This window comes from Pleurodeles waltl, chromosome 6 (assembly GCF_031143425.1).
Source record: "Pleurodeles waltl isolate 20211129_DDA chromosome 6, aPleWal1.hap1.20221129, whole genome shotgun sequence".
In the NCBI taxonomy this organism is placed as follows: domain Eukaryota; kingdom Metazoa; phylum Chordata; class Amphibia; order Caudata; family Salamandridae; genus Pleurodeles; species Pleurodeles waltl.
In genome coordinates, this window is record NC_090445.1 from 1075070618 (window position 1) to 1075214796 (window position 144179).

A 144179-nucleotide genomic window follows, 5' to 3' on the forward strand; every position below is an offset into this window, starting at 1 on the left:
GCTTCCACCCTACCACTCCATATTCCTTTCTCCAGCCTTATTCTTCTCTTCTCCCTTGTACTCCATTTTCCTCTCGGTCTCCAATGCTGCTTTCCCTCCACATTCGGTATTTTCTTCAACACCTGTGCCCTCTGTGTTGCTTCTGCCCCTCATCCGCAGTGTTGCTTCTGCCCCCATGCAGCAGCAGTTTCTCCTTGAGGGTGGAGGAGTGTCATTGCCATTTTATTTTTCCCACAGCACACTGCAGTCTGCCCCGGAGCAATAAGGGGCATGACCTCTTTTTACTGAGGACTACAGCAGTAATGGCCAAACACTGCAAAGTGTGCATATGAGTTTGGCCAGCAGACTTGTGCCGGCCAAACTCATATGTGCACTTTGAAGCTCTCTCTTCACCTGGGTGCCATGGACAGCTGGGTGGAGACCAATCATAGGCCTAGAGGTCCTGAAGGAGTACTGCCAGGATGCCCCATTCAATCTTGGTGCTGCTCTCATGCTGGCTACCAGCCAGGATTGCTTATGGAAGTTTCTGCTTCCACTCGGGCCAGTTGGTGATTAGGAAGGAAACAGAGGACGACACAGCCCGGGTAAGCACAAGTATTTTTTTTTTAAATTGTAATATAATGCCTGCTTGTGTTTTTACTGTGTATGCTTGTTTACAGTTTTCACTTTTTTTGATGCAGTGGGGTACTTCGCTCGCCCCACCACTTTGATATATTAGATTAGCGGCCGCTGCTGCTGTTGCTTTGACCCCCCTATGGATTCCTTCCACACCAACACCCTGTATGTTGCTTCCCCCTAACTGCACTCCCCATGTTGCATCCCTTCACCCATGTGATCTGTGTTGCTCCCACTCAATGGCGTCTCAAAAAACAAAACAAAATGCCTCAGTGCTACTTTTTTTATATACTAATCTGACTCAGAACGGTAAATAATAAGAGCTCCTGCATCATTTTGTAGGCATGCATGCCAGTTGTGTGTGCCTACAAAATGAGACAGGTAGACATTTTTTTTTCTGTTGACTCTTTAGCCATGCTGACTGCATCGGGGATGCTGTATACCATTGCTAAAAACCAATGACAAAGTCAATAGGTCCCAAAGGTAAGTCCTATTGACTTTGCCAATGGTTATTTAACTCTTTGTGTCGTAGGTACGCACACCATTGCCATTATAGGTATTGTGGTTGACAGCAGAAAGATACTCAAATCTAGACCTAATCTGTGCGTGTGTTTGTTTTAAAAAATAAATATAGATCAGGAAAGATGCTATTTTAAATCTGAATCTATTTGTCAAAATCAGTAAAAACAGAAACTGGAAGGGTCATTTATGATGTGCACAGTTCGTTTTCTATCTGTCTGTGGAAAGTGGCAAAGCCTTGGGTGACAGATCTGTGAGTTAACCTAATGCTGATGCCATTGTCTTGCACCACTCTCTCATTCTGCTCCTTTTGTGTATCTCTGAAGCATCTCAAATATTTAAAAATAATCTAATCAAGTCTTCTCGTAATCCCCTCTTACATTTTCTGTGTTTCACTGCCACATAAATGTGGAGGAAAAAATCAGTCTGAAGTCTCATCGCCTTCTCCCACTGTTTGCAAACTACACACTAATTCAAAGGTCACTTGCCCTAGGAGTATATATTTTATATTAACTAGTGTCTGGCAAGGTCTTTGGGAATGAGAAGCCTGACTATGGAAGTCCTGAGCAAGAACATTCCACAGTGGCGACCATGACAGTACACACACAGGCATCTCCAATCTCAAGTTTTAAAGCGAGTTGGCGCCCTGCTCTTTCTAATGGGCTCAGCATTCCATTTTAGCGGTCATCTCCATTTCATTTTACTTTAAATGAAGCACTATTGTATCAATAAGAACCTGAAGGATTCATTGTGCGCGCTCTCAGGACAGTGTTGATTTGTTTTAATTTCCTCTGTGGGGAAGTCAGTCTGTTCCAGCTCCACAGTTGTGCCCTGCTGTGCAACTCTCTTTTACTCACTATGAAGGATCAGTGAGTCAAAGAGGTGGGGGTTTGGTCTACAAACCCTGAGCCAGATATATTAACACTTTGCACCAGTACAGTCACCAAAAGTGCAACTTTCCAAGTCAAAGCAAGTGCCTTACATTGTTTTGTGTTATTTTGCTTCAGAGGTGGGGAGTTCATGCACTTTCCCATGCGAACACTTAGGGTTTTTGACATAAAGCCCCATTTACTAATATTGGGTTTTGCTTAAAAAAATGATGCTTCCTAACATTTAAAACTCTGCATGTTCACTGCACTGTACATCACACTTACACACTGGAAAAAGTTTAAAAGTCAGTCTAAGCATAGTATTTTGTACTGAAATGGTACCCTCCCAATGCTAAATCTATGCTAAACTCGAACAGACACTTTTGTACAATAACTTTCTGTCTGCTGTGGACTCCACGTTTGGCAACCTCTAATCATTGAATGGTTATGAAATTAATTCAACTTTATTTTCTGCAGTAATATGTTTGTCTGCTTTCCAGTCCAAACCTCACACCAGTTCCCATACCTTGGTTTCACTATACAAATAGAATTCTCAACTCAACGCCAGAATAGTCATATTTCATACTACCCATTCGACAGGATAATGCAAAACTTAGGCTGAAATCCTGTTTTCCAAACTGGACCAAAGTGCGTGATTCTGGAGCCGCGACAGAGGTTGAAGAATGGTTGATGGAGGCTACGCTAATTTGCTGGCTAAAGTTTGCTGATATCAACCTGCAAAGGTGGTTGAAACTCATCCATTCACTACTGTGCCCTAAACACTGAGGTAGACCCGGACCATACGATGCCATGAAGTGACAGAGCAGGTGAATTACAAAGCTTCTCGCCTACAGCAGCGAAGCATTGAAAGCAACACGGACGACACTGTGGCTGTTTTCGGCACCAAGTTGAGTGTCCTCTTGCTAAAGGAGTTGGTGTGGGGGTGGGGAAGGAGGACTTTTACTGTCTCTGTGTAGCCAGTGCTTGAAATGGAAACATTAAAGTGCCGGTACTCTATATCAGAGTACCTGCTTGTTTCTGAGAAGTGCCGGTACTCTCCAATTGAAAGTATTAAGTTTTTCTTGAGATGTGCCGGTACTCTCCCGCTCAAAATAAAAAAGTGCCGGTACTCAGTACCGGACAGTACCGGCCCATTTAAAGCACTGTGTGTAGCTACTTGAGTGTGGTCTGCTGAGAACTTGTGCTCAAATGTTTCTAAACTGGAAATGGGATGTGCATAGACAAGAAAGCTAACAAAAGCATGTAGCCTCAGAAACCTCCCTCAAAAACACAATGGAGCCATCAAGGGAAAAGTCCATGTCTGAGACAGCAGGGCGTCCATTAAGAGAACACCAGCTTTTGAGAATTTTAACTCAAAATATGTATTCTAGTTTGGGTGCATCCTTAGACAACATGGCGAGATCCACAGCGCTACTATCCCTGAACTTCGGGAGGAGGAGGGGCTAGTACTAAACAGTGATGAAGAGGCTACCATTTCGCACACCAGAGGCCGAGACAGTATTAGAATACACATTTGAAGACCAGTAGGTCTGGAATAACATGAAAAGATATATGTGCCTGCCTCTTCTTCCATGCTTTAGCACATTAAAGCCACATCTTTTGTCTTGTCCAGTGCATTCCCCTGAGACACAAGAACTTCTGGTGCTCACTGATTGGCTACCAGACCTGCGAGCTTTGGATGTCTACAAAATGGTTGGTATCAAGCCTCTCTAGTTCACATCTGACACACAGAAAAGAAAGCACTGAAGGCTTACTGGAAACGTGTATTTTCTGATTAAAAGTGTCATGAACTGCATAATGATAAAATGCTTCCAGGGAACAGGAAGATGTCTGTGGGGCAAATCTCCCAATATAGAAAGTGCACCCACAAGCATTGAGAATTAGACTTGAGCGATGCAGAATAAACTGAGATAAAGAAAATCGTGGGGAGCTTCTATCTGGCTATCGCAAATTGTAGAGATCTCACCAACAGCTGAAAAGGAAGATGTATCCACAGAGATTAATAAACTGGATATCTGTTCACAATGTAAAAGCATGCATGTGTTGGTATTTCTATAGCAAGGACTTAGATTGAGAGCAACAGGGTTTTGCACATTATGAGAGATAATGGAAAATGGTACAAGATTGTATTCACAAGTGGATTACATCTTTTTGTTACAAACATATACACTAGTATCTCACACATGTAAATTTTAGGCACATTGGGATTACGTGATTTTCCAAACTGCACAGTTTTCAGTCAGTGCCAAGCTAGATGCAAACCAAGGTCCTGAGATCGATAGCTGAGCTACAAGACACATCTTTTCTTTAGTAGATGTAATAGGACTTTAAAAAAACCTTCAAACGTTTTATTTCACCACTGTTTGTAAAAACTCATGTTCTGTTGATGTTTTAGCATTGCCATTAGGCCGCAATCCTCAAGATATCTAATATTTAGACAAATGCAAATTATTTTGGTATTTATATGCTATACATGGGTAGCACCTAATTGAGTTGTCTCTTGTTTAAGGTTTATCTATTTGCATATACACAGTGGTTTGAAGTTAAGGACATACAAAGCATGCAAAACAGGTAACTGTAATCTGGTCCAACACAATCATTGAGGAGTTCTGGTAATATCTTTGTCCCTGTGGTTTGTAGATATCAACAGACGGATGGGATGGCAATAACATGAGTAGCTGTTATGTATTTTTTATATGACATGCTGTTTTATTCAGAGTGCATCTAACAATGGGCATTGACTTGAATTAAAATGTTGAGGTTTTGTTTACCTGTCACAAATACATTATTGATTAAACAACAGACAATGATAAGATCAGTGGACCGTGGCTGCAGAGTTTACAGCATGATTATAGATTTACTGAATTTGCCACATAATTTCCAAACTCTGCAAATATCACCAACATTGTTGTTTCAGATGGAAATAATACTGCCAGACATAATGCCAAATATTTTGCAATTTTTTGCTGCATAATACAGTATAAAGATAACCTTGGTCCTCCAAGTTGCAGAATCTTTATAGACTGGTCAGCGTAAAACCTCTGCACAATGTTTTGGGGACTACCATTATGATGACAACATCTGTATTTCACAGGTAACAGTGAAATATTTTCCATGGTTCCTTAAAAAAACATGGGTTTTATACTATTGCTTTTTGTGCAATAAAAGCAACAATGCATGTAATAGACCCATTTTTACTCGTGGATGTAATTAATTTTCAATACCCTCCATTGTACCCATTCATCTGAGTGGACAAGCAATCCTGGCGGGGAGGAATATCTTTCTTAATGTGGTATTTTTTATCATCTAAGGTAGTGTTCTAACAGTTGATTATGTTTGTGGCCCTGCATTAGTTCTTTAAAAGGGCTAAGCACTACTCTGAGAGAAAAAAGGCAATATTGTAAACTACAACTATACAGCCAGTTCAGTTTTGGTAGCTCTAGGTTAATTTTCTTATACAAATCCACACTTACACCTAAGCCAAACTTGCACTCAGTCACTGTTTCTTTCTCACCAAATGAAAGAAGGTTGGACAAAGATGTATAGATTTAAATGTGTTCATGCTGCAACAGAAATTCATCACAGGTAGAAGTGTTGGCAGCCATATTAGTGAAGGAGCTAAAGTCATGTAAAAAATACATTTATTCTTGTTATGGTGAGCATCAGCAGCAAAAGCTCTTCTGCAGGACTACATTGAGACAGCCAGAAGGAGACCTGTGAGTAGACACAGGCATGTGAGAATGCGTGTGCATGCACACAACCCTACTGCACCCCTCTCAAAGAGCTCCTGCGGCTCCAGTCAGTGCACAACATCTGCACCCTCAGCCAGTGCGCAGCTCATGCTCCTTCACCTGAACAGATGCCTGGTGCTCTCTCGCAGGAAAGATGAAAGGCACAGTATGCAGAGCTTTTGTCCACTGAGGAGACCATGATTCAAGGGCACCATGATTGGAGTCCTTCCCTTTGTTTGTAGTGCCACCAAGCCATACATTATTGATTAGCACACATGCACAAACAGAATTTTGAAATGGACTAAACTACCTTTCACAACTGTAAAACATACCTGCCAAGTGAAGCTGACACATGTGCAACACCTTCCCTCCAACCCAGGGGGTGCTTTGCTAATAAAAAAGTGTGCTGGTGACAAAAATGTTTCTTTGGATGTTGGCATCGGCACCATCATAGCTAGCACCAGCACTGCCCAGTTACACAGTGAAAGGCAGACTTCTGATGAAAGGAGCAAAAGAATGGTGGAAATGTGCTGTACAGTTCGCTTTAGTCAGTACATACAGTACCTCCTGCTTCCACACCCTCAAAATGCTAAATGAACTATTCAAATGGATCCCAGTCAAAACAGGCAAAATGGACACCCAAACCATCATCAGCAGCAAGCTGAACTACAGCAACACACTGTTGGAATCAGTGTCTAAAAGCTACCAGAATTCAGAGCATAAAGAAGCCTGTGGCCAGACTCACATTCAGCTTTCCCTCAGCATTCACATCAACCCACCCCTCAAAGACCACTGGCCACCCATTCACTAACCCACACTCTCTTTAAACTGCTCTCACATGGATGCAAAGTCCTGAACAAGCTTTACCCCACCTACCTCAATAGCCACATCAACTTCACACATCCTCCACACACCTCTGCTCAGCTGTACTCCTGCTCGCACACACCCCCCACATACAAAGAACCAGAGTCAGATATTGTGCTTTCTCTTACCTTGTGCCCAAAGCCTGGAAGAAACTGCCCTTACACATTAGAGCTGACTCCTTGGTACCTGAGCTCCGCAAGAAAATGAAAACAGGGTTCTTCACCTGGACAAGTCCCATGCGCAGCTGGCATAACACCTGGTTGCTTCACTTTGTATGCAGGGACTTGGGTGCATCTGTACTGCAGCTCAGCATTATTTGCATAGAAGTAAGTTCAACTCTAAAAGTTGAGGAGGTCTGTGTGTGGCAGAGCGCCACTGTCTCTGTCTTCACAAGGATCTACTTTTAGCTGTGCAAGAACTTGTTTAAGTCTTCTAGGTGTTAAGCCTATCCCCAAGGGAACAACCAACTTCCTGATACCGAGCAGATTTCACCCTTTTGAATGGTACTTTTTGTTGCAAGAGTTTGTACACATGGTGCTTTTTTCAACACTTGCACTGCTGATCTCCATTTAACTTGTTTATTTATCTCCTCTCAAGGGCACATCCTCTTTCTTCCTAGAGTATGCTGTGAACATCTTTTTGATGTTCATTGCATTTATGTCATTCTTGTATGTCCTTTTGATCTACATTTATATTAAGGAACTTTAGAAAGAACAGGAAAGATCAGGCTGCGACAAGGAGACAATGTTAAATATGAAACAAGACAAAGGTGTAATGTACGGGGAGGGAGGCGATAGGGTGAGAAAAATTGAAAGGGAGGATAACAGGGAACAGGAGAGAAGGTAGCAACATGTGGAGAGAGTGACATGAGGGGCATAGGGCAGGATGAATAGTGCTGAGATACATGTGACTGTCTATGGGCAATGCAATAGAAGTTAAAATGCACTGTAGCACATAGGAATGGAAGAGTGTGTCTGAACGCAAAAATATTTTAAAGAAAAAACATAACATTTTAACTCTTGCCTCTGAGCACTAATTTTAAGCTTTAAAACAGACGGACTCTGAAAAAAGGGGAGTCAGGTGGACCATGTCTCTGATGCAGGTGTTTTAACCCATGGAACAAAACTTACCAGTTTGGATCTTTTGAAATGTGAATTTATCTTAGATTTAGAGCAGGAACTGTTCTCCCTTTGGCTTAATGTTTTCCAAACATCTACTGCCACTTGCAGAGGTAGTAAGGATGCTCAAGCGGTAGAACACATGAGAGCACAGCAGAATGGGGAACTCCAGGATGGTGGGGCAGAAAGCTTTGGTGGGAGAAGTGCCATGTGCTGTCGTCTACCCACAGTTTAATCTTAATCCGCCTTTTCATTCTGTTACATGTTTATCCACCAAATGTGAATGGCAAGAGGCACACAAGGACCTTCTGGGAAGTGGACTATGAGAATTTAAAACCTGGCAGCGCTTAGGAGAAAAATGCATCTCATGTGTGCCCCTGCTGTGGTGTGCATGTCCAGCCTTACCAAACTGCACGAAAGAGCAAGCATGAGGCAGATGGGCACAGTCAAGCACTGCACTGCTGCATGCATGTGGCCTCTAAGAGTAACTGTGACATTACATCATTGTGGCCACCACCTTGATGACAATCAGCAGCAGCTCCTTATCAGGGGCATCCCCCCCACCTCCTGTGAGGCCCCTGTGCATTAGTTAATTTAGCAGTGTTCATGAAAATACAAGTTCTTGTTTTCATGAACACTGCCAGAGCGCAGTCAGCCCTCTCTGCCTCCTCTCCAGCGTCATAATGACAGAAATCAGTGAAATGGCCAGAGGAGGCACAGTGATGATCCAGATACTGAGTGTTGTTTCCAAATAAAACAGTATGTAGATGGATGTCAGGATTACGCGTATGAGGGGCGCAGTTTAAGTACAGTCCCCAAACACAGGCACAATCCATTATATTAAGGAGACATACTGTGCAGCCTCAGGCAGTATATCTGCTAAAATGGGGCTGTCAGGGTGTGCATCTGTACATCCCTGAAACCAATGAAATGCCACACAGTGCAGCAGGAACAGAAGCCCTATCACTATCCCAGCTTACTTTAGGCCTGTGCTTCCAGTTCTGTCAAGATGCTGGGAGAGCTATTGAGATGAGTCTTCCTGTTTTCAATCTTGCCCTTACTGCTCCATCTGGCTTCTCATTGGGAATCAGGGCTTGCTGGTTCCAATGCCCATCACCAGATTCCTTCTTTGCTGCTGCCATGGAGCCCCCCGAGTTACCAGGTAAGTAAGCAAGGTAAGTAAAAAAAAAAGTTATTTCTATATGCATGTGTGTATGTGTCTGTGAGCGTGTTTGTGAGTGACTGAACATTAATGGGATTGAGTGAAAGTAAGTAAGAGCGAGAGAGAGAGAGAGAGAGAGTGTCTGTGTGTGTGTGTGTGTGTGTGTGTGTGTGTGTGTGGGGCCAATGCTGTGATGGCTGGTTCGGTCTTCATAGCGTGAGTAAACACTCAGTTCCAGATAGACACTATCCTTGTGAGGACCACTGCATTCTGACGACCAGTCCCGGTAGTGTGTATAGGTAGTTTTGAGATTGTGCATCAAAAAACTAAAAGTGCAGTTATACTTGCCTTGGTCCGCTTTAGTGTGTGAGTGATTGATTAGAGGTTGTGAGGGGGAGTGAGAGTTGTGACCGTAGCTATCAATGGTGCAGCAGGTGCAGTTGCCCCAGAGCCCAGAGTTAGTGAGTGTGTGTAATTATGTTAGTAAGTGAGAATGAGAACCAATGAGCATGAGCATGTTTGCATGAGAGTAACAGTGAGTGGGAGAGAGTATGTGTAGGAATGAGTAAGTGAGGGAATGTTAGCTAGAGTGAGTGAGAGGAAGAGAATAAGGCCCAGATTAATAAAACTTTTGCACAATGTGTGCAGCACTCACAATTAGAGCAGGAAAGCGCCTTCTCTATAGTGATACAGCAATATCCTGCTCTCTCCCTAGCGCTGGCTCGCATTTGGGCTGCTGAGCGCCACACGCTCCCCTTTGCACCTTAATGCAGCGTTGTCTGTGAGAGTCTAGCATAGGTTTTGCACGGGAAAGGTGCCTTACCAGTAAAAAATACTATGCTTTAACTGACTTGCATACTTTTCCTACTTCAGATGTGTGATATTCAGTGCAGTACACAAGCAAAATGGGAAAAGTTAGGAGAAATAAAAGCATTCTCCTTTTTAGTGCCAACTTTCAAGGGGCGATTGTGTTTTGGCACAAAACACTGCATACTATTCTTGGTAGATAGGTGTTGCATCAAAAGCCATGGTTTGTTGCATGGGAACACCCATGCACCACCCATGTAATGCCCCCTTGACATAGAGTAACCCAAAGCAGCGATTTGCACTGCTGTGTGTTACTTTCAGGGAACTTTCCAGTGCAAAACGCTTCTTGCCCTGGAAAGTAATTTAAAAAGTCATTTTGCACAGGTTTTTTTCACGTTTGTGATGCAAACCCAGCAAAAAACATGTGTTAATCTGGGTCTAAAGGTGAGATGGAATAAGTATGCGTGAGGCAAATTTTGAAAGAAATTGGGTGAACTTCTGGGCGGTATTATGCTTCACCACTTTCAAAGATCACCAACTGCGACTGACGCCAATACTAGCTGACAAGATGTGGCCTAATGACCTGAGCTGCCAACTTTAGGGCTGATGAATGAGGACTGAATCCCAGAATCAACTCAACATCCTGTGATCTTGGGCAAATCACTCAGGGTCTCATTACGAGTCTGGCAGTATGAAACCCGGAGTGCGAGAGGAGACTATTGCAGAGTTAACGGTTTTCCCCCAGGCCCTATTACAAGGTTTCCACTAGGCTGACCAACAGAAACCTCTGAAATCAGAGTTTTCCGCTGGTCAGCCAGGCGGAAACTGTGCGGCAGCATCAGCCTCGGCTCCTCATGGAACCGAGGCCAACATTATCACACAGAGGGTGCCCCCAGCACCCTTGGAATGCGCAGTGTCTGCTACACAGTGCGCATTCTGAGGGTGCTGGGCATGGGGCCCTTCACCTTCCATGACATGGCCCTGCGCAGTGCAGTGGCCTCTGGCACTGGGTTTCTGCCAGCTTTTTCATGGTGGGGTCTCCGTCATGAAAAGGCTGGCAGAAACTGTACTCGTGATCAGCACGGCGGTGCTGAACTCAACGCCGGCGTGGCTGAGCAGGACTCCGAACACCGTCAGCCTATCTGGAACCATATTACTGGCTGGGACGACGATCTGACTGCCAGGGGCATAATGTGGCGGTTGAACTGCCTGGAGTGCGGCGGTCCAACCACTGCAGTGTGGCTGGTGGTCTTCTCGTAAAGAGGCTCTTAATCGCCATGTGCCGAAAAGAAATCTGGTTTTGTGTCATGTAATTTGGTGCTCATGTAAAGCAACCCAGTACCTTTGGGCTGGGTTTGCTCCATATAAAACTGCACAAATAAAAAACGAGAGGCAGCCAGAAACAATTTATCCAGAGGAATGGGAATTCTACCCACTGATAATTTTTGCTGTCCACCAAACCCACTCCACAAGTATTTTGCCAAATTCACATTGCATGTTCTTCTGTTTTAATCAGTACTTACCATTTTGAAAACCAAACCCACAACCCATTCCCGCTCTCCTCCCCCAGTGAAAGATGATATTGGCAGAAACATCTGGACAGTCCAATGGTCACTGCTTTTAAAAAGCAAAAATAATCTTCTCTTTTTAACATGTATTTAGAGTTCATTACCCCTCAGGAGTAGTAAGCACTATACAAATACAATTGTCACTCAAGACAATTTGTGATTTCTGCCTTATTTGCCTGGATGCAAAGGAAGGTGCCAGAGAATGCCTTTGAAGTGCAGATGCGACACCATGTACCAGCATAATGGGCAAGCATTGTTTCCCTTTAAAACGTGATCACTGCCTTGCACAATGAGAACCCCACTGTGGGATTTTTGTCCTGATGTCGTGAATTGCCTGTGATCCTCCCATCGCCTCCTTTGAGGACAGTGCAGCAGCAAGACAAGGGGAAGGTGTCTGGAGAAAATGTTTATTCAGACGCTCTATCCTACAGCCCTACTTCTCCCAGGATTCCTGGGACAAACACCAGCACAGTTTTAGCCTGGGCTATCGAACATGAAGAGGGGGTGCAGCTGAAGACCTTTCAGCCTAATGGGCTTGCAAGATCTGAGGAAGGTACTGACTTTGCCAATAAAAAACACTTGCCAACCCCTTATGTGCCGGAATTTGCCACCGCTCTCTGTGCCAGAATTAACCAAACCTCACTATCAGGCAGAAGCTACTGTGGCTCGCACAGAGGAGGCATCACAAACCTCTAGAAGTTCAACACAACCTTGTAATATAAACGTCTAGCCCCTGAGTTCTGATCTATTTCATCTAATGGCAATACTCAGCACTCAATTTCAGATATTGAAACTCTGGCTAATTGTCATGACTCATGCCCTTATTTTCAAACTCCAAGGCCCTGATTAGTGCAGAGCTAAATCCCTTTTGTACAGAGAGTGTAATTATGAGATGTGGGATAATTATAACATCAGATTTTTTCCATAATAAATTACTCTAGCCCAAATTTGTAAAAAAAGAAAAAAAAAGTTTTAAAATTTATCAGGGAAAAGACCCATTAAAAAAAGTAACACATGCAGAATTTGGTGTGTTAAATATTGATTCAGCATGTTATGCCTCATGTTAAAAGGCACAGCTTGTAGTAGGTGGTAATTATCACACCATTTAAATTTCAATCCCTTTAAAAGGTGCAAAAATAAATGCCTTCCCAGCCGGGCACTACAACTGAATTTGTCTTGAAACACATAATCAACAGTTCCTCTTCTATTGTAAGATCTAATATCTTTGAAAAACAGCCTCTTCAAGGCAATAGTCAACAAGATGTTGGAATTGAGCTGTGCATAGAGTCAACCCTTGCGTCTGCTTCTTCGTCTCTTAATACCCCTGATTGCCTGAGTTTTGAGCAAGCATCTGCGCAAATACCTAAAGCTTCATATATAATGGCCAAGAAAAAAAACATTATCAAAATATGCCAATATATTTGAAAGAGGTCAACGAACACTCCCAGTCCGACAATTAATCTCAATTGAAATAGTATGGACATTATTGCTGGACAGTAGAGAAATCAAGACAATACCAGCGCAATCCTTGCTACTGCTGCAGGAACATCCTATAAACTTGGTCAGAAATTGAGCCAATTCCTGAAATAGTAGAGGAACTGGAGCAACACATGTCAGATCTCCAAGATCAGCAGATCAAGCTTCCAGAACATTGCTCTAAAAATGAGAAAGAGATAATTCAATTCTGGAATAAACAGGAGAAAATTGAAAATAAATTCTGCCAGGCTAATCTTTCTAGACATCTCAGAAAATAAGGAAAGTGTTGTGGGCACTATTCAGGTTGTGGAAAATGTAATCAAGATATATGTTTTATATACTTTTTCCTCAAATTTATCAATTATCTGAGCTCATCTGGTCTGCGCCCATGCAAGTAATTTCCATGCTCAATTTCCACCAAGGGCTTTGGTAAACTTTGCTGACTATAGGATTAAAGAACAGATATTGTCTAACGCTATTCAATCTACAACTTTCAAGATGTAAAACAATGTTGAATTTCAAGTGTACTCCAACACAACAAGAGTTCAGAAATATGATCAAATCATTTAGAGCCATTGCCATTAAAGCCTCCTTATTACAACAGGTTAAATTTAAAGTACTATATAAAAATGGGTTGTGTGTGAGACAGGGAAACAAGCCAAGGATTATTTGAAAGATTTTCGGAGTAAATCTAGCTGGGCTTTTGTTGCTAACATTACATGTTGTAATCATGAGATTTAGATTTATCTGTGTTTGCTTTCTCTCTCATCATGTTTTAAATGTAACATACTCCTTAATTTTTTTAAGGTGAAATTAGTATAGTAGCTATGTTGTTGAGATATGGCATTTTTAAGCCTTGTGTTGCAATAATGAATTTTAAAACCGCCCTGTTCTGTTTGCAGCTCGTCTTTAACAGAGAGTCATAGTTGGATCTTATGCAGGGCTGCATTACAGTATTGCTATAAGTGGGGTCAATTTGCTGTAAAAAGAGGGAGGAAAAGGATCACCCTGAGTGATACAAAAATGAGGATTCAATGAAGCTTAGAAAACCTTCAATGGGGGTAAAGTAGCAACTCACAATTTAAAGGGTATAAATAACAAAAATATTGGGCTGTATTAAAATCAATAACTCTTCAAAATCCTGGTATAATATTTTTTCAGCAAACCCACCTGAAGAGTAATCAACCTAAAATAAGGATACAAGGCTGGGTTTCTCATGCTTGTTTGCATCTTCCAATGCTGCACATAGAGGAGTTGCTGTTTACTTTTTTTAAATGTGAGATATTTCAGACTAAGGGCCTGAATAACTCACAGTGGTATTCAGACCACCAGACTCTTGACAATTCGACCCCCAGATTATGATCCTGGTGGTGGAACCGCAGGGAGACCACTACCTCTGCCAGGCTCAGGGATCCTGACAGGTTGGTGGCGCTTGGAGTCGTGGTAAGCCATGGCGGTGCCAAGTTGGATAATGCCCTACTGATCACAACTCCTCTTTCTGCCAGCCTTTCCAAGGCGGTTGCACCACAATGGAAAGGCTTGCAAAAAGACAGTGCTGGGGACCACGGGGGGCCACTGCGCTGCCCACGACCAGGGCTCCCCCAGCAACTTCAGAATGCAATTTGTCTGGTATGCAGACAGTGCACATTCCTAGGATGCTTGTATGTGATGGAATTGGCCTCAGCTCGCTGAAGGAGCGGAGATCAATGCCGTCGCACTGCTTCCACGGGGCAAACCGGCGGTGTTTCTACCAGTCAACACAGTGAAAACATCGTAATACGACGGGGGTGAGGCCACTGCCTTGACGGCAGCCTCACCCCCGCTGTATTGGTGATCTCGCTGGCAATGCTGCCGAGATGGTAATCAGGCCTTAAGTCTGACCTTACTGGCAGATGACTTTGGGTTACAGCAGATTTTGGAACAAAACTGTATAATTTTGTGAGCTACTACAAACCAATGTGACTCATTACAGCAATTTTACAATTTAGCAGTGAATTCAGTAGGGCCTGTATTAATGAACAGTAATATTAGCATTATTCTAAACACTTAAATAGATGCCTCTCAGAAAGTTAACAAGCAAATAAAGCAAATAAATCTTCAAATAATCTCATGTCTTAAATCCGATATTAGACTAGTAGATCCTTGGTGGGCAAATAACCCCACCACAGGATGAGGCCGTGTCTTAATTTGCTTAAGTATATAATGGAAGGATTCTCTAATAATAATAAATAGCTTCACTAATCACCCATTAATGATTTAAGAAATAAGTGTAGATGTGAACCATCCCTTGTCTTCAAGATGGGTATTTAATAAAAAAAAATTAACAGGAATGGAGAGCTTCAATGTGTTTATATTTTAAGGATTTATTTAGACTAACATTGAGCAAGCTCTGCTCTTTCTAGTATGGGACATTGTTAAAGCTACATTTAGAGGACAAGTAAAAGCCTAAGGCTAAAATAAAAAAAAGAAAGAATGACTGAAATTTCTGATATGCTAGCAGCTTTAGACGTTATAGTTGCAATAATGTCAACTACTGGTAGAGGAAAGAATACAAGCCTCATTACAAGCAAGGCAGAAATTGAATGACTTTTTTTTATCTGAAGAATTGCTGCACAAAAGACCGCTAGAGTAGAAATAGTATGAAGAAATTGAACACATCTGATCCCCAACAACGCAAGGCGACTTGTTAAAAAAAGATACTGGGAGAAAATCAATGAAGATTTCGTCCACCATAATGGTGTGGGCAGACTAACAACAGAATTTCTTCTACTCAAGCATGAACCCCGGTCGGAGAACTTTATGAATCTCCCTATTCCTTCACATGCCCGTGCCTTATACCTCCAGTTAAGATATGGTATCTTGCCTGTCAACAGCTATACGGCTCGCTGGACATCTAGTAACTCTTTAACTGACAAATGCATTCTCTGCCACTATTGTAAGGAAACAACTGAGCACTTGCTGTTCTTCTGCCCTTTATAAAGGAGACCAAGAGAGAGGTGGATTATCCCCCTCTGTAAAAACCTATCACTGCAGGATAGAGCCAATGCCACTAGAATATGGAAATACGATACATCTACATTGGTGGTTAGCTCAGTCACTAAATATTTATCTGAGGCTTGGTCCATCCGTCGCAGGTTCATTTTAACCAAGGGTCTGTGAGTCGTTTAGGCACCTGCCCACAGAAGGTGATTTTATCAAGATATTTTTCTCTTTTTTTCTCTCTGTTTTTTTCCCCTTTAGAGGGGGCTTGATTTTTTTAAAAAAAATGTTATTGACGTGTACAGCCTTAATTTATATACGGTATTTTTAGGAATTTTACTAGGAATTCTTGGCACCCTACATGAGTAGCAGAGCCTCCACAAGTCTATCGAGATGATTTCCCTTTCGTAATCTGCCACGTTACCCGATAAAACATTTTATATACGACAATGAATTCTTCAGCTCATAAAATTGTCAAGATATTTAGTTTTAGTCCTTTGTTAGGCAACTGCTGTATATCTATTCCATGACAGCCACAAGTTTTTATGAAAGTCCTATTTATCTTATGCACATCCAATTCATTGCATTTTAAGCATGTCCACAGCATCAACTTTGAGGACTTCTTTTGTAACATCTACTCGCTAAAGCACTCCATATACGATAATGAACTCTATTACCCTACAAAATGATTAAGATACTGTGCAAAAGTTCCACGGAAGGCAATAGCTGCATATACTTGTATGACAGACACTAGTTTTTATTCAAGCTTCTTTTTCTTTTCTTTATGTAAGTACGTCTAACTTATTTCATTTTTAAGTATGACTATAGCACCAGTTTTCTACTGCAACATTTTTATCTGATTGTTGGCCACCAGCTCCTATTTATACTATGTATGACTGCTATTTTGAATTTTAACAGTATCAAGCTATTGTATAAAACTGCTACCTTTGCAAATTTTAATGGTCTAAATCTTTAGACCGAATGAATAAATAAATAAAAACTAAATAAATGAACACATAGGTAAAAGGCTGTCTTAGGCTTCTAAATCAAAAGCCAATCAAAATAAAATCATAGAAATTATTGCCTCTGTATGTAAGCTGCCAACAAAGCAAAACCAGGTGATAAATGGAAGTATGTGTTGCCCACTATGAAGTCATCTACCAGACAGCTAATACTGTTAATGAAGCTTCAATCAGGCAATACCTGCAGAAAACACAGTTACCAAAAGTATCTCAAGACAAACGAGCAGAACTAACCCAAATATGTAATTCTCTGTCACGAAATACACATTGGGCAACGTATCTAATGCAAAAACTACAGGGTAAGATGGGATTCCCACCGAATTCTATAAAGAGATTTTCTCTCAGTTGCAGGACTTTTTATTAGGATTACTTAATGGAATCATGGCATGTGATCAGATACCAGGATCATTCTTTGAATCAATAGTAGTAGGCTCTTTGCAAAAACATAAGCAATCAAGCGATCCAAACCAATTATTTTAATAATCAGAATTACATGAAAATCGTATCTATTTGAAACAGCAGGATTATAATGACAATTTCACTGAAAGATATAGAGGTGAACACGAATTAGGATCACTCATGGACAAGACAGGGATGTCTGATGCTCTCCTCCAGTTCACCATGTTCATTGTACCACTTTCTATTTCTGGATGCACATGTTATTGCGTATCATCTCCTTTACATAATAGCTAAGTTGCAGGCAGATGACATGATTCTTTATTCAAAGACCGATTGAACAAATGTTAAATACTTTAGATTAAATACAATAATTTACTGAGGGAGGTAAAGCAGAAATGTTGTTGTTCAATGCAACTATAGATGAACTCCTACCTATTCTGCAATCCAGACACACTGCAACATGTCCATAAGATATCTGGGGGTTTATGTTGCTACTAATTATTCCCATCTCTTTGATTTAAATCATAGTGCTGCATATTTGGAAGCTATTGACACTTTCAATTGTTGGTACGTGCCTTTGTAAAAATTGCCATTCTTCCACAATTCTTTTTTTTTTATTTGTAAACATCCCTATCAAAATTTCAAAGCATTTTTTCATGACGTAGATAAAATGATTGCCAATATTTTTTGGAAGGATCATCGATCATGTTTAAAAATAGGATTTATTTAGCTTGATAAACAGTGAAATTTCAAGTTCGGTACTGTTTGGACTTTGTGGAAACAACTTCAAAGTTCAGAACAACGTAATACTTCATAGTTTTGGCTCATTTCCAACAAGTTAATGCATTCTTGCAGTCATTTACTACATCAGATGACAACAACGTACAAACTATTCCAAAATACCTATTTAAAAACTCACTGACTGTCATTGGATGTTATGTTAGTATAGGGTCCTTAAACAAAATGATCAGGAATCCTACTAGTTTATTATTTCAGTAAAACTAAGAAATAGGAAGGATGAAAATCAGGGTGAAATATTGGCTCCAAATCTCCCACTTCAGTGGTATGTGCCTTTGTTCAGCCAGTTATAGGAGGATAGAGTTAATTTCTGGTTGGTTTTTCATATTATACTCCTAGATTAATTAATATGGTTTTCTCCACGTTACTAGTCTAGAAGTTGAAATGGCATTCTGTGAGATTGCATCATATGACTGCGGCTTGCCGTAGTCACAAATCCTATTGGATTGAGGCATTTAGATTTCTTAGCTTTAAACGTGATATTCATGTATCACCGGGTCAGTTTACTATTCTGTTCAGATATGTTGAGAACTCTATTGGGTTAGTCAGCATGAAAAGATGATTTATATTGATGTCAGTTGCACGCTCTCGTATCGTACATCGATGAACATTCAGTGGAAGCTCCTTCATACACTATCAGGGTAAAATGTGTAGCGTTAGATTGTTAGACTCATTATATGGCTTAACAAATGATAATGTGTCTAAATATCATAAAGTATGGAAATTTCTTTCTATGAATTAATGCAATTCATAAATGTATTGTTTTTTAATTAGGTGTTTTCCTCTATATATTTGTGTACTACCCCAATAAAACTAAAGGCCTTATTTAGAGTTTGATGGAAGGGAAATTCCATCGAAACGTGATGGCTACCCGGTCCACCATAATACAAGTGCCATAGGATATAATGCATTTGTAATACAGCGGACAGGACATTCATCAAGTTTGTGACAGAGCATCCCATCTGCCAAACTCCAAATAGGACCCTTCATTTTTTTAGAGGTTTAATTTTAAAAGTGCTTGTGCCATTCAGGTCAAGCATTTTGTGTTTTAATGGACTTTGAGGTAGTCTCCTTCTGCGGTTGGCATTTTTGTCCCTTCGGCCATTGGCTTGAGAAATGATCACACTAAAGTATATAAAAAGTGATGAATTGAATGCTTGAATTAATCTCAGCCACTGGTAATTACATGAGGCTGTATCCCTGTCCCTTGTTTTCTTGCAAACCATGCTAACTCCGTTTGGAGCCAGCTATATGCAAATCAATCTTGACCCTGCTCCAAATGGAGCAATCCAACCCAAACTAACAAGCCAGGTCCTCCCTGAACTGGAACACAGGCAACCCAGGACTGGTTTTTCCTTTGTTATGGGCCCAGTACAGCTTGGCTCCAGTGACACCGTGTGCATGGGATCCACATCTGGGCATACCCGTTCTACTTAGGGCGATACACTAAATTATACAAAAAGTGATGGCTGGAATGCTGAATTAATCTCAGACACTGATGATTACTAGAGGCCGTATCCGAATACATTGTTATTTTGCACATGATGCTACCTCAATTTGGACCAAGCAATGTGCAAATCAGTCTTGACTTTTCTCCAGTGGAAACAGTTCAATCTGAACTGCCAAGCCAGGTCCTCTCTGAACCGTAACACAAGAAACCTAGGACCAGTTTTTCTCTGATAGGGCTCACCAGCAGGGTGTAACGAGATTCCAATGGCACAGTGAGCACAGGACCCATGTGTGGGAATACCCGTCGCACTTAGGGCATCCACTGCAACAACAAGGTGATGTATTGAATGCTTCAATTAATCTCAGCCACTGGCAATCACTTAGGGCCACATCCCAAGCTATTGTTTTCCAGCCACCATGCCACCTCAGTTTGGACCCAGATATATGCAAATCAGCCTTGATCCTGCTCCTCGTGAAAACAATCCTGCCCAAACTGCCAACCAGGTCATCCCAGAACCATAATACACGCAACTTAGGGCAAGTTTCACCGTAATAAGGGCTCATCAGCCAGGTATAGATTGATTTGAGTAGCATACCGAGCATGGGACCCACAAACTCTCTCCCTGAAGATCTGAGATGCCTAAAAAACAGTCCTATTTTGAAAAAAACACTGGACTCTTTTTCCCACCTAACCTTTTAAATTCTCTATTTTTCCTTCCCTTTAGCACCTAAAGAGTTGTTTCATTTCCAGGTCCCACTGCCTTTACGTTGACCCCAAAATCCCACCTTCCCTAATTTCTGCTACCACACATATTGAATTTAAAGTTTAGCTTTTTACATTGTTCCATATATGTATTTAAGGTATTTCTTGTAGATTTTAATCTTGTTTAGTTGACTTAAATTGCTATATAAAGAAACTATAAATACATTCACAAATATTGCATTGCACCTTCAATACACATAGGCCTACCACCATGCTGACGGACGCCAACGTACCGTGACCGTGGCGGTAAACTGCCACAGGTATTATGACCCACACAGAGAAATCCGCCACAATACAGACACCCACACACGTCCACCACACCAAAGGTCAGTGATAAACTGGCGATAGCAAACTCCACACCGTCACGCCAACAGGAATACGCCCACAGTATCATGACCCACGAATCAACGCGGTGGTCTGTCAACCACGGTAAACCATTGGCGGTACACATTGCTGCGCTCAAAATACACACACACTTACAAAACCACACAACATTGGACAATTCAAACTACACACACCTGACACACATACACACACCATACCCACACCACTATAAAACACACACCCACATTACCCACAACCCTTTCAACAAAAAAAATAGAACAAGCAGAGAGAGAAAAGGAAAGAGCACACCATCACTCATACATCATCCACGCACATCGCATAATACATCACAACACATCACCCCACACATCACCTCACACATATCACACACCACATCATGGCACCTCAAAGACACCCCAGGTTTTCTGAGGAGGAGCTAAGGGTCATGGTGGAGGAAATCATTCGGGTAGAGCCACAGCTATTCGGATCACAGGTGCAGCAGACGTCCATTGTAAGGAAGATGGCGCTATGGTGGAGAATCGTGGACAGGGTCAACGCCATGGGACAGCATCCAAGAACCAGGGATGACATGAGGAAGAGGTGTAATGACCTACGTGGGAAGGTACGTTCCGTGGTTTCAAGACACCAGGTGGCTGTACAGAGGACTGGCAGTGGACCCCTACCTCCTCCCCCACAACTAACAACATGGGAGGAGCAAGTCTTGGCAATACTGCATCCTGAGGGCCTCGCAGGAGTAGCAGGAGGACTGGACTCTGGTAAGTCACATCTTTTACCACTGTATCCCCTCCACCCAACCTATATGCCGTCACTAACTTCTACCCCTACCCTCACCCCCATCACTCCGCCACCTCACATATCCCCCACAATCACAGCCCACCAATCCCAATACCAAGCCCTCCAAGCAACACCAATGCATGGACACCCATCACAGACCTGCATGGATAGCCGTCAGCACAGTATGAACACTAGAGAGAATCAACCACCCCACACAATCAGCAATCACACAAGGCCAAGGCGACAGGGAAAGCACAATTCTATAAGGGAAACACACCCATTGCACAAGATGGCACACACAGATACAGTAACAATGCTTATGCATCCCAACAGGACCCCCACCCAACGTCACCGGACAGTAGGTGCCAGCTACATCCATCCCCCAACAGAAGAGGCCCACAGTGATGACAGCAGCTCTGCACGCCTGGATCAGGATGACCAGCCTGGCCCATCTGGGACCTCTGGACAGTCGGTTCCCCTGCCACAGTCCCAACCCATCACAGAGTCTCCCCCCTCAGCAAACACCAGCGCAGCACCCACCCAGCGGGCCCATGCCACTGTCCCCAGGACACGTCAATCAGCAGTGTGTCCACCACTACAGGGACCCCAGGCAACCCCACTAACCCAGGACGATCAGGGACCTGGGGTCAGTGGCAGTGGGCACACGGTTAAGGGGACAGAGGCACAGGACAACAGGGAAGCTGCGTGGACTGCTGTGCAACAGGGGGAGGACAGGCCCAGGGAACTCACTCTCCACGAGGCACTCACCAACATCATGGGATCATACCACCATTCCCCGGAGACCATGGGCACGGTACTGGCCAAGTTTCAGGAGACCCCGCGGCTGTAGGAGGGACACTACATGGGGATCAGGGATGACCTCACCAAATTCTACACCATCCTGCTCACCATAGCAGGGGTGCTGGCTGACATGGGCAAGACCATGAGGGGGGCAGTGGCTCAACAAAGGGCCCCTGACACTAGCCAAACCGAGGAACAGCTTTCCACCTCCGCCAGCGCTAGTGGACAGGAGGCACCACTACAGGGCCAACAGGCCACTAGCACCCCCCCCCCCTGCAGAAGGAGAACCACCCCGCAAATGGTCCCTGCGATCCAGGCAGAAGAAAGAGAACATTGCCAAGACCACGCCAGGAAATAGGACCCTCCTGATTGTCACCCTTCTGTCCCACTCTGTTTCCCTGTCCACCTTGAACTGCCATTGCTCCCCTTCATTTGCCCCATTGGACAATGCACCTGTGTTACCAAGAGACTGGACTCTACCGTGGACCTTCCTCCACAATCACCCCAGCCCCTTGAACATACCCCCATACCCATGAACACTTAAATAAACACCCTTTAATCAAATACCAATCTGGAGTCAGTCTGCTGATTCACAAATGTATTACTACAACATTAGCAATGCATTGCAAGGTATATGTTCATTTACTCATACCAATGTATGACAGTGGTTGGGCAGCAGTACACATAGCAGAAGGCAGAATGGGGTACACAGATCTGAAAAATGGAAATCAAAAGGGAACAGTCGTGTCCATAGACAGAGGTTAAGGGGCTGCTATGTACAATGTCCTAAAGTAAACTGATATGTGAAGAGAAGTTACAGTCTCTTACCTGTGTGTCACTGGAAGTACTGCAGGATGATGTTTGTCCTGCTGTCAACATCTTCTTCCTCTGCCTCCTCTTCCTCACTGTCCACAGGCTCCACCGCTGCCACAAGACCCTCACCATGCTCATCCTCCCGCAGAAAAGGCACCTGGCGTCTCAATGCCAGGTTGTGCAACATACAGCATGCCACGATGATCTGGCACACCTTCTTGGGTGAGTTGTACAGGGAGCCACCTGTCAGATGGAGGCACCGGAATCTGGCTTTCAGGAGGCTGAATGTCCTCTCAATAATACACCTAGTCCGCCCATTTGCCTAATTTTAGCGTTCCTCTGCCCTTATCCTGGGATTCCTCACTGGGGTCAGTAGCCATGAGAGGTTGGGGTAACCAGAGTCACCTGCAAAATCGAGGGACAACTGTTAGACACACAGTAACCCTTAGGGACGACCCCATACCCAGACACCTACTCATACTGTGTGGGGACCTTGGGCTCACCTATTAGCCTCACCCGGTGCCTCTGGAGTTGGCCCATCACATAAGGGATACTGCTATTCCGCAAGATATAGGCGCATGCCGGAAGTGACGGTACACACCGCCATGGATGTCACCGCCATTTTCTACTCATTCACTCACTTGATACCTGACCATCAAAAGGAGGACCTACACTGTAAGTGCTGCTGTGACCTGAGTCTGGAAGCAACAATGGCTAGAGTGTCTGAGGAAAGGGCCCCTGCCTTCACTGCGGAGGAGTTGGACAAACTGGTGGTTGGGGTCTCCCCCAGTACACGCTTCTCTACGATCCTCCAGACAAACAGGTGAGTACACTGTGAGCATGATGCGTGGGCAATGCCTTTTTGGAGGTGTGGATGTAAGCCGCATGTCGGTGGGTGGCCCGAGTACTGCATGTGAGGTGGTCAGTGTATGTGCATCAGGGCATGGGTGGGTACTGGTGGGCAATGAGTATGACGGACCAGGCGGTGAGTAATTAATATATTTCGTTCTGTTTACCCTCTAGGTCAGTGCCCACCAGAAGAAGGGTATTTGGTGTGCCATCGCCAAGGAGGTGCGGACCCAGGGAGGGTCTATCCCAGGCACAGCACCCACTGCCGGAAGAGATGGGAGGACCTGCGCCGCTGGACCAAGACGGCGGACCCCCAGCTGGGGCGGGCCTCCCAACGTGGAAGGGATGCCCGTTGCACCATGACCCCACTGATGTTCCGCATCCTGGCGGTGGCCTATCCGGAGTTGGATGGGCGCTTGAGGGCATCACAGCAGCCACAAGGGGGTGAGTACAGATTCTGAATCCTGACTTTGAGCACTTTATGAGCTAGCTGGGTGGGGGATGTGGGCTGTGGGTGCCCCTAGGCCAGGGCGATCATGCCAGGGTAGGTCCCTTGTTTGCAGGCACTAAAGCACCTCTACCCCAATGGTACAATTGGGCAACTACTAGTGTACAGGGTCCTGTGGGTGTCAGGTGTGCAGGTGCTGGTGTTAGGCATTGTACCCCATGCGGTGGTGACTACCATAGTGAGTGGTTGGGCAAGGCCTATTGCATAGGGCAGCTCAGTGTGTGTTGTGTCCGCCAACGGTAGTGGTGTTGCTGGCATTGACCATGTGTGTCCTCTGTCTCTCCTCCCCCTTCTTGTTTTGTCATTCTGTCCTTATGTGCATTAGCATCATCTGGCGGAGAAGCAGAGGCACCAGCAATGGAGGGAGCTGCATCCCACATGACCCATGAGGGTGAATCCGCGGAGTGTGAAGGCACCAGTGGGACGGAGGGCGAGGGGAGCTCCACGACGGGCACAGGAGGGGATACCAATGACAGCGACTCCTCCTCTGATGGAAGCTCCCTGGCAGTGGTGGACACCTCTGTGCCCACCCCAACAACAGGTACAGCTGCCACCCCCCTACCAGCACCGCCCTCCCAGCAGCCCCTCAGCGTGTTTCCCATGCCCACTCACCCAGGAGGGTGGGCATCTCCTTCGCCCCAGGCACCTCAGGCCCTGTCCCAATCAGCCCTGCTGCCCTCAGTGAGGAGGCTATTGACCTCTTGAGATCCCTCACTGTTGGGCCATCAACCATTCTGAATGCCATCCAGGGTGTCGAGAGGCATTTGCAACAGACAAATGCATACCTTGAGGGCATTCATTCAGGCATGGTGGCCCAACATAGAGCATTTCAGGCTCTGGCCTCAGCACTGATGGCAGCCATTGTACCTGTGTCCAGCCTCCCCCCTCAAACTTCCACTACCCAGACCCAATCCCCTCTACCTCAGCCTATCCCAAGCACACCTTCAGACCAGCAGGCACACACATCAACACACAAATGTGGCTCAGGCAAACCTAAGCACCACACATCATCACACAGGCACTCACACAAGCACCATACCCATGCACACATACCAACATACACTTTCTCCACTGCGTCCCCCTCCTCCACGTCCTCCACTTCCCTCCCAGTATTGTCTCCACTCACACCTACATGCACTACATCATCAGCCACTGCCTCCATCACCACCACGCCCATCACAACACACCGCTCACGAGCAATCACCACCTCTGCAACCCTTCATACGTCCTGTGTCCTCTTCCAGTGTGTCTGTGAGCTCTCCTCCCAAAGTACACAAACGCAGGCACACACCCGCTCAACAGCCATCCACCTCACAACAGCCTCCAGCCCATGCACCTTCACCCAAACTCAGCAGACGTACACCTCCTACAACCACTACCTCTTCCTCCACTCCCACAACCCCTCCATCTTCCCATCCCAGTGTGTCCCAAAAATGTTTCCTAGCTAACGTTAACCTCTTCCCTACACCTCCACCTCCCGTCCTTCCCCTAGGGCCAGGATGTCCAGATCCCAGGCCAGCACCTCAGCCACCAAATCTTCGTCTGCTGTGGTCCCTGCAAGTCCGGGTGGATCGAAGGGGGCACCTGTCAGAGCTGCCAGTGTGCCACCTACAGATGGGAAGGACCACCCAATTCTGCCACCTGCCAAGGTCAAGAAGGGGCCAGCATGCAGCAGGGGAAAGTCACACCACCCACCCAGCAAGGCATCATCCAAACACAAGGAGGACAGTGCCAAGGACCCAGCAGCGACTACCAAGGTGGGGAAGGGACACAAGACAAAGGACAAGTCACCTCAGGGCACGATGCCTCCTGGTGAGGGGCTGGTAACCACCATTTTCACAGAGATGCCAGTGACCAGTACCATGGTCACCACCGCCGCAACATGCACCACCTGCACCGCCGCTGCCACAACATCAGTCTGCAGCATCCTCCTCAAGGATCAGCCATCTGAGGCTGCCAGAGACGGTCTGGTGTCTCCCTCCACCACTACAGACACCTGCACCACGGACAGCACCGGCAGCATGACCGCCGCAGCCACCGCCGCAGCCACCACCACCTGCACCACCATCTGCACCGCTACGTGCCCAGCCGGTATCACTATATCGGACGTCAGCAGCATCCCCAGTGGGCAGCCGTCCGAGGCTGCAGCTGACGTCCTGGACCCTGGACACACCACATGAGGCACCAGCACTGGCAGCAGTTTGCAGCCTAAGTTGCCGCAGGATGGAGTGTGGCTCTGCCTTCATGGAGTATAATGCTACATGTTCCATGTACATCTCGTGGCTCAGACACCAAGGTGAGAGAATGTTAACTGCCACACCCCAGGTGCAGCATCCCTGACCACAATGCCCCCTCCAGAACCAGCGGAGACATGCATCCACTCACGCTAACCTTGGCAGGATGAAGCACTCTGGGCAAAATGCCCCCTCCAGAACCAATGGAGACATGCATCCACTATCACTATCTTTGGCAGGATGAAGCACTCTGGGCACAATGCCCCCTCCAGAACCAGTGGAGAAATGCATCCACTCACCCTATCATTGGCAGGATGAAGCACTCTGGGCACAGTGCCCCCTCCAGAACCAGTGGAAGACGCCATCCACTTGAGAGACTGTGGCTTTGCACTCCCCAGGACTAAGCAGTGAGCAACTGACCCATTTGAGAGACTTGAGAGACTGTGGCTTTGGACGCCCCAGGACCAAGCAGTGGGCAACCCACCCACTTGAGAGACTTGAGACTGTGGCTTTGCACTCCCAGGACCAAGCAGTGGGCAACCCACCCACTTGAGAGACTTGAGAGACTGTGGCTTTGCACTCCCCAGGACCAAGCAGTGGGCACCCCACCCACTTGAGAGACTTGAGACACTGTGGCTTTGCACTCCCCGGGACCAAGCAGCGGGCAACCCACCCACTTGAGAGGCTTGAAAGACTGTGGGTTTGCACTCCCCAGGACCTGTCACTAGGCATGGAGCCCCCTCGAGGAGCAGTGGCGTCCTACCATCTTTCGCTGAGGTGCCCCCCTCTCCTTCCCCCTGAGGTGCCTGTGTTTTTTCGACCTGATGCCCCTGCAGTGTTCTCTCCATTTTGAGGCAGGTGTCATGTGTGGGATTCGCCCATGCTTTTTGGGACCACTGGTCCACGGACATTTACAAGGGACAGTGTACGGCTATATCTGAACTTTCCAATATAACACTTGTTAAACTAATTTCCTTTTGTCCTTGCGTTCTTCCAGGGGGTGACGGGGTGTATCAGTAATGTTGTTGGATGTGTTAGTGTGTATGGTGTTGTGGGTGAGGGTGAGGGTGTTGCGTGCCACATGTGTGTGTCACTCTCTTCTCCCTTCCCCCTCCCCTGTGTGCTAGGTGCAGTACTCACCGTCGTCACCGCCGCCGCCTTCTTCTTTCTACTTCCTAGTGTAATAGTAGATACACCAACATGGAGAGGATCTGCAATTCGGGCTCCATGGCGTCCTGGTTCTTCGTGGAGTGTTGGAAGGTGAGTGGTTCTCCTTCGATGTACTGTTTCCGCCATGCTTTTGATGTAGTTGCCACTGCCCCGAAAAAGCCGGCAGATTGGCCTCTCATAATAGGGTGGGCGGTACAATAATAGGGTGGGTGGTACATTGTCCTCCGTCTGTCTGTTGGCAGTGACCGCCGCGGTGTTTGTTGCTACCGCCCTGGCGGTCGGAGTGTTAAAGTGGCTGTATGTGTTGGCAATTTCCGCAGTGGTCGTATTCCCATTTTTTTTACCGCTAGCCTGTTGGCGGTGTTACCGCCGCTTTAACACCAACCACCAGGGTTGTAATGAGGGCCATAATCTCCACTTCTGTGTGATGGCATCTGTCCTCAGTGCAGGCCCTTCCAAATTGTGGCATCTCTCCTTGGTACTGTTCCTTTCACATGGTGGCATCTCTTCTTTGTTCTGGTCCTTTCCATTAAGTCCCATGTGCCTACTGTTAAACATTTTTCTGGTGCACCATGCCAATCCAATTCAACCTCCTGAATGCTCCTTTCATCTCTCAAAAATATTTTTCTCTGGGTCTCTCATTTTCCTTTTGTATGCATGGGTGGCTAGAATTGACACTTATCATGGTTTGGCCTGAACAATTCAGGGTTGAAATGAGCTGCTCTTTGACATGCAGGACTCGCAGCCTTACAAAGACTATATAGTGCTCGAATCAGGAACAATCTGTGTTTAGTTCATGCAGAACGCCTGTCTGATTGGGGAATAGTTGTGTGATTAGGGCTGGAGGAAACTTGATATGGTATTTTTAGATATGCCTTGAACAACGATGGCCTGTGTGTTGGGTGTTCTTTTGCCGTATTTTCGAGATGATCCAGAGATCAGGGCACTTAACACCAGATCAGGTGATGTCCTGCCAATAAGGAGACTTTTTAATGCCAGGTGAGTATAAGACTGTGTGAAAAGGTAACAGGGAATGTGTGTGGGGGCAGGAGGATGCATTTTGTGCAAGAATGACAGTTTAATTGTATATCTTTTATTGAACTGCAGCCACTCTTTAACCATTGCTTGGACCAAAGGTGGTGCAACCTGTGATGGTCAACAGGAGAAGGCTTTGATATCGAAGGTTGGATGATGACTGTGTGCAAGATCCCATGTACTCTGTCTTCCATAACCCTATCCAGGGGCATAGCTCTGAGGGGTTGAGGGGGGTGTTCTGGGGTGTTACACCCCCCTGAAAAATGTATTCTGTTGTAAACAGTTGGGAACAAATGCTTTCAGTCAGGTAATGTGAAATATCTGTTAGATTTCACCTGAGATTTGTACAAGCGTACATTGGCAAAACCACTCACTCTTTCGTCTATGTACTGAAGGCCTTAAAAAATGTTTATTCATTTAAAAAAAATGTTTTTTAGTACACCTACCAATTGCATTCCTCTCTTTCCACTGCCCCTTAAGTACCCTCCACTTTTTAAATAAGGTGTTTTAACACAATGTCCCTGCGTGATTGTTGGGAAATCTGAAGCACACACCCCATCATACTGACCAAGCTACGCCCCTGACCCTAACATTATTGCAATGCCTCCACCTGCCATTTGACTAGTCTGCACCATGTATGGTTCCTTTTGCAGTCAACTTAATCCAAAGCGACTTCCATAGACTATAAAAGGATAATGTTATCCTGTGAGAGTTCAGCACCATGGAGAGTTCATGATCTATTTTGCTGGAGAAAGGTTTTAGCATGGGAGTTTCTGGAGCTGGCCCGGTGTGCTTGAGTTCACAGTTAAATTGAGACAGATTTTGACAGCACAACAGTGTCTGTGTTTTTTATTGTTTTGATATATCTTGACATAAAGGTGCCAGCTCGTTGCTTGCCCTCTTCTTATCTAGACTGTGACTTTGGTGGCTCCTCATAAACTGCGGCAGGGGTGATCTGCCCTGGCTCAAGGCCATGCCAGATAGAGAGTGTGAGGGTGCACTGTAGTAAGTAAGGTTTCCCTTCAAGAAACTGGATTTATTGTGGGTAGTGGAGAATGTTCACTAACTGGGCCTCCGGTCGATCTGTTATGCTTGATCGCAGCCTTGAGGAGACAGACAACTTCCACATCTAGCAGCCATAAAGCACCAGCACAAGGGCCACATGTGTCCAAGATTGATGTTGAAGATGTGTCTTACTGCATAGGAAGCTGGACAGAAATCCAGTTCTAAGCAGCAATGGACAACATTTCAGGTTTGCTTTGGAGGTCAGTCAGTCTGGGGCGAGAGGCGATTCATGTGGTTTTCTCTATAGGTCAGCTGCAGAAATTGGTTTGGACTGTGGATGTCAACCTAGACATGAGAAAAACAACTACTTATATGGCTTTCGTTCCTTCCTCATGTCGTTGTAGGATCACAGTCCTCTCTACAGAAAACAATTGTCCTGTATACTTTCTCTACAGCACACTATTATTAGCAGAAATAGAGTCCACATTTTTGAGCTACGTGCAGTTACCAGGAGGGTGTAGTACACCTCGCCCCTTGGTAACAGTAAAAAACTGCAACCACAAAACAAATCATATCACTGACACCAGGATTGGGGTAGACTGACCTAGGGATAAAACCAGGGGACACTTCAGTGAGGTAGATGTTGAGGACAAACAAGCAGAAAATCACCAACACCTCCATGCACAGTGATAAAAACAAGATAAGTACAACTTTGTCCTGATGCATGATATCAGAACCCTAGCTACAGACCTAGCGCACGTTACTGGCACATACTCTTCCATCTAAGCACTCACAGAGCGGATCATTTCACCTGTTTGCAAACATGTTTCTGCACCTCATCATTGGTACGAAACGCTGAATAAATGCACAAAACTATATGTGCTGATCTTGAACCTGGACACCTTGCAAATGCCTGGCTCAGCTCAGCTGACACTTTCGTGTGGAGCCTAACTTGGCTTGGCACCTATGCTAGAAAGGTTGAAGTCAAAGACTGCTGGCAGACTGGCAAAGGAGAATTCCAATCCTGTAACCTTGTTTAAACCCCAAATTGCCAATTTGTTTAGAACACAAATCTTTCAGAGACATGAGGAAATCCTGCAGTCATTCCTATCCCCCCTAGACGACAGCTGCACTCTTTATACAGTGCAGAGTTACGTTTAGGAAGAGAGGGGGGAGCAAGGGAGCTGTCTGCACTGGCACAGCAAGGGTAAATCAGACTGACAGGAGAACAGTCACCTCGCTTATTTAGGTACCCTTGAAAAATGTTACCATTTGAACAGGTTTCCTCTTTTTCACGCGAAGTAGCACTCCTTCCCAACTTCTCGACTTTGACTCTCAAAATATTGTATGTTTTTCATTTCTGTCCCACTGCCAGTCTGGTTGTTTTTTTCCATGCCTAATGATTTAATTGAGTACATCTAACAACTAATCAACATATGATAATGTCCCCATGTTGGCTCAGTTCCCGCTTTCCAATTATGCCACCAAGGCAATGACATCCTCCGCTGTTTGTAATTGTGGGGATCGAGTGTAAAAGTCTGTTTTCCTTTTCTCTGCTTACCTTTAAACTGTTGTAAATAAATCATAACTGGAATGTTTAAAGCATTAACATTAAATGATGTACAGACTCTGACTAGTCACGTTCGGCCTATGGCGGAAAACGAGGGGCCTGGGCCTTAGACATCACCGTCAGAGAGCGCAGCGGGCAGTTTCCACCCTCTCCTGCCCTGCGAGAGGTGGGCCGAGCCTGCCCGCGGCCTGAACGCAGACGCTGCCTGGCCTGGCGTCTCCGCGTGAGATCAGAGCCCCCACCCTGCTTTGGTTCGGGGCGCCCGGTAACCTCTCATCACAAAAACTTTCCACAGCTGCCTGAGAGATGCAGCGGCCTCCTAAATATAGAAGAGGCTGGATGTCTGCCCGGCGAGGCCTTATAAACCCAACAGCTGCCCGGGCCCGTGTTTTATTCACTCGGCTATAAGAGTGCAGAGGCCCAGCCACCTGGAACCCTCCGGCTCACAGACACCGCGACGGAGACATCGCTACCTCCACGGTTAAGTCCTCATTTTTCGCCCCTCTCTTCCAAGACCTCCTTTGTCAATGAGCCTGAAATCCTCCTCTGCCTTCCGAAAGGAGCACAGCTTCAAGCAGAGTTCTTCCTCGTCGTCCTCCTCCTCCTCGCTGCCACCCAGGGATCAGTACATGGAGAAGACCCTTGGCATTTTTGGCGATGACTTTGGGAACTTCCGGAGGCCCCGCAACGAGGCCCTTGGTTTTACAGGCAAGTTTGTGTGTCATTTGGAAACGCCCGATGGTCCCACTAGGCTGAATTGGGTTCACGGGCAAGTTATCGTATTTGGAAACGTCTAGAGTGCTTGGAATGAAAGGTAAGTCTTTATTAGAAACTTACAGACCACCCAGAACGAGCTCTTGGGATTGGCGGCCGAGTTATTTTTTCTCCCATCTCAAACGAGTAGAGGTCCTGAAACTAACCACTGAGGTTCACATTAAACTTTTGATCTCTTTGGGAACCTCCGGAGCCGGAGCTTCTATTGGTGCAGCGGCACCAATGTCCAGAGGCAAGGATGGACCCACTGAACCCTGCTTTTTGCTTATTTAGTAATTCAAACAGCAATCAGGGAACTAAATTCCTTCTTTGCAGCAGGAACCATGACTCCCTGGCTACGCTACCGGCCCAGCACTCCCCTGTGGCTTCAGTGGTACCTCTTTAGTTCCTCTCTGGCTCTACTCTCTCTTTGGGGCTATCGAACGCCAAAGGAGGAGCCCCTGATCTGCAGAGGTAAGAGTCTCTCTCATTTTTACTCTCATCTGACAATCCTGGAGGCCTGAAGACAATCCAGTGGGGTTCACAGGTACTGCTGGGACTTTCAGGAGGGCAAGAACGAGCTTTGAATGTTCACAGCCAGGTTTTGCCCATGTTCAGAAATCCTAGAGGTCATGAGATGAGTCCATTAAGGTCACGTGGTTGGGACTCAACTCTGTGGAGCTGTTCCCAGTAGTGCTGGCTTCCAGGGAGTGTGGGGCTCGGTACTGGAGCAGTGATTGTCCGTGAAGGCGTAATTGTGCACCAGCAGTAGTGGGCCCGCCTGGAAGGGGTCCGAAGCGCTAGATCCGGGAACTGTGGCGAATGGTGCCCTCCTGCAGACCGGTGAGCTGTACTCAATGGCGCAGTGGTGCGGTCCTTGGAACGCTGTAGGGTATAACGTGAGCGTGCTATCTTCGGGGAGTTGTGGGGAATAACATTGAGTATTGTCTTTCTTTGAGGAGCTGTAGGGAACGATGTTGGAATGCTATGGTTATTCGTGCTGCAGTGCTGTCTTTAGAGAGCTGCAGTATGTCTTTCAGGAGCACTAGAAAATTATGCAGGAGTGCTGCGGGAGCTGTAGGGAATGATGCCGCAGTGCTGTCTTCGGAGAACTGTAGAGGTGATGTGCGAGTGTTAGGTCTAGAGAAGTGCTGTGCTTGAGAGCTGTGAGGCCTGATGCGTGAGTGGAGCCTCGGAGTGAGCGGTGTAGTCGCGCACTCTGTGAGCTGTATAACCAGCGCAGGCTCGGATGGGGATGAGTGTTGTAGGAACGCTCCTTGCAGGCGCCATGTTGCGAATGGTGCAGGGTACGGCTAGCGAGGAGTTTGGGCACTGGCTGTGAGGAAAATGCAGGGATGGTTGCAGTTAGAAACCTTGGGGTGAGGATTATTCTAGGCCATGATGCAATACCTCAGAGTGCAGAGGCCCTGTGGGGATTGGTGCACAACCCAGGGTAAGGGATTCTGCACGGAATAGTGCAGGGGTGCTGGCTGTGGGGCCTTGCTGTGAATGATGCAGTTAGCTGTTGGGTCATGCAGGGAATTGTGCAGGGACTTTGGAAGCAGTATCTTGCCGTTCAGTGGCTCTGGAGTCTTGCAGTGAATGGTGCAGTCTTTCTGCTTTGGGGTCTTGCAGCGTATTGTGCAGGTACACTGTATGCGGTTCTTGCAGGGAATGGTGCAGGGTCGTTGGCCGTGGGGACTTGCAGTGAATAATGCAGAGGCGCTGGGGGTGGGGTCTTGAGGTAAATGGTGCTGAGGCGCTGGCTAAGGGGACCTCCATTGAAAGGTGCACAGGCACTTGCTGCGGGGTCCTGCAGTAAATGGTGCAGTGGCGCAGCCTGTGGGGTCTTGCAGTGAATGGTACAAAGGCATTGGCTGTGGGGTCCTACAGTGAATGGTCCAGAGGCACTGACTATGGGATCTGCTTTGAATGGTGCAGTGGTTCTGGCTTTGGGGACTTGCAGTGAATAGTGCAGAGCCGCTGGCTGTGGGACCTTACAGTGAATAGTGCAGTTACTGGCTCTGGGATCTGCAGTGAATGGAGCAGTGACGTTGGTTGTAGGGTCTTGCAGTAAATAGTGCAGAGACGCTGGCTGTGGGGTCTTGCAATGAATGATGCAGTGGCATTGGCTGAGGGGTCCTGCAGTGAATGGTGCAGAGGTGCTGGTTGTGGGATCTGCAGTGAATGGTGCAGTGCTGTTGGTTGCGGGGACCTGCAGTGAATGGTGCAGAAGTGCTGGTTGTGGGATCTGCAGTGAGTGTTGTAGTGGTGTTGGTTGCAGGATCCTGCAGTGAATAGTGCAGAGGTGCTGGTTTTGGGATCTGCAGTGAATGGTGCAGTGGTGTTGGCTGCAGGATCCTGCAGGGAATAGTGCAGAGGTGCTAGCTGTGGGATCTGCAGTGAATGGTGCAGTGGTGCTGGCTGCGGGGTCCTGCAGTGAATAGTGCAGAGGTGCTGGCTGTGGGCTCTGCAGTGAATGGAGCAGTGGCGTTTGCTGTGGGATCTTGCAATGAATAGTACAGGGGCGCTGGCTTTGGGTCTTGCAGGGATTGTTGCAGGGACTCTGGCTGTAAATCCTGCAGGAAACGGCGAGGGCCGCTTGCTGTGTACCTTGCAGTGAGTACTGAAGGGGACATGGCTGTGAAACCTGCAAGGAATCGTGCAGGGGCCCTGACAATGACTCCTGCTGGGATTGGTGCAGGGGCTCTGATTGTGGATCCTGCAGAGAACGGTGCAAGTGACCAGGGTCAACTAGTGTAGATTGTGCAGGGATTGGTGCGGGGGCACTGGCTGTATGTCATGCAAGGGATTGGTGCAGGGACGCTGGCTGTAGGTAGTGCAGGGATTGGTGCAGGGACGCTGGCTGTAGGTCGCGCAGAGAGGGATTGGTGCAGGGGCACAGGCTGTGGATCCTGAAGACGAGGGTTCAGGTGCGTCTGCTGTGCGATCCTGCAGGAATTACTGCAGAGCTCCGACACGACAGCACTGGTGAATGGCGCACGGGCAGTTTGATCTCCTGGGGGACACTGAAGGGCACACAGTGTACATTAGCGGCCCCTTGGAGGGCGGTGACGGGCACGCTTCATTGGTTCCGTTAACACCTTCAGAGGTGATCAAGGCCACGCTCACCCACGTGCGTCTTACTTATGAAGGACGTACTGAATTTTCTTAAAGAGCTCGCACGCGGGGCTGTAGCGCCTCTGATCAGGTGCTCTCATAGCACAATACATTCTAAGGTCAGACATGTATCACTGGCAAGTTAAAACAGTGAGCGTGTCACAACTCCCAGGTCAGTAGCACAAACCAGAGATAATAGTCAGGCGGAAACGTACATTCTAGACTGCCCATGGTGCTAGAAGGCCTCACTAATGACTTATGGACGCTACACAGTTGCAAGTATAAGTAAATGCTGATCCCAAAAATATAATTGTACCGAACAAATGGCAGAATATTACTATACAAATGGTGAAACCTGGACAGAACTGTGTGCAGTTGAAATAAAATCTGGGTGCAAGACATGCATCTTTTTTGGACCCCGGTAGTACATGAAATTATGTATCTTTAATGTATGACTATACGAATGTACTTGTCATTTAGATAGCATGGGCTTAGTTGTGGGACAGTGCAGTATTGTACAATAGAATGGAGTGTAGGGGCAGTTGCGACCTCTGGCTTGCCGTTTGCGACCCCTGGCACTGTTTTGCGACCCTTGGCCTCAGTGGTGGCAAATTCAATGGCAGGAACACAGTGACAGCTCCTCCTTATGGAAGTCCGTTGGGGCTCCACTCTCTTTGTCCTCTATCATTTTTTTATTATACTAATAGTGGATAGTGATATAGTATTCACTCTGTGTAATTAAAATAGAGTCCAATTAACTGAAATTTGCCCTTCCATAGCAGGTAAGGTTAGTAAAAATGCTTTTGAATATACGTTGTTTGCATGCTTGCCGGTGATAGTGTGTTTATCTGATAGAGAGTGTATCTAAGTGTGAATTTTGTGTGTGTGTAAATATGTGTGTGTGAGTGAAAGTGGCGGTCAAAGGACGTGTGATGTCACCTCCGCTCCCCCTGGCATTTCGGTGAATTGACGTCCATGTCTGAACCATGACAGCAGGTTCCTAAGTCAGCAGGTTATCTAATGGGCCATACATATCTCTTCCATGCAAACAATGAAATGAACCATAACAAAACCAAGACCCTTTATATATTAAGGAGTTAGAATATAAGGCAGATACATTATCCAAAGTGGCTCCAAGGGGAAGTGCAGCGCTCACCTGTACAAATCCTGAAAATTACAAGGTGAGTGATACACGCTAAAATGGTTTGACTGAGAACCAATTTATCTGTGAGTCATGTTACCAATAGCACAGTGTGTTCCAGACCTCTCTGAGGGGTCAGAGTTCAGAGTAAACATAGAATTGCTTGACATTTCGGCCATATTATGTATCAAATATCTACGGTCTTCACCAGGGTCTAAACAAACATCAGTGGGGTAGCCCCCCTCCGTGCACAATTGTGGGGTTCGAGTTTCAGCTGTGTCACCCAGTCTCTATTTCCAGCCTGTGGTCACTGAGGTCCAGCTTTAACAAAAAGTTGGTGAGTGCAGCTCAGCGCTGTGGGAAAATTTGCAGCACTGCTTTGCATGAATGCTAAAATATCATACAAATCTAAAATCTAAAATCTAAAATTAAAGAAGAACCTGCATTTTGTTCAGACATCTGTGTCCATGCGCTTTTTGACTCAAGAAAAGCCGGAATCTGCCTGGCTGGTACATTCTAGTGAAAACAATTTCTTGGGGAGTTTCAAAGTCAACAAATATGAACTTCAATGTCCACGAAAACGGCATAAAAATAAATGTATCTTATCTCCAAGGACGATTATATGCAAAAGTAATGCATGTGCACACATTTAAAAACCACTCCAGGCCAAACGTTCCCCAATATTTCCCTTAGATTGCAATAATTACTTTGGTGTATAAATTACATTATTTCTTCTTACTTTTTACAAATTCACAAACATGACTATGTTGTTGATTTGATTTCAAAATGTCTTTTTCCCACAGCCAACACATGTATTGCATATTTGCACACTTTTCAGGACTAAAGTGGGGCAAACTCAACCGAAATATCTTCATTTTGGGATTGCCATAACCTTAAATTATCACAGGTCTTATTATTGACGTAATAGTCATAGCCGAAGGTCAACCAGAGCTGAAACTGATTACCACTGTTTTGGATTTACTGATACATGTTCCCATTACTCTTTTGCTACGATTTTCATGGTTGTAATACTCTGTAGTTAAAGACTGTTGGGGTTTGGTTATGATATTCTTTAAATGTGATTGTTGTGCAGTCTTTTTCGACCTATCCTTTTTTTCCCCATCACCTTCCACTGCTCCACCCCCATCCCACCAGCAGAAGGGCTTCATGCACAAAGCACTTGAAGAGTACTAAAATCTCAGATTCAGTAATTCCGAAGATTTGTGCCCGCTAAAACACTTTTAAAAAATCTACTATGCATAATTTACAATTGAGCAAATGTTTTCCGAATCCTTCAATGAATTTAGTAAACATTAAGAAACACCATTATGTGGGACGTTTTAAGGTTGTTCCTTCCAAATACCAATTAATTCAGGTATGTATTAATGTTTTGCGACTGAAATCTAGTTGGCAGTGTCAGTGTAATCTGAGCTGGTGGTTGCCGGTGGGGGTCACCAGCACTGATTTTTGGGGATGGCCCTCATTTTTCCTCAACTTTCATTTCCTGAGAATAAGAGAGGGAAAAACACACAAACTAGAATGACGGAGGAAGAGAAACATAAAAAAAGTCACAAAGAAAGAACGCAGAAACCTTAAAGAGTGAGTTAAAAGAGCAGGAAGTGTCTAGTAGTGGATTAAAGAGCCAAGAGGTGGATTTAAGACTATACTCCTTAGTTCAACACACCAACATTTATTTGCATCTGGCACAGGCTTTTGAGCAGAGCTTTGGGCGCCAGCACTTAATTTTTTACAAATTATGCACTGCTAGTCGCAAAGCATTAATAGTTTGTCACAAACCCAAAGGAGCCAGGTACCCATTTGCAAACTGGAAGGAGTCCTCAAGGGACCCCTTTGTGAATGGTGAAAAAAAAACATGTTTTCAACATTAGCAGTGGTCCTATAAACTCTGTGGGTAGACGAGCAGAGGGGAGTGCACTGTGCACTCCCCTCAGAGCGTATGTGTGTTTGGCCGGCCGTCTTGGGCCTCTTCAAGGACGCTAATGGGACATTCACATCCAGACGTGCCTCAACAAGGTCCAGAAGGTACACTCACATAAAGGAGTGCCTCTTCAGGTACAGACTGTGAGGCCCAGCCACATACAGGGTTACCTCTTTAGTGAAGCTGGGGCACTCTTTATCAACAGTGTGGAAACACTGGTACACACTTCCAGTTTAGGGACAGTGGAGCATATTCAGGTACGCTAGTGCATCTTCACGAAAAAGGAGAGGCACATTCAGCGGCAACTCCTCTGCTAGGGCGGAGAAGCATCGTCCCCCCCACAAGCACCCAGAAAAAAATAGTAAACTGTGTTTATTATCGTTTTTTTGTAAAGGTGGCGGGATCACTGGCTCTGACGAGCACTGAGGGGGAGTGGACAGCAATCCCCCTCAGTGCGCATGTATGTTTGGCCAGCCATCTCGGGCCGGCCAAACACACATGTGCACAGGGCTCTCGCCAGCCTAGCACTGGGTTGCCAGGCTGGAGAGAGAGGCACAGGCTCCCAGTCTGTCTGTGAGTGCCCTGGCTGGATGCTCCCAGCCAATCCTGATGCTGCTCTGAGCAGCATCAGGATTGGCCGCAGGGCAGGCTGGGAGCCTGTACCTGCACCAGAGGAGCGGTGCAATGGTGTCCACAGCGGCGGTGACGACGATCCGGGTAAGTGCTTGCTTTAAAATGTTTATTTAATGCTTATTCCCCCCAGCCCCACCCCTTCAGCACCCCGTGATTGGGCACACTGATAAGCAGGAGGATATCTTCAGGAACAGCAATGGCACACTCGGGCGCTGGAGCACCTTGGCAGGGACAGTGGACACAAACAGGTACAAGAATCCCTTTTCAGTTCCATAGGGACACTTTTAGGCACCAAAGGCAGGCCCAGGTCTATGGATTGGGACATCCCATACCACCCAGGGTATTTGGGAACAGACCGAGGATACATTGTCAGCAGAGTTACCCGATTTTTATACCCATCCCAAGCCCAAAAGCTGCTGAAGAATAATTAAGCAGATCAGGTAGCAGCCCAAATGAAGCCCCCAAGTTGCAACTCCTAAATAATGCAAATTAGTCTTAGGGAATTTTCTTAACAACACATCTCATTTCTTTCCTCATATTTTGTGTTTATATTTTGGAATCAATGTCAACTTTCAATAAACAAGTATTGAACAATAAAAGAATAAATCTAATTTCTTTTGAAGACAACCGTGGAGGACTCCCAGTGCTTACAATACGAACTGTATTTTAAATATCAAATACAGACATGTACAATTGGAAAAAGTGTCACTCACTTCTCACGCTGTGTTGCTAGGTGGAAGTTCTTCTAGGACTGGCTGTGTGTGGCAAGCATAACTACACAAAGGAGTTCTTCTGAGCCGCAAAGTAGGTTGAAATAGAGAGGAACTTTAATGTGACCTCATTTAAGTCAATGAAGGTGAAACATTTTAAAAAGCATATAAGGTTTTCAGAGCAGATGATCCCATTAAAGTCTGTGAGAGGCAATTTGCTTGTTTAGAGGGTAAACAGAACTCCAAGGAGGGTGAAATCCTCCAAATGAATAAAAGTTGAGGGTATGTGTCAAGACGATTCTATAATACTTTGAATTAATTTAATCATGTATTTGCTGTTATATTTCAAGGGGAAAAACTATGTTTTTTCAGATTCTACCCATTTTGTTACTGGACTTTATGCTTTAAATGGCTAGATATTGCATCCTAGCACTTCTTTAATTTGAAAGGGAGAGTTGAGGTAAAATTCACCTAATGGGAGAGTACCAGAAAATCCCTCAGTAATGAACTGATACTATGGGATAGGAAGTACCAACATTTCTATATTTCCATTTAAAACAATGACAAGTTTTGCATAAATTACCATTTGTGCGGATAAAATACTGGCCATTTGGCTAGTGTATTTGTATCAGGTGCTGTTCAACACCAGCTCAAGCCCTTTGTTGAGAGACAGAACTCTCAGGTTTCTCAGTTCTAAGTGTGAGTAGGTCATCCATTCCAGGAATTATTTTTTTAGTTATGGGACTGTTCTGTTTTTATAATGGGTTAAACAAAACTAGAATACTCAGACTACAATAAAAGAACAGGACTGGATGAGCTAACCAGGCATGCAACTGAGTAACTTCAGAGCTCTTTAATAATCTCATAAGGGGTATGGAAAGTTCTTTATATAAATATGCTATACAATACAAAGCAAATCTTTATTTTGCAAGGAATTTCATTTATGTACCACAGGTTGTATTGGAAAAGATACTTTCTTCCCTTGACTCGCATTGTGCACTTGAGCAGTGTCTCATAATCTTACTCTCTCTATCTCCCGTAGCAAAGGGCTTGGAAGGGCAGGGCAATGGCCTGAGTGCGGGCTAGGGAAGTGGAAGGTAGTATGCTAAGGCACTGTGATGGATAAAGAGATTGATTCAACAAGCAGTGGTAAAACCAACATGTCTCACCTTTGCAAACTAATGGCAATGATTTTAAGCTATGCTCTGCAGAAGTGTAACTGCTGTATAGCATGACTAAAATAATTTAAAAAAAAGTGCTGTGACGCAGTTGTCAAGCCATTGTGCGCGAACACGGATGTCTATTCCTTAATCATGAGGCAAACATTTTTTCTTTTTATTTACCAATCGAGATGGATTAGTAGTTAAAAAGTGGAGCAAAATGTGTCTTTTTCATTTAGCATTGACATACTTTAAAAAAAAAAAGTGAAGAGGGATTGGGTTGAGGGTGAGTAGCGGGAGACGAGGCATCACAGAGGTAGGGAGTGCGGGAGAGAAGTATGCGGGTGGGGGAAGAGAAGGACAAGCGAGAGACAACAGTGGGGAAGCACACGGACAAGAGACAACAGGGATGGTGAAGCACAAGGACAACCAAGGATGGGCAGGCGTCAGATAAGTAGACAGGCAATGGAGAGTTGGCGGACAGTGAAGCACCCAAACAATGGGGGGTGGGCAGGTGGTGATGGGGAATCACACGGGCAACAAATGGTGGTTGGGGATGGAGAAACACACACACAACAGAGGGAGGGCAGATATGTTGAATCAAACAGACAACGGAGGGTGGGTAGGCAGAGATAGGGTTAGCACAATGGCAATAGACGTGGGGTGCGGAAGCCAGAACATCTGCAGATGTTTGCCGGGCAGGGAGGAAGCATGAACTCTCGCAAAGTGCGTAACCAAAAACAAAAAAGTAGAACCTGAATAGGGAGCAGTGGAAAAGCGCAAGTACCAGTCCATGCTTCAGGGCAGGGACTAACACCAGAAGAGGAAGGAAAACCCACAGATACTGATGAATAAGAAGCAAGCAAATGAGAGACAACTAATGCTAAGCAATGGGTTGGCTCTAGGCGCACTGTAAGCTAACAGTATGTCTCGTAACAGATAGCATAAGTGTTATTTTTATACAAGACCAGAAATCACAGCCTTCAGCACATGTAGAATCCTTCAGGCATAGCAAATATAAAGACAGCCCATGTGTAGCTTCATCAGGAGCTCCACCACAGTACATTTGACGATGTCAGGAAACCACCAGGCAGCCTGCAGTGATGGGAGAGAACAACTCTATGGGTCTCCCATGTCAGGTAAGCTTGGACCAGGTTGCAGCCAAGGGGCTGCGCTTCATGTGGCCAATGAGTCGTGCAGGAGGAGGGAGCAGCGCAGGTCTTGAGGACAGGGATGTAGCAGGACTGCCAGTCAGCTCACCTTTGTTTGAAAGATGCCTCCCTCTTTTTAGTGCTGTTAACCCTCTTGGGGGGCCAGGTGCCTCTGTGGACTTTGGTATGGTTACCAGTGGCATAACAAAACGTGAGCCCTCCCCCCCTGAAAGATATGCTGAAGCAGCCCCCACAGTCACATCAGCAGGGACTCAGGGTGCCCCCTCCAGTATGAGCAAGCCTGCCCTCAGCCCACACTGCGAGGCTGTGGGGGGGCTCTGTTACGGCCCTGGTGGTCAGTCTCTTCACAGTTCTTCATCCATCTCCTACGATGGGTTGAATTTATTTCACTTTATATAAGTGTTTGAATAAAGTGCAAATACTCACTACTCCAGAGAATCTGCTTGCTCCTGAGAGCTACCATTATTTCCCACTAAAAGTATCGCAGTGCAGCTTAGAAGTGCTGGTAATCTGCTTTTCAAATAAAAGAGGTGAAGTTATCTGGCAGTACCTGCCCACTTCTAGCACTGCTTTAAGTGGATCACCCTCTAAGATATCGGATGTCACCCTGACCACGAGGCCGACAGGTTCACAGGTATGAATCGATGTGCAGAGAACAGTGGCATCTAAGGTGGAAAGCCTGGGGGCTGCCTTATATAATTTGTGTCTGTCTTTCACAATGCAACTGAGTTTGATGAGGCCCATTTTCTTTGTTTGTTTTGGGCCTGATAAACAATTGATGCAGTACTGGACTGACAATGCACATGCATTTCTTAAGATTGCTGCATTTTCTCCAAAGAGGATACCACTCAATTGTTTGGGTTTGGAGGTTCTTCAGTAGCCAAGAGCTGGTACCTTAATAAGGTTATTATAATGTATTGTAAAATGTATATTGCACTTATTACCCCAATATTGGGCATAGAAGCATATGCCTACATGTGTAGCATGCTACAGCATTTAGGGTGTATGGTTGGAAGGGTGTTGTCTTTGTTTTGATCCTATGTGAGAAGTATTTCTATGTAATGCATGGTGACCACAGTGCTGGGATTGTCATTTTAGGGACACAGCACTAAGGTGTGCGACAAACAGTGTCAGGGACTGTGTAGTTTCATGGTTTTCAGTAAACTGGCAGCTGTAATCAGCTAGATCCTTCTATAGAATTTCTTATAATCATAGTCCACTAAGATGGTTACTGCACTGGGTTGTCTGTTGGTGGGGGGTTTATTGAGGTGGACTGGTAAAACACTTTTTGATTGGCATGATCTGTAGGTTCTTTTTTTCTTATTTGAGTGTAATAAGCTCAGGCCTAATGAGGGATTACTCTTTGAACTACAGTTAGCTGCCTGGGTGATATGATATTAAATTAGTGAGGGCTAGGAGGGTTGTACATAAATTGACATTATTATAAAATGCCCAGGCTAGGCACAGGTCAACCTTACATAACTTACCTCGAAATAGTAAGTGGGGAGATGTGCAGTGACAGCCTTGTGACCCCCTTTCTGCACTGATGAACTTATGGCACCTATTTGTATTGAATACAGAGTTTACTTATGAGAGTCACTTGGAGAAATAGATACTGAGGTGTGTAGTGTATTATTTTGTGACATGCACACTACAACCTGTTGCACTCTTTTTCTCAAGTAAGCGATTTCGGCAAGCTCCTCTTACGGTTGAGGACATCTTGGATGATGCAACCATGTTATCTTCCCTGACCAGTGGCCCATCAGCATTCATAACCTGGGGTTGGGGAACAAGAAAGTGTGTAGAAGGGGCAACAACTTGGTAAAGGGTAGTGGAGGGCACACACTGGTGCATAAGTGTCTTAGTAGAGGAAGGTAGAGGGCATGTTCTGGTACATTCGTATCTTGGTACAGGGTGGCAGAGGGCACTTATGCTCATCTTTCTCATGGTACATGGCAGAAGAGGGCTCTTACATACCTAAGTGCCTTGGAAGAAATGGTGGAGGGTACATTCAGCTGCATTCTTAGATGGTTGGGAGAGGAAGCTTGTATCCCTCAGTGTTTTGGTAGAGGGTGGTTGGGGGCAATGCCAAATGTGATAATGCCTCAGTAAAGGGTGGTGGAGAGTACACTTTGGTGTATTAGTGTCTTCACAGAGGGTTCAGAAGGGCTCACACATGTACACAAATGTATATAGGCAACTTGCAGGGCAGTCTCTGATACATTACTGTATTAGCAGAGCGTGGTACAGAGCACACTTAGGTGCATTAGTGTCTTAGTAGAGAGCATCAGATGGCACACTCCACGCATGCTGGAACCACAAATGTCTTAAAACATGGTTGGAACCACAACCATGTCTTTTCCATACATGCCTTTACCACGCATGCCTTTACAACAAATTTCGTTGTAAAAGTATGCTCAGTAAAGGAATATGTTATACAACCCCCACTTAACAGTAAAAAACACCCCAACCCCCCCACCCGCCCTGAGGTTACAGAACTACTCCCACTCCTAAACCCCCACCCAAATAAATCCTGGCCCCTGCTTACAGAAAAAAACTACCTGATCCCCTACCTGCCCTGAGCCTTAGAACCTCCCCCACCCCAAAACACTACTCCGACGCCCCTTACCCACCCTGAGCTCTAAAACCTTCCCCATCCCTAATAACTAAACTACCCCGACCCCTGCACTCACCCGAAGGCCTAAAAACTACCCCAATACCCCACCACACCCTAGAAAATAAACTACCCCAACCCACCACCCACCCTAAGCCCTAAATCCACCCACCACTAAAAGCTACCCCAAAACCTGCCCCAACCCCACTTATCTCATTGCGCCCTTAATCATTCTTCCTCTCCTATCCTCTCCTATCTGCCCTTCTCTTGCCCTTCCTTTACACTTCCCCCAAAAGTACTCTGCACCCCCCACCCCGCCCCTAAAAAAGAAACTTCCCTGATCCTCCCACCCCAGCCCCAAAAATATACTTCCCCGACCTCCAACCCACCGTAAGCCCTAAATCCACCCCACCACTAAAAACTAACCCCCAAACCCTGCTATTCTACGTTCGTTTAAGATATACTTTGCTATGTTATGTTCTCCTATGATATCATGTTAAGCAATGCTAAGGTATGCTGTGTTATGCTATGTTGCTGTAGTATGCTATATTATTGTATGCAGTGCTTTATAACGTTATGTTATGTTTGTCTTGCGCTATGTGTGCTTTGTTATTTTATAGTATTTTCTTAGTTTAAACTGTGCTGTTCTATGTTATGTCTCATTTGCTTGCTTTTTATTCAATGGCTTTCCCTGTTCCAGCTTGTCCATACTGTGTTTGTCCTTTCTCTGGAGCATAGCATCTTTGTCAGCTCTCTGACTGGCTGGCATTTAACATTCACTGCTCACATTTAGGATACTACTTATTTATTTTTCTTTAGCACTCCAGCACTTCTGCTTCTCCCTGCGCCAAATATCCTCCCCTGTGCTCTGTGCTGCTGTCACCCTCATGTCAGAAGCTCTCTCTGTTGTGCGTTCCCTCCAGCAAACTTCTCTCTCCATGCTCTGTGTTGCTTTCTCACTTGTGTTCTTCTCCCTGTACTCCACTGTGTTGCTCTTCTTAGTATGCTGCTTTTCCTTTCCACAGACCACTTCCCATTGCTGTCTCCCCCATCAGCTTCCCCATTGTCTCACACTCCCACTGAGGATAAGGCAGCAGATTGCTACCAGTAAAGCATCCTTAAAACGAGAACTAGCATTACTTTTCTCTTTTTTTATTTATCAATCCATCAATCCAACCACTTGGTCCCCGATCACCTCTCAGGCCACCTCAGCCATCACGTCATCCATTTACTCCAGGGCACCCACTGACCCCTGCCCCCACTGGCTTTTCAACATCAGAACCGGCCTTATCAACACAGAACTCACCAGCATCATCAACACCTCCAGCAGCCTTCCCAGACAGCTGGGAACACGCAGAGGTCAGACCTCTCCTAAAAAAAAACTCCACCAACCCCCGGCAAACTAAAAAATTATTGACCTATCTTGCTGCTCCCCTACCCAGCCAAAGTACTCAAGAAGGCCATCAACAAACAGCTTGGCAAATACCTGGAAAAATTTCACCTCTGTGACGCCTCCCAATCAGGATTCCATGCCAACCACAGCACTGAAACCACCCTGTTTGCTGCCACAGATGACATCAGAACCCTCCTCGACCACGGGGAGACAGTGGCCCTAATCCTGCTTGACCTCTCTGCTGCTTTCAACACCGTTGCCCATCACACCCTCATCATCAGACTCTACAACATCTACATTCAGCAAATCGCCCTCGAATGGAGTGCTTCCTTCTTCACAGGATGCACATAGAGGATCCGGCTGCCTACCTTCACCTCCGAACCCAAGGACATCTTATACGGCGTACCCCAAGGATAATCCCTCAGCCCCACCTTACGCAACACCTATATGACCCCACTTGCAGACATTTTCATATCCCATGGCCTCAACATAATTTCTTACACAGGCGACACTCAACTCATCCTCTCGCTCACCGAAAACCCCTCCACCACCAGAATCAACTTTTGCAACGCCATGACCAACGTAGCCAACTAGATGAGAGACAACTGCCTTAAACTCAACCCCGACAAGACAGAAGTTCTGATCTTGGAGAAGAACACCTTCTTATGGGACCACAGCTAGCAGCCAGCAGAGCTTGACAATCACCTACACCCACAGAACATGCACCCAACCAAGCCATCATCGTCAGTGGTGAACTGGCCATGAAACGACAAACCAACACAGTCACCTCCTCTTGCTTCCATACCCTCTGTAGAATCTTTTTCAGATGGATCCCAGTTAACTTCAGAGAGGCCGTCACTCAGGCCATTGTCACTATCCGCCTCGACTATGACAATACTCTCTATGGGGGACATCTCCACCCAGCTCCTCAAAAAACTCCAGACCGTACAGAATGCTGCAGACAGACTCATCCTGGACCTCCCCAAATGGGCCCACGTCACTCCCTACCTCAGAAACCTCCAATAGCTCCCCATCCAGAAAAGATGGCAGTTCAAGATCCTCAAACATGCCTATAAAGTTCTACATTATCAAGGACTGGCCTACATCAATCATCCACTGAACTTCCACCCTCCCGCAAGACACCTGCGTTCTGCCTCACTAGCCTGTGCACACCCCCCAACATCCGCACCCGCCTCGGGGTCACTCCTTCTCCTACATCACCGCCAAGACTTGGAATTACCGATCCCTCCATCTTCATACAGCACCCTCCCTGGCGGATTTCAGGAAGAAACTCAAGACCTGGCTTTTCGACAAAGATGTTGCACCCACAGCACCCAAATACCCCAGGAGTGACAGTGCAGCGTTATACAAATAGATAGATTGATTGATCTCCGATCAGTAAATTAAAAAATTGTACCTTTGCTGTCTTTGGATAGGCTTGTGTAATAACGCATGTATACGCATGCACACACTTACAAAATGATGCAATTGTAATGGCCGTGTCATCACTCCTTATTTTTCTTTCAGCCATGCTGCAAAGCACAATTTCGATCCGTTACACCATCGCCAAAAACCATTGGCAAAGACTTTAGGTTCCAAAAGCCTAACTGATTGACTTTGCCAATGGTTGTTGAACTTGGAAATCACATGGATGTGTGCTAAAGTGCATGGCTCTTGCAGATGGGAGAGTTTTACCTTCTTTTACAGAGGGGCGGGCCATAGACGACTTTCTGGTGCAGGGCGCAGAGATTGATTCCTAAGCCATTGACGAACTGCTAGCCGTTTAAGCAATGTGATGCTGGTTAGTGCTGGAAAAAACATGCAAATGAAATTCTTCATAATAAGAGTCCCATAAGAAAGGCGTAGGAGACTCCGATATTTTAATAAACATTCTTGTGGTTCGTTAGTCATGTTGTTTTAGACTATAGAACCTACGTGCTTTACTGCCCAGAGCGTGCTAACACCAAAGACCCTGTCAGAGCTTTTGCTGCGGCCTTGGCCACGTGCTCCAAGAGGATGCCGCGTGCCTGGAGCGTGGACCTGGCCTGAGGCGCACGCAGCGCGCTCCATCTGCAGAACGGCTCCCAAGCACGAGCAGATTATTAATTGCAACAAAACTGCCAGCCGTGCCTGGGAGGCGAGGCCCCCTAGCTGTGCCAGTAATACTTCACATGGCGTCCCTGCCAGCCCGACAGGCCTCTGGCACACTTCGCGCTAGGAAAATATTGGTCACACTCTTTCGTTTTTCGTTTTGCTTCCCTCCTCTTGGCGTCTTGACACCTGCACTTTTACTGTGAATAAATGGCTCTTATATCTGCTTTTCTCTCAAGTTCTCTGGCTATCTGAGCTTCTTCCCTCAGCAGCATTAGCTTTCTTTTTACTCTATTTGCATCTTTTCACCCTCCGGCATGTATATCGTAGAATTTATACCACGTCATGCTCTCGACAGGGCCACAAAGTACTCCGATTGGGATCAGTTTCCTGGGACGTCCTTTCAGTGCATGCTTGAAAGGTTGTGGGGCTATGGCTATGCCTAGTTTAGGGCGCGAGGATCTGTGACGTGTTCCAGTCATGATGTTGCACACTGGTCGCTTTGAACGAGCGCGTGTTGTTGCAGAAAAGTATAAGAATAGCTGAACCCTCCCATGCACGTATCTACCATCTTTTTTTTTTAAATGGTCTGTGCAGTAAAATATGTGAAGGGAAAGAGCCAACTAAGGATCTCGAGAAATACCGGAGGCGCTTGTCAGTTATTCTTTTGCAAGAATCGAGTTCGGAGCTGGGCCATCTTGAGCGAGAAAGAGCTCCCACAAGTAGAAGACTTTTGAAGAAAGGAATGGTCAAGCGTGGAGCCAACCTGGAAACTAATGGTCCAGTTTGGCAGTAGATGTAAGCTTACGCTGACGGAAGAGTGGTCCAGTTTTCTGGGCAAATCTGTGTGTGTCGTACATCATTTTAATGGTACTATGTGCAGCTACAAGCTGCCAGGGTGTAGATTGGAAGGCAGGCGAGCCGTGATTCCAGATCCAGGAGCTGTCTGGCAGCTGCGTTCTGAATTCTCTTTAGCACGTGAAGCAGGTAGAGAGGGACTACGAGATATAGTGGCTGTAGCTGAGACAGAAAAGCACTGAGGGGTGGTTGCCTGAATTTTATAAAATAAACGAGTGTAAATGATTATTTAACACAGGAATCACATGAGGTGCAATCATTTGTTTACTTGGTTTGCTCTGCAAGAGAGAGTTTGGAGTGCTTAGTCACTTCTGAATTCCTTACTTATGTGGAGAAGTTTTGAAGTGTACTTACCTTTGTGAGCAGACAGAGGGGTTGATACATGGGTCGTTTCCTGCCTGTGAGTATGTCAGTTCCATGCTCGTTCTACTCATCCTTCTCAGGTCTGCTCTCTTGCACTCTACATTCCACTCCCTACCCTCAAGCAGTTCCAAGTCTCTTTGCTTCCCCTCAACCTGCTTCCGCCCTGTCTCTGCCCATCCTGTTCTGCCCCTGCCACTTTGTCAGCTCCTTCTCCCCCACTTCCCTCACTGCAACTGCCCATCCTCTCAATACATTCTCCTTTCCTCGCCCTGTCTCCCCTCAACATTTCCTGCACCCAATCCCTCTTACATGCCCGTATCCAGTGGTGTGAACAGCTTTTGCAGTGGGGGTTTTGCCATTAATGTTATATCCCTGAAGTCACAGGGATTGCAAAATATTCAAAGCTTCATACAAAGAAACCATACAAAAAACAAGTTTAGCAAATGTGCCACGCCCATTCAGCAGGAGAGCGGTAAGGGTGTGGTATGTAGCAGGAAGTTCATTTCGGAGCACTGGTGAGGTAGCACACTGATATTTACAGACAGAACACCTGTCTTCTTTACATAAACGCACAGTTTTACTGGTAAGTCTAGTTAGCTCAAAAACGAAACTGAGTGGAAATCAGGTTTCAGCAAATATTTATCATATACAAATCACCAAGTAAAGCGTCTTGAATTGTTTTAATCGGATTAAAATTATTGTTTCTATCACTCTTCAGAATTACAAAAAATGCTTTATTTGTGCTTTCCAAATTGTTGATATAATTGTAAACATTTGTATGGTTCATTTCTCAGTCTTTAAATATTGCTGTGTGTTAGAAAAATGACATGCTACAGCCTTCCCTTTCCTGTACCGTTGCAGCAGGACTGTCACCTAGACCACTTTTACCAAATCCTCTCACTTTGTAGTCAGAGAAATAAAAGTATGCTCCAGTTTCTGAATAAACAGCCAATGAGGAAAAGATAAACACAATATTTGAAGGCACCTTTATTGCCTATCTATCTTCTGAACTCCAGGTTGATTAGATCAGGGGGTGCTGCAGCGCCCCTTCTTCCGGCACCTATGCTGTTATCACCTTTACCAACCCTTCTTTCATCCTTCACACCATTCGCCTGATTTTTCTGCTTCTGCCCCTTCTTCCTATCTCTCACCCAGACAGCTCCAGGTCCTCATACTTCTCCTGAACAGTTCCTGCTTTTGCTGGGTCTCTTCTGCCTGCTTCCCTCTTCTTGCCCAAACCGTTCCTCCAGGGACTGCTTCTCTCCCGCTGCCTCCCAAGCAGGGCCTAGTTCGCAATTCAATAGTGTTTCCAAAATGTAATCTACCACCTTTCAGAGTTAGAATTTACTCAGTATATTATTCCAATAGAGGATTTCCACCCCATACCATTGTGGCTTGCACCAGGGACATACCACTTGTCTCTGCAGCCTCTGCGTTTTGAGTGGCCCCACACAGATGCAGCATTATTTTTTATGTGGAACATGTTACACATTTACCCTACATCACCTAATAAAAGTACACATATGATGAGACGGCGTAACCTTGGATCTCAACAGTCAATTCACAACACTGGTTAATAATTAATTGTTCACAGTATACAGCACAGTGGGTTGCCAAGAGCCAGGCCGTCCTGTACTAACAGGGTTTGTATTCGAGGGGAAGGAACGAAATAAAATGATTATGCGAGCCTGAAACCTGTTTAGCGTATCACTGGCCCTTGGACAGGTCACCATTCTACGGTTCAAAAAGCACAAGCATCTAAGATACTCTGCCATCAGGTGTTTTATCTTTCTAGAGATTAATATTAGGTCCTTTTATTTGCATGCTTAGTTTTTATTTTTTATCTTTTTTAAAGTCTACTTAGTGTGTTGATATTTTTCAAATTAACAGGCTTAACTGTCCTGCAAGCTAATGCAATGTTACATCCAATGATGTCCACGGGATCCAGCAGGAATGTAATATAACTTCAGTTACACAGTAGTATGAACAAAAGACCACGACAGCCCTATTCAGCTGGCGTCGCTCAATTTTTATACCTGCCATATTTTTTTCTTTTGGCCCCTGAAGCTATCTGTACGTTTTCATTAGGTTCAGCATGGCAGCATGCAAGCGCTGCTTTTTGACCTGATGTAATCTGTTCTGTGGGCTTTAACTACATCCTTCTCACGCCCATCACTTACATTCGTTCCTGGACATTTAAAAATCCCTTGATGTAATTGGTAAATGCTTTACGTTGGTCCTGCCTTGAGGCTGTTGTGTTACACCTTGCAGACTGACCCTGTTACATGGATTATTGCATGATTTCTGAAATACTTTAGTGAGGGTGAACTACTTTTTTCTTTTGTCTCTCTCCTTTGTGCTCCATGGCGGTCATGGAGCTTTGAAGTTTCATAGAACGCGAACAGAGCAAACTCGATCAGTGGTATTGGAGTGCTCGTCACATTGTTCACACTGTTACCTAATCAGAGCTATTTAAATGTGGTTTTTATCTCTTCCCTGCACACTGCATGGCTTTTAAAAATTCCTTGTTATTTCTAAATGTTTTACATAAAACAACACAGAAATCCTCAATGCGGCTCTCCCTCGACAGTAGGAGAACCAATACTACAATATTCTCTGCACTCAGGAAAATCACCCCATAATGCTTTGCAGGGCACTCCTTTCATAAAACATGTTTGCTCATAACTCACAGAGTGGTGCTCCTGCGACAATGGGACCACCACCAAACCATTCAGCACTACGTGCTCTTTCTGTCTAGCACATCTTCTGGGTCCCCACAATAGGTTACTATGGACCCCAAAATGATAACCCCTCCTACCATGCAGTGTCTTTTTATGCTTAGGTCTAGAACTTTTCTTTTACAGGTGGGAGTAGTTTGTGTTTTAAAAGTCTTATAATAATAATTAATTATAAAAATAATAATGTTCTAATAGGGTTGAAAATGTGTATGCTCTCTAGGGGCTAAATATATGGTTACATTGCATTCCGTTCTGCCATTCTCTTTTCTTGTGGTTGTGCTCGCTTTTTTTTATTGTGGTGCCCTATAGGGGCTGTTCTGAGCATTACAGCCAAGATACTACAATATTCGCTGCACTCAGAAGCTCATAACTCAGCTTGTGGTAGTCCTAGGACAATGGGACCACCTTCAAAAAATTCACCGCAACGTGCTCTTTCTGTCTAAAACATCTCTGGGTCTCCACACTAGGTTAATGGGGACCCCAAAATAATAACCCATCCCACTATTCAGCATCTTTTTAACCTTCCTTATGGCTTGGACTTTTGTTTTTCAAATGGGAGTAGTTTGTGTTTTAAGGGCATCAGTTGTTCCAGTAGGCCTGATAGTATTTTTAGTTATATGCAAGGCCACTGGAATTAGGTGGCAAGAAAAGTCCAGTTATGCCTTTATAACATCAATACCTCTAAATCAAGCAGATGCAAGACCTATTTCTTTGCAAATGCTTGTTTTGGAAGTAGACAGTATGAAGTGCTCCTCATCCCTGGCACTTACCAAACTGCATATTAGATGTATCAGTGCTACCGCTGGCACGACCTGTGAGAGGGGAGACCCCATCATTGGTCTCCCCACTTTTTTCCTGATGAAACCCCACCTCTTAGCCCCTTAAAAAGAGTCCTAGCTGGAGGCAGCTGATTTGTAGGGCCTGATTCATGCATTTTTCCCGCAAAACTGAGCAAACGCAGTTTTGCGGCAAAATGTATAGTGCCGGCTTGCGCCATTCCACAGCGCTAGCCAGGCGCAATATTAAAAGAATGGCGCAAGCATGTGATAAACTTTGGCTAGCGTCTTAAAAGAAGACGCTAGCTGGGTGGGGGAGGCAGTAGGGAAGGAGGGGGTCGTGCGTCAAAAAATGACGCTAGCCTGGTTCGAGGCAAATTAAACCCCTCTAACCAGACTAACACCATTTCCTGGCACACAACCATCAAAAACATGACTCCTGTCTTAGGAAAGACAGGAGTCATGCCCACTACCCCAATGGCCAGCACAGAGGACAATTGTTCCCTGGCTATGGCCATTGCACCCTGCGCTACGTAGTGGGCCCAAAGTTAGGGCCCCCAATGGCACAAAAAATAAAAACAAAAAATACTTACCCATACGTACCTGTGATGGGTCCCCCATCCTTCGTTGTCCCTCTGGTGTGTGTGGGGGTGTTTCTGGGGCTTGGGGAGGGCACCTGTGGACCCATTCCATGATGTTTAACCATGGAAATGAGTTCAAAGGTCTCCTAACGCCTGGTCTGACCAAGGCGAAGCAAGCTTTGCACCATTATTTGGCCCCTCCTCCCACCCGTGCATCATTTTAGCACAGCGGATAAATATGGGGCTATGGGGATAGCACCATTTTTTAGATGGGAACGCCTACCTTGCATCTCATTGACGCAAGGTTGGTGCACGCATTCAAAAATAGTGCAAATTCCTATATTTTTGCGTTAGACGGCTCTAATGTCAAAATATAAATATGGAGTTAGGTTTTCGCAGAATTTACGTGAAAAAAATTATGCAAATTCGGCCCAAACAGAGTATAAATTTGCCCCTCATTGTTTTAAGTTGCACATAGGGGATCTGCCCAGGTACGTTGAAGTCCAGAATCTTGGGCGACAGGGACTCCTTATTGAGTGTATATGTTTTTATTACATCTAATGCTGGTGAGCTTTGTGGGGCAAATGTTCTTGTGAATCTTCATAAGCAGTGTGTATGAATTATGAGAGGGGGTCACAGACATTACCTGTGCGCCCATGCTCGGCTTACACATACGTGTTTGAAAACATTTGTTTTTATGTAAGAATGTAGTCTGCAGTATGGAGGATGAATGCTGTACACAGACCCCATTCCCTACATTTTGTTCCTGCTCTTCCCTTTGTTTTAAGCAGTATGAAGGTAGCACCTAAAGTTTTCCACTACACATCCTCTGAGGGACTGACCTGTGCCCAGGCCTGCTTCAGCGTTTTAGCTCCACCCATTCTCTCACTACCACACTACACCAGTGCCCCTAATCTCTCCATAGCCACTCTCTCACATGCATTTCATTTGTTTTATAGCACTACTCATACCACTGTAGAGTGTCAGAGCACTTTACATCACACACATAATACACAGAGCCAATCAATCACATGTGTGTATACCATTCTTTAGGAAATATTACATAAAACAATGAGGATTACAAGGTGCAGGAGTCACACTACACGACACTAGTAAGCAGTGTATTTTAACAGATTTGTCTAGAGAAAAACAAACCCAGGATATACTACCAAGAAAGTATTTTTACCCAAACTAACTCTTTGCAGCAACATTAGGATAAAGAGAGACTGGAGAAAAATGTAACGTTCTAACCTACATCATGCAGTTTAAATCCTGCTCGTTGATGACAGTTCATAGCTCATTGTAATACATTAGGGTTGTAACTTATAAACTGTAAATAACAAGAAACAAAAGGATCTCAGTGACAAAAGCAATAATCCACTGAACAATCCACATAAAACACAGCTCAGTGATTTGTGTGGTTGCAGCAGTCATATTAACCCTCTGCGCTATCTTATCATAAGGCGAAACTGCCACTATACAAAATTCGAATCTCTCTCCAGCAGGAACATTAATCACCAGAGTTATCTTTCCATTTTTATTGTTGCCGGAATCTGATGGACACACAAAGAACTCTACAGCAGGTGCTCTTTAAACCAGTGTTATTTCTAAACACTGCGCCTCCCACCGAGGTCAGTGCCAGGTGCGGTTCTGATGCCAAATACCCACCTTTGTTCGATGAACTGCTTCTGAAATTGGACTGGTGCCGACCCCTTGTTGGTCAACTGCATCCAGCCTGTGAAGCCTGACTGCTGCACACTTCCTAACGCCGGAATTAAGATGACATTCTGCTGAAGATTTACTGCCATACAGCATGGAAGCCTCCAGCCTTTCCCAAGGAGTAAACAGAATCTGAAGGATATGTGAGCCCACTGTACCCCCTGATCAAAAGTTGGAGGTGGACTAACATGTACTCGTCCTTAACAACAATAAGGGGCAAATTTAAGAAAAGTGGTGCATCATGTCATGATGCACCCCTTTTCTTGCACCCCCCCTAATGCCACTCTGTCTGCGCCGTATTTATGATATGTTGCACCATGGCGCACGTTAGGGAACTAGCATCATAAATTTTGATGCTAGTTTGGCACTTTGCAGGATTAGTGTCAAAAATATTGACGCTAATCCTGCAAAGTGACAGGAGACCCTTTGAAAAGAACGGGAGCCTCATTTGAACACCTGCCTTAGGCAGGCATTAGAAAATATGCTAGAAATGATGCGGGGGAATCTCATAGATTCCACTGCACGGTTTTTCTGGGCCTCATCATGCCGGAACACTACCCTTGCATACAGTATGCCTGGTGCAGGCATAATGTTTCGCAAGTGTTTACAAAGTGGAGCAATGCGTGCATTGTGGCACTTTGTTAATATTGCACAACGTTTTTGCTAACCTAACGCCACATTAGCGTAAACAATATGACACTAATGTGGTGCAAGGTGGCAATAAGGGTTTCTTAAATCTGGCCCTAAATGTTCATGAACATCCACTGAGCATCTCGTACCCAAACCCAGTCCTAGTGATTGAACCTGCCAGGGTATTTGAGTTACTTAGCCTGGCAAGTATAACCTTTTTTTGTGTCACCCTTTGTGATTTTGATCAGTTTCACTGTTGCAGCCTTGACCTTGCTGAGCAGGTGGTCAGATGTCCTCCAAGCCTTATGAGCTCCTGGCCCAGTGAGGCAGTTGGCATCCTTAGTATGAAGGAATTCCACCGTACCTTCACATACGTGTAAAAACTCTGACACTGTACCCTTGCCTTGCATGTATCTGTGATACCGTTACTACTGCTGGATCTGCTGTTCATTGCCTTATATTAATGTTTGCCAGTGGCAAACATCTTAAAATCAGAAATGCAAAATATTCCAAATCATTGAAAGGGGAGCTTTGTTCATTCTTCTATTTTGGTCATCTGTGCCAGGATCCATAGGTATTTATAGATACTTAGGTTTCCAAGTTATGTATACTGTGCTCATGCTCCATCACACTGTTGCTTTGTCTTTCTGCCTCCACATTTTTCTGTGCACATTACAGGTTTGCAAACATTAGAACCTGGGAACTGTTCATTGACATTATTTAGTGGTGAGCCAGGGCACTTGGTTTACTATTGTCTTGAATTATAATTACAGCTGCTCTGTTTCTGTTCAGTGCTCCCCGTTGGGATTATCAATCTAACAATGTGCCCCAACTCACCATATAAGACTTTGTGACATTGGGAGCCTACTTAGTATTGTGGTGTGGATTATGATGTGTACTTTCCATTGGATCCCATTTTGTGTATTCTGGAAATATTCTTAGTGCATTCAGTAGTTCGCTTCTTATTATGGGAAAATAATCAAGAGAATCGAAAGTAAAATTGAAAATGATATTCAGTGTTTTGTTTTTTATTTTCTTCTTGCAGGACGTTCTGGTGATGCGGGGAATGTCAGGACCCTGGGGAATAACTACCAGTTTGCTGTGGATGTGAGTGACTTCTCCCCAGAAGATATCATTGTCACCACCTCCAATAATCAGATCGAAGTGCGAGCCGAGAAGGTAGGAAGTGATCTACCCTGCGTCTTCTTCCCTCGCTCTTGCCAGCCTGAGTTCCCTTGAAAAAGAATAGTTTTTTTTTGTTTATTTTACCGAGCACCAAAAAATTACACTTTCCAGAAACATTGTGGAAGGACTTTCTACAAATAAATTGAGTTAAGATATGGTATAAGGGAGATAGAGTCAGATCATGTGTCCTGCTGGAAGGATACATGCGATAGCAAAGAAAAGCAATAGACTTACATCGGAGTGGGCCAGTTTGAGTCCAGTACATGGGTTAAATCCTAAATAACTGGGTCCCATGTTACTTGAGGTAGTTGAAGGCTTGATTAAACAGGGATCTTTTAAGGAGTGTTATGAGGAACGGGATTCATGGATTTATGACTGGTGGGCTTTCAAAGATGGTTGAATGAATTCAAGAGTCAAGAGAAGGATTCTTGTGACGTAAATTCATGCCGCCCCATTACTTTACTTAACGCAGATTATAAGTTATTTATGAAGATATGTGCCACCCGTACTACTCCTCTTGCTCAAGCTCTAATTCATAGTGATGAGACTGGTTTTGTGGCTGGCCTGTTAATGGCTGCTAATACAGTATTTTTAGTACAAGCATTTCCTCAGTTAGTCATACTAGAGCGACAGTTATATCGGTTGACGTGGAGAAAGCCTTTGATTTGGCTAATTGGAATGCCCTCTTTGTCTCTCTTGAGAAATTTGTTTTTCCTCTTTGTAGGAAAGTAGCCTCTTTCTAGCTTTGTTACCCCCATGTTTTGCCTGTTTGCCAGTGTGTTTGACTGTGTTCACTTGGATCCTACTAACCAGGACCCCAGTAATTATACTCTCTCCTTTTAAACTTGGTTGTTGGAACCTTTTTCATCCCACATTTGGCATACTGGTGTCCCCATGTAAGTCCCTGGCCTATGGCACCTAGGCACCCAGCGCATTGGAGTACAAGGGGATCCCTATGGGCTGCAGCATGTATTATGCCACCCATTGGGAGCCCATGCAAAGTGTTCTGCAGGCCTGCCATTGCAGCCTGTGTGAAAGGGTGCATGCACCCTTTCACTACCAGGTCATTGCACCAGGTCACTGTAAGTCACCCCTATGAAAGGCCCTCTCAGGTCAGAGAGCAAGGTGCAGGCACCTTTGTGTGAGGGCACCCCTGCACAAGCAGAGGTGCCCCCTCAAACTCCAGTTCCATTTTCCTGGACTTTGTGAGTGCGGGGACGCCATTTTACGTGTGTAGTGGACATGGGTCACAACCTATGTCCAGCTACATAATAGTAACTCCAAACCTCTGCATGTTTGGTATCAAACAAGTCAAAATCATACCCTAATGTTGTTGCAAGTATTGGAAGCATGATTCCGTGCACCCTGGGGGCTCCTTAGAGGACCCCCAGCATTGGTACCACCAGTCTTACAGGGTTTACAGGGTTTACCAGACAGCCCAAGCTGCTGCCACCCCTCAGACAGGTTTCTGCCCTCCTGCTGCTTGAACTGATCAAGATCAGGAAGGCAGAACAGATGATTTACTGTGGGAGAGGGAGGTAAACACCCTCTCCCTTTTAAATAGGTGTGACTAGCTTGGGAGGGGTAGCCTCCCCAAGCCACCATTATGCTTTGAAGGACACATTTAGTGCCCTCTATGCATAAACCAGTTCACACAAGTTCAGGGACCCCCAGTCTCTGCTCTGGTGCGAAACCTGACAATGGAAAGGGGAGTGACCACTCCCCTGTCCATCACCACCCAAGGGGTGGCACACAGAGACCTTCTAGATGGTCCCTGGGTTCTGCCACCTTGTTTCATAGGTTGACAGAGAACCCTGGGAGCATCTGAGTAGCCAGGCCAGGCAGGTGACGTCAGAGGCACCTTCTGATAGGTGGTCACCTGACTAGGTGACTAAGCCCACTCTTAGGACTGTTTAGGGTATTCCTCTGGGGTGGTTCCTCCCTCAGATTCAGCTTGCAAGATTCCCGCAGGACTCCTCTGCAACCTTACTTCGACTTCTAGCCACTGGAACCATGACTGGACCATCCAGGAACTGCCAATCTGCATCCACGAAGAAGACTGTTCGTGCAACGTTGTTTCCAAGGCTCCTTCCAGCTTCTGCAACATTTCCCCAGCTTTGCATCCTCAGAGGGCGGCAAGTCCTCAATCTGCATAAGAAGGAAGAAGGAATCTCACTTGGAGTGAAGGAGTCACTCCCCTGCATCCGCAGTCACCTACTGCAACAACAGCCGGCTGCGTGGATCTTCTCTCATTTGAGCTGCGTGGATCCTGCATCACGGGTGGTGGTCCAGAGTAGTCCTCTTGGTCCTCTCTGCCCGCTGTCTACAGTACCCCTGTGTACTACCTCCCTTGCTGCTGTCAAGGCTTGTTGGCATGTCCTCCAAGGGATCTTCAGGCTACGTACGGCTCCGGCCCCCAGCTCTCCTTCCTGTGATGCACAGCCCTCTGCGTGGTTCTCCTGTGGCGCTGGATCCCTTTCTGTAGTACTGCGTGGGCTCCTTCTGTGACTTCTGTGTCCCTGTCCTGTGGGACTCCTGTGGGTGCTGTATCTGCTTCTGTGGGCTCTCTGTGTCGCTGAGGGTCCCCTCTGACTCCCCCTCCTTGGTTGAGTCCTCCTGGGCCTTGCTGGTCCCAGGCAGCACCACTTTTCCACTAACCGCAAATTTGCCTTTGCCAAGGCTTGTTGGTGGAATTCCTGCACCGACACCCATCTGCAATCTTCACTCCAGCATGGGATCCATCAGGAACTCTTTTCCAGCTCCAGGGCTGCAGTTCTGACTTGTTCTTCCTCACCGTCGACCAACTCATGAAAGTACAGCTGGGTGGGTAGTAGCTCCCACTCCTCCTGGACTCCACTGACACTTTTGGGCTTGGTTCCCTCTCTCCACAGGTCTTCTTCTCCAGAAATCCATCACTGGGTTCTTGCAGTCTTGTCTGGGTGTCTTCTTTCCTTCTTTTCCTTCCTTTTGGGGGGTTTGGGGAAATTCCAGCAATTTACTCCTGCTTTCCTGGTCACTGGGGGGGTACTACGTTACTTACCTCCTTGATCTTCCGGTACTCCCAGCTCCCCTCTACACATCCCACTTACCTAGGTGGGGGTACTGTGTTCACATTTAGTATATGGTTTGGGCTCCCCCTAGGGTCACTATTGATTATTGCTATTTGCACTGTTTTTTAACCTTTTCTGTGCCTATTACTGTTTACTAGTGTATATATTTAGTGTATTACTTACCTCCTATTGGAAGGTTGCCTCTATAGTATTTTGTGGTATTGTGTTCCAAAAATAAAGTACCTTTATTTTTGTACAACTGAGTGTTTTCTTTCACATCTGTAAGACACAGGGGTTTTGCAAGAGCTTTGTATTTCTCCTAGATAAGCCTTGGCTGCTCAGCCACGGCTACCTCTAGAGAGCCTGGCTTCTAGATACTGCCTACACTTCACTAATGGTGGATATCTGGACCTGGTATAAGGTGAAAGTACACCAGGCCAGCTTCCTACACTCTTCAATTAATTATATGCTTGTGAAGCTATATCAAGGTGCCCAAGCTAAGGTAATCGTCAATTCTCAGTTAGCGGGATTAGTCAACCTCAATCGGGGGACCTGGCAGGGTTGCCCCATTTCCCATATCTTATTCACTTTTTTTCCTAGAACCTCTTGCAATCAGGGCCAATCTGGCTATTGAGGCCCCCATCTCCGTAATGCCCACATTTAAAATGTTTGCCAATGATGCTGTTCTGTATCTGAAGTATGAAAGTGGGAATTTCCAGAGAGCTCTGGATGAATTTGAACAGTTTCAAGATATTGGGGGTTACAAAATTGGTAAAAAAAAGCATAATGGTTTCTTTTCAACACTCACACTAACAGTCTTCCTCTTTCCCTCCAGCTGCAAGCTCAGTCCCAAGCCCCTATTCAGTATCTCGGGATTTATGTGGCAACTTTTCGTAGCTGTTTCAATTTAATTATGTCTCAGAGTTTCAGAAAATAAAGGGGCTCTTAGATAGATGGACACTTCTCCCACCGACTCTGATAGGAAGGGTGGCCCTTATTAAAATGTCTATTCTCCAATTATTACTGTTTTTATTTTTGTAATATTCCCATTAAAATAAATAAGAGATATGTTAGCAATCTTGATACAACAAGTTTGTGTCGACAGTTTGTGTGGAACATAAAAGCACCTAGGGTGAAGTATTCATCACTCCAGCTCGAGACTACACCGGGTGAATTGGCCCTCCCCCATATCCAGACTTACGATGAGGCAGCTCTTATAGATAGCCTGGTCAGAACATTTGCTAAGGAAGTAATGCTTGATTTGTTCTTTCTAGATGCAATGATGCGGGATGCTGGAACCCGGCTTCTGTTTTTTTATCAATATCCCAAAACTACCAAAAAAAAACAGATACATGCTAATACAGGGCTGGAGTGTCCGCATGTCAGTATTTTATTGTTCTAATCATATTGTATCAGGTTATACACTCCTGAATTTTCATGAGGCCAAGTACATGGGCCGGTTACTCTCTTATCAGGTTAGAAATTGGTACCTTTCTGGGTTTAAGGAGCTGGGACAGTTCCTGCTCCAGGGTAAATGCATGGCATGGCAAGAGATTTGTGCATGGTGTGGTGATTCTTGTAAGCGATTTTTCTTTAGTTATTAATAGATTGCCCATTTTGAGGTCTCACTGCCAGGATCCTTGTTCAGATATTCGTCGTGTGTGGCAGGTGTTTTTTTTAGGTCTAGACTTTTGGGTATTGGGAACTGATGCAGAATGCTATGCAACCCAGGAGATTAGAAGTACCTGACTGATTTCCTAGAGAAAATTGGAGAGGCTACTGCAGTGTCAGTCCTCTGGGGATGATTGTCGAAAGATTTCACTTTTATGCCATAAGGCCTTAAGGACGGCTAATTTGAAAAAGAATGTTGTTCTTATCACAGTGGATGGCATGTTATACCCCTGGGGCCCTCCATAGAATGTCTCTCTAATCACAAAAACTGCTCCCAAAGATGATCTCCTCCCTCCATGAAAGCAGTACACTCTTACCATACGTTCTCTTGGCTAGTTCTCTGTGTTTCTTATCACCCCTTGGCACAACTCCCCCTATTTAAGTTTACAATATTCCTTCTTGCGATAACAAACTCATCCTCAGTTGCCCCTGACTCACCTTTGCACGACAAGCTCCTTTTTGTTGATCAAACAGCTCGTCAATAACTCCTAATCCATTCCTCCAAGATGTTCCCCAGCCACACTCCCTGCCTCCCAACAGTATTTTACCCCCTCTGTATTTACTCCGCTATCCTCTTTGACTACCCAAGCCAAGGTAGTGTTTCATTTGAGCCGGTGGTTTCCGGTGTCTGGCACTGGCACTTGATTGTCAACACCTCCACTTATGACAATCTGTCACAGGGTGATGCTGTTTGCCCACTTTTGAAATGAGCATAGGAAGAGTTGTACATTAATTCAATATACCATAGTAATGACTAATACCTGCCACTCTATCTGAATTGTCACACTTGTAGAGTGCGATAGTTAGCAGCTGCGTTGGTTCTGTCATTGGCGGAGATGGCAAGGGTAATGGATAGTTCAGGCTGCTTTTGCCGCCTGACGAGGGACTTGGAACTGGAAGCAAGAAAACAAGAGGGAGACCTGAGACACCCAAATGGAGACTGCAGCTGTGGAAGAAATGGACCATTCGGCCCCCAAGAAAAAGATAGAGAGGTAGAAGAAGTCAAGTGGGTGAGGGGAGCAAGTAGCAGAAGAAAAGAAAGGGCAGGCAAAACTGTAAGAGTGGCACATGCTTTTAAAAGGGGCTTTTGGTGGGTATTTGACAACTGATATTGTGATGTCTGAACACCGGTTGAAGGTCAGTTCTCTCACTACATAAGTGACAGTTGGAGGATTGCCTAATGACCAATTGGGTGGTGGTGTCTGAAGACTAGCTAATATTTTTAGTGGCCAGCTGGATTAGTCTGGAAATGAGCTCTGAGGGTCGGTTACTCGCAAGAATATTGTGTGGGCCGGGCTGGCTTTAGGGCAGTCCAAGCAGTGCAGCTGAACTGGGTGCGGACCTGGATTGGGTCGCACTGACCTCAGCGAGGCGCTGTGTTTAGCAATAACTTAGAAACTTCTGATTTAAAAGCATCTTCTGAAAAGTTAATTGTGCGTCCAGCCTTCAAGAAGCAATGAAATTGTCAAGAAACCTCTTCTGATTAAAGTTCCTGCTTGGGAGAGAGACAGGAGTTTTGTCTAGCAACAGCTTTGACTTGCCATAAAGTAGCGTAGAGGGTTAGTATGGCTGCGCAAAGAACAGAACTATATTTTATGTTGTTAGCTGAGTGGATTAGTAAAGCTAGAATTTACAGGCGCTTTAAAAGAAATGAATGTATGTGAAAGGGGGGCTATGGAGAGATTAGGTGCACATTTACCGGGTGGTAGGGAGGCAATCCGAGGAGGTGGTCTTGAGGTGGGAGGGCGCCAAAAAAGACTGTCACGCAGGGTGCCACCAGAGCTAACCCCAGGCCTTTGTGTGGGAAGACTCCAGGATCACCCTCAAACAGAGACAAGAAAAAGGATCCCAGAAATGAAATATGCCACCTTAATGAAGTTGAAATATCTATCTGGTAGTGCAACAAAGCGGAGGATGCTACAACATAAACCATTCTGATTGTGTATCTCACAAGTGTGCCAGTCCACCACCTGGAGACTAAAGTCTTTGTCTTTTATTCAACAAACTAACATATACTGGAAGTTGTAGACGCTGTTCCACTGAAATAAAGCCCTTGAACTACGGCTCAAAATTACACCGTTCTGTGAAAGGAAGAGCATTGGAGTGTAAACACTGCTAATACTCTACCATTCGATCAGTCTCCAAGAATGCTGACTGTAGAGTGGAAGTACCCAGCCTGAATGTGGTGTACAAGATGCACTCTTAAAAAGTTCTGTGCCATGTTTACTCTTGCTGTAACCTGAGAAGACCGTGGAAACCAATGAGACTTTTTTTGCCTAGAACGATTTCAGAAATGCTTGTGGACCATCTGAGACAATGCTACTGCTCAATGATGATTCTGTTTCTCCCTATATCTGCCTCCGGCCAGTATGGTCCATCACCGCTACAACTACATGCCTGCTCCACAGTCACTTTATGTCACATTGTGGGCAGGTTGCTAAGGCAACCTGCAATCTGCTCCTCAGTAAAACAATGACATAATGCATCGATGTATGTTTCTTAATAAAGAAATTAAAGACAAGCTGGAAACTAGAAGCCTCTAAAAGATGAAGCCAAAAATGCATACTGTATGGAAAAGAGATATTGAGTGTCATAAAAACGTTCTCCCCAGAAAGGAAAAATATTTTAAAAAGGCTGCGAAATCCCCCAAAAGAGAAGACTGCTCCTAGGAGACCCTTCTGAACATGCAGAGCAAATATTGGCAAAGCCAGTGGGCCGGAGTATATGTAGCATAAATGAAAGCCAGGCAACTTTAAGAAATAAACGTTGATTTTTTTGAAAGCAACCTTTTCTTCATGATATTACTGTATTTTTGTTTCTTTGTCAAGTAGAGGTTGGGTGGAAAGGGACCCTTCCTTGCAGTCTTTCCATAGTTTCTATGACATCTAAAGAGAAGAACGACTACAATGAAGAAGTCTTTACCACCTGACCTTTCATTTAACATGGAAACAAAAGGAGGAGTATGTTGAAGGCAATGGAGCCGTCACTATAGACAGACTTTAATTTCTAGGCAATTAAAAAAATAAATGTAAGCCCTTGATATGATGGAGAAAGACTTACCCTAACAGCCAGTAGTAACAAGTGAGAAGTAAATATTTCTCCTGTCTGAACCAAAGTCTCAAACCAATGGCTGAAAATGACTGACCAAAAAAGCCTTAAAAGGGGAACTGGAAACGATCTTAAGTGGTGGGCATTTGTAGCCTTTTTATGGCATAAAGATTCAAACCCAATGAAAGATCCAAATGTTGGTCGCTTACTATAAATTGTTTTTCATACATTCCCACAAGATCCTAAAGATTCCCTTTTATGATTCACTTGGAAGTCTGGGTAACTAGATTCATACCATGTATGTGGTAGAGAATCATGTTATGATTTTGGTGGAATACCTTACAAGGTTGTGCTACTTAGGACTAGGGCTGGCAAATGGCAAATTGTTGTCCCTGTATAGTAGGAAAAGTTTTTACAAAATGTTCTTGTTTTACCCATATTACATTTGGCGAGTTATCCATGTGAGAATGTAAGTGGTGTATACCCTTCAATACAAAAGGAACGTGAGGTACTAGTTCAGTGTATTGTTCATGCAGTTTACTGGAGTGTTACTAGTGCACTGCATGCAGCAGCAGGCAATTCCTGTAAGGCATTTTCTGCTCTAATCAAATCTCTTGTGAAAGGAAATAACATGAGAAACAAATACTTAAAGAAAACAGAAATTATGAGAAATCGACCAAGCCCAGTAATCATGATTTTACCTAAAACAAATCCACCAAGGCCACAATGTCCGTCTGTATATTCGAATAGAAGGGAGGTACTTGCTGGTTTTGGCCATTAATTCTCCATGGGTTATGTTGTGTTATGGTATGTTAGGTTATATTATGTTATGTTATGTTATGCTATGTGTTTGGTATCATTTGTATAGCATACATCAAACAAGCTACAAGGAGGCGTAAGCCCTCAGATGGGTGGTTCACCAATGAACTTTTTGCTGCTAAAAAGGACTGTAAAAGACTTGAGCGCCTCTGGCGAAAAAAACATGACCTCGGTTGCAAGGTGAATTGTAAGGCTGAGTTAAAAGCATACCATCGGCTCATTGCTCAGTCAAATCGGGCCTAATATTCACAGAAGATTTCTGATGCTAATAACTCTGCACGAAATCTTTCAGGCTGTAAAATCTCTCACATCATCAGCCTCTGTCTCACTTTCTTCCTCACCTTTGGAAGATAGTCGTGATACATTAGCATCCTTTTTTTGCTGACAAAGTAGAGAATATTTATTCAACCTTTCCTATTGAAGCCAGGTATCACAAGCAGCTGGAGACTTGGTATGGCTCGACCATCACTGACGAGTTACAGTAATTCAGCCCAATCTCCACCACTTAGTTGATTTCTCTATCCTCCCTCGTTAAGTCGGGCTCCCAGCTGATCCAATCTCCCCCATCATTTTGGAACAAGGCTGCAAGATTATTCAACCTGCGGTGGGTGAAATAGTTAATCTCTCCCTGTCCTCTGGATGTGTTCCCTGACATGGGAGCATTCCATGGTCGCTCCCCTTTAAAAAAAACACTTTTGGACCCATTGAGGCTGGAAAATTACCAGCCCATATCATTGTTGACCCTTTTTTGCCTGCAAAGAGAAAGCTTTCCAGTTTCCTGGAGGGCCACAGAATCTCACACAGAACCCAATCAGATTTTCGCCCCTGGTGTAGTACGGAGTCAGCCTTGTTGCTGGTATCCGAAACCGCTAGGCAGATCATGGATGAGGGTAACTCTGCGGCCATTCTTATGCTTGATGTAAGTGCCGCATTCAACACTGTATCTCACAACATTTTGGTCAAAAGGCTCTGGAGTATCGGCATTAGTGGTGCAGCCCTCCTCTGGCTGACCACATTCTTTCAGGGATGCACCTTCAAGGTGTCTCAAAAACCTCTTCAGTCATCAATAAGTTCTCTGCAGCAAGGTGTTCCGCAGGGCTCATCTCTGAGTTCAACACTTTTCAATGTTTATGTCAGCCTTTTGGCGAAGTTATTGAGCAACACAGTTTCACTATTATTTCATATGCTGACAACACATAGGTCATAACTATGTCCCACAATAGTGAGCAGATGGCCTCTTCCCTTCTTGCATGTCAAGCAGGTTTTGCCAAGTGGATGAACCTTAATTGTTTGAAAATGAATGCTGAAAAAACAGAGGTTCTAGTATTGGGCAGGCACCTTAATATTTGTTCCAACGGCTGGTGGCCAGATAACATTGGTCCTTTACCCACTCCTAAATCCAAGGTTAAGAATCTGGGCATCTGGTTTGATGATAAGCTCTCATTTGATGCCCAGATTAGCACCGTTGCTGGAAGTGTTTCAGGATTTTGAGATCCCTCAAAAAAAGCCTTCACCTCCTTCCCAAGTCTGCCCAAAAAACAGTAGTCCAGGCTCAGGTTATATCCAGACTAGACTACTGTAATGTAGGTGATGAGTATTGGATTTTTAAAGGCAAAGATCAGGGGGGCAGACAGTTTTTAAACACAATTTAAATCACAGAAACAGATTAAAACAGTCTCCTAAAAACACACTCTAGTGCTGGGACACTTCATGTGAAGTAGCCATGAGCTGTAGAAATGGCATTATTATAACTATTATTTAAATCACCTGGTTATTGAGTGTACCCCTATAACCATGTTGTGTGCAGTGTGTGCTGTGTGCGCAATCACAGGCAGACTATGTGGTCATGTTAGATGATCATCTGTATTATAGCATGCCAGAGAGAGTCAGGCTGGATTAGGTCCTCTATCACAGAGCTGTATTTGAAGGGCGGCCCGGCTGCGATCCTAATTTCATTTATGTGTACAGTAGCAAGACTTGAAGGAACAGGCTTGTCGGCCCCTAATTTTCTCTATCATACCCTAGGGTAGGAAGTTAATTGAGAGCCTAGTGACCTGTGTACGCCTTGGAGGTTTCAGACCAGGTGAGTTGTGGGTAAAGAGCTCCTGTTGTTATGAAGCATTTGAGTAGGCACATGTGAAGTGAGATGTTGGTGCCATTGTCCTGTCATACAGGTATCCACTCTTCCCACACTGACACTCTCCTTTGACTTTTTTTTCCCAGCTTGCAGCTGATGGAACTGTTATGAACACCTTTACACACAAGTGCCAATTGCCAGAGGATGTGGATCCCACCTCGGTCACCTCTGCACTCGGGGACGATGGAATGCTGACCGTCAAAGCGAAGCGGCACCCGGCCAAGCACACCGAGCATGTGCAACAGACCTTCCGGACTGAAATCAAGATCTGAGACAGTGGGGAGGTGCAGAAGCAACCCTTTAACCTTTAGGGAGGGGAACTGGAATGCAACCTTAGCCGCCTGCACCTAGACATATAACATTCCCCAATGCCACCATTTATTGCCTTCGGATGAACACATATCCCCTAGAGTGTGATGTGCAGTCTTTCTATGCCACAGTATCATGGGTGATCTGCTCTTGCGTTTTCTTGAGCCCTGCTGGACTCCCATTCTTATAGGCTTAACATGTGACACCATGTCACCAGGAAACTTAGGGGGGTTATTTAGAGTTTGGTGAGTGGCCCAGCATCCCCCCAGGGTCGCTGAGGTTACCTGCCTCACGACCCTGGCTGACAACTGCCAGACAAACACTCACCATATTTACAGACCTCCGCCTGTCTGGCAAATATCTCTGTGTATTCAAAGGAGTCACCACTATGGGGTCTCCTCTGAAGGCACTGTAAATTTGCTGAATAGCAGCAATGCTCTTTCGCCTTCTCAGCTTTTTTGTTTTTCAAGAGCAAATTTCCAGAGGGGGGCCGTTTTGTGAATAATAAAACACTTATCATCATGTCACCTAAGGAGAGGGATGTGTGGGTCATTTATAGGTTTTTTTCTGTTCAGGACTGCCTGGCTTTTGTTAGAAAGAATGTCAGAATGTCCACCCTAAATAGGGAGAATGGCCTTAAGTCCTTAGAGCGATGGCCTAATGACTGCGAAGCTTTTGGTCTAAGGATTCCCCGTACAGAGCCAGCAATCCTTCCCACAGTAGAAACATGAAGGTTTGCCTGTCTCTAAATAGAGAGGACGGACCATCAGTTTGCCGGACAGGGTTCTTCACCACATTTGTGGCAAATGACCCTGTCTGCTAAATGCTAAATAACCCCCTTCGCAGTTCTGTGCTTTTGTTTAACAAAAAATGTATTCCAGGAGGTGAGGTTCTAGCTCCCTTGAAATAAAGCAATTGAACTACGGTGCAGAATTACACCAATCTGTAAAAAGTAAACATGGTGCCCAGATAATATTGCACCATTTGGTCAAACTCCCAGGATGCTGATTGTAAAGTGAATATGCACAGACTGTATGTGGCGTACATGATGGGCTCCTGAAAATTAATTTGCCATTTATATGCTTACTGTAACTCAAGAGCACCGTGGGTATCAATGGGACAGGACAGGAGCCTGTGGGATGTGAGGGAGCAGCCGGTAACAGAGGACTGACACAACCAGTGTAAAAGTAAATACCTTTAATAGAAGTAGTCTTCACGATGAGAGATGGAGAGGATTACACTACACCTAAGATTTAATTGATAAAACACATACTTCCCTGTTGTTCCAAGCCGGATGTTGGCCTGGGTACATAGGATTTGGTCTTTTGACATATCCATGCACCATCATGTCACTCACAACTACCCATGCCAGTCTGCGAGGTTATGGATATGCGGGCCGCAAACCCTCCCTAGAAAAACACATTTCTTGAAACAAGGACTGATGGTCTGCCTCAGCAACCAATAGACTGCAGACGCTAGGCACGTAGCCAATACATTTCGTCTAACCTCCTATCAGAAAGGAGCTAACAGGCAAACTTCTTGCTGAACGTATAATTAACTATGCCCTTCCTCCTTTTTCCTTCCTTATTAGTATAAAAGCAGCTATCATCTATCTCAATGATCAAATCTACTGTCTACTACTATCCACAGTTTTCTCATCTGTATCCCCGAATCTTTGTCTTGGTTTCTCATGCACTGAGGGCTCCTTGGTTTTAAGTTGGGGTATTACAAATCATATAACATCACATACTGCCTCTCTACCATTGTTTGCAGAGTCTTTCACACCTGCATTATATTAGTTTTACTGTTTTGTCCCACCATTACTTGGCCAGTTCACACATTAATTGAGCTGTATTCAAATAATGTTCTTGGTACACTTGTGCCACGTCCTATTGTCATCGCCTCCCTCCTTGAATTAGAAGCATGGCTCCACTAAAATAACAGCTGCTTCACTGTTGTGTTTATCAAAGCCTTCACCACACCTCCTCTCCAGGCAGGATGTAGCTTTGCATCTCCCCTCCCAGGTCCTCTAGTGCTGATGATGGACCACCTGGTTGATTGTCTGTCAAAGCTCTGTAATTAGTGCATATCTATTTGGAGAAGTGATCCCAAAAAAGTACCATCTAACTGTGAAGGTGACCTGACTAGCTGGATGAAATGCTCAAAGAACTGCGTGAATTAGTCCAGATGTGTCCTCCAGAACTCGGTACTGCAGTCCATGTGTGACTTCAAGGACTGGATACGATTCCCCAGGTTTGACCTGCAGATGTGGGCACAGTTCTCCAAGTATGACTTCCAGAACTAGAAACAATTCGCCAGATATAGCATCACTATCAACAGTACTCACAATGATGCCTTCAAAACTGGGCCTGCTGCCCTAGATGTGGCTTCCTGAACTGAGCACAAAACTGGAGATGTGGTCTTCAGAATTGGAACCAAAACTCCTTGTTTGGACTCCAGCATAATTCTCAGCACTGCAGATGCAATATTCAGACCTGGACAGTATATTTATGTGTCAATTCCAGAACTAGACACAGTTCACCAGGGAGGTCTTGCCATGATTTAGACAGATAGAACAATTTAGATTGTACCTCACCCCTGCATACACTACCCAACAATTTCTAACTGTCCTGTGTTCTTGTCCCACTGTTTGGCTGCTTGAAGTTAGTTAATATGACACAAAAGTCATTCAAAAGATATGCTTATTTAGACATGTTTTATCCAATTACTGATGCTAGTAACTTACTTAGATCTCGTCATACTAATTAACTATTATCAGATACATCTTCTGTTTTCTGTCCTCCAATAAATTGTTTACTGTGGTCTACACAAAGAGATGAACATTTTCTATCTCAGTTCACCATTCCTTTAGCTCAGTATTATGAACGTGCAATATGTTTTCTATGGACATGTGCAATTTCTTTCTTATTGGAAAGGGCATACCATGCTTCGAGTATACATAACAATTAGTAAAGCCTGCTATTCTTTCCACAGACATTAAATAAAAACAACCCAGATATGTGCATAGATATTCTGAAACCAAGACTTCAAATATCAATTCTGCACTGCTTTGGAATTTGAATGAAAACAGGACAATCCTATTGACTCATCATTTAAGTCTCAAATCATATAGCACCTGAGTACAGAATCTTCACTTATCAATGTAATGTGGATCCACCTTGTCTGTGCTCCCTCTAGCATCTCGAGCACCTTCATGCTGTCATAGTGCTGCATGGCGCCCATACTGAATCAGCCTTGTTACTCTTAATGTCAGCCATCTTGATTCTTCCCTGTGCTCATGGAGGCGTGGGTGACAGACGTTTTTAAGCTGCTTCCTGTGTGTCAGCTAGTTTGAATTCACCTCTGGTACTTATGCCCATGATTATCATTTCCACCCTCTGAAGTAACCCACCAATTGTGCATAAAAAATAGGACTCACTCCTCTAAGAAATTTGAGTTGCGGTTCAGAGAAGAGCATTAGCTATATTTTTTTCACACCGTGTCAAAGCTGGCAAAAATGTACTTTGAAAAGCTGTGTTGTTCTTGTGTAATTTATCCCATTTATGTGAAGTGAACATATGGGGGCATATTTATACTTTTTGATGCAAAACTGCACTGACGCAGTTTTGCATCAAAAAGTATAGCACCAGTTTGCTCCATTCCTGAGCACCAGCTGGGTGCCCTATTTATCAAAGGGTGGGGGGTGGGCTAGCGTGAAAAAAATGGCGTTAGCCGGGTGGCAGTATGGGAGAGGGAGGTTTTGCACCAAAACATGACGTTAGGCTGGTTAGAGGCAAAAAATGCCTCTAACCAGCCTAGTGTTATTTTCTGTTGCAAAACCATCCATACCACACGACTCCTGTGTTAGAAAAGACAGGAGTCATGCCTACCACCCCAATGGCCAGCACAGGGGACCAGTGTCCCCTGGGCATTGATATTGCACCCTGTGCCATGCAGGAGGCCCCAAGTTGGGCTCCCGATGACACTTTAATAAAAACAGAAAAATACTTACCTACACTTACCCTACTTACCTGGGATGGGGGTCCCCCATCTTCTGGTGTCCCTCTGGTGTGGGTGTTCCTGGGGCTTGAGGAGGGCACATGTGGACCCATTACATGGTGTTTAACCATGGAAGTGGGTCCAAAGGTCCCCCAACGCCTGGTCTAACCCAGGCATTAAATAATGGTGCAGGGCATTATTTAGACCCTCCTCCCACCCGTGCATTATTTTAGCACAGGGGAATAAATATGGGGCTATGGGGCTAGCACCATTTTTTAGATGGGAACGCCTACCTTGCATCTCATTGACGAAAGGTAGGTTCACACATCTAGAAAATGGTGCAAACTCCTATATTGTGACGTTAGATGGATCTAAATATAAATATGGAGTTAGTTTTGCACCGAATTTGTGCAAAAAAATGACGCAAATTCAGCGCAAATGGAGTATAAATCTAGGCCTTAATGCCTTCTTTTCAATTAGTCTTTACTGCACCATGCTCTGAAGAGATCGGTGGTGCTGTACTACACCCCACCGAAGATTCTCTAGCAAGTACCAGCGCCTGGATACACCTCGGGAGATAAGCGCACCACACAAATCTGCATAACATAACATAACAAGTGCAGAGTTTCTATAAGTTACCTTAGTGAAAACGCCCTTTTACTGTACCCGGGTATTTACGTTTAGTGACGAAAGATGAGGTATAGGACCGTTGTGTCAAAAAGAGGCATCCCGGTATATCTAATCAAGGAGAAACCAACCCCATCATGTTTTCTGATAACCACCTCATTCGGATATTGTAAAAATTTGACCTGGCTGTGGCCCTCGAGAACAGCACTCGACAACCTTGTCAAGCCTTTGCCAGCTTTTCTCTCAAGACAATATGGCTTCCCTACCTTACCTGCACTAGGCCTGGTGGATGCCATTGCAAGTCCAAACAGGCCAACCAATTTGTTATGAGTTTATCACAGGTGTACCTACATATGACTGTAAAGGAGGTTTTTGGAAGGGATTTTTTCTCAAGAATAGTTCAAATAAAATTATAGCAAATGGCGCATTCATGTCTAAAAACCATGAACTCATAAGTGTTATATCCAAGAGACGTTTACGTTAGAGCTGCTGGTAACAGAAAGTGTTTTCCGGTTTTGGTCTGGGGAGTTATTGTGGCTACCTCAATTTTGGAGCTTCAGCCCAAAAAAGACCCTCCTAACCCAGTTACAATCAGTGAAGTGCCCGACAGAGCGTGTCTGAAAAGCACAAACAACAACTGTATATGAATCCTAGTACATGGCGAGAAGGTGACACATCCTGGAGGCCTGGGCTCAGTTAGGAGCATCGCTCATCCCATGTACTGATATCCAATGGCAACGTTTAAGATTAACAGTTGAGCATTTGTTCCATTATGTATATAACTTGTACGGTCTTGTTTGTGATTAATTTAAATGATTTTCACTTCTGGGGCATTGTGTCTGGTTCTTTATAATGATTGTTTACTTTCTCTCCACGTTTTCCAACGTTTTAGAAAGGCCTGTCACATCAGAATACCTTAATAATAAATATTGTGTGACGTTATTATTATGCCCGAAATATTGTGTACAAAAACGATTATATTACAGAATATCGAGGACAAAAATATTGTGAGGTAAAATTATTGAGGCCTAGATATCAAAGGCCCAAAGTGTATATAGGTAAATATAGATTCACTATTGTTAACACCATAACTGCTTTCCATGTATATATATATATATATTGTCAATGTGCATATATGTGGATTAAGTACAGTAGACCACATAGTAAACCTATGCTTACCTATATAAACTTACTTTCACAATATGTCGAAAAGTTAAGTGTATATAGGTAAATATAAATTCACTGTTGTTAACGCCATACCTGCGTTCCCTGTAGATATATATATATTGTCAATGTGCATATATGTGGATTAAGTACAGTAGACCACATATTAAACCTATGCTTACCTATATAAACTTACCTTCCCAATATTCTGGTCCTTAATATTTTTGCCATGATATTTTAGACCCACAATATGCTGTAGTTGATATTCTGGTGGAATAACACAAAGAACCACTCCATTAGGTGTAGATTTTCCTTTATTACCTCCAGTGGGATGATATTTTTGTAAGTGATGTTTAGGTTATTATATTTCTGCCAGACGATTATCTTACTTCAATCTTCTGGTACCACACCGTTTTGGTTAGATTTTGCTATACAGAAGAATGCTTGAGTTGCAACTCCTACCAATAGCTGTAATGCTGTGTGAAGTTTTCCCATCCCCTGCTGTGTGAGGTTTTCCCATCCCTGTCATGGAGGGACTGATGCCGACTCCTCACTCAAATACAGAGTCCAGTCTTTAACGAGGTACCATCGTTCAAATATCAAACAAGGTCAAACCCTACTTGAAGAGCGATGACATGTACAACGCACGATAAGTCTTCATGATGAGTGACAGTCAGACTTTCTCTCAGATCTTGATCTTGTAGGAACCGTGCAAGAGCATCACAGATAAGACTTCATATGTTCTCTTCCTGCCTCAATACAGGTTATTGGGTCTGAGACAGAACATTGGGTCTCTACGATCTCCTACATTCAAAGGGTAATTTTGCAAAGCAGTCGACGCCTAGCACATGGGAATTTGATGTGAAGCTTGAGCCAAATCACTTATAGAACTTTCATCTTAGAGAAGACTCAAACCTACTTAGCTTCAAGTAGACATTGAAAACTTGGTTGTTCGATGTGTAACTTGCCCAAGAATTAGATTCATGTGACCCCATAAATCTTTGTGTTTCTGGATGTGCTTATGCTCCTGTTTCTTCATGCCCTCCAACTTGTCCCAGTCAAGTCACCCCAATTGCATCAACTCCTTAGCTCTCTCCATCGGTTTCAACTAGAGGGACATGAGAAACGGGGTTCACAGGGATTAGAAGGGGTGATAGGGGATCTCCAAAATGCTTGGATTTCTCTCTGCAAGTGAGATGTCTGATTACACACTGCTTCTAAAGTGCATCTATCTTCGCTGCTCTTATAAAAGACTTTAATTTCAACAGTTACAAGGGTTTACATTTAAATCTATTGGAGTTCTGTGGAGTGATTCCTCAGACCTGAAATCAGATCTCCACTCCTGCCACCAATGTCAGGCTTTGCCCAGACTCCGAAGTAGTAGAGGGCCCAGCAGTAGCAAATATATTTGACATAAAAATGTTGGCTTCTTATGGCTCCTTGAGCTGAGGTCACCCTTAGGCTGTAGCTATGCTGTAACTCCCAAAACGAAACGCTACTGTCACAAGTTAACAGCCTAACGATAAGAATAATGTGGGGTGACTACTTGAGAGCATATCAGATGATAAAACATTTGGGGGTCCCCAGTTTCCCAGCAGCAGCCGGGAGCTCTCGATGGAAACACTAAATTTGCCACAACAGTTAGAGGTATCTTGTGCAACAAAATGCATTAGGGGATTTTCAAGGAAGATGTGTCAGCAGGCGTGAGGTGGGGCACAGTGCGATGCCAAAAAACTTACAGAAACGCTGGCCCTCTCTTCGGTGTCTCTCCTCTTCCAGGATCATGAGGGTGACGAGCAGAAAAGGTAAAGAAGGTGGTTGGCCTCCTGTCTGCCAACACAAACCAGACCAATCCTGGAGCTGCATGAGAGAAGCACCAGGATTGGTTGGAGCAGGCTAACTTAGCACTCCTGAGGCTAGGGGCCTGTACCTATCCCTGCAATCCCCGGCTGCTTCACACCGCTGGGATTGATGCATCTGAAGTGTGCATATCGGGCTAGCCGTGGCATGACAGACGGCCAATCCGACATGCACTGGCAGTGGCAACAGTCATCCTACAATCCAGAGGAATCAGCCCCAGCTCACAGTCTCCATTAAGCAGCGCGGGGACGGCATAGATCAGTGATACTCAAAGTGCGGCCCTCCTGACATTGACATGCGGCCCCCAGGTCAACAGCAGCACTGTGCTGCTATTTATTCGACTTGGCATCAGCACTAAAAAATGTTTAATATACGGGCAAGTATTTAATTGGCGGCTATTTGAAAAGGGAGTAACTAGGGTGTCCTGGAACTCAACTTTAGTTCTGACATCAATGCGGCCCTCGGTCACTTCACAGACCAAACAGTGCAGCCCCTGGGAAAATGTTTGTGAGTACCCATGGCATAGATGTAATAATATGTTAATGACCAATCTGTTTACCTGCTGTGGTTGCAGGGACCGCCACTGAGACTAAAGGTCATAAGAACTTGAGAAAGAGCAGCTTTTCATCAGCATGACCTTAGAGATGCTCTTTGACCTCATTCGACGTCGCAACATTATCATTTCAGCCTCACTTTATATCAGCGTCAAGCGAGTAGCAGAATCACCACTGAAGTGCCTAAAATAATCCTGTATCCATGCGGCAATTAGAAACCAGTCCAAGTTCTCCGCGATACTGATGCCTCAGTGTAAGAGATAATTCGCAAGGAAGCTTCCAAGGCAGTGTCTAGCTTCCTAAATTAGACACGAAAACTTTGGGATTGGCAAGTGAAGGCAGGATTACTTTTACAGTCAACAGATTCCCCACTGGGACATGCAGTGTTATCGTTCTTGAGACAGAATGTCAACTTGTTCCAGCACCCTCTCTCTCTCCCGCCCCCCCACTCCAACATAGGCCCGTATTTATACATTTTTTGTGCCATGTTTGTGCCATTTTTTTACACAAAAGTGGCTCAAACTTACAAAATATAGGGGCATATTTATACTCTGTTTGCACTGGATTTGCATAATTTATTTTGACGCAAATTCGGCCCAAGCTTAACTCCATATTTATACTTTGGCGCTAGACCCGTATAGCGCCAAAGTTATGGAATGAGCGCCATTTTTTGTACGTGAAAATCTACCCTGCGCTAATGACATGCAAGGTAGGCATTCCTGTGCAAAATATGACTCTAAGGCATGTGCGCCTTATTTATCCTCTGGCGTCAAAATGACGCACAGGAGGAGGCGGGCCTTTAAACATGGCACCAAGCTGGATTGCGCAGTATTTTAACGCCTGGGTCGGGGCAGGCGTTAGGGGACCTGTGGGCTCATTTCCATGGTGGGAGACCATGGAAGCAGACCACAGGTGCCCTTCCCTGCACCCAGGTACACCCCCTGCCACCCTTGCCCACCCCTGGAGGACACCCATAGATGGGGGGGACCCATCTACAGTGAGTACAGGTAAGTGAAGGTAAGTTTTTTTTTTTTTTTTAAGTGGCATAGGGGGGTGTAACTTGGGCCCCCCTACATGCCACTGTGCCCAGTGGCCATGCCCAGGGCACAGAAGTCCCCTGGCCATGGACATTGGGCAGGGGGCCTGACTCCTGTCTTTGCTAAGACAGGAGTCATTTCCATGGGGATTGCGTGTCAAAAAATGGCGCTAGTCAAGTTTGAGCCAATATTTTTGACTCTAACCTGAATTGCACCATTCTTTGGCGCACAACCCCAGTCTTCCCATCGCCTCTGCTGCCCGGGTACTGTAATTTATTTGGACGCTAACCAGGCCGCAGCACTGGCTACCGTCATTCCATAAATAAGGCACCTGGCTGGCGCGTTGGAATGGAATGGCGTTAGCCGGCATTAAACTTTTTGACGCAAATCTGCGTTAGTGCAGATTTGCATCAAAAAATATAAATATGGGCCATAATTGTATTTTGTAAGTTTGCGCCGCTTTTGCGTAAAAAAATGGCACAAATGCAGCGCAAAAAAAGTATAAATACGGGCCATAGTATGGTATGAAGGCTGCAAGTAACATTATACCGGTATACCAGAAAGACTACCAAATACAAATTATGTTAATTTTAGGGCTTTAGCTAGGAAATGCTTTCCGACTTATGGAGTCTGTAAGACACCAGGACGCCTAACACAGATTCCAAACAACAAGAAGAAAAGATCTCACTTTGGTACAATTGCAACTTCAAAACAAGCATTGGCGAAAACCAGTAGGTTTGGCCTTGCAATTTTTATTTATTTTTTGTAAGTTTATGCAATGGAAATTGAAAGTTTAAAAGTAAAAAATATAAATAGGAAAAACAGATTGGCATTAAAGCCCTTACTCTGAGTTTTACTAATTTTTAGGCAAAAGTGCACGAGATCAAGTAAAGTGCTGTCACTCAAAGGTCAAGAGAGCTATAATCTGAAGTCAGCGAACCCACTGCCCCATGCTGTATCTAGTAGTAGGCATATGCAATATGTGGAATAAAGTTTAACAGACCAGTGGGGCTGACTCACAGCCCCTCTGTAAAGATGTGTTTCTATGTATTTTTATTTCTGATCTTATACAGGAGACTGGCCCGCCTAAAACTGTCTCTAAGCCAAATCTTAAAATAGAACTCATCACCGTGCTAATACTACTTTCCTTTAAAGTGATATCTGGTGCATCTGATGGGTGTTTCCAGTAATCACGCACAAAGTTCACCTATTGAAAAATGTTTATGGTGTCTGTCCATGAACTGCCTTCTTGAAAGTGTGTCTTGACATGCTCAGAAAGACTTAAGTTGCAACTGCTTTTGACCACAACCCCCCAAAATCTGGCATTTAGTTGTCCACCTAGTTCTGCTTCCCAATGTTGGTATCTGTGAATATTCCCAAAGTGTGTCTCTAAGGAGTAACCCTCGCAGGTGTGCTCAATATAGGAACCATGAATATGCATCTGGGGAAAGGCACAGATTCAGAAAGAAGCATCATTGTCATTGACATCATTGTCAATGTTGCCCACAAGCAACATGCCGATGGTGATGTTCATAGAAGAGTAAGTAACAGAAGACATTCCAACCAGGGGACACACAGAACAGTATCTGAATGATTGTCTCCCTACTGTGTGCTCTACGTTGCGCAAAGACAAAACCCCAATGGCATGGATATGTAGATATCAGCTGATAAAGAGACATGCCTGAGTTCACATGCACTCTGTCTATCATCTACTGATTTGGGGATCCCTGGTACTGCATTGTTGTAAGTTCTAGGCTGGTCCTCCTGGATCATCTTATCACACGATGTGGGCAGTAGGGAGAATCCTGCAGCCCATCCAATGAGGCGCAGTGGGAACACCGTAGCTATTTTCATGGATGCAGAACATGGGAGTGCCTGAGTACAGGCAAGGGGGCATGGCGATGGACCATCCAAGGCGCAGCCAATAAGTTGGGGACCCGAAATGCTTTTACGTTCTATCCTATAGGCAACACTGGGTCACTGGTGGCCTGTTTGAGCGAGAAATGTGGCAATGTCTGCCACCTAAACTGTGGTGGCACAGGACATCTGTAGACCAGGTGATGACAGCAGAACAAGGGACCATTTGTGTCAGCTTCTGACTGCAGAAAAAAGGACCTTGTACCTCTTGAGTAGGACTTTCTCTGCAGAACACGGGACCTCTTGTGTCAGCTTTTGAGGTTTCTTTTTTTAGGAATGTCTTTATTTTAGACAAGGATACAAATCAAAAACTGTTCTAAAACTTCCAAACTCCGATACAAGGAGAGTAGAAAATGCATAAAGGAACACCAATAAATACACATTTCTGACCTAAGGTCATATACAAGATGAATACACTTCATGGGTGAGGGGCAAGATAGGATCAGATAAAAAGAGTAACAAGGAAATTATTAGGGAAAGTAGAGAGCCAGAGAAGGAAGGAGTGCCAGCATAGGTTTAGAGAACCCAAGCAGAAGAAGTTAATAGGCCAGCCCTTGTTTACTATCTCAGACAATAGTGTTTCCCGACCTCCGATGCCTTCACCGATTGGAAGCATGAATATACTTACCCTTGTCCCTCATCCTGAACTCAGTAGGTCAGTTCTCACAATACACCCACCACCCCGATGCTAGGACCTTGATTATCCAGCATGTAACCAAAACTAAATCCAAAATATAATGTCCCTTGTCCACTGTAACAGTAATAACTATAAGGTAGATATCTCACCCATCTATCTTGTAGGTGCTCCAATGCCCCAGCCTGCCCCTTCAAGTCTACACAAAAGGTCAACAACAATTTATAATTTCTGTGCTGCTATCACGCTGATGTCCTAGCTGTTCTCCCCCATCCTGTTGGGTCAGACTAGCCATTGATCTGAAAAAGGAAGCCGCACTGGATCAAAGATGTTTGGTCATTGGTTTTATTGATCAAACTTTCATGCCCTGCCATTACCATCAACTCAATAAGCCAGCCTTTTGCAGATGGATCATTTGTGGTTTTCCTCCTTCTCAGGATGCATGTCTTTGCCACAGCCAGAGACATAGCAAACCATTATTGCCAGTGCAGGTGAATGCCTCCATGTCAGAAAAGTCACATAGCATGAGTAAGCGAGCCAACAATCGAAAGTCTCAGCTATAGGTTGAATTCATGGTGGCATGTACTTGTGACCATAATCATGAAAGTAAGAGACAAGCTTATAGATTGTGCACAATATCACAGTCATACTGCTTACATTTTCCAAGAAGTGCATGCAGTATATAGTCCCACTCTCTTCAGCCTCTTTGGCAAGCAGTGCAATATAAAAAATGAATAACCTCATCACCCGCCTTAGACCCTCATCCTCAGAATGTTGGCCCAGGCCTCATCAGTAAAGTTGTCTAGAAGGTACTCCTACTACCTGGCTGTGAGGATCAAGGCAGTGGTTTTAACTCTGATGTTATGATTGCACCATATAAACCTGATATTGACTCTTTATTCTACCTTCAAGTACGCAAATATGCACAGTCCATTGAAGGTGTTAATAGGGAAGGCATCCTAGGACTGTCCGCGTACAGTTTACAGGGTGCATGTACATCTAATTTTCTGCTGTTCCTAGTCCACCTATAGTTTCTGAGTCATAAAACGATCTGCAGTGACCATCAAACAGCAAATCATTAAGCTGTTGAATGCTCAGTCTGGGCCATTCACTCCAGTGAAAAGTACCACCCCCATCCGAAGTCCCACATTCGTGAAACATCCTTTTTTCCAACTTTTTTTTTCCAAAAGTCGTGGTTAACGAAAGCGCAACAACGCTTTTTTTAACCACGACTCCGTTTTTTTGTGCCTTAACTACGTATGTTCTGAACAACGAACATGCGTGGTTAAGATACAAAGAAGGGAGTTGGCGAAGGTAAGTGGTGGGTTTAGGTTTTGGGGAGGGGGTGGGGGTCAGGGGGTTTTAGGTTTTGGGGTGGGGTTGGGGGGGTGGGGCGTTTTTGGTTTTGGGGAGTGGGTGGGGGGGTCAGGGGCTTTTAGGTTTTAGGGTGGGGTTGGGGGGGTGGGGCGTTTTTGGTTTTGGGGAGTGGGTGGGGAGTCAGGGGGTTTTAGGTTTTAGGGTGGGGTTGGGGGGGTGGGGTGTTTTTGGTTTTGGGGAGTGGGTGGGGGGTCAGGGGGTTTTAGGTTTTGGGGTGGGGTTGGGGGGTGGGGCGTTTTTGGTTTTGGGGAGTGGGTGGGGGGTCAGGGGGTTTTAGGTTTTGGGGTGGGGTTGGGGGGTGGGGCGTTTTTGGTTTTGGGGAGTGGGTGGGGGGTCAGGGGGTTTTAGGTTTTGGGGTGGGGGGGTGGGGCGTTTTTGGTTTTGGGGAGTGGGTGGGGTGTCAGGGGGTTTTAGGTTTTAGGGTGCGGTTGGGGGGTGGGGCGTTTTTGGTTTTGGGGGGTCAGGGGGTTTTAGGTTTTGGGGTGGGGTGGGGTTGGGGGGGTGGGGTGAGGGATGTAGGGTGAATGGTGCCTATTGCTAATGATTTTATCAGGAATGCCTTTACAACGAAATATCGTTGTTGAGGCATTCGTGGTAAAATCATTAGTAGTAGCAACGAGGTCGGTGTTCCGACCTCGTTGTTAAGGCAGTAGTTGTTTTTTAAGTCGTTGTTTCGTCGTACAATCCCCACATTCATCCATAGCAACACCACGATGAGTAAGTGAGAGTTAAACATGAGCTACTTTTGTACAGCCTTTCATATTTGCCACACAGATTCTGTAATAGGATTAATGTCCTCAGATATCTGTCTATCCAAATTACAGAGAACATCAGATAGATTTGGTGCTGAGATAAGGGCTTTTTCAATCTCCACCCATGCCAAAAGGCGAAATTATTTTCCTTGGGATCTTCAGCACAAACAGCAGCGTCCTTCAGAAAGTCATTCAACACTAGAGCTAGTTTATGCTCATTGATCTTGACAGATTTAAATCAGGAAAACATTCTCTCCAAGAAACTTACCCAACCCCATGTCCTTGATGGCCACTCTCATCTGACCTACCTTCATGGTACCCTTCAGGTGCTTCTCCTCCCTCTTGAGTTAAGATGGTATCACAAACACCCTACAGGACAGTGGTGTCGCTATGGTCAAAGGCATCCACTTTCCTAAAGTAAAGACAAATTTATTGGTGATGAAAAGTGTGTTGGGTTTGCAATTCTTCTTGGTCATCCCCGGTAGCTGTTATACCAAGGAATATCTTTTATGATGAAGTTGGAGCTCTAGAAGCCTACCCCCTTTTCACCACACTTATATTGCCTACACCTGTTGCGGGTGGCCTGGGAAAATGATCTAGGAACGCTTGAGGATGAGGACTGGGTGGAGGCGATACAGAGCCCCAGGGAGGTAGCCATAAGGGCCTGTTTCCGTCTCATACAGTTGAGTGTTCTACACAGAGCATATGACTCCAGAACACTATTGCATAATATGGGTCGCGCTGACTCCGACAGATGTGCCAGGGGATGTGACGCGGCGGGCTCTTTCTTCCACATCCTGTGGGGATGCCCAGTGATTCAGGAGTACTAGAAAAGGGTAGTTCACATAATGGGTACAGTAACTGGGCTGCACATAACCCTAGAGGCAAAATGGTTGCTATTGGGCATTACGGGTGATGAGGGGTGGCCCAGATACATGAAGATTTGGCTACAGTTGGCAGCCGGAGTGGCTAAGCAAAATATTGCACGGGGATGGGGGCGAGGGACCCTCTGTGAATTACAGACTGGGAGAGAGACTTAGACTGGTGCCAAAGAGCGAACAAGTGATTTACAAAAGCAGGGGATGCATGAAGAAATACGAACAAATATGGTCAAAATGGGAGGCATATAGAAACACATTTGAATAGCTAGGATGGAGGATTATCCTATGGGGTCTCGGGGGGGTAGGCATGAGAGACTGGACAAATCACAAGTGTAGATTTAAGATCAGTGGTTGGGTAATGTTGGCCGATGGCCGGATGCTATTGTGTACCTTGTCTGAGTTACCATGCCTATGTAATTGATATGGGTTCCAATGTATGCTGAGCTTTGTTTACAATAAAAAGAGTTATAAATATATATATATATATATATATTGCCTACACCTAATCCTCTAAAGAACATATGTGCCCAAGTGGTTAAAAAGGTATTCAAACATATATGTGGCTTTTGCCAGATCTCGTAGTTCTGGTAACAGGGGTCATTGAGATGTCAAGTCTCAAACAAATTTTTCTAAATGCTCCTGTGTTCCTTACTGTGTATACACCTAATTTCTGAATCTGTCATCATCTTGACCTAATATAGGGCTTCTCTCCAGTCCAAAGGACTCAAATTCTAATTGGGCAATCAATAGTGATCTAGGTGCTCAGCAACCGCTTTTGAGTCAGTTGTCTAAACTTAAAGAGTATCCATTCTCCATAGTTTACAGAAAGAGGTGCAGGCTCATATACAGTGTCAAAGTGAAAGTTGGGGGTTTGATTACATAGGTGTCAGGTTATGACAACGCACCATTGAACGTGAGGCAAAGGTTTATGCGTGTGGTTGTACCATGTATGCAGGACGTGAAAGTGTATTCCTTGTTTCGGGGGTGAAGTGCACACCACACGTCCACTAATGCCTGATCTCTGAGAAGACTGTTAAGCCCACCACTCACCATTGAATTGTAAATCTGGTCTGTCTGAAGTGTCTAATGCAGGATTTGTGAGAAAGTTCCAGTCCCCGCCCATGATCAATTTGCTCCACCTGTTTCAGTCCAAATGCTAGGTAGGTCAGAGAGGAAACATGACTTGTTACCTGATAGGTGTATACAGAAACTTAGGCAAAGACAAAGCAACTTGCCAAGTCTGGACAAGTCTTAGGGATGGTAAAGGAAAGACATATGTGGAAAAGGATCTCCAGTTCCCCTCTTATATGACACAGAGCCTCTATTGCCTGTCTGTCTGCCCAAAATATTTCTCAAGTAGATCACCTTACCCACCCAGTCCCTCTTCAACTTTTTAAACTCCTTCAGGGATTGGTGGCTACTGTATCAAGGCCATGTCTGTCCATCCGGACGCCATATTCAGCGGCACTTTTTATTTGAACACCAATACAACACTTCCTTTATGCTTATTATAGTGGATGAGACCGTTTACATTAAGTGACAGGAGTAGGAAATCTTGCAAGTGGGCAGAAGGATACACTCGAAAAATAGAACAGGACATTATGGGCAATAACCAGGGACAATCCTGGGCACTACAGTGGGAACCGTTTTCATTTATCAAGCTCACAAACTCCTGTCCAGGAACCAGGTCAGGTTCGAGGACAACTTGCTGTGGGAAGAAGAGACTGACACACAGAGGGTGAATGGGCACAAAAGCACCAAAGGGAACCAAATACATGGAAATGCTAAGGTAGCACTTTAGATTGCAAGCTCAAGCTGGCACTCAAGTACTATACAAATCCCTCAATCACTGACCTAAGGGTGCTATACCAAATGGAAACACTCTAGTATTCCTCGCATAGGCTGGGAACTATGGACATCTGCCTCCATCACCAGACCAGGCTTCCGTCACATGCAACGTATTTTCAGCAACCAATGCACCATAAAGTAGGTAGAGAAGAAAAACATACACTAGAAGTTCACATTCTCACCGACCTAGAGGTTGAACCAGTACAGCTACAGTGATGCAAGGGATCACATATTTTGCAGAGGGAATGTTCCTGGAAACTCAGACACCCTCATAGCATATCACAGTATATAAAACATTGCTGACAACAAAAACCATGTGGAAAAAAGGATGCAATATCTCACAACCCCCAAGAGCCATGTGATAGCTATCATCTAGAACATTCTGGAGGTCGTGTATGACGTTTTTTGTGGGCAGTTCGCTTTATCCCTTCCTCTATGAATTGGCAAGGCATTGAGACCCTCCTTTTCAGCCCAGCTATGGATTACCAACTTCAGGCCTTTTCTTTCCGCCGGTTTATTTAATTCCTCTGCCGCTGTGGCATCGACATCTTCTTCATAAAATTCCCTATTTCTGCTCTCAGGGCTGTCATAAATACTCTAGGCCATAAAATTTGACAGATTCGCCTGTAGTGTTGGTGGAGCTGGGCTACTCTATGTCCATCATGGGCATAGCCAAGTCCAGCTTTCTTGTGTCAACCTTTGATTGTGGAGCATCAGAATGCTTGTGGTCTGCCTATGTCTGGGCAGTGTCCACCTTTCTGCAGTCTAGCTCAACGAGGAAGTTGAAAATTCTTCTCGTTTGGCAAATAAATGAAGCAATTTTTCTTTTGGAATGTAAAAGCTTAGCAATGTATTTGATAATGTCACTTGAATGGAGGTTAGTGGTGCATAGCTCACAGATTCCACCCACTCCCACCTCCTAAATGGAGCCTGCTTTAGCAGAGTGATTGAAAAAAACATTGAACAAAGAGGAATCAACCGGTGCTTAGAACCACGGCCCCCAAAATTACATTCCCTAACAGTGTTTTAAAAGCCCTGTAATTCAGCGACTGACAAGTGACAAATCAGCCCATGCTCACAGCCCTCATTATTTCATGTGCCAGGCTTTTTCTCTAGAACTTACTGTGGGTGGGGAGCACCAAGCAATGCCAGAGATGATACGACCTATTTTCTCAGTGGACCGTGGATATTGAACACTAAGGGATTCGTAAGAGATCTTGTTTGGTGGACATCAGATCCACTGCCTCCACCATACTACCAGATGTATGTGAACCATATTTTGAGATTGCCACCATGGCCATAGATATTATTCCCCCAAGCTGTATTTTGCCACCACAGTTGGAGGAATCTCTGACTTTTCTGGGACTGCCTTACTTGGAGGTTTCAGGCACAAACAAAATCAAGGATTGATGCCCTACCCTAAATAATTCAGGGCCTCTCTCATTTGTCGTGACAACCCTCTGATCAATAGGCTTCTGAGTCAAGGGTTTCTGATTGTAGAGCCAGCTGAGGCTATGGGATCTGTTGTCAGAGACCTGGCAGTTACCCAACTTTAAATGAGGCCTGGGGACTGCAAGTCTGGCTGGGTGGGAGCCCTGCCACTTTCCAATGGGGCATCTGCTCCTAAAACCCTAAATCTGGGCCACCACCTTCCCAAGAGCAACATGCGTGGTATGTCATATAAGAGATATAAAGACTCACAGTAGGTTCATAACGCCTACTAGACCTCTGCAGAAGTGTGTCAGGCACACTCGATCCTCATCCACAGTTCATAATAAACCAAGGCAAACATATGAAAGCAACACCCAGCACTTTTCCACAGCTCCTGCTGTCTCACAAGAACACTTTGCCATTCCATTCTTGTCAGTCTATTCGACTGCAACGGGTTATTTTGAGTATCTTAAACTAGGTTGAGAACTGTACCTAGAAAAACTCACAAAGATGGCTGCTCTTTGCTGTCCACATGATGTATTTGGCTGTCCCCTGCTGAAGTACTTGTATATTTTAGAAGTGGTTTGTTTAGGTAGCTCTGTGTTCGGGACAAGCTGCTTCAGAAGAAGGGTGTTATGGCCATATATGTTGGTGTCATGCACCCAAATATGATATCTACAGTACATCATTCAGCAGGTTCATGAAGGTTTTCACCACTACAGAGAGATCATTGTCGGCCTCTGCTTTGAAAAGGAGATAAAATTCTGATCACTTCAAAGTTATTTCTTTGGGCTTTTCAAGAACCCTCCTTATTTCGCAAGGCTAATAATTAGATGAAGCAGGTAATAAGTTTAGAACAGCCTAATGCCTATCTGGAACATTGGATTTTTGCCAGAAGTTGGCATGGCCAACTGAAATCCGTCCATGGTTTGCTGATAGCCTCTATTTTGTGAACACACCTTTGGATTCTTTCTACATACGCTACGTCTTTGAGAGAATGAGTCTTCCTGAGTCTTACAAAATGGAATGTCCTGGTCTGTATGCAGTTCACGTAATACTGATGGAAAGGTGTAAGTTATTGGAAAAACTGGGAATGAACTGCTGTAGAGAGAAGGGTGCACCGAAGAGAAACCATTCTGAGAGCATTGCTTAGTTAGAAAGAATAAGTTTAGATGGCCAAAGTCTTTCTTAAGTCTTTCTTAGGAGCCGCTGCCCATTTCCCCCACTGCTGCTGCCCGTTCCCCACTGGTGCTGCAACTGCCTGCATGGACAACGTCTTAATCTGGACTGAAGCTGCATTCCTCATTCGAGATCAAGGGGCTTCCTCTTCCCAATACTGCATTTTACAGCCCAGTTTTCAAGGAAATTTGCATAAACGTCATGAATTTTTCAGTACGTTTTTAGTCTGATTTGGGAGAGGGCAATAGCTGGGGTGTGTGAAAAGGTGGTTTGTCCTTTGCTGCACTAGCCCAAATAAAACCTTAAAGTTGTGTGACAGTGTAAATGGAAATGTTGTAAAAATACAAACTGAAAAATGATGGGTAAGTGCAGTATTATTAGATATAAAAATTGAAGGAGGGAAGACTTGTATTAAGGTGGTGGTGGGTGGGTTCGGTTGACAACTGGTTGGGTATCTCCTCAGAGCAATGTATTTTAGAGCAAGCATTGGCAAAGCCAATAAGTTGCATCTATACAAGAGCTATTGGCATTGTGTTTTTGCCATGTTGTACACCAGTGTGGCTGCTGTTCAACATGGCCAAAAGTTAGTGGTGTGGAGTGTTGTAGAGTGGTGTAGGGGAGTAGAGTGTCGTAGAAAGAATTTGTTGAAGTAGATTGTCGTAGAGTTGAGTAGGGGGAGTAAAGTGTTGTAGAGCTGAGTATAGGGGAATCGTGTTCAGTGGCAGAGAATGTCATATAGCTCAGTGTCGTACAGTGGAGTGGCACAGAGTGCGATGGAGTAGGGTTGAATATGGTAGGGTGGAGTGGATTGAGGTAGTGGAGTGGACTGGAGAATAGGGTGGATTAAACTGGGGTAGAGTTGGGTGGATTGAGTGTAATGGGGTGGATTGGAGTGGGTGGTCTGGATAGGTGGATTGGATTGAGGTGGGGTGGATGAAATGAGATGAGGTAGATTGCATTGGAGTGGATTGGAGTGGGGTGGATCAGATTGGATGGGGTGGGTGGACTGGATTAGGGTGAGTGGATTGGATTGAAGTGGGGTGGATTGTGGTGGATTGGAGTGGACTGGAGTAGGGTGGATTGGATTGAGTGGGTGGATTGGATTGGACTGGAGTGGACTTGGCTTGGATTGGATTGCATGGATTGGACTGGGTGGATTGGATTAGAATGGGGTGAATTGGATTGGTGTGGGTGGGGTGGTCTGGAATGGAGTGGGGAGGATTGGACTGGAATGGTGTGGACTGGACTTGAGTGGGATGGATTGACTGGGATGGGCTGAATGGAGAGGATTGGAGTGGGTTGTGGTGAGCTGGATGGATTGGATTGGAGTGGGGTGGATTGAACTGGGGTGGGGTGGGGTGGGGTGGGGTGGATGGTTTAACAGTGGTGGAGTGGATTCAATTGGGGAAGAGTGGAATGGGTTGAGTGGAGTGGAGAGGATTAGAGTAGAATGGAGTGGATTGGAGTGGGGTGACTTGGATGGAGTTAAATAGGGTGGATTGGAGTGTGGTGGATTGGAGTGGGGTGGATTGGACTGGAGTGGGGTGGATTGAAATGGGGTGGATTGGAATGGTGTGGGGTGGGCTGGAGTGGGATGGATCAATCTGGGGTGGTGTGGATTGGAGTGGGGTGGGGTGAATTGGATTGGATTGGATTGGGATTGGATGGACTGGGGTGAATTGGAATAGAGTGGGGTGGATTGGATTGGAGAGTTGTGGAATTTTTGGAGTGGGTTGGATTGGAGTGGGGTGGGTGGATTGGATTGAATAGGGGTTAGTTGGTTGGCAGTGGAGGGGACTGGATTTGAGTGGGTTGGATTGGGGTGGACTGGATTGGATTGGAATGGGGTGTATTGGACTGGAGTGGGTTGGATTGGAGTAGGGTGGAGTGGGGTGAATTGGACTGGTGTGGGATGAATTGGATTGGAGTGAGGTGGACTGGATTGGAGTGGGTGGATTAAGGTGGCTTGAAATGGGATGGATTAAGGTGGGCTGGATTGGATTGGAGTGGGTGGATTAAGGTGGATTGGATTGAATTGGAGTGGGATGGATTGGAGTGAGTTGGTGGATTGAACTGGAGTGGGGTTGATTGTAATGGATTGGGATGGATTGTACTGGAATGGGATGTGGTGGATTGGAGTGGGTGGATTGGTTTGGAGGTAGGTAGGTTGGGTTGGAGTAATGGAGTGGGTTGGATTGGAATGTGGTGGGGTGGGGTGGGTTAGAGTGGAGTGGGGATTGGAATGGAGTGAGGTAGATTTGATTGCAGTGGGGTGGGGTGGGGTGGATTGGACTGAAGAGGGTGGGGTGGATGGGATTGGTGGGGGTCGCCTAGATTGGAGTGGGGTGGACTGGATTGGAGTGGGTGGATTAGGGTGGAGGGAGTAGATTGGATTGGGGTGAGAAGACTAGATTGGAGAGGGGTAGATCGGATTGGGTTGGATTGGAGTGGGGTGGAGTGGGGTGCATTGGATTGGAGTGGGATGAATTGGATTGTGCTGGGTGGATTAGATTGGAGTGGGGTGGATTGAAGTGGGTTGGACTGGGGTGGAATGGGGTGGATTGGATTGGGGGAGGTGGATTGTAGTGGGATTGAATGTATTGGGCTCAATTTGACGGGATTGTATTGTATTGTTTTAGATTGGAGTGGAGTGGATTGGATTGGCATGGGTAGGATTGAATTAGGGAGGATTAGATTGAGTGGGGTGAATTGATTTGGAGTAGGGTGGACTGGACTGGACCGGAGTGGGGTGGGGTGGGTTGGGCAGGAGTGCGTAGATTGGTCTGGCGTGGGGGTGAGGTGAGGTGGGTTGGACTGGAATGGATTGAGGTGGATTGGATTGGGGAGGTTTTAAATGGGGCAGATTGGATTGGGGTGGATTGGTGTGGGGTGGATAGGATTGAGGTGGGTTAGGTTGGGAGAACTGGTGTGTGGTGGATTCGAGTGGATTGCATTGGGTGAGTGGATTGGAGTAGGGTGAGGTGGATTGGGTTGATGTGGGCTGGATTAGATTGGTGTGGGTGGATTGTATTGTATTGCCTGGGGTGTATTGGATTGGGGTGGAATGGTGTGGGGTGAGGTGAGGTGGATTGGTGTGGATTGGAGTACAGCAGTTTGGAGTGGGGTGGATTGGGGTGTACTGCACAATTATGTGTTAAAGTATAATTTCGGAAATGGCATATAAGAAAAATATTATGTTGCTTTGAAATATTTAGAACAAGATTATTGTCATCTTGTGAGAACAGCGCCCATGAGTAAAAACAAAACAAAACATGAGTGCAAAGTGAGAAAAGAAGACTTGGCAGTACAATAGAAAGTTAATTATGCAACAAAAAAAACTTTGCAATTTTGTTTGTCTTGCTGGTTTTGTTTTTGCTAGTCACACGCCTTGTGCTTGCAGGGCACTAGAATTTAATAAGAACAAAATACTACCTCAGTCACATCAGGAGCAGCAGATGGGCACTTATTAAGTTGAATCAATCAGTGCTTGGTCTCTGCTCCACAGAAAGGAACAGAAATTATGCTATGCCTGCAGTGACCAATTACAAGGCTGTAAAGAAGAGTGCCACGCAAGCCAACAAATGACAAGCAACAGGCAGGCTTCAAGCCTTTTTTGTTAACAACAGTGTCTGGCAAGTGTGACACATGCGTTAGTGCATGCTATCGAGTGCTTGACCCTAAAAATAAGCATAAAAGACTGGGGGGCAGATTGGGCAACATTTTACTCAATGCAGCACAGCAAGACCACTTGTTGTGCTGCATTACATGAAAGGAAGATATCAGAATGAGCCATATTTACAGAGATATGATGCATTTCTTCTGCCTCCTTGTGCTGGAGCAGTGTGCTGCCTAACACTAATGCAGAAACTCTTGCACCATGGTGCCAGGGTGCCTACGTTATGAGCAGGATTGATTTTTTGTGCAGGAAGAGACATATTCCTGCAGAATAAATTCTGAAAGGCATTTTCTTTTTTCTATGTGTGATGCGGAATGCATCGAACATAGAAAAAGGAAGTAAAAAGGAAAAATAAAGATATTTATCCTCATTACGCCTGGATCTAGGTGGCATAACATTTTGACGCAGTCTCAGGTTTACAACTCTTTGTAAATCTGGGAATGTGACAAAATCCATAAGTGGATGTGTTGGAACACCCACACTACACAGAAATGCACTGCCTTGCTTCACCTTGGATTTACTAAAGCACACAGAGTTACACTAGATGGCTAAGTAAATGCCAGTTAAGAGTTTGAGATACCTTGCATCACCTGGCATGGTGCATAGGCAATGCAAGCCCTTAGTAAATCTGGCCCTAAGGTATTACAGATATGAAATGATCGGTGGCCTTCTTGATGAACAACCCTGCAGTTTGCCCCAAGGTTCCTTCCTTATATTCCTCTCGTTCAAAATCTATGTATGTCCCCAGCCTATGAGATATCCCAAATAATTTCTGAATGGAGAACAACCCAAATAAACTATTGTCACCTCGTGTATGGTTCACACTCTACACTGAATGAACGAGTGATACCTCTCTATGAACGGAACTAAGACTGAGATTATTGTAAAGGGAGACAGTGAACCTTTCACACTACTCTTGGACTGGACACTTCAGTTCCATCTTGAGCACCCTCTGACTCTCAAGGTGTACATGCACACTGCAACATGCACCATCTAATGAGGTACACTGCTGGCTGGGCACATGTTTCTCGCTGAAGATGCTGCACTAGAGCAATGCAACTTCCAAAAGATGTGCAGAATTAAAGGCTATTTAAGATAGTGCCCCAAGGACACATAAATGTGCACCCATTTATTGTGCTCTTGGGGCACTGTAGTTTTGCAGAAGAGACCTCAGATGACTGAGGTTCACCCTCTGTAAGAAAGACAGCACAGATGCATATACAGTGCCAGCACTTTCCTCAGAGGGCATACTCACAAATGCATGGGAATATCCAACATGCAAAATGATGAAACAGCCTCTGCACTTGCTGCATTATGGACGCGGGCAAAGAGGCAAATGGGCTGCCAGGAGCTTCATTGGTTGTGTGCCACAAAGTGGGGCTTCACAGTCCGTCTGACCCCCAGGGTGCCCCTCTTCAGGGTGAGGGTGAAAGGGGTCCAATGCGGCCCTGTCCATGAGGATGTGTGCAAACCTGCAGCTAGGAATTCATGAAGACAATGAATGAGGTCCACCTCACTCATCACAGGTTGAGAATGTACAATAGATGGCATATGGGGACAATATGGAAGATTGTTATGCCAGAGAGCAACATGCAATAAGGGGGTGCACCCCTACTGTCTCTGCATTAAGCTAATGCAAATTTACTTTAAATCACATACAGTTGTCTCCTTCTGCCTGGAATGGGACAGCATTGTTACAAAGGGGAGCACATGCTTGGTCCTGCTGGTTGCAATCATCATGACTTATGACTCAAAGGTGTTCTAGCTCCCTGGTAGCACGTGCAGTATTGCACACAATATTTAGGCATTAGATTAGTCCTTAAGAAGACTATTTAGTGGTGTACTGCTGTAGATAAGTGGCATGCAGTGGCACCCTGTGGTAAATGGGTGATGTCCCAGTTGACAATAGTGTGTACTAGTATAACAACACAAACAACATACCCCATCCTGGTCACATGAAATGGTCATGTTCACAAGGTTTGCCATAAGTTGCATGGGCACATGCTGACATGGTTGCCACAAAGGATGTTTAAAAACATGCTGGTCTCATGTGGTGTACGAGTTTGGACGAGGGTGTAACACATTTGGGCATATGTTGGCACGGATGCCAAAGATGACATCGGACACGTGCTGGGTCCTGTTGTATGTGTTGGTGGAAGCGATGCCACGGTTACTTTGAGAACACGATAGCATGGGTTCTTCCAATGACACTGCGGTATGAGTGAAACAAATGACGTGGGACACATGTTTTATACCACTGGTGTGTAGTGGCAAGAGTGCCACAGGTGACTTAAGGCACATGCTCATAGCGTAAGGCACATGCTGTAATAGGTGCCACAAATGACATTGAGCATATTGTGGCCCTTGGGCATGACATAGGTACTTTCAATGTAACTTGGCCTCAGCTAGCTCCTTTTTGGTGTGTACTGGTGGTTGTGCCACAGAAGGCACTGTGTACGTGCTGGTATAGGCATCAGAACTGGCCTAAGGCACACAAAGGCCTGTCCGGAGGATGACTGGTATTATGTGACAGTGGAACTTCAAATTATGTGACAGGATTGACTAAAATGTGCAGCCAGTAAAGAGAAATTATGCGGCATAATGGGGTACATTCTGTGGTACTATTATTCACAATTTCACACGTTAATACTGTCTGGAGAAAAGATTGTTCCGTCATTAGAACCAGTTTAACATCGAAGTAGAGCAATCAACAACTGAAATGTGCAGTCCAAAATTTGCGCTGGTGGCTGCAGGTGAGACCCACCACACATTTTTGGGACCAGGATTTACTTCTCCGGAGCAGGTTTTGACCAAAGCAAGAGAGAAAAACACAAAATGGGGAAAGAAGAAGTAAAAGAAATAGAGAAAAAAGTGACAAAGTGAGAATGCAGCGATTAAAAATAATATGCAAGAGTGGGATAAAGGGGCAGAAAGTGTCTATTGGTGGATTAAATAGGCATCAGTTGGAATCAAAACTATGCACGTCAAAAAAGTGTCCTGGTACTTATTCTTTTACCAATTAAGCACCGGTAAGGTATCCTGTTAAACTTTTTATGGCGGTAAGTGCAAAGTTTTCATTTTAGGAACTGTTCATTCGTTTCGGGTGGAAATATTTTTTTTCGCCTGAATAGTGCACATTATGATAATGTGGCATAATCTGCACATGTTCAAATATTGGTAAAATAGCACAGTTGGTTTAGAATGTGCAGTTCTGGGTTGACCATGTGATCACATTTTGATGTTCTAGTTCTTGTGAGCTATTTCAGGAGGTTAATAACCTTACTGCAGTAATTTGTTACAATTGGATCTAGGTTAATCAAGTCTTTCATCCATTGCCATTGAGTTTGGCTACAGCTGCACAGCATCCATTTTAGGATATCCTCATCCTTCACTCCTCTTCCCTACTTCTCGTCACTATGGCCCTCATTCTGACCTTGGCGGTCTTTTCGCAAGACCGCCGAGTTACCGTCGCGGTGAAGACCGCCGACCGCGGCGGTATGCCGCTGTGCGCATTCTGACCGCTGGGAGCGTTCCGCCGGAAAACCGCCAGCAGCCACACTGGCGGTCGGCGGGAAAGTGGAGACTGGTCAACCTCCACCGCCACGCCAGCAGAACACCGCCCACAGAATTACGACCCACATTTCTGTGTGGCGGTCTTCTGTTGGCGGTCTTCTGTTGGCGGTCACCTCCCCATGGCTCCTGTCACCTCCCGGAGGACCAACGCACAAGGTAAGTTGATCGTCCGTGAGGGGAGGGGGTGGGGGGGGTGTTGTGTGATGTGTGCGTGCATGGGGGTGTGCGTGTGAGTGTGTAGAGGGGGTGTGTGAGTGCGTGCATGCGGGCGGGGAGTGCTGCTGTGCCTATGGGCAATGTGTGTAGTTCGGCGGGTGCGCATGTCGGCATGTATGTGTGCGGGTATGTGTCCCCGTTGTGTATGTGTGTGTGTAGGGGGTGTGTATATGTGCATGTTGGGGGTGTGTGCATGTCGGGGTGCGTGTATGTGCATGTCGGGGTGGGGGTGGGGAGGGGGTTCGTACCACCTCTGGGGGGTGGCAGGGGGGTGGAGGGTGTGGGGGGAGGACTCGGGGGGCAGTGGAGGGTGGGGGAGACCCCTATCAGTGCCAGGGAAGGAATTCCCTGGCCCCGATAGTGCCTACCGCCATGGTTCGCATGGCGGTTCCCGACCGCCAGAAACCGCGGCGGTAAGCAGGGTCATGATACCGTTGGCGGTCTTGGGTCGACCGCCGGACCGGAGTGCGCAGACTCCAGCCCGTCGGTCATGACCGCCGTGGCTGTCGGAGTGGGGAAGTGGCGGTCGGTCGCGGCGGTGACCGCCGCGGTCAGAATGCCATTTTTAATACCGCCGGTCTGTTCACGGTCCGACCGCCGCCTCTCCGCCGACCGCCAAGGTCAGAATGAGGGCCTATGTCTCATCCATCATCCCTGCTTCTTAACCCTACTTCTGATCCATGATCCCCACTTCTCATCACTACTTCTCATTCATCATTCCCCCTTCTCATCCCTGCTTCTCATCCCTACTCCTCATCCATCATCCCTGCTTCTCTTCTGCCATCCCTACCTCTCATCTTTCATCCCTGCTTCTCATCCTCCCTTCTCATCCATGATCCCTACTTCTTGTACCTACTACTCATCCATCATTCTTACTTCTTATCTCTACTTCTCATCCAACATCCATACTTTTTATCCCTACTTATCATCCATAATCCCTACTTCTCACCCATCATCCTTAATTCTCATCTCTACTTCTCATGCATCACCCCAACTTCTAATCCCTACTTCTCATGCATCACCTCTACCTCTCATCCCAACTTATCATCCATCTTCCTTGCTTCTCATCCATCATCCTTACTTCCCATCCCTATTTCTCATTGATCATTGATCATTCCTCTTTCTTATACCTACTTGCCATGAATCATCCATCATCCTTATTCCTCACCCATCATCCCTATGTCTTATCCCTACTTCTCATACCTCATCCATTATCCCTACTTCTCATTCCTCATCCCTGTCACACCAACACACTTTCAATTTTCACACTTATTGGTTGGCACCAGCCAATCAGAGTTAAGAGAGAAGGCTGCATTATAATGGTGTAGCCACTGAAGAAATAGTCTTCTCATTGCACACTGTGTAGTTTACTTCCAGTGAATCCAAGACTGTACATTATTTTATGTTATTTAAGTGCTTTCTACTTACACAGGCCTCTGCAGAAAACGCTTAAGGTTTGGCAAGACAAGGGGCCTCTTTGGGCCTTAAATCAACACTTGGTGACAGGGTAATACAGTTCTTCAAAAACCTTTTCTGCTTTTGATTTTATTCGTAACAAAAAGAAATTTAGTCTAAGGCTCCTAATAGCTCTAAGAGCTGTTTTGTCTTTTCTTGCAGTTTGCCGATTTCTGGTGCTCGGTTATGGTTGGATAGGAAACCAAGAGAGCAGGGCCTGGACAGAGTTGTTCCATGTGAAACTCAAACCAGAAAAGGTATCCTGATAACTGTATAGCTCTCTCTCCCAAGTGTTGATTTTTTTGGGGGGAGCGGGTGGGAGCCTTGTCTTCCCCAAACCACCTGAGTTTTCCACAGAGGCCTGTACAAACAGAAAATCACTTCCATATACAGCATGAAATGCTGTGCAGCCTTGGATTCATTGGAAGCAAACATCAGTTGTATCTCCTCTGTTTTTAACCAGAATGTGCACCTAGAAGGCTGTTTTTTTAGTGAATGCAACCCTCTCTCTTCTCAACCAGTGTGAAGGGATGTTTCACAACACTAAAAGTGTGTTGTCATGACTGAGGGATGAGGAATGAGAAGGAGGAATGACAGATGGGGAGTAAGGATGAGAAGTAGGGATACTAACCATCCTATAATTCTGGGCAAATCTCTGAGGCCCAGATTTATATCTGCTTTGTGCTGAATTTGCATCATTTTATTTTACGCAACTTCAGCGCAAACCTAACTCCATATTTATACTTTGGCGCTAGACCCTTCTAGCTCCAAAGATTTGAAGTTAAAGTCATTATTTGCTAGCAGGAAACTACCTTGCGTCAATGAGGTGCAAGGTAGGTGTTCCTGGGCAAAAAATGATGATATTGCCTTAGCGCCATATTTATCCCTGTGCTAAAATCAAGCATGAGGGGAAGAGGGCCTTAAATATTAGCGCAAAGCTTGCTTAGTGACAATATTTAATGCCTGGGTCAGGGCAGGCGTTAGGGGAGCTGTGAGCCTATTTCCATGGTCAGAGACCATGGAATGGGCCCACAGTGCCCTTCCCTAGCTGCAGGGACACCCCCACCCACACCAGTGAGATGCCAGAGGATGGGGGGAGCCCATCCCAGGAAAGTAAGGGAAATACAGGGAAGTATTGTTTATTTTTTTTAAAGTGTCATAGGGGGGCCTAACTTGAGCCCCCCTACATGGCAGTGGGCACAATGGCTATGCCAGGGGACATATGTCCCATGGGCATGGCCATTGGGATGGTGGGCACGACTCCTGTCTTTACTAAGACAGGAGTCATGTCCATGGGGGTTTTACACTTTTTCATGCCTGTGACCATACTAGTGTCATCCTTTGACACACAAACTCCAGTTCCTCCTATGCCTCGCCCGACCCAGCTAGTGTCCTTTTTTATGACACTAGCCGGGCCTTATCGCCGGCTACAGTTATTCCATAAATATGACGCCTGGCCAGCGTCTTGGAATGGCGGTAGCTGGCGGTATACTTTATCACACAAAACTGCTTAAGTGCAGTTTTGTGTGAAAAAGTATAAATATGCCCCTTAATCTCTTAACACCGTAAAACTTGTGTGACGTAATCTGCTGCTCATGTAAAATGACCTTGGCCTAAATTCGCACAATGTGTAAGCTGCAAAAAATGGAAAGCAAGTTCACTAAGTCTCACCTTTATGACCTACTGGTTTTGGCCTTGGTGATGCTGTGCAGTATCAACAAAAGGAAACGCTTTTGGAAATTTTGCACAGCATCAGCAAAAAAAAAATAACACAGCACAAATGAGCATGTCCTGCCCTAATGGTGTCCTAACATGATGACATATGCATAGGCATCTGTCATCACTCATGCACACACGTCATGAAGCAGCCACCTTTTTGCATTTGTTAAAACACACCTATTGTAAAAACGCATACATCACTAGGACCAGTAAATAAAAAATTTATGTTAATTTAAACATGTGCGAAAGTGCTTTGTTAAAACGGAGCAGCCCAGTCTTGAATGCCAGCTGCAAGGCAAATCAAATACATTGCGGAAAACAACTTTATAAAGAACTGCGTCAGCAGAAGAGTTGCAGATGAGTAGGGAGAGCGACAGGAAGTTGAACGGGGAACAGGGGAGAAGGAAATAAAATTATACGTCCAAGACAGTGGGCAGGAATATGAAACAGAGAGCATGAGTGACGGGAATTTGCAAGGGTGAGCAGCATAGGAAGGAGAGAGCAGGAAAACATGCAATCTTTTGGAGTGCTGTAAGTAAAAAGAAAAAAGAATTTACAATGCAATGGGTCTCGCGTTTGCTCGAGTTAAAGCTATTAGTGTTGTAAATTCCTAACTGGGCTTTTCTTGCCACTTAAATTGAAAATGAAAAGTAAAACAGTTGACATAAGCAAGCCGAGTCAAAGGGCCATGAGCATGAGCGTGACAAAGAGATACAAAAAGAAAAAGAAGTTTGTTTGCAGTCAAACGTATCGGCAGTCCTGCAATTATCCATGTAACAGGGGTAGTCTACATGGCATTAACAAACCGCCCCAAGGAGGGATAAACGTAAAGCATTTACCAATCATAACAAAGAATTTTTGAAAGGCAAGCCCTCGAAAGAGTGAAAGTGATGGGCATGCGGTGGGCGTGGTTAAAATCCCACAATACTTACAACAGGTCAAAGCGCTTGCGCACTTGACCTAAAAAGTAGTTCTCTGAAAATGAGCTTTGGAAAGATGCAAGTCATCTAATCAAAAGAAGAAACTGCAGAGGAGCGGAGGGACAAACACAGGAAGAGAAAGAGAAGCTGTTGAATAAGAATCAAGCACACCAGAGTGACAAGAAAGTCAACCAGCGGTGAGCAATGAGCAGGCCTGAGGCCCACTGTAGGTTTTAGTATATTTCACAACTATTCTTTCAACAACAACAGACAACTAAAAGCTGTCTAGAGATGAAACATAAAGACGTAAAGGGTAACAGTATTAGCATCACACACTGTGTGACCTTCCCATAAAATCAAAAGCCTCCTAGTTGCATCTAAAGGTTTAGGGGAAGAGTAAACCGTGGAAACTGCAAAACGTAAGATGGACTAACAAAGCTCTACTTACTGCCCTGTTACTGACTTCATGACTCTTGAGGCCAGTGGCAAGGGCAGTGCTCGGGTTCCTAAGCCAAGCATAGCAGCGTCTACCTCTAATACACGTTCATGCCATTAGTCTTCCTCAACAAGTTCCTCTGAACCCACACCACAGAATGCCCTTTGTCGACCCACTGCTGAGGGGCTACCCTACGCTACATGCTAATTGCACACAATGTTGAAATAAATGTTCTGTTGTTTACTGCAGCACCTCTGTCATCCTAGCTTGAGTAGGCATGTAAAATGTAAAGATGTTTGTCAGCTTGATGAATAGTTTACCCCAAAAGAAGCTCCTGTCTACTTGACTGGAGCCATTTCATGGTGACAAAGAGTCAAGGCAGGTGAACCATTTTATGGCAGCACTATGCCTATATTCCTTATAGCTGTTTCCAAAATAAACTTTCCAACGCAGCAATTAGCTTTGCAAAAAAAGATAAATTCCCCTTCACTCTCCACATACTCACGTTGGGAGTTTTATCCCAGTACGTGGAAGATATCACTAGGCCTCTATCTGACGGGAAGGTCACGTTTGACATGTGGGTCAGGGACAGAGTGAGCGCAAGCTTCAATAGCATCTGAGGAGCACTCTAACTAGAAGCCCCTCCAACACAATCCTTCTGGCCTCGAGGGGTGTTTGTAGGGGGCTGCAGCTCGGCTCTTCGCAAACTACACACTCCTAATCTGTAAATAAGGTGTGGAATCCAAGAGGAAGAAAGATTAGGTATCTGCAATTTTTTCACGAATGTTCCATTATCACCCTTTTCTAAAAGTGGGCTGAAGACTTTTCATGGGCACAGAGGAATTGACATGGAGTTCCATCTGACGCAGCCTAGTTACACTGGCAAAATTAGAGTCAAGAGTGGATCCACAAGGTTAGAAGAGATCTAAGACGTAGAAAGCATGGGACCTATGTATTTAGTCAGCAAGGACTTCTAATCACTTGGGCCCTGGCACAAGGAGTCAAGAATAACCTTATTAAATTCAATTGAATTTTATGTAATGTATGATAGAATGTACAAAAATCTTGAATAAACTACAGCGTCTGTGAACACAAATGCCATTGATTCTGACTAAATAACAATGCCCTTTTTAGCTAATACTAGAAGTGTGTAACTTTGTGCTGGGTTTAAACCTGAGCAAACAGGACATACATTAACATCATGTAATGGACAAGTGCAAAGGCTCCAGTTTCTATTTGCAGGCGCCCATTAGTTTGATCATAGACTAACGCCTACCTGTGCACCCAATGTCTTCAGAACACTTCAAAAAATATTCTTTATTCGATCTCAGTTAAAAGCTCATAAAAGATACATAATAAAATCACAGTAAAACATAAAAACAAATTTAAAAAACGTTCACAGGGGCATGGTGAGACATCCAGTGCAACTAGCACATGGTAAAAGTAATTACACACTCAAGAAAACGACAAAGTACATCAGAAAATAACTAGCAGGCCATTAGCTAGAACAACGTTGATTTCCACAAATAAAGTGCAATCTTTAAAAAAGTGCCAACAGCCTTCCAGGTAAATGCACCATCTAGTTGTTGAAGGAAAAGGAAGATGAGCGCGACTCTACACTTACTAAACTTATATTTGCATAATGATGGCTGTAAAAACTGTTTAGTAAGAGGGAGTTAAAACTTGCAAACAAAAACAAACGCATCAAACATTTGTCCTAAGTAGGGAAACTGACTCAGTCTCTGAATTAGGTTGCCCCCAGTAAATATAGATTGAGATTTTGTACTCTTGGGACCACATACCATTATAAAAGTCTTTGTGAGATTAGTCTGTAATTCACATTGTTCCATGAAGCTCACGAACCTAGAAATCAGCAACTTTAGTCTGTTAGATGTCCTAGGAAGCAGCACGGCTTCGTCCGCGCAGAGAAGCTTCTGCATGGGCCTACAATACAATACAAAAGATTGCATCAGACCCAGCGGTACCCAGAACATAATGCAATGTACCATAATAGTAAATGTTACCACATACATACCGTATCACCATAAACTGTTTATAAAATAGAAATAAACCCTGCACCAAACTAAAACTGGGTCCTTGGGCGCACAGACGCAGCGCGCTCCAGTGTCGCCCGTCATCATTTGACCTTTGAGAATCATGGCATTTTTGTTAATTCTTTTGAAATGTGATGTGCATTTTGCCACTTGCAGTTATAAAATAAATTTGTGTCATCCCCACTTAATGTACACGGCCAACCATTGTCTCCCTAACAGTGCTTGATTTGTAGAAGAACATGTGGTAGGGGCCAGATTTTTCTAACATGCCTGACAGCACTGCTGCCATCTAGTATTTATTTCCTCTCATGCCTCCTTCATCCATCAATACATTCCCTACCCCTTCATCTCACTCTCATAGGTGCCCTTTCAATTCCTGCTTTCTCCCTTTTCACTTATTTTTGTCTTTTTCTTACTTCTACTTTCCCTTTTTGCTGATTTTCTCTCTCTTGTTCTGATGATTAAAAATGAGCCAAAGCCCCCAATAAAGAGTGGCAATGGGCCCACCTGCAACCTCCAGCACAAATGAAGCACTGCTCCCAAAACCGCAGGTAATGTACAGCGCTTTGCTACCAATATAAATGCTAATGCATATATGAATAACCGTCTGTTCAAATGCCACACTACCTGCATTCTGGTGAAGAAAATATTCCTGCGTCACGGAAGAGGAGAACGGTGGAGTTTTTGTGCGCAATGGTAAACAAGCACTTAAACAGAAGATGAAAAGACTTCCTGGCTTAAAAGAGTAGGTAAACCTTTAGAAATTGTGAAACGCTTTGGGGAAAATAGATGAAAGCATCTGCTAAACCGTCTGAGGTGACGGCTTTTTTGAAGGCAGCAGGAAGGAATTGAAAGTCCACGAGATTCCCGGTAGGTTCAAAAGCAAGGTGAGTGGAAGTCAGTTGAAAGAGTAAAATGTCAAAGTCCCAGATGGAGTGAAAGATGGAAGGCGGGCTCAAAGGAAGGGAGAGAAAGCCCAGTTTACAGTCAGAGCACCTCCTTCCGTATTAAAAATGGCAAACGGTCCTGAGCGCAAGCCTGGGCTCGCCTGGGGGCTTGAACCGCTGTGTATAGAAGAGAAAAACAATGTATGAGTGTGTGAGGCTCAGACTTTAGGGATGAGCAGGCCTGGGCTGAGATGGGACCAAGAAACGTGGCCAGCGCGAGGCCTGAAAATAAACCATCTGCTCCCTGGAGCACACACAGGTCCCAATAATTAAGGGCCATACGAACAGGAAATTGGAATTGCACTTTCCTATTTGCGATTCTTACCCGGAACCGCAATTACGAAATCACACTTCCCAATGGACAAAATAGTGATTCCTAATGGGTTCGCAAATAGACCTACCTCATGAATATTAATGAGGTATGCTGCAATTTGTGACCCATTAGGGATCGCGGCCATCACAGGGAAGGTGACCTGCCAAGGTCAGCAGACCACCATGTCTGTGATTACATTTTAATAAAGCAATCTTTAAAAAAAAAATCAGCCCATTTTCTGTAAAGGAAAACAGGTTGTGCTTAAAAAAAAGAGAAAATTACCTTTTAAGTTTCTTTTTTGAGAGTAGGCAGTGGGGCATGGGACCACTGTCCGCTCTTAAAAAATACTTGTTTTGACATTGGGGACCCCTTCCCATTTGTGAATTGAAACCACCTCCTTTGAGGTGTCTGTAGTGAAATGTGAGGTGAGCTGTAGGTGTAAATTGGTGAGGCATCTGTAAAGGATGAATGTTTTGCAACTGTAATTCAATCGCAAGACATTCATACATACCACTGTGATTCTGAATTTAAAAGGGACACCCTTAACATGCACCTTCCGAATACCGAATCGCAAACACCGATTGTATTTCGGTAACATGTTACAGAGTGATTTGTATAAATGTAAATGCATTTTTACGTCGGGAAAGCCATTTCTGACCTCAAAAACGATTTGCACATATGGCTTTAACTGCTGAGGTGATAGCGGGTTTATGAACAGAAGAATATATGGCCAATTGCAAGTTATAAGGATGGAGTAAGACACCAAAGTGTTACGTGGGACATAAAATATAAGGGTGCAAGCGGTATTCTGTAATTTGAAACAAAAAAGGTTACAAGGTGCCTTTTTGGTCCTGGGAGTGACGTTTTCAGCTGGTTTACTACCTGCATGGGCTGAGGGCAACACACATACGATCAGGGCCTGCTTCATCACTGGTGGCTCCCGGTGCGAGAATCTGTTTTGACACCGCTCCAATGACAACCTTCTCCACAGATTTCCTCACTAACACCGTCCAACAGGGCCTCTCATCTCTCCATAGACTCTCTTTCACATGCAATCTATTTGTTTTAGATTGCTACTGACACCAATGTAGGGTGTCAGAGCACTTTACATTACAGACACATTCTACAGAGACAATGATTCATACATGTGTAAATCAGTCTATAGAAAATGTTACGTAAAACAGTGCGGATTAAAAGGTGTAAGAATCACGTCATCCATACCAGTATCTAATATATTTGGTCTGGAGAAGCACAAACATTGGATTTCAAAAGTACCATTGTGGATGGGATTGGCTTTACTAATATGAATGTATTTCTACCCAAGCTAACCCATTTTAGCAACATGAAGATAATGAAAGAGCGGGACAAAAACATAATGTTCTAACCTATATCATGCAGTTTGCCTTCCACGCTTTTACGATGGTTCATAGGTCACTGTGTTATATTAGGATTCTAAATTATGAACTGCAAGCAACAAAAGGAGCTCTGTGACAACAGCAGTTACTCACTGAGCCATCCACATAAAATACAGTTCTGTGATCCACGGTTAACATTCTTTGCCAGAGCCTTGTTAACCCCCTGTGCTATTTTCTAATGAGTCAAAAATACCACTACACACAACTCAATCTCTCTCCAGCAAGATCATTAATCACTACGGTTATCTTGACATTTTTATTGTCAACTGAAAACTGTTGGACTGTTGGACACACAAAGAACTCTGCAGCAGGCGCTTTTAAACCCATAGGTTATTTCTAAAAGCAATGTCCCCAGGTCACCACCATAAAACTGGCCTGTGTATGATTGCCATATAAATAATGGAAGCAAGAAATAGTGATATAAAAAGCACATTTTCTAATAACAATCTAGTTGTGACATCACTGACCACCAGTAATGTTCAGACTACTTACTAGTAATCTTCATTAACCTAAGCACTAGTCTTTTTCTTCAGTAATTACATCATGAGTTTCCTCCTTACATATACAGATTTTATCTAGCTTATCATTAAAGCAAAAATCTATAACCGCTATAGGCTGGAAAGACCCCGGTACCTATTCCTCCAACTTCTAGTTAGTAAAAAGCAGGTATCCACCCCAACCTCTTTCTGAATACCAAGCTCTATCAGAAACCAGAGGTCTATTTTAGGTTTAGATTCCTCTCGGTGGGAAGAAAGAAAGCAGATGCGAGGTATGGAAACACACTCTTGTCTAAAATGAAAAAAATACTAGATGAGCTAAGTTCTGTGAAAGCAGCAGTTGTCACTAAACATATATTAAAATTAGTTTACCTTAATATAGAATAAAACGGGCAGCGTCATTTTCATGCTTGTGAGACAGGAAATGAACAGGAAGATGTTAGGGTGGGTCCAAAGCATCCGTGGAATCAGAATAATCTATCTACCCCTACTTGGAGGATGAACAGGGCTAATAATTTGTGATCCTCAGCAGATTTCTTCACTAAGTCCTCCAGCTGAGAACCAGATAATTTTGCATCGGTGGAATGTAGATGATTTAGGAGAAGGGTCTTCTGGGAGTTGTCCACCTTCCAAGCCCTCATCCAAATGTGTTTTCTTGTAGCCATTCAGGAAGCAGAAGCCACGGCTCCAGATCACAGACAGTGAAAAGCGGTTCCATAATTCATAACCGGGAAGAACAATCCATACCCTGAGCATTTCTTCAACTAGTGATTGAAAATCACACAGTAGAGACCACGGTATATAGGTGGCGAATATATGAGTTCTGCCCGCAAAGTTGGAGTTTGAATAAGCCCTTTCTTTTGACAGCTTCTTCCAGATTCTTGTCTACTGCATCAGTAGGTGAGGCATCCACTGATATGATGTGTCCCTGCATCGATAATCCTGCCATTAAAAAGTCTACCTTGATTACAGAGGTACACTCCTCCTGAGATTTAATGAGAAAATGTCTGCGAAATAATAATCTTGCAAAACCTCAGCTTTTCAACATCTTCCTGTTCTTTGTCTAGAGCTTTTTAACAGCATTATGCCACAGCAGACTCAGGTTCGTTCTGTAGATAGGTGAATAAGGACTCTTCACCATCAGGGGTACAACAAGAAGGAAAAGCCAAACTAGAGAGCAGGTATTGAAAAACGTCTACTAAATCAGCCACTTAAAAATATCTTTTACTCTGTTCACCTCTTCTTCAGAAACATCAGCATCCTGGTCAGGAACTATTTCAATTCTGCTCTTCTTTGACGGAGCCCTTCTCCCAACTTTCAATGCAGCAGCCACAGCCCGTTTTTTAAAGGTTTGCAATACTTCAACAGAAATCGGATTATCCTGTTGCACAGTTTTTGCAAACTAAGGATCTTTGGCTCCTGAAGAGTCAGTCTCAACATTGTGGTATATGTTTGTTCTCTTGTGGGGCTCTTTTTGGATCCACACAAACGTGGGATCCCTGCTATGTACTGAAGAATGCTTCTTACATCTCTAGTTACCTAGCCACAAAACAAGATGGCTGCCTGGGAACTCTCTTGGGACTACTGCCATGTCTGTGGCAGGCGGAAGTGACAGTCCCTAGGAAAAAGTGGACCCAGCCTGCACCACTTTCATCACTCAGCAGTGTCGGGCAGGACTTTCACCACTAAATATGTTCACATAGAACACATTCTTCAAGAGCATCTGCTTCAAAAATCTGCTCCTCCTAAATGGTAAGTCAAACCTGAGTACATCAATCCGACCGCCCAATAAATAGCAAAGCTGTCTTATTAACGACCTTCCCCACCCGGGAGACAGTAGAGGAAGGTGGCTCAAGTAGGTCTATCTGCTAAACGTAATATATGTGTTTTTGTAGAAGCCGTAAACTGGCTAAGGCAATAGTTGTCACTCAATGAATATTAAAATTAACTTACCTGAGTATTTGAAAAGTCAGGCAACACCTTGTCAAGTTCCTGGAACAAACCAAAAACTCAGGATGAGGTTAGTACAAATCCTTGCTTTGTGCTAAGTGAAAAGATGAGCACTCAGTACAAGGTCCTTTCACCTCATTTCCAATAGAAGAGACATTGCACAAAAAAATAAATTTCATTAAAAAAAACATGATGTTGTTTCTGTTTCAGTATTTGGAAAAAAGAGTCCACAATTCCTGTAGTCCCAAACGCTTGTTTTACGTAAAGATTATTTATTCCATTAATTTCTTTGAACACAGTCCTTATTACAAAAGCCTTTTATTTCATTTGAACAGGAAACAACCAATGGTCCTCTCATCGTATAGCTGTTTATGGGATTGTTTCATTTTAGGATAAGATTGGGAACACGCACACATAAAATTAGGCAAAATTCGTGACATAAGGACCAGGACAAGCAAGACAGACTTTTTCTTTTAGTACTTACTCAATTGTAATACTTTATTACATTTGTGCTGCGATATCACACTGTCTCCTGCTAGAGTCAGCGGATAATGTGAAAGGTAGGTTAGGAGGCAGAATTAGAATTCCTATTTAAACGATGAAAATACAATGAGCTCTTCTGAGCAACTGTCCTGAAATAAGCAATCAATGGCAGAAAGGAGACAATCGTAGCCGTAACCTCATTTTTAGGTTGAGCATAGCAGCGCGCAAGTGCTGCTTTTCCGACGTGTTGGTATGTATCTGGGCTTTTAACCACGCCCACTGCACGGCCATCACTATCACGCGTTCGTGGGCGTGCCTTTCAAAAATCCTTTGTTTTCGTTGGTAACTACTTTACATTTGTCCCTCCTTTGGCTGGTTTTGTTACCGCCTTGATCATCGACCATGTTACATGGATAATTGCACTATTGCCGATAACTTTGACTGCGAACTAACTTCCTTTTCCTTTGTCTCTATCCTTTGCGCTCACAGCGGCCATTTGAATCGACTCGCTAATGTCAACTGTTTCACTTTTTATTTTCAGTTTTTGTGGCAAGAAAGTTCCAGTTAGAAATTCACAACGCTAATAGATCTAACTCTAGCAAACGCGAGACCTATTGAATTGCAAATGCTTGTTTATAGAGCTGTTGTTCATCACGCTGGGGCAGACATTTCTCTGAATGTTACTGCATATTATGAAAAATAGCTAGTTTTAAAAGTGACCTACATTATACTGCATATGTTTTTGCACCAAAATGCTAACTGTATATTGGTGTGTTTACATATTTACACTAATTACTACAAATGGGCAAGATATCAATGATGTAAGATTTACAGATGGGGTAATTGTCCGAATACTATACCATGCCCATACCAAAAATGGAAAGTCCATCTCTAGCACAACACATATTCTATAACTCATTACAAAATATTCTGTTTTAGATTGTGGCATAATGTGCCTTATCAACACATGCTGTAAACTCAGGTGTGAATAGCGCTATAGCTTGACTTACATTGGCATTGAAATGTTTGATTTCACCTTAAGATTTCACCTTAACAAGACATCACTGTTTGTGCCACGCATCAAGTAGCATCTTGTCTTTCGAAGGAAGACCTCCTGCTAGTATTCCTGTGAGCAGCAACATCATGAAGATCTTTAGAATTCTAGCCAAAATCTCTGCGGCTATCTTGGACAGCAGCACCCTATAAAAGGGGCCTTGCCCAAGCACTGTCATCGGGTGAGACAGCGCACAAACAAAAACGTTCAGATATTAATAAGGAGTAAAAGGTCGCATTAATAGGACAGGACTGGCAAAAAACGTGTTAATAAACCTCAGCAAAATGCCTTACAAAACTACGTACCTCACTAATACATTGAAGCCAACCTAACACCCAACCCCATCTCTCTAATATAACTTACCCCCCCAGAGAGGACCCTTCCCACCCCAACCTTGTACCCAAAATCCTGTAACCCTCTGCCCTGCTCTCCATCTTGCATTGTTCCCCCACCCTTCCATACTTTTGGTCCCTAGTCAGTATACCTGACCTCTCATTGCTCTGCCTTTCGTACCCCCTCCCATCCAACAAATGCCTTCTAGCCCGCCACCCAGGTAAACCCGCAGGTGTTTTCCTATCCCACAAAACTAGTCATAATGGACCTGCCCAAAGTCAATCCCACAACCATTCTCCTAAAAGCTCAGTAAATTGGATGCATAACTCTAGAATTTAGAATTGGCCAACTAAGACAAATGCATTCCATCAAAAAAGTTAAACATCCTCTTCCACTATTTCTGAGTGCTTCAAACTAGATCTTTCTAGGGACCTACAACAACCTCTCATTTCTCTGTTGGTTTTCTTCCTCAGTTTCTCATTAGCCCCTTGATCCCTCGCACCTCTCCAATACTTCCTGGGTACTACCTCTGTCCACAAAATATGACTAGCTGCCCAATGGTCCTTTATCCTCGCTAAATCAACCTACATAGCTTTCAGGAATCTGATCCCTGATTTAAAAAAAATCTTTTTGTAGGGTTTATATAACAAGGTTAAGATAGTCACAACAAGTTTTTGGCAAGTAATGAACACACAAATATTATACTTGAGCATACAGTACAGCTGAAAATCGCACACATACAACTTTTTGGTGCCTGAAATTGAAAACATGTTCACTTGTGTGTCCTGCCTGCTCAAGGTGAAACAGAAGTGGTGTATCTAGGTCACTTGATATCTTGTAGGATGAACTGGGGTGGGGGACAGAGGAGAAAACTGAGACCAAATTTCTCCTCCCAGGTGTATTGGAGCAAGTCTAAGGATGGTGCTGCCAATATGCGAATAACTTTACAAAGCCAGGCAATAAGTTGCCGGCCAGGGCCCATCGTTAGGATTGTCTGAAGCACAGGGTGAGGCGTGGGCCCCGATGTAGTCGTGTTCCAAAGAGTGTGAAATGTGCGAGTAAGTTGCCGGTGGGAGAAGAACTGTCCGGGGGGGCATATACGGTTTTTAGCTGGTCGCCCAGGGGGTCAACTCACAGTGAGTGTGGTAGCCAGGAAACATAGGGAGACCTACGAGTGGTAGTACAGGTGTGTACGTTAGTGTATCAGGAGCAATACGGTGGATTCTGGATATGCAAGTGCACGCCACAGTCACCTGTTTGGGCTGTGAAAGAGGGGCTGGGGTTTTCGGGAGAAGTAGGCGAGGTGAACGGGAGGGGGACATTATGCCATTTGTGCTGTAAGTCTCACCAGCATGTCTGCCGTCTGTTCATCGAGACAGCCATTGCAGCTGTGCAGTTTAATAATAAGCTTCAAAGGATAGGGCTCCCAGTCCCCCTTGGTCTGGTGGGAGTTGGGACTTCTGGGGGCCGCATAGCAGTTCCTGGCGCCCCAGATTAAGTTGTCTAAAAGTGAGTCAAGTTTTTGAAGAAGGAGCAGGGAGGGTATAGGAGGAGGTTCGAAAGTAGTAGAGCAGGTTGGGCGATATGATCATTTTCGCAAGTGCTATCTTGCCTTGCGGGGCCAGGGGGAGTGAGCACCAGAAATGCATTTGCGTTTTGATGCCTGCTAGAGCAAGTCATAGGTTTCTTTTGAACATGTCTGTCGGGGTATGATATAGCCGGATGCCAAGGTAGTCAATGCGCTTTCCGGCTGTCAATATTTCCTTGTCTAGAGTGCTGTGTAACCCTGCCACCTGCTGTATAAAGTGAACGGCAGATGGTGGGCTTAAAGCCGTCCCTTTCCACCAATCTCGTTTGAGAGGAGTCATGGTTTTCCGCAAAGTAACACCGTATGCGAGTGTTCTGCTTTTCACGAAAAACTGGATCGTCTAGGCATTCCGGTTGCAGGGGCCATGTGAGTGCCTGTGGTCTAATAAATGGCAGTTTTATACCTATGTAGTGGGCATTGTGGTCAGAAACCACACGGCCTAGGTAATTGGCGTGTCAGAGGAGGGAGGCCAGTGAGACCGTGCATAGGAAACAACCAATGCGCATGTGAAGGCAATGTGGTATTAAGTAGTAGAGTTATGGATCTGCGAAGCGTCTACTAGGGACCAGTGACTTGCCCAGTTAGCAATGCACCCTATTTTTGCATGTGGTGGGGAGCGTTGGAGGGGTGGCTGAAATCTATCCGGACCAAGATCTAATGCATAATTCTAATCTCGTCCCAGTTTCCAGCGGAAAGCAGTTTTCTGAACAAGAACCGAGGCCGGGGCATCCCAAAAGTCCCCTTAATAGTGTTGGGGCATATATGCTGCAGAGTAAAAGAGGATGGCTATCTAGGTGGCCCTCTGGGAACACATAATGAGCTTCAGCATCTACAGTAGTCTTCAAGTCCTGGGAGGGGATGCCTGGGCGGACCTATATCAGGGCACCTCGAGCACAGGCAGAGTAAGTAGTTGCATCTAGCTGACCTCTCCAGCGCCTGCGCAAGCATTCTGCCTCAGTGATTGTGGTATGTGTCTCCTGTAAGAAAACAATGGTTGCGTTTTGCCTCTTTACATAGGAGTATATGGCATATTGTTTGCGGGCAGTGCGCATACCCCATATATTTGAGTTGAGGAGGCGTAATGAGTTATGAGATGTCTGCATGAGTGATGATTGGTATTACGGGTGGTAAGGAAGGGGTTGGCCGGAGTTCACTCGGCATTGACTTGACCCAGCTCTGCACGTGTGTGTATGGCCAATGCCGTAGGTGTTTGCAGTCTTAGTGGGGCAGTTATAAAGAATAATTGGGTGAGTAAAAACAGCGAGAACCTACTGCAATGGCAGTATGCCCAAACTGATCCATTCTTTTAAAAACTTTATGGACGCGTGGAAGTGGGCACCAGCGTAGATGTGGTGTTTGAAGAAACATTGAGAATATCCTAATGATATCAGTGTAGTAGTGTGTGGGGTCCATGGATGGCCCCCTGAGGGAGCAGCTGAGCAAAACGACCCTCAGTAATGTGGGGATGGGTGCATAGGAGAGCTTGAACAGGCAACATGGCATAATTGACAGTGATACATTGCGGTCACATCAGAGTGTCTGTTGTTGGCTGTGGTGTATAAGGGTGTGATTGGGGGTCCCTGCTGAGAGTTGTCTGATATGATTGTGTCTGAGGTGAAGAGGTGAGGGTCCTTTTCATCATCGGTATTGGTGTTTGGAAGCGCAAGGTCCATCGCCGCCCGCAGGGCCCATCGCCTGTCCTCTATGTTTGCTCTAGGTTTGGGGACACAGCCGCATTTGTAAGTTGTGTTCTTCCTGCCTGGGAGCAAATTTGTTTCTTGCCTTTGGGCTTGGGCTGGTGAGATTTAGTGCAGTCTGGTATTGACCCCCATATTGTTGCTCTGCCCAGTCCCAGGCCTCTTTATGATTGGTGAAAAACAAAGGGGTGTCGTTGGGAATGACCTTGAGGTGGGCCAGGAATAGGAGCGAATATTGGATTCCATACTGTTTTAGTCAGCCTTTAACCTCCAGGAAAGAGAACCTTTGTTGTTGGACTATTTTGGTGTAGTAAGGGAAGAGTTTTGTCTTCTACTCTGACTGGCGAGCAGCCCGGAGGATAGGGTCTCTGTCCTTAAAGTGGAGAAGTTTTGCCAGCATGGGTTGGGGAGGGACCCTGGGTTGAAGAAGGAGAGCTGGCACACGGTGTGCTCTCTCAAATGCGAAGAATGCTGTGAGTTCAGAAACCGGGGTGAAGGATCTGAACCAGTTTTCAAGATATTGAAGAGGATCATGACCTTCAACCTCCTCCGGGAGGCCGATTATATGGACATTGCTCCTACAGGAGCATCCCTCTATGTCGACAGCCCTGCCCTCCAGGAGATGGACTCAATCCTGTACTTCCTGTATGGTGCGCTGGTTGTCTTTGACTATAGGTTGGAGGATGATCATCTGGCGCTCGCCCTCAACTACTTTGTCAGTGAGTTTTCCGTCCCTGAGAAAGCTTATGTCAGTAGTCATGGTGCTCAGATGTGTACCATTGAGACCCTGGAGTGCTCTATGGCTGAAAGTACGGGATCCAATGTATCTGGCTGTGACACTGATGGAGTGGTGCCCTCCATTTGGGTGTCAGGCATGGTCTCAGGTAAGGGCACCAATGCCCACACTGCGGACTTCTAAGATGTGGGGGCAGATCGAAGTCTGAGCATAATGTTTGTCACCAGAGAGGCTTGTCTTAGGGGCATGAAGTCCAATATTGTCGTGAGATAGGTTTTGCTGATACGTGGCTGATTTGCGCCGGGTAGAGGAGGCCCAAGTCTGGTTCCATCTAATGAGGGCTTGAATGTGGTTCCAGTGGTCTCCCACCGATGGTCTGAGGGGGAGCCGCAGCTACAGGAGTGCGATGCCAGGCGGTAGGGTAGATTAGGCTGTGAGGGCAGCAGGGCACGTTTTACTGGCCTACCTAGTGTATTTTGCATGTGTGGTCAGCCGTAGGAGCAAAAGCGTCACACAGGCCCTCCTGCTTTCAGATGATCACCAACGAGCACCACTGTTGTGTCCTCTGGGGGTTGGCCTGCGTAGGCGTCCGCTGGATGGTCCGCTGATGATAGTCGCACTGCCACTGCACCACGGGGCACCTGTCGAGTCCGTCCTCCGGCGATCAACCCTGTCTAAACCCCACTGCGTGCCTTGAGTGTGGTGCCAAAGCGGGGGAGGAGAGGGCGAGCCCCAATCCAAACAGCATGAGTGGGTCCCAGAGACAAATCCCATGCCTTGTGGGCAGTCATCATGGCAGGGGGCCGCTCCAGTCAAAGTGTAGCAGTCTCCAGGGCTTCCCATGTGATTCAGTTGGAGACAGTGGTGTGAGGGCCACAGGCACGTCCCTCCTGGCTCCCAGGCAGAGGCCAGGCAGCACGAGACCAGCCGTAAGACCTAGTGAGCAGGGGCCTCCCTGTAATATAGGCCAGGAGAGTCCCCGGGACTGCCCTCAATAATTGGTGGCCCTCCCTAGAATGCAAAGGAAAGGCTGCAGCCATCAGTAGATCAGTCAGTGCAGGCCTATGAGTCTGAAGGGCCCGCCACCACCCCCAACTCGGTTCTCCTCAATTGCACCTGCAACGTCAGGCGCTGTCTCTCCAGTGGCACGTTAGGTCGCCTGTTCATGGGCAGCCACTGTTATGACCCATCACTGTGTCCTCCACGAGCGTTGATGCCTCGGTTACCACAGCCCACCGGCCGCCCACACAGCCTGGCCTCCAGGAGCTGGAGGTCAGGATTCTGCTCCCTAGGGTGCTGGTCCGATGGGTCCCCGGCAGGATAATGGGCAATGTGTGGGCTGGCCGTACGGAGCTTCAAGGACTCATGTCCACCACCTTGGCTGACTTAGCCACGCCCCCCCACCCGATACCTGATAATCGCACTAGGTAATTTTCCTCAGGAGGCAAAACCAACAAATCAGGGCAAAAAACAGTAGATAGTTTTTTTAGTAAGAGTGCCTAATAGCTCACCCCATCTCATTTCACTTCTACCCCACCATCAAACCATAACTTGAGCACCATCCAGTCCCAGTTGGCGACCAAAGTGCCTCGAATGTGCATGCTTTCCTGGCCAACAGACAAACGAATGACCCACTATCAATACTGAAGAAACACTGCTGCGCCCTACAACACAACCTGAAAAAGAAAACAAAATTTAACTTAAATAACAGGAAAAACTTAAAAAACAGAACATTTACCATCAGCTGTCAAACATCAAGCAAACTTGAACACACATATCTCATAGCATTGAGTCCTCCAATGACTTATTGACATTATAGCAGTCTTTGAAATGCCTCTCCTTCCCTCTTCCGTAGCAGCACCTATCCCGAAAGGAGTGTGTGCCATAGTCTCTTGGAGAAATGACCAGCTTACCTAAAGCCAACCTCAGAATGGCTAATACCTGGAAAGATGTTAGATTTGATCTGTATTCATGAATAAAAACTTTGTGCTCGTCCTTGCCGAGAAAGTTACAAAAGGAAAACCAACACACTACAGGGCATATCAGAAAGGAGGATTTTTTCAAAAGGACTTTATGACCTCTGCCCAACTAATCTGTCGTGGACCTCACCAACCATACCCTGGTTCCATCATCACACACCATAACATTAGAACAAAGTAATCCCTCCTTGCCCTGTGTATCCAGCAATTCAGAATCTCTAAAGGCCCCATGAAACATCCAAACCGTACACATTGAAAACAAAGCTACTTCACAAAGGAAGGAACAAATCCCTTCCAGCTCACTAATGATCTCTCTTAGAAACTCACCTACCCTTGCCCAGATGACCACAATCTGTATGCAAACCTCCACTTTCGTAGGATCGTAAGCCCAGAAACACTTATTATAAAATGAACTTCCTGCCACCTTGCCTGAGTTGGTCAATGCCAAAAAGCCTGCATCAATCTGCCCCATTAAAAAACGCACAGCATCAACTCTCTTCTGTAACAAAACCAAAGAGCCTTCACCCCTCCTGACATCACCAGATTGGACAAATTCAAACCAAGCCTCTGAATAACTCTTGCGGGTGGACACGGCAAACGATTTTTCTCAATCAATTGTAACATCCTCACTCTCTCAGCAACCACAGATCCTGTGGCATTGTTGTCTTCAATTTGTCTGCTCCTGGGGCAAGTCCACGGAATCTCCACCACTGTGAACGAGATAGCGCATAAGCTATATCATTATTCACCCCTAGGATGTACCAAGCCTTTAACAGAATGTTAAACTTTAAACATCCTAAGAGACAAATTCTCAAGACCTTCAACACCCTCTCATCCACAGCCTTCTGTGAATTCATAGAGCTGACCACCGTCTTATTGTCCACATGAAAAACCACCGTTCCTTTGGCCAGCCTCTTAGCCCATAACACCAAAGCCACCAACAACAGAAAAAATCCCAAAAAAGCAATGCCGTCTTTTTTTCCCTATCACTCCTTAGGCCACTCCTCCACTGCCCAATGTCCATCCCGAAAAGCCCAAAACTGTGCAGTCCAAAGGCATCAGAAAAATATTGCATCTGCCACAACCAATCTTCTTCATTGGACCACATAGTGATACCATTGAATTCCTTCAATGATGAAATCCACATCCTCACATCAGCTTAAATGCCAGCTTGTAACTGTATCCTATGGTAGGGCAATGCTGCACCTCTAACAGGAAAACCACGTCTTCTACAAAAAGCTCTTCCTACTCCCACCACTCAACATGCGAAGTTCAAGTACACCAAAAGACACTGTACTCTCTTCAATTCCAGTTTTTAACTGCTTACTGTTTCTTCCAACAGCAACACCAATTTTTGCACTTTATCCTCAGGCAAACACACCTCCATAGACTGGGAATCCAACTCAATACCTAGGAAACTAATGCAAGTACTTAGAAATTCTGTATTCACTGGAGCCTAAGAAACCCCCAAATCCTGCATTGTCATCTGGAGCAGTTCCAAAGCCCTCAAACAATCACCCGAGCCACCCCTGCCTGCCAGTAGAAAATCATCCCTTCAGTGTGCAACCTGACGCACACCAATCTTGTACTGAAGAAACCACTGTAGAAAATATTAGACTTCTCAAATAATGAACATGACACTGAACATCCCACTGGCAACATCCTATCCATGTAGATGAAATCATCAAACTGGAAACCCAAAAAAGAAAAATAATTTGGATGAACAGGTGACAGCCAAAAAGCAGACTGAATATCTGATTTTGCCATTTCAGCCCCTACTCTGCACAGCTGTACCAGGACAATAGCTTTATCAACTGAGGCATAATGAACCACCACAGAATATTCTGTAGCTATGAAATCATTAACAGATTCTCCCATGGCCAAGCTAGATTATGAATAATGCAAAACTCATCCTGTTGTTTCTTGGGAAAAACTCCCAAAGGAGAAATAGTCAAATCAGCTAATGCCAATAATGAAAGGGTCCCAGTATCCTACCCTGAGATACTTCTTTAGCCTGTCTGACCCTCACAACTTCTAGATTCTCAAAGGCTGGCCTGAAATTCTTCACCTATCTACGAACTCTTGACCCCTGATAACACAACCTGAAATCTTCAAGAAATCCCCAATACAAACACTGCTTCTTGTTGAGGATAAAACTGCAACCAGTAAATCAAAGCTTGAAACTTAATGGGAGTAGGGCCCTTTTCTCACCTGCTGGAACTGGCCTTACCTCTGTCTGTCGCCCTAAGTGGAGTTCCGTGTCATCCCCATTGTGCTACCCGCAATTGGGGCTGTCATGCCTAAATCTGTATTGGAGTCGGGTAAATGTGCCTCTGTTAAAACAACCACCAAGGCCCATTATGTGGAAATTGTCCTCTACTAAACCCTCCCACCCTCAGCGACGACCCTGAAAAGACTTATATTGCAATGGCAGACCAGTAGCCGTATGGGCCACTGGAACATTCTTAGCAGTTCGAAGCTGTTGCAGCCACTACTCATTATCAATATCACCCCATTCTTCATCTGGATTCACCGCTAGTCCAGCTCGAAAAATTCATCATGTCTAAACCAACCAAACCCCCCCCATAATCCATTTGAGCTGAGTGCATCACATCAATATATAACACTAGCATATACAAAGAAGGCTGAAGTCCAATTTTCGATTGTGGTCGGTACCTTTGGCTATGTGCTAACTCCCACACTTCTTCTTCAGAACCCTCTTATGCTTGCACCTCCCAATGCAATAATTTAAAAACATCTACGAATTTCCCTTTGCAAACCATATCTTTCATATGTTACATGAGCTATGCCCTTAAAGGCATGGAGATTCACATAAGGCAACTTTTGTTTTTTATACTTCCCCCTGAAGCACCCACTCTGTCTACCATTAACATCTCATCTGTAGCTGTCAATAATGTATCCACCACCTTTTTTTCCATAATTTTCCCATTTGCCACCAAGCTGAACACCATCAGTTCCTATTTGTATTGCCATGTCCTTACCCAAATTATTACCTGTGTTCAGACAGAGTCACTGTCTTAACTGAGATGTTGCCCACCACCACAGATACCACTCTTAATACCTCTATGCCTTTAATCCCCTGCTCTTCATCACCCATGTCTCAAACCAGGTCCATTGTTGGTCTTCTGTTCTCTCTTGATGCCAAGCAGTAAGACCACAGCTCTCACTTTCAGACCGTGCCAAGGCGGAGACCATGTCACCACCGGTGTCTAGAAACACCTAGCATTCTCATGATAGCACTGCTTCAAGCCATTCTCTCCAAAGCCGCACAGCCATGAAGATTTATCACACTCAGCAGGCCCTTCAATTGCCCTAGGATGTCCTCTAAAAAATGGACCGACAATACTCTATTCCGCGCATTTAAAACTAGAGGCTCATCGACATAATCCACCATACTCACGTCAGGTACTTGCCTCCTGCCCATACTTTTCTGGTGAAACCTTTTTGGCTTTCTGGAAGGAGATGAGCAAGAGAAAACCTGGCAGTCCCTTCCCCAATAGGCACCTTTTAGGGCATTTTAATCTTATCCATGCCTGCTCCAACACTCCTTCTTGTTATAAATCCTCCCTGCCCTCTTCCTGCAAAACCTTCTGTGTTTCAACCACTTTATTCACAACAGTCATATTTACCCAAATATAAAAACTACCACCAAATTATATATTTTCAGATACTTAGCCTACCAACTGTGACGGATGACAGCTAACTAACCACGCCCTGCCCCGGGTTTGACAACAGCTAAAGAGGCCGCCTACGCCCTCCTTACAAACTAAAAACCCCACTAGACCACCGCCACACCTAAACTGACCAATTAGGGCCCCAGAGCATTGCAGAAGTGCACTACCATGCCGACTTGGCCAGGGGGAGACTGGGCAAGCGCATCTCCCCACAAGCCCCCATTGTGAGTCCAGTGTGCTCAGGGAAAAAAGAGGTGCCTCAAACGTTCTAGAGGTTTGACTTCTGAAGCAGCGTGAAAACCTGCATACTTTGAGACTACTGCAGAGGTCATGTAAACTGTAATCCGCACTGGGTTCCGTAAGGGTTTCTAGTCATGTTTTGTTAAAACCAGAGAAGCAGCATTCAGTTAGTTGTGAGCCTTGACCTACAACACTAGGGTTCCTTACCTACATGCCAACCTTCCTGATTCAGGTGGGAGACTACTGATTTTAAGGCTAGTCTCCCGCCTCCCGCTTCCTGCAAGCGGAAACATGACTCGAGTTTGTAAAACTGCCAAAAATAAAATGTTGAAGCCTATCACGCACGCTCCATTCTCCCTGTCAAAGAGTTATAGCTGAAATCAAAGATTAATGCTTTGTCCTTAATTCTTGGAGGGGAAGATTCTAGCATGAGACAATCTCAACATTTTATTTGTACATAGTGCAAAAAAAAACAGAGGGGCATATTTATACTCTGTTTGCGCCTAATGTGCGTCAAAAATTTTAATGCACATTCAGCGCAAAGCTTTCCCCATATTTATACTTTGACGCCTGACCCCGCGGACGTCAAAAATCCTCTTTGTGCGTAATTTTTTGGATGTGGGAAACCGCCTTGCATTAATGACATGCAAGGTAGGCGTTCCCGTCCAAAAAATGACTTCAAGGCCTGTGTGCCTTATTTATACTCCCGCATCATTTTGACGCACAGGAGGGGGCAGGCCTTAAAAAACGGCGCACAGCCTGATGTGCTCCATTTTTTAACGCCTGGGTGAAGGCAGACGTTAAGAGACCTGTGGGCTCACTTCCATGGTCTCTGACCATCGAAGCAGTCTAGAGGTGCCCTTCCCTGCCCCCAAGAACACCCCCTGCCACCCTCACCCACCCCTGGAGGACACCTATGGATGGGGGGGACCCATCCCAGGTAGGTACAGGTAAGTTGAGGTAAGTATATATTTTTTATTTTTTTTAAGTGGCATAGGGGGGCCTAATTTGGGCCCCCCTACATGCCACTCTGCCCAGTGACCATGCCCACAGGACAGAAGTCCCCTGGGCATGGCCTTTGGGCAAAGGTGGCATGACCCTGTCTTTGCTAAGACAGGAGTCATTTCAATGGGGGTTGTGCGTCATGAAATGGCCCAAGTCTGGTTTGAGCCATGATTTTTTACTCGAACCTGACTTGCACCATTTGATTGACGCACAACCCCCATTTTCCCCTACGCCGGCGCTGCCTGGTTTGAGTCTTTTTTTTTTTACTCTGACCAGCCCGCAGCGCCGGCTAACGTCAATCCTTAAATAAGGCACCCGCCTGGTGCATAGGAATGGTGTTAGCCGGCTGTACATTTTTTTACGCAAACCAGGGCCGCCGCTGGTTTGCGTCAAAAAGTATAAATATGGGCCACAGTTTACAACTCTGTGTATGTCTGTGCCATGTTAGTCAACTGACAAAACTGAAACACTGATTGTCTGCCACCGTACATCCCAATAGGCCCGATTCAGGCAGATTGCCTCTGCTTCAGTATAGATAAGTGGGGAAAATACATTCCCCTGACTATTTTCTTCAAAATCTCCCACTTGCCTGCTCTAAAATGTTGCCATGTATGTCATTGCCAAGTCAATTTGCATTATTTCAGAGTCAACAGTAAGTGTACCAGAAGTGTATAAAAGGGTTGATTTAACAACCACATTTTTATTTTAAGAATTGTATTAAGGAACAATAGATATTTCCTTGCAGTCCAATAAAATTGGTCTATAACTGGAACATTCTAAGGGATCTTTACAAGGTTTATAAATTACCGTAATATGGTCACTTAAAAAGTCAGAAGATAAATGTCCCAGTTGTAGTGTGTTAGAAATGGGATCTTTGGTAGACAGTCAGGTTACCCCCTGTTCAAGCAAGGACCCTCACTCTAGTCAGGGTAAAAGAGAATCACCCTCAGCTAACCCGTGCTTACCCCCTTGGTAGCTTGGCAGAGCGGTAGGCTTAACTTCAGAGTGCTAGGTGTAAAGTATTTGTACCAACACACACAGTAACCTAATGAAAACACTACAAAATGACACAACACCAGTTTAGAATAATAGGAAATATTTATCTAAACAAAACAAGACCAAAACGACAAATATCCAACATACACAAGTCAAGTTATGAATTTTTATAGATTAAACAAAAAAATAGCGCTTAGAAGCAAAAATGCTTCGATGAGATGTTAACACGGCGTCGTGACGAAGTCGTTCCCAACAAGCCGACACCAGCGGCGCCGGACACAGAGTCGTGTAGACCCCCAAGTACAGTACCTTTGGTGAAGAGTGAAAACAAGCCGATGTGCGAAGTCGGGGATCACGGCGTCTGTGCGAAACGTTGAATCTGTGCACTTCGAGCGGCGTCGGTCACGACGTGGTGCGGCGACTTCCACGGAGTCGCGGACGTCAGCGGGGCTGCTGCGGCGTCGGGCCTGCGAAGAGCGTCGCGTTACAGCGAAGGTCACGGCGTCAGATGCAGGCGGCGTTACCAGATTCAGCAGCGGCGTCGGTCCGAAGTCGTCCGAAGTCGATTTCCTTTGATTCCACCAGATTTCCTTTCAAGGGCCCAGGGACTGGATAGGGCACCACTTGTCGGGGCAGGAGTCTCTCCAGAGACTCCAGGTGCTGGCAGAGAGAAGTCTTTGCTGTCCCTGAGACTTCAAACAACAGGAGGCAAGCTCTAACTCAAGCTCTTGGAGATTTCTTCACAAGATGGAAGGCACACAAAGTCCAGTCTTTGCCCTCTTACTCTGGCAGAAGCAGCACTGCAGGAAAGCTCCACAAAGCACAGTCACAGGCAGGGCAGCACTTCTTCCTCAGCTATCAGCTCTTCTCCAGGCAGAGGTTCCTCTTGGTTCCAGAAGTGTTTCTAAAGTCTGTAGATTTGGGTGCCCTTCTTATACCCATTTTAGTCTTTGAAGTCACCTTTCTTCAAAGGGGACTCACACCTACTTGTGAAATCCTGCCTTGCCCAGGCAAGGCATCAGACACACACCAGGGAGTTGGAGCAGCATTGTCAGAGGCAGGCACAGTCCTTTCAGATGAGAGTGACCACTCCACCCCTCCCTCCTAGCAGAGATGGCTAATCAGGAAATGCAGGTTACACCCCACCCCCCTTCGTGTCACTGTCTAGTGCGAGGTGAAAAACAACCCAACTGTCAAACTGACCCAGACAGGGAATCCACAAACACGGCAGAGTCACAGAATGGTTTAAGCAAGAAAATGCCCAGTTTCTAAAAGTGGCATTTTCAAACGCACAATCTCAAAATCAACTTTACTAAAAGATGTATTTTTAAATTGTGAGTTCAGGGACCCCAAACTCCACATGACCATCTACTCTCTAGGGGAATCTACACTTTAATCATATTTAAAGGTAGCCCCCATGTTATCCTATGAGAGAGACAGGCCTTGCAACAGTGAAAAACGAAATTGGCAGTATTTCACTGTCAGGACATATAAACCACATTACTATATGTCCCACCTTATCCATACACTGCACCCTGCCCTTGGGGCTACCTAGGGCCTACCTTAGGGGTGCCTTACATGTAAGAAAAGGGAAGGTTTAGGCCTGGCAAGTGGGTACACTTGCCAAGTCGAATTTACAGTGTAAAAATACACATACAGACACTGCAGTGGCAGGTCTGAGACATGATTACAGGGTTACTTGTGTGGGTGGCACAACCAGTGTTGCAGGCCCACTAGTAACACTTGATTTACAGTCCCTGGGCACCTCTAGTGCACTTTTAAAGGACTTAACAGTAAAACAAATATGCCAATCATGGAGAACCAATTACGTACACATTTTACACAGAGAGCATAGGCACTTTAGCACTGGTTAGCAGTGGTAAAGTGCTCAGAGCTGAAAAGCCAACAGCAAGAGGTCAGAAAAAAATAGGAGGCAGGATGACCCTGCATAAGCAAAAGTCCAACACGACCCCCTACCAGCCTAAATCCAGGGGAGAACAATCAATACCTTGATGTACTTCCCTGATTGGGGCGATAGAACAAGGACCCAGGCCCACAACAGCAGGGGCATGTTCCAGTTCTACGCCTTCCTGACTCCAGTTGGATCCCTCTGTCCATACTCTCAGGGCCCACTAAGCTAACCCATGGGGAACCCTTCTCCACATCTGCAGACACCATCTGTGCAGCACCTAACTTTACTTTGCTCACAGATGTATTGCAATGGGCAGATAGTACCACCAGGGCCAACACAGTGGTGTTGCCCACTCCACCCCTGGGGTGTGACTCTCGTCCCACACCCAGGGGACACTCTGTCCACCAGGACAGCAAGCCACAGTGACCCCTGATGACTGTCAGGGATGAGAGCCTGACCTCAGGCCTCTCCACCCACTGTGACTGTGGAGAGTGGGGGGCGGTAGCCCCAGGCGCCTGACACCCTTTGACCACTCTCCCTTCCACCAGGTCAGAGAAGATAACCTGACCCTGGTCCTCCCCTCTGGGGCTCTGTACCCTCCCTCCAGGAGTGGCACCCCCAGAGTAAAAGATTGTCAGGGTGCTTGTAGAAGTAGTCCTGCACAATTCTTCCACCAGTGCAGGGATGTTAACCTGCAACTGATCCTCCAACCTGGGGTCCGTACCTTCAGGTTGGACCAGGGCCAGGGGTGAGGCTTCCCTCCCCCTGCCCTCTCTTCTGGGGTCCTGAACCACCCAACTAGGAGTGCCCCCCCCCAGAAGAGAACATGGTAGGGGCACTGTTAGCAGTAGCCCCTTCCTCCAGGTCAGGGGGGACACCCTGAACCTGGCCTTCAAATCCAGGGTCTGTACCCTTAGATTGCTCTGGGGTCAGGGGTGAGTCTTTCTCTCCCCTTCCCCTACTCTCAGGGTTCTGCACCCACCCCTCAGGGAGAGTACCCCTTGAAATCACACCGGGGGGGGTGATTGGGCAAACAGCCCCCCCTTCAGGTCAGGGTTTATCCCCTGCACCTGATCCTCCAGTCCAGGGTGTGTACCCACAGACTGGACCACTGCCTGGCAACCCAGGAATTCCAGGGGGGCATACCTACCCCCCACCAGGTCAGAGTTTACCCTCTGAACCTGGTCATCCAACCCAGAGTCACCACCCTGCGGTTGAACCACTGCCTGGCACACCAGGACTTCCAGGGGGGCACACTTACCCCCCTCAAGGGACACACTGTCCCCAAGGGCCACACAAGAGTCTGGCTGGCGCAGGTCTCCTGACCTCTGCCCATCTGACAGAGTTTGGATTCCCCCCAACCCAGAAATGGTCTCACCAAGGTCATTCCTGGGGGGCTCTGCTCTCAGAGCTGACCCCTGACCCTCCAGGTTCCCCACTGGGGACCGCAACCCCCTCTCAACCCTCTGTCTGGACTTCTGCACCCCCTCACGAGGAGTGGTACTGCCAGACACCTGAACTGGTGGGACGCTGGCTACAGCCGCCCCCCCCCCAAGTTCTCCTGACACTGTGGGATATCCCTCAACAGATGGCCATATGGCACAGTCTAGGCTCCCCTCCTGGTGTTCCCTCATGGAACCCTCCAGGACCTGGGACCGGATCTCGGGCACCTTGGACCTCAGCCCATCCCCATTCCCTCTCCTCAGAGACTGGACATGGGGTCCCTCACCCATCCCACTACACTGGGACCTACCTGGGACACTACAATCCTTCCCTACCTCACCTGGTTGGGAAATACCTAGCCCACTCCTCTCAGGAGCCCCCCCAAATGCCTCTTCAGACTCTCTGGTACTCACCAAGAGGTCTGCCTCCATTGTAAGCTCCCTGGGGTCAGAGAACTCGCACTCCACCTGGTGTTGGCGTAGCTCTGGAAAATAAGGACTAGACATATGCTCTCCAGCAATTACATCACTCAGCCCCTCACGTGAATTAACCAAAGTACCCTTCACCCAACCATCCAGTGACTCTGCTTTCAAAAAGCACCCCACATCACCCTCCTGAGACTGGTGAGACAGTACCTGACTGTCCCTGACATTCAACCCACACTCTTCTGGGATGTCTTCACACTCCATAACCAGGACTTCTACCTGGGGGGAACCCCTCTCTCTGTCACTCTCACCTAGAGTCAGTAGAGTGTCCCTCCCACCAGTAGGAATATGACTCCCCATGCCAGTTCCCCAATCCACCTCAGGGACCCTGTGCATCACTGGCGCTACCTCATACCCCTGAACCTCCTGGCGTGTGTTAACTCCCTCCTTCAAGTAGGGCACCACATCTCTGGGCATGTGCACTTCTGCAGCAGTACTGGATACAAGATTTATGCTGCCACCATCTGAACTGGACTCAGCCCTCATGGCCTCCAGCTTCAGCTCTTCACAGCTCAGCTCTTGAGCTGTAATCCTTTCTTTTTTCAGGACTAAGGCTCTCTTCTCCTCAGCCCCCCCAAGCTCTGCATCTAGCTGTTCCAGACTCCGGATTCGAGCTAGGAGCCAATCATCTCTTTCTGTTCCCTCCTCAGGGCCACTGCCCTCCTCCTCAGAGTAGTTATCCTCCTCAGACTCATTTGGTGGTGTTGCCTGACAACGTTTCAATTCATACTGAAACAGGGCTGACTCAAGATCCTCCCTTCTGGATTTCTTGTTCACAGCCAGTCCCCTTTCCATGCAGAATGCTTTAAGCTGCCACTTTCTATACATAAATAGGTGCCAGAAATTGACTTCCATTTTGCAAAGGCTTCACAACCAAAAACCAAAGTCCAAATATTTTTGCAATACTTCCAGGAGGACATCAGAGAACAAAAAGCAGAATCACAAGACAAGTAGGATGTGGTCACGTAGTGGTCTGAACTCAAAACAGTAGTGTACACTTAATCACTGTATGTCAAGTACAAATACAAGTCCAAATCCCAACCGCTGATCACCAATGTTAGAAATGGGGTCTTTGGTTGACAGTCAGGTTACCCCCTGTTCAAGCAAGGACCCTCACTCTAGTCAGGGTAAAAGAGAATCACCCTCAGCTAACCCCTGCTTACCCTCTTGGTAGCTTGGCAGAGCAGTAGGCTTAACTTCAGAGTGCTAGGTGTAAAGTATTTGTACCAACACACACAGTAACTTAATGAAAACACTACAAAATGACACAACACCAGTTTAGAAAAATAGGAAATATTTATCTAAACAAAACAAGACCAAAACGACAAAAATCCAACATACACAAGTCAAGTTATGAATTTTTAAAGATTAAACTCAAAAATAGCGCTTAGAAGCAAAAATGCTTCGATGAGATGTTAACACGGCGTCGTGACGGAGTCGTTCCCAACAAGCCGACACCAGCGGCGCCAGACACGGAGTCGTGTAGACCCCCAAGTACAGTGCCTTTGGTGAAGAGTGAAAAAAGCCGATGTGCGAAGTCGGGGATCGCGGCGTCTGTGCGAAACGTTGAATCCGTGCACTTCGAGCGGCGTCGGTCACGACGTGGTGCGGCGACTTCCACGGAGTCACGGACTTCAGCGGGGCTGCTGCGGCGTCGGGCCTGCGAAGAGCGTTGCGTTCCAGCGAAGGTCACGGCGTCAGGTGCAGGCGGCGTTACCGGATTCAGCAGCGGCGTCGGTCCGAAGTCATCCGAAGTCGATTTCCTTGGATTCCACCAGCTTTCCTTTCAAGGGCACAGGGACTGGATAGGGCACCACTTGTCGGGGCAGAAGTCTCTCCAGAGACTCCAGGTGCTGGCAGAGAGAAGTCTTTGCTGTCCCTGAGACTTCAAACAACAGGAGGCAAGCTCTAACTCAAGCCCTTGGAGATTTCTTCACAAGATGGAAGGCACACAAAGTCCAGTCTTTGCCCTCTTACTCTGGCAGAAGCAGCACTGCAGGAAAGCTCCACAAAGCACAGTCACAGGCAGGGCAGCACTTCTTCCTCAGCTATCAGCTCTTCTCCAAGCAGAGGTTCCTCTTGGTTCCAGAAGTGTTTCTAAAGTCTGTAGATTTGGGTGCCCTTCTTATACCCATTTTAGTCTTTGAAGTCACCTTTCTTCAAAGGGGACTCACACCTACTTGTGAAATCCTGCCTTGCCCAGGCAAGGCATCAGACACACACCAGGGGGTTGGAGCCAGCATTGTCAGAGGCAGGCACAGTCCTTTCAGATGAGAGTGACCACTACACCCCTCCCTCCTAGCAGAGAGGGCTAATCAGGAAATGCAGGTTACACCCCAGCCCCCTTCGTGTCACTGTCTAGTGCGAGGTGAAAAACAACCCAACTGTCAAACTGACCCAGACAGGGAATCCACAAACACGGCAGAGTCACAGAATGGTTTCAGCAAGAAAATGCCCACTTTCTAAAAGTGGCATTTTCAAACGCACAATCTCTAAATCAACTTTACTAAAAGATGTATTTTTAAATTGTGAGTTCAGGGACCCCAAACTCCACATGACCATCTACTCTCTAGGGGAATCTACACTTTAATTGTATTTAAAGGTAGCCCCCATGTTATCCTATGAGAGAGACAGGCCTTGCAACAGTGAAAAACGAAATTGGCAGTATTTCACTGTCAGGACATATAAACCACATTACTACATGTCCCACCTTATCCATACACTGGACCCTGCCCTTGGGGCTACCTAGGGCCTACCTTAGGGGTGTCTTACATGTAAGAAAAGGGAAGGTTTAGGCCTGGCAAGTGGGTACACTTGCCAAGTCGAATTTACAGTGTAAAAATACACTTACAGGCACTGCAGTGGCAGGTCTGAGACATGATTACATGGTTACTTGTGTGGGTGGCACAACCAGTGCTGCTGGCCCACTAGTAACACTTGATTTACAGGCCCTGGGCACCTCTAGTGCACTTTACTAGGGACTTAACAGTAAAACAAATATGCCAATCATGGAGAACCAATTACGTACACATTTTACACGGAGAGCATAGGCACTTTAGCACTGGTTAGCAGTGGTAAAGTGCTCAGAGTTGAAAAGCCAACAGCAACAGGTCAGAAAAAAATAGAAGGCAGGAAGCAAAAAGACTGGGGATGACCCTGCATAAGCAAAACTCCAACATAGTGCTTCATTAAAAACAGATTGCCGAATTGGAACTGTGTGTGTTTTTGTAATGTTATAGAATTTAATAGGGAAACCGTCTTCACCTGGAGTTTTACCAGTTGCTGAGCAGTCAATAGCCTTCATTATCTCAACTGTTATAATTTCCCCTTCTAGCTCTCTTTTTGTTGACGTTATAATTTAGGGAGCCTAGGTTCTGCAAAACAAAAGTGTCTTCTTTATGATCTAAGCAATTTAAAGAACCATAAAGTGATTCAGAATAATTTTGAAACTGTGACAAAATTTCGGAAGGGTAAGTAAATAGTTCTCCTTTGGAATTTTTCATGGCGGGTATTACTCTGAAGGATTCTTGTTGGCATAGCTGATAGGCTAAGAGTCTTCCAGCTTTTTCCACTTGAATATAAAGAAGGAAAGGATAAGAAATAACAATAGGACCTGTAAACACCATACAACAAATATTACATTTTAATCTGTGCAGGACAATAATGTAAATGTATATGTAGAAAACAAGTCCTGAGAATATAATGTAATCGGATTAGAAAGGAAAGGATAAAATTATAAGAAGGAAGACATTTAATCAAATAAGTGATGAATTAACAAATTAAATACTAACAACCAATAAAAATATGTCCAACACAAAGTGAAAAACTTTACACTGAGGGAGTGAGTAATGGACGTCACAGAGTGAGAGGGAAGTGAGGATTACAGTGCCAAAAGGAGAGAGAAAGTTAATAAATTTAAATACCCCAAGCACCACAAGAGAAAAAAAAATATGTGAAAGAATATGTATATACGTACACATATAAATATACATAGGAAGAGCGTTTTTTGCTTTGCCAATCTGTTAAGCGGGGCTAAGAAAAAGGGGGGGTCCCAAAACACATTTTCTACATTTATTTTCCCGAAGGGTCTTTAAACCCACCTACAGCCTAAACTGCTAAACAGAAGTATGCCAACTTTGACAGGAAGCTAGATCTTGGTATGCAGATTGTGCTTTTTCTGATTTGGTGTAAATCTGTTCAGCAGTTTCTGAGATATTAGAGTTTCAAAATATAGATATCTAGGGCCACGGAATCGGATTTGTGAATGCAGATCCATGGATCAGGGCCGGCTTTAAGGTGGTGCAAGTGGTGTGGCCGCACCGGGTGCTGACCTAGATTGGGGCGCGTTGACCTTAGGGGGACGCTGTGTTCAGCAACAACTAATGAAACGTGCAATTTGAAAGCACCTACTGAAAAGTTCCTTGTGCGTCCATCCTTCAGGAAGCAATTAAAATGTCAAGATACCTCATCATTAATGTTCCTGCTATGAAGAGAAATGGGAGTTTTGTCTAGCAGCAGCTTAGACTCACCATAAAGTAGCGTATAGGGTTAATATGCCTGCTGCAAAGAACAGAACTATATTTTATGTGGATAGCTGAGTGGATTAGCAATGCCGGCCTTTACAAGCTCTTCAAAACAAATGAATGTATGTAGAAGGGGGGCTATGGAGAGATGAGGGTCACATTTGCTGGGTGGTAGTGAGGAAATCTGAGGTGGTCATGGGATAGGGGGCGCAAAAAAAGACTGTTGCACCGTGTGCCACCAGCGCTAAACCGGCCCGGCCATGGATCCAAAGGAAAATCATGACCCTGATTGGCTGACCGCGACCAGAGAGAAAAGCTGTGGCCACCATTTTGTTTTTTGCATCAGCTTGCGTGGTGGGAAAGTAAGAGTGCAGAAACACATAAGCAGTCAGGATACAGGTATCCTGACCCCCTAGGACATATAGAGGGGTCCCTTAGGGATCCCTCACGTGAAAAAAAATTGCCCAATTATTTTTTTTGCCTGATTCACAAATGCACAGGTAGATTTGTGGATCTGCATATCCAGAGAAAAACTGAAAAAAACACCCAGTGCATCCAACCTCATGGCCATGCGCAGCTTGGGTTTGAGTGCATGCAGGAGGGTTGGCCAGCCCCTGCCACACACAGCAGAAGGCCGTATGTGGCACTGGTTATAGTGACATATGTGCATGCTAAAACGAAACATAGAAATTCACTGAAGAAACAAAGGTTACAAGGACGTTACAGTAAGTTTCTGAATTTACTCGCACAAAACCACTGAAATTCAGCAGATATAGTTATGGTTAACTCAAGTAACTATAACTCGCGCCCTGAGGTAACTATAACTAGCACCTTCGCCATGCACATCTAATTATACCACATACTACATCGTAGATGACACCTTCTATGGCATGTTGATATTATCACTGCAACATTTGCAATAACATTATTGATGAGAAAACTGTGCATGGCGGGCGGGATTAATAGCAGCCTTAGGCCGCGAGTTATAGTTACTTGAATTAACCATAACTATAACTGCTGAATTTCAATCGTTTTGTGTGAGTAAATTCAGAACCAAACTATAATGTGCTCTCACCTTCAAACATGGTAAAACTAGACTACACACAATTGGCACAGGTAATTGCTTGCACATCCCCAGTAAATGATGCTACATGTATCCAGGGCCTATAAATTAAATGCTGCTAGTGGGCCTTCAGCACTCTTTGTGCCACCCTCTGATGTAGCACTTTTAAAGTGTGCCTCCGGTCTCCCATTGTAGCCTGTATTTCTGTTTTGAACAGCCATTTCAGCCTGGCAAAATAAACCTTTTGCTCGGCCCACACCTTTGTTGTTAATGCTTATAAGTCACCCCTAAGGTAGACATAAAGGGCTCATAAGGCAGAATACATTGCATTTAAAAAGTAGGACAAGTGTACTCAAGTTTTACATGTCCTGACAGTGAAAACTCCTAAAGTGGTTTTAAACTGTAGTAAGGCCTATCTCTCCCATCACCTAACACTGGGTTACCTTATTACATTTTATAAGTGCTAACTTTCAGTTGCGAGCAGATAGAGATATGCTGTTCACACTCAAATGAATAGTAACTTAAACTTCTCTTTAATAGTAAAGTAAGATTTTAGGTCACATTTCTGAAAATGGCACTTATAGAAGGATTACATTTTCTTGTCCCAAATGTGTACCTTCTGCCAGTGTACTCGATCACCTGACTGTGAATGGTTCTGTTCTTGGGGTTTCTGTATTCCTTCCAGGCAGTGACACAAAGGAGGCTTAGGTGTGGACAGGATGGGCCATACTGATTAGTTAAATGGGGAGGTGCTGCACTCAGCCCCACTTACACTTCAAAGGGATTTGCCTCCTAAACACACAAGAACCTGGCACCAGGGCTGCCCTGCCTTTTATTATCTCTGGACAGATTGGGGCCTTGACAGGGGAGTAGGAAGAACTTTCCAGAATCAGATGTGTCAGTAGGACAGGGAGTCCCTCCATACAAAGGCTGCCACCAGGAATAAATATTGGACCTCCAGAGCCACACTTCAAAACACTACTGGATTTGTGGAAGTTACAGAAAAATAACTGCGCTGCTGCCAGAAGGCTGCATTGTCACTTGAAGGCTGCCTTGCTGTCTGAAAATGAAGAATGAGCCTGCCTGCCTTTATCCCAGGCTAACCAGAGTGACTCTAAGGGTTTGTTGGCTAACCTCCTGGGTGATTGAAGGGACACAACAAGCTTCAAAGACCTCCCTGCAATAGACCAGCTGACCTGCTTGAACTGGACCCGCAATTGGAGATGCCTGAATCCTGCAGGCCTCTGTTGGACTGAGTCCCCGATCCCCTGGTGATGTATGTGTCTTTTATGATATTTATTGACTTTGTTTCCTCTATAGTGACATATATTATAAATATTATTTATTATTATGATTATTTACATTGGTTGAGTCTTTAATTTGGTATGGTCTTCATTAGAAATAAACTTTACTATTACACCACATTCTTTCAGCACCCCTCTACAGAAGACCAGTACGTCACTAAAGGAGATACTCACTGAACCCCTCCACCAAAACACACAACATTACTGAGTAAAAGAGTTTACCTGTTACAGGTCACCTTATCGCCCAGGGGTATAAGGAGTTAACTACTCACCTGAATGAGGATAAATCATTCAGAAAACCTATTTGCTCATAGTTTCATCTGTAGGAAAGGATATCATTCAGAGGAAACCACCTCTTATCCATTATATATAACAGCACACCACATTATGTTAAGACTGATCTTTTAGCAATTACTTATAGAATAGGCAGACTTAGCAATATACTAATTTGATCATCACAGTATGAGGAAACCTCATAACTCAAATGAGGCAATACACAATAGAATAGAGACAAACATCTCAGTACTTTTCTGTTGAAGAATAGTATGCCACTTGAAGGAGAAATGCCCCTACATTAATTATATGATGTCAATATATTATTCAGAAAAGACAGCTACTTTGGGCTTCACTGTATTGATCTAAGAAAAAAATAACTCCAGGCATAGTTGTAAGTGAACATCCCAGTGCTCACAACATGGAACAGCTTCAACCATTGCCTAAGGGAGAACATCACATCTCTCACTGCGATCATAAGAAAAATCATGAATATAAGGACATCTTGGTACTCCTCGGAGACAGTCTCTTTCCTAGGGTAGCAATTCATCAGATGAAATAGCCACTTCAGACTTCACCTGTATGAGGGTATTGCATCCCTCCAAACAGATGACCATGTCAGACACAAACACCATGTCACTCAAAGAAGAGATCCATTTTAATCATCACTTGTGAGAGGACAGCATGCAACTCTGGGACAGCCACATCAAAGATCACCTGAAAGAGGGCACTTTTTTACTGAAGATACAGTGGGCCTGATTCTAACTTTGGAGGACGGTGTTAAACCGTCCCAAAAGTGGCGGATATACCACCTACCGTATTACGAGTTCCATAGGATATAATGGACTCGTAATACGGTAGGTGGTATATCCGCCACTTTTGGGACGGTTTAACACCGTCCTCCAAAGTTAGAATCAGGCCCAGTATCTTCAGCCATAACTTGTGATGTGACACGATCCATTTTAGGTGAAAATCACTTCAGCCGAAGCCTGTACAAGCACACAGTTCTACGAGTTTACGAACTCTTTCAGATATCATCTGTAGCGTGTAGTTTGGAGATCAAACATCAGCTATTGAAGTAGGATCTATCTTACCGAGAAAAAAAACTCTTATTTCATACATAAAATGCAGTAGGAGGAACTGCATCACTCAGAATCGACAGCCACTGCAAAAATCACTACGAGGCACTGCACACAACGCACAACTCAGAAAAAGACACATCAAAGGTTACCTGTAGGAGGACCCCGTATCACGCTGAGACTATCTGTTAGGATTTTTTCAAGTTACTTGAAGATGTAGAGACTACTGAACCGAATCAAAGGCTAGTCAGCATGTGTTTCATTCTAACCGGGATGTTAGGTACTTGGCCTGAAATGGAAAGTTGGTCCCCCAAAATCTCCTTAACTCTCCTCGAGTAGTTAAATTCTTGCTCCAGACCACGGTATTTCTGGACCGCGATGTGTTCATTAATCAATGCCTTCAAATTGTAAATATGATCACAGTTTAATATTTCTACTTCAAACCCCAATAGTTTTTACAAAGTGTTTATTGTATCACAGCTCGTCAATGGATCGTGGAGATATTTAGGTATAGTTCTGCGGGTAACATCTCTCATAGGAAACAATAAGCCAGGGCCAGCTCCTCCGTTTGGGCGGAGAAGCGTCGCCCCCTCCCCCTGCCAGCAGCAGCAGCTGCCAGACTTCTACAATACAACGATAATAAAACTATGTTTATTATAGTTGTATTGTAGAAGGGACGGGTCCACTGGCTGTGACAAGCACAGAGGGGGAGCACTCCCCCTTAGTACGCATGTATGTTTGGCCTGCCGTCTCAGGCCGGCCAAACATACATGCGCACTAAGCTCTGTCCAACCTGGCACTGCGTTTCCAGTTTGGAGAGAGCAGGCAGACTCTCCCAGTCTGACTAGGAGGGCCCTGGCTGGGGGCTCTGACCAATTCAAACGCTGCTGCCGTGCTGCCAGCAGCATGACAGCAGCGTTCAGATTGGCCAAAGGACAGGCTGGGAGCCTGTGCCTGTGGCAAAGGAAAGAGGAGCTGTGCGGTAGTGGCGGCGGCAGCGCCATTTCAGGTAAGTTTTTTGTTTTTTAAAAACTATACATTTTTCTTCACCCCCGCCTCTCTCGTGTGCCGCCCCGCCTCCGCCACAAGCTGCTAATGTCTTAAATAGTGCTAACTTATAGAGTTTCTGAATCATCATGGATGGCTCTGGGGCTATAAAGAATCCTTAAACAGTATAGCATTGTAGTCTATAGAATTGGGTCTATGGTGTATTGGAGAGAAAACTCAGATGCTGTTGCTGGAAAGAAAACCTTGGGGGCTCACTACTAACCTTACACTCAAACCTTGAGTCGATAGTTCTAGAATTGAGCCCCAATTTAAATAAAAGTCTATCAAAGTTAAGTAAAAGCTACTCAATGACAATAAAAAATCTTTTATACTGGTTTCTAGTAATCTAGGTGTTATTTTTCTGCGGTTCCTGGGGTTCTATATAAACAGGGGTCATAACTCCAAACAAACTTGTCACATTCAAGAGGTTGTGGTTCCAGTGGCCCAGTGGAGCCTTAAGCTAACCAACCAAACAAGTTAGGTAACCCACACCCTTTATAAGGAGATATCCTAGCAATCCCTAACTATGGTAAAAAAATTAGCAATAATCAAGGTGACAGAGGGATCTAGAATATCTCACTGACAGGTATAGGGCCTCTGTTGCTTTGTAAAGTAATGTCTCATGCCCCAGTTGAGAGTACCACAGTTTTGCTAGTTGGGGAGAGACACCTTAAAAGAGAGAGAGAGAGTTCGGACTGGTTTTTACACCAAAATTAAGGAGCTCTGGTAGACAAAAAAGTACATAAGTGGAAATCACTGTCCCTCTATGAGGTCAGTGTCTGAAATCAACAGTGGTTGGCTGGTTCTCTGTTTCTCTGGGTTGGCTCCTCATGTATCTATGGCTGTATAGCAGACATTTCGATGCATGTACACAAATATGGGGTGCACAAAATCAGAACAAAAATGGGAATTGGACCAAGGAAAGTATTGCGTGGAAAAATCAAGCCCCCCCTATACCCCCCCTAATGGGTCATACATTGAAAGTACATTTTTACTAAGCATAAGAAGTCCTGTAAAGGTGTATTATTTTCCCATTTCGTCACTTCGTTTTACATGCTTTCCCTCAGCTAAGTTTAGTAAAACATAATGAGATAAACCTGCATCTACACAACGTCTATGCCAGGTGCAAAGCTAATTGACCTGCCTATCAACAGTTTATGGGTGTGTGCCCCAGCACTTAACGTGAAATCTCCAAAAGTGTTGTCATCCCAAAAATGTTGTCACTGTCACCTTGTATGTGTGCCGAATCTCTCCTCTCAAAGCGCTCACTGACAGAGGGGTTGCCTTACCTCCACCGATTTCTCTGTGCCAGCACAGCACTTGTTTGTCTGTGTCAGTAGATCAACAAGCACCCCTTTTAGGCATCCTAATGCCTACGGCCACCCCTCAGAGAATAAAAAATAGAAGACGGTCAAGATGCTCAGCAATTTGCGCTCCCTGTTGCGAGGATGCTGCCCCTTTGAATGTAATGGGACATGCTCTACTACAACAGGAATATCCGATTCTTCGGAAGGGCCTGATACATGCAAATGAGGGAACACCATTGCCTCAATGCAACATTGCATAATCAGTGCTTTAAATGGGCCGGTACTGTCCGGTACTGAGTACCGGCACTTTTTTATTTTGAGAGGGAGAGTACCGGCACATTTCAAGAAAAACGTAATACTTTTAATAGGAGAGTACCGGCACTTCTCGGGAACAAGCAGGTACTCTGGTACAGAGTACCGGCACTTTAATTTTTCCATTTCAAGCACTGCATATTGTAATGTAGCAGGGGATATGCTAGCCATTTAGAAGAACATTTTACACAAAGAAAACAGCATTTCCGCACTATATAGTCCAGAGATATGTTGGCAATGATTACAAACTTGCATAAGTGGTGGCATTAGAACGGCCTTTCATCATCAAAGGACTTTAAAAAACGAGGATCAAGCAATTTAGAGTATTCAAAGAACCCATGGCACCATGATAGTTGCTGTATGGAAATCTACAAATAATGTCAGAAGCGGGAGATGACGCACACATTCATTCCTCTATTCACACCTGGAAATAACTGCTTTGTATAGAACAGAAGGTCCCGCTTGCACTGTGACTGTCACTGTCAGTGCTGTAAACTGCTGTGCAGAGCCAAGTGTTTCATGTCTGGCAGGGGAACAAATTAGAGTTTTTCACTGATGCGTGCCTTTGGTTACCAAGGGACTCACAGCCTGCTTCCAGCAGCCGCTGGACCCACACAAAGCAGGTAGTTTGAGCCCCTGGCGTCTCCGACAGACAAGGTGACCCACGGCTCCTCATTATCCGCTTCTAGACGGAGGCACGCGAGGCCCGCCACTGCCGCCGAGCCATTGTCCTGCATCATGGCGGCGCGCCTCGGGCGGAGGGCGCGCTGTTACTAGGCCGCATTCTCTGCTGCCCTAGGAAAATAAGCAATGAAAGACTGCGGCGTAGAGAGTTGGCCTTCGCCAAGATTGCTTGTGTTCCTGCTCGCCACTCTGGGACAGCAACAACTATTGTTGTGGCCTTACGTCCTGTCTACCACACAATAGAGCATTTACTGCTGTTCATTTTTTCCTCCTTAAAATAAAACCTTGTTATCAGTACATTACTCCTTTCAGCCGGAGCATGGCGCCACCCCTGAGATCACTTAAGGGCCTATTAGAGGGGCCCAACCCCAGTTTGAAGACCCCTGCAATAGAGGGAGACTCGAGGGACAGACTAACAGACATGCCAGCACAAAATAATACAGAAGGGCCCTGAATAATTCAAAAACAAATGGTGCATACCAGGGCCGTCTTTTGGCATGGGCGAGGTGGGCCCAGAACTCCAACCTGCAGAGGGGCGTACAGAGCTATCCACATTAAGGTCATGCAAACAGCAGCATACACCTCACTTGGTTCCATTAATTCTGTTCGAAGTGCTTTAAATGATTTGCTAATGTGCTACAGGTGCTTTTTCAATGCCCCATGACAGACACATCCTATTTTACACCTTTGTTTTTCAGTATAGGGGAGTGTTGTAGCTTATTTCTATCTAACGCATACTCCCCATTCATTACCTTAATGTTCCCTGCCCCGCATCCAGTGAGTGAGGTCATTATATGGTTGGAATGTTGACAGTGTTTGTGCTTGGATGAGTGGACAGTTGGAGTATGAAGGGCTGAGTGGCAGGATGCTGCTCCTGATGGGGCTTTAGCTGTAACCTACAATTAAGCTAGTAAACCTACTTCTTTTATAACCTACGAGCATCCAACATTGATTACAACAAGGGGGTTGCCAGTATTCATAGGATGTTGAGCAGAGGCCAGAATTTAAATCTGGTTCCCCATGGTGCATGGTCAGTAGCTGTAGTCAGTAGGCCATATCGCCTCCCACGAAGCTCAGCTTGTTTCTTCTTGTTTGATTCTAAGACGACCTCCAGCTGAGTAAGAGACAGGCTCCTGGCTTGAGCTATCAGTGGTTCGCCCAGCTCTTACCAACCTTTAGATAATTTTCACGGTTTGATCATACTATAGGGAGCAACTTTGTCAAGGGGACGGGGACATGTGGTTGGCGATTGGATGTCCTCCTCTGCTTTAAAAGCCCCACTTGCCCTGCGTGGGCCTTACCACCCCAGCCCTCCGCCATAGTAAAATTTCATCAGTTCCCTCGGAAGTCCTGGGGAAATTTTAAATGGATTGAAACTGTGCAAAACTTTCACACCTGAGTTGAAAACCTATTCTATGAAAGGGTTTCTAGCTCACTGGGTGATAGGCCCCTCCATCAGGTCGCCATGTGATAAAGTGTGAAACTGTGTGCCACATGATGGCACCCGGTGAGTTGTCAGGCCTGCATTGGCACGAAAGTAGGTACAGCTTTAGATGACAGATCTTTGGCTTTGCCAGTGCATGGTTTCTTTGTTCCTGGATTGTGTGAAACTTTATTGTTGTGGAGCAAAACAATCCTTGCCTATATATATATATATTCACTTTAAAAAAATGTTACAGGGACGTTATAGTTAGGCTCACATTTTAAATGTATGAAACCATAGAAATTCTCCAGTTTATAGTTATAGTTACCTCAAGGAACTATAATTCATGCCCTAAGGTAACCATAACTTGCGCCCCCGCAATGCACAGTTTATTCATCAAAAAATGTACTGCAACTATTACGTTGATATTATTAATTATGTTATCAAAGATGTCATAAGTGCCGTAATTTGTGGGGTAATTAGCAGGGTTACAGGGTTTGGCTTTTCTCCGCCGAGTTGGCCGTGGCCTCTCTGGGTGTGAGATGGTGTATCTGGGGGTGAGAGTGGCTGTGAGAGTGTCTGTCTGGGTGTGAGAGTGCATACATCAGTGTTTCAGAGGGTGTGTCAGCGTGTGCACGGGTCTGTGAGTGAGTGCATGAGGGGGTCAGTGGGTCTGTGAGTGGGTGTGTGAGAGTCTGAGTGGGTCTGTGAGTGGGTGCGCACCTGTCTGAGTGGGTCTGTGAGTGGGTGTGTGAGGGTCTGAATGGGGCTGTGAGTGGGTGCACGAGGGTCTGAGTGGTCTGTGAGTGGATGTATGAGTGTGTCAGTGGTCCTGTTTGTGGGTATATCAGTGTCTCACTTGGTCTGTGGGTGGATGAATCAGTGTCTGAGTGGGTCTGTATGGGTGCATGACGGTCTGAGTGGGTGTGTCAGTGTCTGAGTGGGTCTGTGAGTAGGTGCTTGAAGGACTGTGTTGGTCTGTGAATGGGTGAGTCAGTGTCTCAGTGGGTCAGTGTGTGGGTGCATAACGGTCTGAGTGGATCTGTGAGTGGGTGCATCAGTGTAGGAGAGAGTCTGCGAGTGGGTGCATAAGGGTCTCAATGTGTCTGTGAGAGGGTCCATGCAGGTCTGAGTGGGTCTGTGACTGGGTGTGTGAGGGTCGGAGTGGGTCTGTGAGTGGGTGTGTAAGGGTTTGAGTGGGTCGGTGAGTGGGTGCATCAGTGTCTGAGTGGGTCTTTGAGTGAGTGCATGAGACTCAGTGGGTCTGTAAGATGGTGCATTACTGTCTGAGTGGATGACTACTTTTTTTGTTGTCGCCATTGTTCGCAGATGCGACACAACGTTACACAGGGTGCCGTTCTGCGCAAGTTATTCGCGACTATCACAACACTCGACCAAAAAATATTTTAAGCTCTTAAGTAGACCAGTATAGTCTCCTACATAAAAGTCCTGGGGTCAGAGTAACTCCACCTTGACCCCTTATGCTACTTTCCAGGTCAAATTTCAGCCCTGAGGATCATAACCTGTTCCCTGAGACGGCAGACGCAACTTTCTAGATAGCTCAACCCCAGCCAATCACAGCATCTCTGTTGTTGTGTGCATTCGTGAATATGTCACAATAATCTCAAATCATTGCAAGCCCAGATATACAAATTTGTTTTCCCTTTAATATCTCCTAAAGTACTGCACGATTTTTCACCAAATATGCAAAAATCATAATCTGCATACCGAAACCTCGTTTTCTGCCAAATTTAGTGTAATTCCGTCCACTAGTTCGGGCTGTAGTCGTGTCTAAAGGTCCTATCGGAATTAACATTGTAAGCCCAACTTTTTTTACACCCCTTTTTCTCGGGCACTGCTTGGCGAGTACCCCAAAACTTTCCATGAGCAACAAGGATCACCAGGGCACTTTTTTGGGAAAGTTTCCTGAAGATTCGTCAAACTGTGCCAAAGATATCGGCAAGTCAAAAACGCTTTTTCTATGGAAACTAGGTCCCAATTACCCTTTGGTCTCAAAAAGCACCTAAGGCCATAGTAGTACCTTGCACTTGGTGCAGTGGAGATTTGGCTGTTGCATTTAGCTTCATAATGTTGATCTATACATGACCATATTGACATAATATTGCGTGAATTGATACCAAGCTAAATGTAAAGTGGTGCTCTGAAGGTACATACTGTAGGCTAGTGTTTTATTGTTTGCAGTATAGATATATTAACTGAGATATATCCATTTAACCTGCTTTTATATGTTTCCTTATGACATCAGAGAATACTTATCATTGAAACAATAATACCTTTCTTGAAGGATGTGTATGAAATGTTATGTGTTAATGTTGAAAAATGTAGTTCCTCATCATATATAATCAAGTTATCACACTTTTGAGATTTACTGTAACATCAAACTAGGCAAGATTTATTATTAGCAATTTGATTATTGAAACATTTGTATGTGTTTGTTTAACCCAAATAAACTGTGCCATTTAAATTCTGTTCTAGTTCAGACCTGCTAGGCCACATCCTCATAGAATGTGAGAAATTTGTTTTCTTTTTGTTAACGCGTAATTTCTTTCAGATGTTGTTCACATGAAATGTTAGTTTGGAAATACATGTGCTATTATCCTATTCATAGAGAACCTGAGAAAGTAACCTTGACGACAGTACACAGAGAAACTGAGAATATGAAGATTGGATTAATTCATAAATTGTTGCAAAGTCGTACAGGAAAATGGAAAACCTTCCCTTGACCGCCCTTGGAACTTGCCTAGGTGTTGCAGATATCTGTCATATGAAGCGCCTTGACTGGACAATTGACATCTTTTAATCCATATGGTGTTACCAATGGACAAATCATCATTCATCTTGGACTTTACTTAGTTGTTTCAAGTTAGTTGTAGTAGGCGCAATCTCTTGGACTTTGAGAGGTCCTCTTTAAGAGGACCTCTTTTCCCCCTACTTTCCCATAGCTTGCAGAGAGGACTTAGACTTTTCTTTACCCATGAGAAGACTCTTGACCAAGCTTCTGAGGTTCTTACACCTTCCCTTTTTACTTACTTTTTGCCAACCTTAGTTACCTTCAATTGCTTCAGATGTCATTTTTCCCAACCTTTTTTAGTCCTTTGTTTCCTTTTTACTTTTTGTCCCCATGTTTTGTAGCCCAGCACATGTCACTTAGTGACCCACTATCTTTTAAGGTTCCCCCATGGCTTAACTAGCTATTTGGGTGATTTTGGTTTGCACTAATGCTTAGACGGGTTGGAAAGTGCTTATTTTGTGAGTTTCAAACACCACTTTTAATAAATTTACATCAGCTGATCACAAATAGTATTGTAAAATGCTTATGGGAAAGTCTTGTAAAATGTAGAAAGGTCAAAGCACAACATAGTCTTGCACCCACACTGGTGTACATATCCCTGCTTGCCATTCTTCCTCTCTCACACAAACCATTCCTGTCTCCACTTCTTTCAACTTCCACATTAACACTTGATCTCCATCCAAGATTTACTCATGCTTCATTCCCTTTCCATTTCTGTCCCTCACATTCTTTCCAAATGCATCCTGTTACATTGCTTTTTGTACAGAGCTACTGTATTCTTTCTTTAGACCATCTTTTTACACCACATGGCACTTAAATCCACTTTCCACCACCACTAGACTCACAAACGTATTAATTGTCTAATTTTTTCTTCCCAACTTGATTTCCACCTAGTCTTCCAGTCATCTTGCTTTACCCACCTCTCTGTAGGTTTGTATATCACTTCTTACTCAAACCTTTCTATCCTTCAACCCCTGCAATGACAATTTGATTGTAGGTTCTCTACCATTCATCACTTCGTAGGGAGTTTTTCCCATCACACAGTTTCAAGTGGTGCAATACGACTGTGCCAATTCTTCTACTGATCCTCTTGCATTGTTCTCCACTCAAAGTCTTCTATATTGCATCTTTACCCATGTGGCTCACTCATTCCACTATACCTTTACATTGAGAGTTGTATCAAGAGGTACCAATACGTTTAACTCCACACCTTTCAAAATAAATTCTGCACCTCTACAGAAAGTAGCTGCGCCCAATTACCAGTAACCAAACACAATAGGCATCCTTCTCTTGCAAACATTTTAGTTAGTCAGTAATAAAATTACTCACAAACTCCTCTTCTAGCCACCTGGAGAAAACCTCTACAGCTACTAATGCATAATGTTCTGTGTCTATTAAATAATTAAAAGGACCAATAAACTCCAAGCAGACTCTCTCCCACATTACTTCTGCAACTTCATATTTTCCAGTTGATTCACCACCCACCATGTAAAAATTACTCTCCATGTAAAATTACATTTTTCCATCCACTACTTAACATCTTCGTCCATTCCTGGCCACTTCTACTTTTCCTTCTATCACTTTTTTTAGTGTTTGTCCCCAAATGTATTGCAGCTACTAAGGTGATCAAACCTTTCTTCTCTTTTTCAGGTGGGGTACATATCTTTTTTCTCATAATTACCTTTTAAGACCCTCCCAAGCTCAATTCATCTTTCAGTTTCACAGTCTGGCATAACCCTGGATCCAAATCTCCTTCTCTCCTCCAACCTTCCTTTATACATGGCAGCATTTATTGCAACAGATTAGCCTTTGACCAGGCAAAGTCCCATTACTTTGGGCAAATCATTGCTCCTCCACTTCTAATTAATCCTCTCCATTTGGACACTCTGATAGGTTCTTTCTCTTACCATCCTCTTCACCATCCTACAGAGGTAATCTTGAGAAACAATCTACCTGCATATTTTTTTTCACTCAGCTACATGCGCAACCTCACACTGAAACTCTTGTTATCTCAAGGCAAATCTTGCCGATTAAGGAGATCCATTCCCAGCTCGTTCTGGCTGTAAAACTGTCAGTAATCGTTAGTGATCCATTTTCAATTTGAAGTTCACTTCCCACAAGCAAGTGCAGAAATATTTGCCACAGCAAGTACCTCCTTCTCTGACACTGAATAATTGCATTCAGTACTACTCAGTGACCGAGAAGCAAAGGTTTTCTCAATGCCTCCCTTCCCTAGTGAAAGCACTACTTCCAACCCTTGAGCACTTGCATTGACAGATGATACACTTTTCAAAGTTACAGTGTTAATGGGCACAACATATTTGCAGTAGAAATTGCTCATGTGATGCTTTCACAGTCTTTCTCTTGTCACTGACCCCACTAAAATTCTTCCCCTCTTCTGAACACTGTTCATAAGGATTCTGTCTTTTTGGCAAAGCTGTCTACAGATTTCAAATAGTACTCTCATCAACGCATGGAAAATCACAACTTACTCCTATTTTGCGGAGAAAGTGTAATTCTGATTGAATTGACAAATTCTTCTTTCAGTTTGATACTGGCACCTGAAATTATATATCCAAAATACTCACGTTCTTGAAGTGGAAACTTGCACTTCTCTCTGTGCAAAGGAAATTGTGCTTTCTTTAATATCCTCAAAAAAGCCTCCATTGCATAGTTGTGTTCACTTGTGCCATGAATAGACCATTACCATGAAAAAATCAGACATTGAAGAGTTGATTCATCATATGTTGAAAAGCACTGGCGGCTGGAGCCAGCCATATGGCATCCAAGTGAATTGGGAAACTCCTTCCTCTTTTATTAATGCTATAAGGGATTTAGATCGTGTATGAATTTTGATTTGATGGTACGTGTCCTTTAGATCCAAATTAAAGAAAACCTTAACACTATTCAACAATAAGACCATTTCATTGATGTTCGGGAGAGGAAAGCTATCCATCAGTATGTGCTAATTTAGGCTTCTAGGGTCAACATAGAACCTTTTACATCCATCATCCTTTCTCATAATGAGCACAGGAGGAAACCGTTCAAAAGTAACCACTTTTTCAATTATTCACTTATGCTTCATCTCTACTAACATTCTTTTAACCTCCTCCTGTGCTATCAATGGAATATTCCTCATAGTATGTCTCACAGGCACTGTCCCTTAAGTTTGGTTTCATGTATATACCATTTCAAGGTCCCTATTTTTCCCAGAAACAAATCTTCAAAACAAAATAAGAAGCTATCCATTGCTTCATTTCTTTGCAGCGCTAAAACCTCCCCCTCATGCCACTTCTCCTGCACTCACATCAACACCAACAAGCACCAAAACAACACCAAACACCATAATCACCTCAACTGCGTCCTCCTTAAAACCCGCTCCGTCCACAAGCATGCCATCGAGCTTTGGCACCTACTCACGACAAACTCTCCTGACATCGCCTTCCTCACTGAAACATGGATGAACTCCTCATCGGAACCCAACATCGCCATAGCCATCCCAGAAGGATACAAAAGCACCCATAGAGACCGTATCAACAAACCAGGAGGAGGAATCGCCATAATACACAGATATTCCATCAAGATTTCCACCAACACCAACAACACCCTAGAAACCGCAGAGCACCTACACTTTCAGGTACACATCAACGCCACCACCACCCTAAGAGGTACCCTCATCTACCGACCACCAGGACCCCGGCCCCCATTCTGTGACACCATCGCCAACACTATCAGCTCCCACGCTCTCACCTCCACTGACTACCTACTCCTTTGTGACCTTAACTTTCACCTGGAAAGCACCCATGACTGCAACTCCACGGCCCTGCTGGACAACTTTGCAAACCTCAGCCTCAAGCAACTGGTCACCTCACCCACCAACTCAGCCGGACACACGCTAGATGCCATCTTCACCTCCAGCAGCCACATCGCCTTCACTCACACCACCAAACTCCACTGGACTGACCACCACTGCATCCATTTCTCCTTCCTGAAGCCCACCACCCACCACCAACAACATCCTACCCCCTACTGCAAGTGGAACAAGATCTCCAAAGAACAACTGATCTCCAACCTCGCACAAGCTCCACATCCCAGTACCAACTACCCCAACGCCGCCGCCCTCAACCTCACACAATGGCTAGAAACATGTGCAGACTCCCTCGCCCCACTCAAAATAACCAACAACACATGCACAAACAAGACCACCTCCTGGTTCACCACAGAACTTCAGTCTTCCAAACGAAAATGCCGAAAAATTGAGAAAGCCTGGTGCCAAGAACCCTCAGTGAGCAACTTCTCCGCCCTCAAATCAGCCATGCGCAAACATCACCAACTCATCCGGACCACCAAACGATCCTTCTACAAAGAACTCAACAAACCCAAATCCTGCACCATCAACCC

General features: G+C 45.1%; 1 protein-coding gene across 2 annotated transcripts; it reads left to right on the forward strand.

Annotated features, from left to right (window-relative positions):
* Positions 1 to 31459: 31459 nt before the first annotated feature.
* Positions 31460 to 73331, forward strand: HSPB7 (heat shock protein family B (small) member 7). 2 transcript variants are annotated; one of them, XM_069240104.1, is made up of 3 exons: positions 31460 to 31972; positions 56701 to 56834; positions 67652 to 73331. In XM_069240104.1, exons 1-3 carry the CDS (start codon positions 31792 to 31794, stop codon positions 67835 to 67837), a joined length of 501 nt encoding a protein of 166 aa, XP_069096205.1. In that variant the 5' UTR covers positions 31460 to 31791; the 3' UTR covers positions 67838 to 73331. The 2 variants fall into 2 exon arrangements, with proteins under 2 accessions (XP_069096205.1, XP_069096206.1); XM_069240105.1 differs by lacking the exon at positions 31460 to 31972 and adding an exon at positions 32347 to 32491.
* The last annotated feature ends 70848 nt before the right edge of the window (positions 73332 to 144179 follow it).

Excerpts from the sequence above, each read along its gene's own strand:
- HSPB7 (XM_069240104.1), top strand. The coding sequence starts at position 31,792 with ATGAGCCTGAAATCCTCCTCTGCCTTCCGAAAGGAGCACAGCTTCAAG. Across the intron at positions 31,973-56,700 it reads CGAGGCCCTTGGTTTTACAG|GACGTTCTGGTGATGCGGGG; the intron begins GCAAGTTTGTGT and ends TTCTTCTTGCAG. Across the intron at positions 56,835-67,651 it reads TCGAAGTGCGAGCCGAGAAG|CTTGCAGCTGATGGAACTGT; the intron begins GTAGGAAGTGAT and ends TTTTTTTCCCAG.